The sequence below is a fragment of the Perna viridis genome, chromosome 15 (genome assembly GCF_037379345.1).
Source record: "Perna viridis isolate PV_CMFRI_1.1 ecotype Kerala chromosome 15, ASM3737934v1, whole genome shotgun sequence".
Lineage (NCBI taxonomy): Eukaryota > Metazoa > Mollusca > Bivalvia > Mytilida > Mytilidae > Perna > Perna viridis.
This window is the reverse complement of record NC_142459.1, coordinates 21,666,665-21,775,477: the sequence shown is the minus strand read 5'-3', so window position 1 is coordinate 21,775,477 and position 108,813 is coordinate 21,666,665. Positions and strand designations below refer to the sequence as shown.

General features: G+C 33.8%; 7 protein-coding genes and 1 pseudogene across 14 annotated transcripts; 1 reads left to right on the top strand and 7 right to left on the bottom strand.

The window, feature by feature from the left end:
* The first annotated feature begins 21,481 nt into the window (after nt 1–21,481).
* LOC148597463 (protein yellow-like) lies at nt 21,482–22,798 on the top strand (annotated as a pseudogene).
* Nucleotides 22,799–24,102: 1,304 nt separating this feature from the next.
* Nucleotides 24,103–47,595, bottom strand: LOC148597462 (uncharacterized). Of its 7 annotated transcripts, none has more exons than XR_015918983.1 (8): nt 46,492–47,589; nt 45,763–45,886; nt 44,739–44,789; nt 38,356–38,397; nt 37,056–37,175; nt 34,986–35,137; nt 32,016–32,278; nt 24,103–26,155 (listed from the first exon to the last, which is right to left on the bottom strand). XR_015918983.1 is itself a non-coding variant. In XM_088563211.1 (7 exons), exons 2-7 carry the CDS (start codon nt 45,884–45,886, stop codon nt 32,102–32,104), a joined length of 666 nt encoding a protein of 221 aa, XP_088419337.1. In that variant the 5' UTR covers nt 46,492–47,588; the 3' UTR covers nt 29,523–32,101. The 7 variants fall into 7 exon arrangements, 5 of the variants coding, with proteins under 5 accessions (XP_088419337.1, XP_088419335.1, XP_088419339.1 ...); XR_015918982.1 differs by having other exon boundaries at nt 24,107–26,155; nt 34,868–35,137; nt 46,492–46,820; XM_088563211.1 differs by lacking the exon at nt 24,103–26,155 and having other exon boundaries at nt 29,523–32,278; nt 46,492–47,588.
* Nucleotides 47,596–62,019: 14,424 nt separating this feature from the next.
* On the bottom strand, nt 62,020–66,774 carry LOC148597461 (uncharacterized). Its single transcript, XM_088563877.1, has 3 exons — nt 66,510–66,774; nt 65,224–65,850; nt 62,020–63,287 (listed from the first exon to the last, which is right to left on the bottom strand). Exons 1-3 carry the CDS (start codon nt 66,587–66,589, stop codon nt 62,876–62,878), a joined length of 1,119 nt encoding a protein of 372 aa, XP_088420003.1. The 5' UTR covers nt 66,590–66,774; the 3' UTR covers nt 62,020–62,875.
* A 735-nt stretch (nt 66,775–67,509) lies between these two features.
* Nucleotides 67,510–70,124, bottom strand: LOC148597460 (uncharacterized). Of its 2 annotated transcripts, none has more exons than XM_088563875.1 (2): nt 69,994–70,099; nt 67,510–69,199 (listed from the first exon to the last, which is right to left on the bottom strand). In XM_088563875.1, exon 2 carries the CDS (start codon nt 69,173–69,175, stop codon nt 67,871–67,873), a length of 1,305 nt encoding a protein of 434 aa, XP_088420001.1. In that variant the 5' UTR covers nt 69,176–69,199; nt 69,994–70,099; the 3' UTR covers nt 67,510–67,870. The 2 variants fall into 2 exon arrangements, with proteins under 2 accessions (XP_088420001.1, XP_088420000.1); XM_088563874.1 differs by having other exon boundaries at nt 67,511–69,477; nt 69,994–70,124.
* A 1,079-nt stretch (nt 70,125–71,203) lies between these two features.
* LOC148597459 (uncharacterized) lies at nt 71,204–78,512 on the bottom strand. The gene is made up of 2 exons (XM_088563661.1): nt 78,249–78,512; nt 71,204–73,552 (listed from the first exon to the last, which is right to left on the bottom strand). Exon 2 carries the CDS (start codon nt 73,544–73,546, stop codon nt 71,993–71,995), a length of 1,554 nt encoding a protein of 517 aa, XP_088419787.1. The 5' UTR covers nt 73,547–73,552; nt 78,249–78,512; the 3' UTR covers nt 71,204–71,992.
* Nucleotides 78,513–79,669: 1,157 nt separating this feature from the next.
* LOC148597458 (uncharacterized) lies at nt 79,670–84,505 on the bottom strand. The gene is made up of 2 exons (XM_088563660.1): nt 84,387–84,505; nt 79,670–82,140 (listed from the first exon to the last, which is right to left on the bottom strand). The coding sequence occupies exon 2, from the start codon at nt 82,088–82,090 to the stop codon at nt 79,889–79,891; it is 2,202 nt and encodes a 733-aa protein (XP_088419786.1). The 5' UTR covers nt 82,091–82,140; nt 84,387–84,505; the 3' UTR covers nt 79,670–79,888.
* A 2,629-nt stretch (nt 84,506–87,134) lies between these two features.
* LOC148597457 (uncharacterized) lies at nt 87,135–89,778 on the bottom strand. The gene is made up of 2 exons (XM_088564277.1): nt 89,726–89,778; nt 87,135–88,783 (listed from the first exon to the last, which is right to left on the bottom strand). Exon 2 carries the CDS (start codon nt 88,513–88,515, stop codon nt 87,439–87,441), a length of 1,077 nt encoding a protein of 358 aa, XP_088420403.1. The 5' UTR covers nt 88,516–88,783; nt 89,726–89,778; the 3' UTR covers nt 87,135–87,438.
* Nucleotides 89,779–92,199: 2,421 nt separating this feature from the next.
* On the bottom strand, nt 92,200–106,995 carry LOC148597456 (uncharacterized). The gene is made up of 10 exons (XM_088563113.1): nt 106,757–106,995; nt 104,757–104,873; nt 101,239–101,290; nt 100,289–100,324; nt 99,447–99,761; nt 97,867–97,956; nt 96,519–96,752; nt 95,812–95,952; nt 93,260–93,420; nt 92,200–92,412 (listed from the first exon to the last, which is right to left on the bottom strand). Exons 1-10 carry the CDS (start codon nt 106,949–106,951, stop codon nt 92,227–92,229), a joined length of 1,527 nt encoding a protein of 508 aa, XP_088419239.1. The 5' UTR covers nt 106,952–106,995; the 3' UTR covers nt 92,200–92,226.
* Nucleotides 106,996–108,813: the final 1,818 nt, after the last annotated feature.

Below are 108,813 nucleotides of genomic sequence, written 5' to 3'. Positions count from 1 at the left end.
AACCAAAATGTAAATCATCATGTCTTAAAGAAAATGATTCCATACATGTAGTTGATAAAGTTGATGCTTAAAATGGATGGTAAAGTATAACATCTGTTACTATGAAAGTATGGAAGTAACCAGATTTATTCATATAGACAACAAATAAACCAGTCGCTGATTTACTAAAAAAACAAATTCATTAACGCACACGGTCTCCCGATGGAAAGTGTGGTCAGGTGATCAGATTGCCATTGTACGATGGGATATATTAATTCTGGTACTTCCTAAATTCACCCATAAAAATACAGAGAATATATAAAATCAATGCTAATATACGTATTTAAAGATAATAATGTCTACAATTAGATACTAAAGCCAAAAGACGACTTATATTTTTTAGAAAAAAATAAAAAAAAATAATGCTTGTTCTGTATAACTCTAAATAAATGTTTAAAGGTGAAGGAATAAACTTTTTCAGATGTTTTAAAGCAGATAGAAGGGATGAATAGATTTTGACAATCTCAGGAGATTGTCAAATTAATTTGGCTGTTCCGTATCAACCTATTCTTGTAAGAGAGTCCAATCTTACTGTTGAAAAATCGTACAAATTAACAATTTTATTCGGTAAGGATATAGCGATATGAATTATATTGCATTTTGGCACAAAGAAGCATCACATTTACAAAAATAATTCCATCAGTTCACTAACTAAATAATTAACTAGTTAGACATTCAAGATGAATGTGGCCTATGCTTAATCCTGATAGGTTCACTTTTACTCAATTACAAGTTTTATATCTTACTTCTTTGTATATGAACACAAGCAAAAAAAGTCTCCTTCTTATATTTGCCGCCGCCATATTGAGCTACCCGCAAATGTAGGTACGGCATCGGCTTTATACCATAACTGATTGATGTCATTGCCAGGGTGTGATATTTCCCAATTTCAGGGTCATGAACAGATTTCGGTTTGACCACCATAGTTGTCACACAGATGTACCATTTTTTCAGGGAGTAGTCCGGTTAAATAGGGCATGGTTGAAAGCTCATGGCATTGATCAGGTGATATCCAAGATAAAATATAAAAAAAAATGGTTTTTATTAGTCGTTTTCACGGGTCAGTCTTCAGGGTCATTTTTCTAATTTCTGCGGGTTTCCTTTATTCAGTTTTGGTATAGTCTTCGAACTGTCGACATTGTTGAGCGTGTAGTTTTTTTTATTGAAATTTGTCAGTGTGGTTTTGAAATCATTTCTGCATTTACTTTAAGATCTTTAACCTCACTAATATGCATTTCTTCAGTGTAACTGGTACGAATGAATGAATTAGTTGAAAAGCGCGTGTTACTGTGTGCGTATGGCATTAAACTCTGTTGGCACGGTTAGGCGGGTTGACGTAACAATAGAATTTCTGTTGGCTGGTGACGAAAACCTCACATACGCTGAAAACAAGGATATTTTTTTTCATATTTTTTTGTGTTCATCATTTTATCAAACTAACTAAAAGGTTTTGATAAATACTGCATGTACATGTATATATGAAATGACTATCCCTCACGTTAATCCCACCCCGCCCTTTTGCCAGATCCCCCTTTTATTCATTTTCCTTGTTTTAATTTCATATTGTTTGATAACATAATATGTTAATTTGCATTACCTTTCAATTTTCTATTGTTATTTTTAGTTATATCTAATTGCCTTCCTAATGCATTCTTTGTAATCATGATTGTTTGTATGGGAGAGGACCTCCATAATCTTGTTATAACTTGAGTCCAATCTCCTTGCTTGTATTCTTGAGCAAATAAGTATGTTTAAACTAAACTAACTAGCTTAAAACTTAAATCGGCAATGAATAAAAGCTTTGCATACATTTTGATCTCTTTAGAAAGGTTCAATATATCAATTGCCGCAAATAAAAATGATTGTGATTGAGTCTGTTTATGTCAACATTAAATTATTTTATAAATTTGAATAGTGCATTTATTTCATTTTGTATGATTTTGTTCTCTTTAGGTGGACGTTACACATACAAGATGTGATAGTTGTGTTTTTCACAAAGCACTTGCACCTCATGCAGGGTTTGTAGTTCATGTAATATTTTTACCAATTTGTCAGTTTTATACAAGTTGTTTTAGTTAAAGTTGCTAGAATATCGTTAAGTTACGTTTTATTTAAATTATGCGTAATTTCTATATTTCGCCTATATTTAACAGTAAATCTGTATTGTAGCTGTATTTGATAACGAGATGCATTTACGAAAGACGTGCATTTTATTTTTGGTATGTTTCATGTTTAGTTCAGAATACAAAGTAACTTTTTTAACCTTATGTAAAATTCGTTGAAATAGCCTATTATATATATTTGTATGTCTTAAACTGGTATCCTATACTATGATAGAGAATCCTAGACTTCTTTACGTTTTGATAATTTATAAAATGTAACATATTTTACATGTTTATTGTTAAATTGCACTAAGTATTCTTTATCATTGTTTCAGTGATTTTATTGTGAACTATGAATGGAATAAAAGAATCCAAATCTCCTGCAGTTAGTCACAAGAAGTCCTGTTACATATATGTGCCTGTTTCCCATTTTCCCTAGATTACATTCTTTTCTGCTAGAGTCTTTGTTCCCTTGATTACTGTTTTCAACAGGGAGGTAGCCTGATTAGCTGAGCAGTCCATGCGTTACAAGTGTCATGTCTTCAAACAACGCCACCATATTTGCTTTCTTAGCAACCACCTGTGATTAGATATTTTCCTACGCAGGCGCATCCGGTTGTCTATTTTTGCAGTAGTGGCGTGGTGGGATTTCTATGATCATTAGGACTAGTTGAAATGGAAAAAATATATCAATTGAAAAAAAAAACTAATTGAACGGAAAATAATACACAAATTTACAATATAAAGTTATACCATTTGAATAGAAAACAATGCTCACTAACCTGATACCCTCTCTCCCACAATTGATAACAATCACCTTCTGACATCCAAATTTATTGGGTCAAAATAAAAAAATAGGAGGTGTACACTGTAAATATATAATGAGGATTTTGTGAAAGTGTTTTTGAGTGCCATTCAGTGGTATCGGGGGAGTAACGGATAAGAAATGGGTTCCCTCTGAGAAACGGGAAGGATTTAAGGACGGAACGACTGACACCCCATTACTATATTCCCCACTATGCAAGTTGGGGTATAACTAGAAAAACTGTAGGCAATGCTCACTTACTTGATATGCCACTGCTCTATTTGATAACATGCAGCTTTTAACCTCAATATTGATCTGGACCAAAATCTACAATAAGAGGTATACAATGGGAATATGTGTAAAAATGATTCTGTGAAAATTTCATTCAGTTCCATTTAGTTGTGTAGATCGCATGAGAGATGCGTCCTCTCATGTCCCTATGTTCACAAATGACAAAGTTCATGTTTTGGTATGCGAGACCCCCAAATTTACTCTGATCAAAATTTAAATAGGAGCTGCTCAATGGGAATATACAATTATGATTATTTGATAGTTTCATTTAATTCAATTCAGTGGTGTAGGAGGAGTCCCGGATAAGATACCCTCTCGCATGTCCTCATATTTCACAAAGATAATAGTCCATGTTTTGATATGTGAAACCCTCAAATTGATTCGTTTCAAAATCTTAAAAAGACGATGCTGAATGGGAACATGTTATAAAGATTCTGTGAAAATTTCATTAAATTCCATTCAGTTGTGTAGAAGAAGTAACGGATAAAAAACGCCCCATCCCCTGTGTAACAGAAGGAAGTACGGACCGACGAAAAAAGGACGGGCCGAAGGGCAGACGGACACCCCTATCAATACATGTATATCCCCCCCACTTCGAAAGGGGTATAGATAGGAAGTTTTCTTCCTTCCATTAATAACAGTATTGTACAAACAATATCCCACAATACTATATTGAGTGGTTTTGTATCGGAAAGAAGTTGTACACCTTAGAACACCAAAAAGACGGATGTGCACAAATGTTCAAGTCAATTTTTCAGGACTAAATGTAGCTAGGTTCCCTGAAGTAGGAAGCCTCTGGTTTATAACTTTCCATATACTAAAACATGTTAAGTGTGGCATCTCTACATTTTTGAATTGTAACAGCCACGGTTCTAAAACTTTCCGAGGCATGTCTATTCTTGAAGCAAACTTCTGAAAATTAGAAATGTCTTTATTAATGAATAAAAAAAATGATTATATTAAGTAAAAAAATAAAAATTGGGAAAATATTTTTTACGCTTTTTGTAATGTAATAGATTTAAACACCAATTTATACTTTTGTTTTACATTTCCCTTATTTAATACCGATCTTACGTCATTTTGCATAACAAAACTGCGATCAGATCGGCCACCGGTCATCGGTCATCGATCCGTCAAATCGTTGCGCGGATCGGTTCAAGGACTGTGTATAAATATAAACGTCTCGGAATGTGACAACTCTATTCGCTACACTGCTCCATCGGATCAAATTGATGCAGGGGATATATGTAAACGTATAGAAAGGTCTGAAAAATTCCCGACGATGTTTTTGGTCGTTCCATCCGCGGGACTCGAACTCGTACCGCTGTGACCTCTATGGCAGCACCGCCTGCACTGAGTCCAGCACCCTTGCCCACTCGGCCAGCTACAAAATGTAGGCTATATAGTGGTCTAAGGCGTTGGACTTTGTGCAGGCGGTGTTGCCTTAGATGTCTAAGTTCTAAGTTACCTATTATCTCCTCAATCTTCTTCTAAGAGTTGAGATTTCTATTGCAACGAATTTTATAATTATCAATAGCATAGTTTTGAACCACATTCCAGTCACCACAGAACACTAGTATTTTGAAAATTCATGTTTTTCTGATATATTTCTAGATAAAAGTTCGGTTCATTGTTGTTGAACCCAGGAAGTCACTAAAGTAAATCGTTTTTTATATTAACTCAAATCTGAAATAATATATCGACCATTAGGATCAAAAATAGAATCATGTACATTACAATCAAGCCCTCTTTGAAACAAAACGCAAACTCCAGCACTGTTATTATGGTGACTGAAATAGCATTTTCCACCATATTCATCTTCCCACATTGTCTCTACCTCTTTTGAACTGTGTGTCTCTAGGAGACATATAATAGATGCCTTTTTTCTTCTTTAACCAAGCAAAAACATCAGTCCTCTTTTTCACACAAGAACTTAACCCCCTTACATTCATAAAAAGTACGCATACATTAGTTACCATTTATAAGTATACACACAACTATAGATAGATGACAAATTATAAGCTTAAACAAAAATGAATAATGATTACAGAAAACTAACACACACACATAAATCTAAATAAAGATGACATCTTACTTCTCTAGTTCCCTTACAAACAAAACATTCCATACAAGAAATCACGATGACTTAAGTTGCAAATCAATAAACTTTATAAAATATCAACATTTTAATCAACAAGATCATTCAATCCTCTCCATTAAACTTCGTATTTTAGAAAAAAAAAATTACCATCCCACAGACCCGTTCTAAGTAAAAACTATCGTAGGGAAAGAGAGGAGTACTGAATACGCAGACTAGGTACTGCAATACCTTATGGATGCAATGACAACACCAAAAGTATAGGAAACCTTTCAAGCCAATATAACAATAGCATAAATGTGATGAATTTATTTGACAGAAAGGAGTCATGGCCATTGCCACTATACGTTATCTAAGTTACATGATGTCTCAATAGATGGTCTCCTTCCTTTCATACAAAAACCTCTTAGACTTCATCACATTAGAACCAAACTTTATTCTATACCTCTCACTCTACTACACTCCCTTTACAAAACAAGTCTTGGCACTCCTGTTTCTGACCCTACCTCATCATTATACAAACTTGTTGCCATCATTTTAGAAATTAGTATCCACAGACTCTTAAAACCAGTTTGTGTGAAAAGTCAAGATGACGAAAAACGATCATTTCTTCCACTACCGCGTGTCAACAAAGGTATAGATGCAATTAATTTGGCTAACATCCTTCATTACACACACGTTACCAGCAAAATTCCCTCATATTTCAAAGACAAATCCATACCAATTATTTCATATTCCTATACTTCACCCATTGCATCAAAAATTTTCATTTATATACGACTATTGCAGAATCTCGAGATTGAGGACTTCAAGGCTAATCCACCTGACTGTCCTTTCAAAAACTCTCCATTCAAATATGGTTCTTCCAATCACGTCGTTACGGAGGACTTGCCCATCTTCGAAAACGAATCTCTACGTAGTATCCTTTCTAAATGTCCCAAGTACTGTAAACCGCGCTCTATAAACTGGAATTAAACTTTAAAGTTCTTATGGAGAACAAGAAGACATTGATTCTCTGTCAGAGTGGTTAAAGGCCGTGAGGTCTTAAATTTTGAAACGAATGAAAGTTTTAAGGAGGTCAATGAGTGCCAATGCTACATCAGTTTTCAAAGATCCCGATGTAGCAAAAACATTGTCTACTATGCATGACAAATATGTTATCGTACCAGCAGACAAAGCCCAAAACAACATTTTTTTTGTCTGCAAAACGTTTTACATCCAATATTTATTATCAGAGGAAGACGTAGAAACTAATAGCAGTGATAAGACCTATACTGCTACCACACTCTCCAAAGAAGAAGTTGTAGAAAACCATAAATCTGTGCTATCTTCTTTTGGTCTCTCTACCAAGGACGATGACTGTGATTTTGTCTATGTACTGTATTCCTAAACTCCACAATAATCCATACAAACGTTGCATAGCTGGATCTGTGAAATGTACCACCAAACCTCTTTCAAAAATTTTAATTTCTATACTCACATCTGTCAAAGAGGTTTTGCTGTCCTACCACAACACTTGTAGTGGTATTAATTCAATGTGGATCCTGAGAAATTCGAAAGATCTTTTGGAGACAATCAGTGCAAGACTATTATCAGAATATGATAGTATAAAAACATATGATTTTTCAACACTGTATACTTCTATTCCACATACTCAGTTGAAATCCCGACTTAAAAACTTTATACATAGTTGTTTTTCCAAAAAAGATTGTACACCTAAATACAAATATGTAATTCTTGGTAAAGACTTTGTAACTTTGTAAGAAATAATTCCAAATCATCTTCCAAATATACAGAAGAAGATGTTTACAAAATGCTGGAATTTTCAATCGACAATATATTTGTCCAGTGTGGTGGACGCTTTTTTTCAACAAACAGTCGGCATTCCAATGGGAACAAATTGTGCTCCTCTACTTGCTGACCTATTCCTTCACTCCTATGAGTCTGACTTTATAGCTGATCTGATCCAAAAGAAAAAAAATATCGTTTAGTTGGTCCTTTAATCGCAGTTTCCACTATATAGATGACATATTATCTTTAAACAATCCTAATTTTGGGAATTTGATACATTGCATTTCCCCATAGAACTTGAGATAAAGGATACTACAGACACTGTAAAGTCAGCCTCATATCTTGACCCACACTTAGAAATCGATGGTAAAGGAAATCTATTGACCAAACTTTACGACAAACGTGATGACTTTTCATTCAAAATTGTCAACTTTCCTTTCATCTGTGGCAACATCCCCTTCAGCACCTGCATATGGCGTGTTAATATCTCAACTCATACGTTATGCCAGAGCTTTCCGAGACTATGCAGACTTTTGTATCGCGCTAACATTCTAACAAATAGGCTTCTAGGGCAGGGTTATGTTGCTATAGCATTGAAGTCCTCACTTCAAAAGTTTTATGGTCGTCATCATGAACTTGTGGATCGTTACGGTGTATCCATCTGCGCCATGAAAACTGATTTGTTCAACGTGTCAAATAAATGACATATCAAAAACTATTTCAGTTATTGGTAAATGGGAAAAAGTAGATATTTGATGTGTAAAAATTAATACATTTCTGAAAGTAAGGGGAAGAAAATTCTTAAAATAAGGAGAAACTTACAAAATAACCAAGAATAAAAGAAGTGATATATATATATATATATAATTTCTGTTCAGTTACTTTTACCTGCAGCTTTCAACTTCTCATCAATGTTGTCAAAAATGTCAAATCTAATTCTCTTTGCATCCATTGATGTTTTTGCATACACACTGTCATTAAAAAAACCAAACACTGTGGAATCTCTCACTGTCTGTAAGCCCAAGTTTCTTTTAGTAATATCATCATGGAATTTGACTTCTTGTTGTAAGTTCTCTTTTTTTCACGCATTATTCTGGATATCACCTCAGTGTTTCTCATCTTTACAATGACAGGATGAAGTTGATCAGGTTTACTTGGTATTCGATGGATTGCCACTATCTCATCTTTAGCAATTTCTACATTCAAGTCATCCTTAACAAATTCGATAAAGTTCTCAGGGCAGTATATGATTACCAGACAGTCAGGAAACAATTGAAAGTGATCAACAAGAAGATATTCAATGTGACAACACAGCTAAAAGGAATGCTTTAGATTATTTTCGTCAACCTTTTGGCTCAAGCCCTTTAAAAAAAAAACAGCTTAGAACAAACTGGAATGAATCATCTGAACGAACTAAACATTATTATACCGAAAAAGCAAGAAATATATTTGAAAATGTTGCAGGATCACACTAAGGTCTTCAACATCCACATCAAAGTCCAAGCGCCAAACGGCCCTTGTAAAATTAAGTGACAATCTATAGTAAAACTAAATGGTAAGTGGCAGTATATTAAGTTAACAAACAGAACTATTATTAGGACACAATGACATAGCAATGAACAGCTGTTCCGTATTTACTTGTACAGTTTATACATGTAAGACAATTATAAACATGTATTTTGACAGGTACAAGATAAGTATGGTCACTAGTTATATATTTTTGACTTAATACCTGAATTTCTTTTGAAATCAGAGGCACATGATCTTTATGGAGAAATTCAGACAGAATCTCTGTAATCCTGTGGTTTCCTACAACACAATAAGTTCTAGTGCACCATGAAGCAGTAAAAAGAACTAACTAATGGTATCCTACATTTAGGGTTTAATGTTTTAGATGTATTGCAAAAACAAATCTGATTGTAGGCAATTAATTTCTATTTTTATAAGGTACCAACAATGTAAATTAAGCATGGGAACATATTTCAAAAATATTTTGAGCAATGAATCAAAATAATCTCTTTGAATAGAATGGAAAGTATTTTCAAAATAAAAAAAACCGACTTTTTTTCGCGTTTCCAGTAAACATTTTAAAGTGGTTGCTATGGATACCAGCTGGTTGCTAAAGGGGGGGAGGGAAATCTGATTTACTTATGTATTTACTAAATAATAATGTTGTTTAGTTAGTATATGGAGTGGAGTATACACACATTTTGTGCCATTCCAATTTACACTTGCAGCATCTACAATTTGGAAAATGTCTCAAAAGTTCATATTTTGTAATAAACTGCTATTTTGTTAAGTGTTTTTCCGCTCAGCAAACCAAAAAAGCTTCTCATTTTTATTTATGATTTTTGTTAAAAGTCCCCAGCAAAGACACAACAGTTAAAATGGTTTCAGTATAATATTTCAGATTTGAAATAATTTAATTTTCATAAAGGTGGTATTTGAGATCAGAATTGATATAGCAATCGCCAGAGTAAATCCTGTTAGCATCTGAAATTATCTTACACTACTGCAGGAAAATAGTCCACTGGCATAACCCATTAGGGTTCAAATGCAGATAGTTAGGTCCACTTTATACATGTAGGTATTTCTAATTTGTCTCATTTAATTCTGTGCTATTTACGCCAATAAACAAACCCAATAAACAACTTCTACTGCCAACTAAATATGATGATTTATTTCTTTTTTTTTTATTAACAATACAATTAAAAATAGTTGATCTCTAACCCCACCAATACTTGTTTATTTCTGTGCATCCACTAGAATAAACCAATCGTTTATTATATTATATTCAACATGTCGCCTACAAGTACAATATTCTTAGACGCATAACTAACCACCAAATGTTTAGCTAGAAAAAAAACCTGCGAGATTATAAATAGTCATCGCTCACAGAAATGAAAAGAGCAATGCTGAGTGCCAATTGGAATGGTTGTCTTCAGAAATTCCATGCAGGGTCTGGCAGATCCATAATCTAGTATTTACAATAAAAGGGCAGTTTTCTGATCAGGAAACTTATATAAAGAAAGAGGTTCCAGGCGGTAGGCAAGGACTACACTCCCTGTTCCAGGCTAATATTTGTCGTTCATTTTTGCCAAACTTTAAACGAAATGGTAACATAACCCCCCAAAACCACCCTGATCTATTACCCACTGTATCGTGTATTTTTTATTATTTTATCAGGAGTGGTATTAGTCTGTGGTCAGTTGATATTGCTGTTTGTAATAATAATTCTATTTGGCTATTCGGCAATATGATATAATGATAGGGCTGTAGGTACTTCAGGGCCTTAGAAGTGCATGGCGAATGTTTCCTGAACCAGGCATAATTGTTGAAATTTTATTCTAAGACTTTTGTGTTTATGTTAATGTACGTGTATGTCTCTGGAATTAGGTGCCCAGAAACTAAGCGCTTTTACAGGACACACTGGTGTCTATGTGATAACTTGTAGGACTTGAGCTATACTGCTTATCAACTGAGAAATGTAACTGGTTGAGAGGGATACGTATCTAAGGGCGTGGTTTGTTTCAATGCTTGTGGCTTAAGTTTGAATGATTTGACAGGCAGTTTCGACCTGAAGTCCTTTAAATTAAATTATGAATTGAAAATTTAGAACCTGGGAAAGGCCAACTAGTAGTCTGTAGTTCAATTATGCAGTATATTGGGTGTTTTGAATTAATTCGTCTAGGTGTTCCATGTAAACCATCATTGAACCTGAATATTTCACAAACTGGTGCACTGCATGCTACGATGCATCGCGAATTTTGTTGTGTGTTTATTAAATGTCCTTCGATCATGATCAGAATGGTGACTTTAAAAAATGAATCAAATAGTTCAATATCAACCATTTATTCACAACAATAAGCCTATTGTTTATATTCCTTTGAATTCGATCCCTTTACTTTCCTTTTGTCCCTTCTTTTATCCCATATTTTTGCAATTTGACGGTTATTTGAGGCGTAAAAATTCAAGCGATCGATGTAAATTGATTCAGTACATGAGTACTTTGATTTACAATTGTTACAATATTTCCGATATGGAGGTTCCATTTTGCGTCGTCACTAAATGTTACTCTGAGGTGCTTATGACAGTTGGTAAGGGGAATGTCATCATCGTTGAGAGTAAACGTTATATCTGGAATTCCTACATTTGAGAACATTATAATGTCAGTTTTATCTGGATGGAATGATATTCGCCAGTCATCCAACTCCTGGAGATTGTGATCAATTACTGTTTTGATATGCTCATAACTTTTGTCAGAATAATTAAACGAAGTGTCACCTGCAAATAATCTTCATAACGAAGTTACTTTCTCAGAAATATCATTTGCATTTACATTTGTATTAAGAATAACAAAGGTCTATAACAGAACTGCGACACACCCACGGATATGCTATATAAAGGCGACACTCAAACGCATTTAAAACAACTCTTTGTTTCCTAAAATTAAGATAACTCTTAAACCAATAAAATAAATCATTTCTTATGCCATAAGCCTGTAATTTCTTAAGAAGCCCATTATGCCAAACTTTATCAGTTTTTGTAGCTTCCGTATCATGGAATCTAAATCTTACATGTACTCATCTTAATTTTGAATTACCTCAGCTACTAGTACTTCATCTTCAGAAACTACATCTACATTTTTGTCGTTGATATTCAGTCGTATATTCTTCTGTCGCTAAGGTGCTTCAAAAATGGCTGCAATGTCGTAAATTTTCGTACGTGATTTCGAAATATTTGCGTCGTTGAACTTTTGCCACTGTCTTGAAACAGTTGCCTTGTGTCTCTGTCGAATAGCTAGTTAAGTCCTTAGTTTTTTTTCCGATGCAATTGGTAGAATTTCGCTTTTTACCCTTTGACCTTGAAGACACTCTTGCATGGAAACGCAAGCCACCTGATCAAAATTCTGTTTCCATATTGGCCAAATAGTGATAACTTAGTGGGGTTCGAAAAGGAAATTTACCTGATGAAAATTATCCGTAAAAGATATACGTCGGCTTTCTATGTTTAAAGATAGTACTTGTTATTTCTTGCCCCAGGCTATACTTTCGAAACTGTTGCTGAAAGTAGGGTACCCCTGACTGAAAACTTCCAACCTATTTGGAATCAAAAGGGGTAGGGGGGTTTGAAAATCGGTAGACTACCGCCTAAAGCGATAGGCTTGACATGTACTTTAATATCCTATAAATAGACCAGGCGGGTGAAATTTTCTGAGGTCCATACTGTTGGTTTGTAATTTTGAGATAATGTCCATTTTCGAGGTAGAGATTTCTACTTTAACAACCCGGGAGGAAGAAATTAACAAACAGGAGCTCAATCGAACGTGATTGAATAGTCCTCCCAGTAGACAAAAGGCCAGGTTGGTAAACTTGCTGAGATTTACAGTGTAGAATCAAATTTCGAGATAATATCGATTTTGGAGGTAGTAATACCTTATTTTCTCGAACAATATCGGGCGTATCCGGTAGCAAGAAACTGATGAACCTTGGCTTGATCGTAAGTAATAATATAGTCCTTTATACCTATACAAAAGGTCCAGGTAGATAAATTGTTCGTATTTCTTATTTATGATTTTGCATATTTGCATGATAATTCTTATTATCATCAAGGAGTTAAATATAGGAGCTATATATAAATCCTTGTTATCACGTAATATCTCATGATAAGGAGATTCAAATGAGATTCCACAGTTTTGTCCTTCTTTTTTAAAGTTAAAACTGTTTTCGTTTTTAATAGTGTATTATCATGATTAGATATTAAAACAAAACTCTTTAAACGCAGTAAGTGTCAATAAAAATCCACGTAAATCACATATAAACTCTAGTGAATGTGATATATGTTGTTACATATATGATGATTGAAAAATATGCCTCCCCTATTTTGTCGATCTCCGTGTCATTGTCTCCGGTGTAAAAAGCTCATAGGCGGTCAACATATTTACTTGAGTATATAGGGGCAACTCTTTGGTTGTACCTGGCTGTGTATAATGATGGTTTTCAGCGAGCTGCAGCATGTCCTGTGGTGTGTGAGGGTTTCCTCGTCGTTCATTGAAGACCAATGGATAGCCTTGCACTGATTTTTTGCATCCCGGTGGGGTTGTTCTTCTCTTTGATATACATGTAATCACCATACCCATTCACATTATACAGACTGTGTGCAAACTTGTATTCTTCGTCATCAACGCGTGTCACTCGAAGACTTTTTAGGATATTTGTATATAAACCTCCCTTTATAACAATGAGATAGTAGCGATTTGACAAACTATTGGTTTACATACATGTATCTTGGAAATAAGATAAAAAATAAAGAAAACTAAGACTCGATCAAGTCAGAAATCAATGGTCCTCACAACTGCATGTTGGTCAATCCCTTGACTCAAAGCACGGATAAAATCGAAGAAATTCTATTACTTCTGTATGGTTCATTGAAGCAATAATTAATGTATTTACCGAGATCAAGTACGTTTGATATTCGATGTTCGATATTCGGCATTCAAACTTTTCAATATCAAACGGTAAAATTTTACCTTTTGAAATTCGTTTGTATTTCATTTCTGGTTAATTTAAGAATGTAAATTCTAAATGAATATCAAACGGTTTTTGTTTCTTGTTTGATATTCGCTTGACATTCATTTCCGGTTTATATATTGCATATAGAATGGATTGGAATATTAAATTGAATATCAATCAGGATATTTCTATATTCGATATTTGTTTAATATTCTTTTCAGGTTTATAAAGATTTGGAATATCAAATTGAATATAAAACAAGATTTTTCGGTTCGATATTCGTTTTCGGGTTACATACTGAATATAGAACGGATTTGAATATCAAATTGAATATCAAACACGATTGTTTTCTGATCGATATTCGTTTGAAATTTGTTTCCGGGTTATATTATAAATAAAGAATGAATTTAAAACGGTTTAATTTTAAAAAAAATGATACAGAAAAAAATCTGATAAAAATCTGCTTCACAGACACTGTTTCACAACTGATGAAAAATTATTTGTATAAAAAATACATCTCAAAGATGTATCGTTACGTATTGATTGTGAATCATAGTTTTTGTTCTTTATATACATGTAAATTATTGAGAAATAGCAATTTGTAGTTGTTATGAAGAAACTTTAAAAAAGGACATTTTATACAATGGAGGTAAATCATTGTGTTAATCAAAAGAAGAAGAGGATATAAATGACATTTCTCATCAACAGCAGCGTTACAGTAGGGTTGTATTAGGGTTACAGTAGGGTTGTATCAAGCTTACAGGAGGGTTTATTAGGATAACATTAGGGTTGTATTAGGGTTACAGGAGGGTTTATTAGGGTTACATAGGGTTATATTAGTGTTGCAGTAGGGTTGCATTAGGGTTACAGGAGGGTTGTATTAGGGTTACAGTAGGGTTGTATTAGGGTTGCAGTAGGGTTGCATTAGGGTTACAGGAGGGTTGTATTAGGCTGACAGAAGGGTTGTATTAGGGTGACAGTAGGGTTATATTAGGGTGACAGTAGGGTTGTATTAGGCTTGTATAAGGGTTACAGTAGTGTTGTATTGGGGTTGCTGTAGGATTGTATTAGGGTGACAGTAGGGTTGTATTAGGGTTACAGGAGGGTTGTATTTTATGTCCCACCTTATTTTTGCTATACATGCTGTATATTAATGATTGACTAAAAGTTGGTAACTTGTCTATCATACGCTGATGTTTTTCGTTCAGAATCACCCGAAGGGCTACAGTTCAAATTTTAATAGTTTACAAGCTTATTGGAATAAGTTGGCACTGAAGGTTAAAATAGAGAAATACAAAGTTACTGTTTTAATAGGAGTGGCCAACTGTTATAAAAAATATGCGTTTGATATATTTCGGTCGCTATTAGCCTTCTTCGCAAAAAAAGCTAGAACAGCCAAGTACAGTTTTAGAAGATCTATTTTTTCCCAGATAATGAGAATGTTATTTGAAAAGATGAATTTTGAACATGTTTGGCAGAACCAATCACATTCTACAAAAATAAACTTTAAATGGCTATTTATGACAATGTCAAAGTGGTGGATGCGTTTTTCAACAAACTGTCAGCATTCCTATGGGAACAAATTGTGCTCCTCTACTTGCTGACCTATTCTTTCACTCTTATGAGGCTTACTTTATAGGTAATCTGATCCAAAAGAAAGAATATCTTAGACTAGGTAGAACAGATACGTGGATTAGAAGAGTTCCCGACAGATTCTGACAGTCATTAGTTCGAGAATACAAAAAAGGCGTAGCACCCGAATCCCGATTCGTACAACGGGAAGGAAGCCTTGTTGTTTTAAAATTTAAACTTGATTTTTTTTGTCTTCAATTATTTACCCGACTTTTATGCATGGAATGCAGTACCAACAAAAAATATTGCCTGTCGTACCTGCTACGCCCCTGACTTAAAATAATTTGGACTGATTTATTTTGGTTGCAGATCTAGACATAGGTACAGGTATGATACAGGGTACCTATATCTATTGACAATTTCAAATAGTTTATACAGAAATTTTAGACCATTATAGAACTTTAAAATGTTCACACTCATGCACTTTGAAAGAATATGACATGTTTGATGAATTTTGCCTGATGTATATATACTGTTTGAAGAATTTTGACATATATATAAGTCGCAGTCACCCACATGGAAGAAATATTACAAAAAATAGCATTTTAGTCAATAATTTTAGACTCTCATGGAAATAAAAGTGCTCGTAGGCATACATTTTGCAAAAATAAGATATTTTTAAGGAATCTTGACTCAAATTAATATGTCGCAGTCCCTATATGATATTTGAAATAATTAGCATTTCAGTCAATAATTTTATACCCTCAAGCAAATTAAAAGTGTGTGCACTCATATATTTTGCAAGAATATGACATTTTAGATAATTTGGACTCAAATTAATGTGTCACAGCCACCACATGGTATTTGTATTGAAAAATTCAGTATTTCAGTCATTAATTTTAGACGTTCATGGAAGATAAAAATGCACGCACTCATACATTTTGCAAGAATATGACATTTTTGAAGAATTTTGACTCAAATTAATATGTTACAGGCACTATGTGATAGTCGTATTGAAAAATTTAGCATTTTAGTTATTAATTTTAGACACTCATGAAAATTAAAAGTGCTTGCACTTATACATTTTGCAAGAATATGATATTTATAAAGAGCTTTGACTCAAACTAATGTGTTACGGCCACCCAATGATAGTTATATTGAAAAAAATGTATCATTTCAGTCATTAAATTTAGACCCTCATGGAAATTGAAAGTGCTCACGATCATACATTTTGCAAGAATATGACATTTTGGAAGAATTTTGACTCAAATTAATGTTTCGCAGATATATTGAAAAAAGTAGCATTATAGTCATTTATTTTAAACCCTCATGAAAATTAAAAGTGTGGGCACTTTTACATATGCCGGAATATGAAATTTTTGAAGAATTTTGTCAGTAATATATGTGTCACATTCACCCACATGATGGTTATATATAAAGAAATGAGCATTTTAGTCATAGATTTAGACCATTGTGACAAATAGCTGCTCGCACACATACATTTTGCAGAATTTTTAGAATTTTTACTTAAATACAGTCACTAATATGAAACTATGTAGGTAAATTGGAAGTGTTCACACTCATATTCGTTGCTAAAAGTGGCATTTTGATGGATTTTGACCGAAATATTTAGGTATCAGTCACCCATTGAATGCTGAAATTGTCAGTTTTAACATTTTTTAGAATGATTTGTGAATCTTGTGTAAATAAAATGAGCTTTCACACAAAAAGTACTTTGTCAATCTTGAACTGCGTGAGAATTACCAAAAATCTGAAACTTACCGCTTTCCACTTTTAAACTTAGAACAAAAACATAGACCTTTATTTTTTTTATAATTAAACAAGTGTGGACACAGACTGGTATTGCCCGAGGGGCAAGTATGGATGCACACTGGTATTGCCCGAGGGGCAAGTGTGGACACAGACTGGTATTGCCCGAGGGGCAAGTATGAATGCAGACTGGTATTGCCCGAGGGGCAAGTATGGATGCAGACTGGTATTGCTCGAGGGGAAGTGTGGACACAGACTGGTATTGCCCGAGGGGCAAGTATGGATGCAGACTGGTATTGCTCGAATAAAAAAAATTGAACATACATACGTTTTGTCTTGAATGTGTATGCGTTGTCTAGAAATCCCCTATATCTATTGATATAAATAACTGAATTATGCATATTTATGTAAATACCCATTAACATATGCATATTTATGTAAATACCCATTAACATATGCATATTTATGTAAATACCCATTAACACATGCATATTTATGTAAATACCCATTAACATATGTCACTAAATATCTACTGACTTCAATAAATAGGGAACAAATTCCACAATGGCTTGCCATAACCATAAGACAAGTCTTATAATATAACAATGCTTCTTTCTTGAAGGTGTACTTGCATGGATGTGTTGAACTTGATATGTCATGTTAAGGATTGACCATTTCAATTTATGTATGTTAGCTTGGTAAAATTCTGGGCTCGCAGTTTTTTTTTTTATTAACACTGTGTGGTATCTGTCAGCTACATTGATGACCCTAATTTGAAAATTGGCATGAAGTCATAAACAAAAAAATGTTTTAATTAAAAAATCATATTGAGTTGTCAGCATATGCGGTCTGACATATACATATATAGCAAAACTAAAAATCATGGGAGCTCCTCGGGAATAAACTTACATATACACACTATTTTTACGTTTACATAATGTCTGTATGTATAATGTAGGGTCCCTGAAACTTCATGTTACAGTAATGGACAGCTAGTTGGACTTAACCAACTCAACAGATGCCATGCGTTTTGCAACAAAATAGCTTGCGAGACAATCTCTAGCACTGATGGAGTATCAAATTTTAAAGTCTGCCGATTTTCTTTCAGAAAAAAAGTCGAAAATAAAGTAAAGATGTTCTTTTTCTATCATAAATGGAAAACAAAGAGATATACTGGTTGTTTATATGTAAATTCGACTGTAAACACATGCCGTGAGAGTGCTCTTGGTCGTGGATAATCCCTTTTGACCACCACCGTCAAAACAGAAATATCTCAAGACCCGAACCCCAAAAGGGATTAGGCCGTGGACTAAGTATTAGTTTTGGCATATTTGGTTCAATGTATTGTAAGTTTGGTGTACTATAACTTATTCCATTTAAAATAATAAATAAAAATAAATCCCTACCTACCGACCCGACAAAATTTTAGAACGGTGATTGGAAGCATAACATTATTTTTTTCGGCCTAGGAGATTCCTCATCAATTGACTGGCGTGCACCATTAGGTTGACCTACCTTTCTGCCTTACATACACTTGGAAGTGTTGATTTTATCCCAAAAAGTATTTTGTGGGTCAAAGATTCAGCAAATGCTATAGGCTGTACAATATATAGCGTATAGATTATTAACACAGATCGACATTAAATCACGTGATAAATTTAATGAATGAACGTGGTCACATGACAACTAGTTTCCCATACACCACCGAATACACCATGACCCACATTCACGGGTATGACTATGCCCGGAGACTGTGTAAACGCTTCAATGCTTTACACCGTCCGTGGGCGCTAAGAAAAACTCTGCCCGTCATATATTACGAATACCACATACAAGTCCAAACCGGATCTAACGGTATTGGGCATATATGTTAGCACGAAAACGAAAATTGAACCAAGTAAGGAACAGTCTGCTGATGGTCGGCGTCACTCATATCGTGCAAATATTTGCTAACATTGTGTTACGAAAGATTTTTGGGGATTTTAGTGGTATATTTTTACAAAGACAGTGCACTGATCTGCTCAAAGCAACGATGTCCTAGCTTTATAATGCACGGAATGAAGGATGTAATGGGTATACAGAAAGTGCTATCATTTTCAACTTTATTGTTATAGTGTTATTTGATAATTTAATTAAATTAATATCACAGGTCTATGACAGAATGTAAAACAATTATGCACGTAAACTATGATAATTTTTGAACAGTGACTGACTGGACCGTGATCGATGAAAATTGGAACATGAACAACGATCGAGTGATTGTGAGTTGATGATCACGACGAGCTCTCTATATGTAATTGGAATTTCAATGTAAATTTTGAAATCAAAATTTTTTTTCCTAATCGGATTTGCTAATTTACATTAGTCACACAATTTCATTTATTCCTGTTCCAAATTACTTCACACAGAATAGGAAGATTTAGCATCAGGAACTGTCCAGGGGTATGACAGTTTAGAACAGCTTTTCGTATTTTCTTTGTCACGACCCAGGACAGTTTCTGTCAGATAATAGGGCAAAATGTGTTCTGACCCAGGACAGCTTCTGTCAGGATTTTTGTTCTATCTGCTGTCGTAGAACAGAAATACGACAAATTCTGACAGAATTTAAGAGAGGTTAGAAGTGATCGTAACTGTACGTAGACTATTGGTATCGCGGTAGACTTCTTACAATTTGGCTTCTGGAAGATGATTAAAGTCACTACTACAGAAGTTTTATGGTTGTCATCATGAACTCGTGGATTGTTACGATGTATCCATCTGCACCATGAAAACTGATTTGTTCAAGGTGTCATAGTTTTCCTTTCCTCATTTCCGGACTTGACTTTTTATGAGCAACTCAGCGGTTGTTTCTAGAAAAGCAGAGGACGCTCACCCTACCGTTGTAGCTGGTCCATGCTCCCAGTTTTTAGTGGAGTCCGAGTTGCTCATTTTTATTTCCTTTCTTTGTATGTATTAATTTAGTTACTTTATGTTCTTTGTTGTGTGTGTCTGTTTTCCATGTGTGGTCTTCGTCCCTGGATTACATTCTTTTAATTTCCGCTAGCAACTTGGTTCCCTTGATTACTCTTTTTATCAAATTTTTGAGAGCTAGTTTAGAGATTCAGATAAAGCTAACATATAGAAAGTTAAAGCAGGTTTGAATTTTGAAAATAAAAAAAATGTCTTTCAAATTTGGTTAAGAGTAAGTGAAAGTAACCATTATTTAGAAAAGGTGCGCCACTTAAATATCCCTTTAGAACATAAAATATGTGCCATATGTACATGTAAGATGAATTTTCATTTTGTTATAGTGTTGATTGAATTAGAAACAACAGTTTTTACAAAACTTTATGGGGACATAACTGAAATATACCCTAGTTTCCATTCTTTGTCCAACCAAATAATGTTTGGTTTCATCCTATTCAGTAATGATTATGGTTTAAATGATATCTATATTTGAAATGTCTATTCCAAGATCAAATCGTATTAAGAATGCCTATTTTATATGTTTTTTTACACGGGCATCCTCCTCAGTCTGGATTACATGTATATTAACCATACGATTTAATATCATACCTTTATAAACCTGTTCATTGTACAAATGTATGTTGTGAAACGTTTTATTTCAATAAAATAATTTGAACTTGAACCGTCAAACATCAACTTTTTACGCTAGGTAGGTATGCACTTGGTTATCTGTCTTAGTATCAGATTTTAATTTATAAAATGTATATAAGTATTTGTGTATAGTTTAAACTAGTCATCCGTTGAAAATATTTAGAACGAGTGCTTTTGTTATACAAAAGATTTCACGTCTTTTATTGTCACTTATTTCAACCTATATTACAACACTAACCACATTAAAACTGTGTTCTATATACAGCATGATATACTGTACAATCCTAACTGCTTAACTATGGATTTACACAATAATTTCAGAATTGAAAAATTTAGAAATCACTTTGTTTTTTTATATGGATTAAGGCTTGGCCTATGAGGGACGAAGCGAACACTTGACTTTGTTGATAATACACCGCCATGTCATTTCGCTGGTGATTCGACAAGGGTAATATGTTCACACTCCCTATGTTCCCGTTAAAACTTCAAACGATCACATCCTTCTGCATACGACATTTCTGGAATGCGTAACTTTCGACAAAACGATGTTTCAAGCCTAGATTTCATAAAAAAACAAATTGAAATTTTCCTCAAATCGTCAATTTCATGTGAATTTGAGTTGAGGACGAATATGAGAGAAAGCTAAATTTGAGATTTTGTATGAAACCCGACTCAGAGCATCCACGATCTTTAGGACGTTTCTGACACTCTGTACAGTAAACACTTTTAGTGAATGTAAAGACAACGGTGCACTCGACAGTATTGTAATCAAATTTTGTTACGCAATCATCGCTTTCCCAATTTACAACAGAATGGCAAATGCCAGTTAATTATATATTATTTTCCTGAGCGAATTGTTATTATGGCGAGGATAACTGATTTTACTTTGTGTGTGACCTTCTAAAATTGTGTTTTCTGTGACAATCATGGAAGCATCCAGCCTTCCGTAGTATATGAATGGGAGACAGTTGATATGGATTGGCCAAATGACACTGTTGGACAGAAGTATTACCAAAACAACAAATACATACCAAAACATAATGAAATAAATGGAATAAAACTACACGATGGGGACGTGTACTTAACTATACCTAAACTGAAACACGGTAAAGGTAGTAAAGGATGGCACCAGCAGACCGCTGCTTCAACCATATCCAAACTGTGATATTCACATGGAAGGTAACTGTTCAAACTTGAAATTGATCCAAAGCATGGAAATTGATCCTTATTCTGAATTTATGTGGATTATTGATACAAGTTTTGTTCCTAGAGGATCCGTAAACATTGCAGATCAATGTCCAAAGAAACTCATAATATGGAACTTAGAGAAGAACACTGAGGTCCATCGGTACTCCCGATGGTGTTATTGAGCCAGGGATGTCCTACCTCATCGATATAGTAATTGACTCCGACAAGAATAAGACCGCTAGATGGGCTTATATTTCGGACACTCTCGGTAGGAAACTTATGGTATATGACCGATTACTCGATGACTCTTGGGCTTTTTCACATAAATCAAAGGACCCGTTGCCGCAGTAAGCAGCATTACTATTGGTAATACAACTTCTGACTACGGGGTTTTGGACATAAATTGCATCGCTATTTCATCCGATTTTTCGGTACGTTTATTATTGTTCAGTAGCTGGCATCAAGGCTTATCGTGTATGAACGAAAATTTTACGGAAGACAATCGTCAGACGCAGATTTTGCAAGTAAAGTCACGATAATTGGTAACAAACAGTATCAAAGTGATGAACAGAAACATAATTTGTATTACTCCGCTCATGGACCGAGAAGTGTGTATAAATGGTCAGTCGAATTTGAAAATGGTCAAGTAATTCTAGCAGATCGACGGTCTACGGTCGCTTTCCATAATATGATAGAATGGATAGATTCGTTGGCGTTCGATGACAACGGATTTCTTTGGTTTGTAACAAATAACCTGAAGACTTTCTTCTCTGAAGATGGCAAGAATGGTACTTCGAATTTTTTCGTGTGGAAAGTGTATTGAAGAGTTGAATTTTGGCGATGATACAAGCTCTGCAATTCCCCGTGTCGTCAATGTTCCTGCTCTTTTGCTTTCATGCTCTATATACATATACACAAAAGAAACATTACTGATTATGTATTAACATTTAGAATATTAGCAGATATATCTATTTAAACAAAAATATAACTGCATATTAATCTCATATTTTCATCATAAAGGATGTACAATCAAGTCATATTAGATTTGGTTAGAAATCGTTCGTACCTAGAATATTAAGAAATGACGTCACCTTGAGTTATTTAATTATTTCTAGAGTAGTAAACATGATACGTTCAGGTCGTATTTTTCATGTGGATTACAGATAAATTAGCCCAATGCGCACGCGCATGACGTCACATCCGGTGGCGGTTGACTGGAAGTGACCGGTGGGGGGAAGGGAGACCGGAAGTGGACCTTGTGTATGACCGGAATCTGGACCTTGGTTTACCGGAAGTGGACTTAAATGGGGTCCAAAAAGGGGAACATGGGGACACTCTGATACAGGAAGGGGAGCTCCATAGGTATCCTCATTAAGTGTCCTAATTAGTGACATTATATATTACGGTGTAAACAGATAAGTATTAAAAAAGGGGGCGTATTATGACAAGAGTTATCTTTCTTTTTTATATTGCTTGTTTTAATTCTACATTTTCATTAATGTTAATTGATTTTTAATTCTTTTTTGTACACTATTTATTTGTAATTTCATTATCTTTTTGTAACAATGTCAAATTGAATATGCACTTTGAATGGATTTTAAATTTTAATTTGATTTTCTTTGTGTTCAATTGATTGTGTAATTTGAATAATGTTTCACGGATTAGACAGATGTTTGAAACTTTCCATTTTACTGGTGATTTCAATAGCCCACGTATTGATTTTTAACCGCTTTTTATCGTGCGTTATGACTACATTACAGGTGTAAGGACGTGTTGTGCAATATTTACCTCTTGGACAATAATTTTCATTGTTGTTTTAATTTTTTTTGGTTAAATTATGTTTAATATTTTTTGTATTCAATTTGAATAAGTAATGTTACTATTGTGGCTAACCACCAATGATTATCCTGACAAATTGATGCTTACATTCGGAAGGTTAATAGCTTTTGAATGGTGTATTGTCTTTCATTTTGATTATAATTAGATTTTTATAGTCGACCATTTCATCACCTATTGCAGACGCACTAAACCTTTCCATCGTTTTTAGTCCGTGTTATGAGGCTCTAGTGGGTAAATTCCTTTTTTTCATATTTTCAATGTTTATATGTCGCGTGTACTTGCTTTGACCCGTTATGGGGTCTATTGGGTAAACATTAATTTGCGGATTTCATAATTTCTCTCCATATTTTCTTTCGTAGTTTGTTTTCTAAACTCGCTTCTCTGTTTTAGTATTTATTATCGTTTTTTTATAAGTATTTTTTCTGCTATAGTATGTTTTCAAGTTACTTACACTCAAACATCTACCCGCGTTATGAGGCTCCGATAGTTAATATGTTTGCTATGTTGTTGCCAACGGTTTTGATACGTGTTATCGGTTTGGTTTATGCTACATTTTTATTGTGTAAGGAGGTCTTTCTTTAGTACAATTTTATTACACAAGATTTTTTTTTCACTATATTTTATTAACAATTCATAATTATTGTTCCATTCGTCGTTATGTCATCTATTTTTTGGAATCCGGGTCCTGCTCCATGGTCGGTTCCATAAATCATTCTTTATTTCTTCCCCATTAAGTAATTTCACGATCCGATTTTCTTATGATTCCACTTTACTACGAGTCTTCTTTCTGTCCAAGTATCGTTGGCGTCAAGGCTTTTTTCACTTAATTTAATCTTCTTTTCCTTTTTTTCCTCGATTGACATGACTTCTGGTGGCGTTCATTGTATATACCATATAGCTCTTACTATTTTTAACGAACTATCCTCTCATTATATTAGATCCAGGTATCGTAGGTCAATATGAGTTATCTAGCTGAACTTTTGTTCCTTTCTTGATTTATTAAGATCGTTGTTTCTTATGCAAGGATGCACGATATTCCGCTCTGGTTTTCATTTGTATTTTATATTCTGACGTTGTCCGTTTTACGTTCTTAATACATCTCTCCGATCTTTGCTCCGAAATTTTCTCTATACAGTTCCATTTATAGGTATCACATATGTTTTCTGGTTTTACAAACATTTAATTTACAAAAAAAAAATAAATAAAAATCAATTAACATTAATGAAAATATAGAATTAAAAAAAAGCAATATAAACAAAGAAAGGTAACTCTTGTCATAATATACCCCCTTTTTAGTACTAATCTGTTTAAACCATACTATATAATGACACCAATTAGGACACTTAATGAGGATACCTATGGAGATAGTTTCCTCCCTCTCAACCTTTAAGACCCTACCCTCCTACATCAGAGGGTCCCCATGTTGCCCTTATTGGACCCCATTTAAGTCGACTTCCAGTCATACCCGAGGTCCACTTCCGGTCTCCCTTCCCCTACCGATCGCTTCCGATCAACAGCCACCAGATGTGACGTCATGGGCATGCGGGTTGGGGCTAATGCACCTGTAATCCACCTGAAAAATACGACCCGAACGCATCATGTATACTACTTACTAGGTACAAATAAAAAAAGTCCTAGTTAAGATAAACAAAACTTGCATAATACACGTGTACATCATAACAAAGAATTGTAAATTGCCATGGTCAAGTGAACCTGGTCCATTTACCTACTTTTTATTGCACTCCGAGTTGCTCATTTATTTTGTGCCTTTGCACGTGTTAATTTGTTTAACATTCTATCTTTTGTGTGTGTCTATTTTTTATGAAGCTTTATTCGGATTATTTTATGATCATGAAACAAATGAAAAAAGTTGTTCCAAAAACTATTCGAAACTCTTGGTGATCTGTTCCTAAATTCCTATGACGCCAACTTTTTACAAGGGCTTCTACAGAAAAAATGAAGCGATTAGCCTGGATCTCCAGTGTCAGTTTTCGTTTAGAGATGATATATTATCTCTGAAAAATACCTTTTTTCAAGGATTACTTACATCCCATCTACCCAAATGGACTTGAAATTAAAGAGACAAAATTGCCTCGATTGACCTTAATTTGGACATGATAGATAATACAGGACATTTGAAATCGAAACTTAATGACAAACGTGATGAATTTGACTCCCCAATACTAAAATCGCCTTCCAAAGTGGCAATGTACCAACATCTCCAGCCCTTTTCACGGTTAGTCCATTACTAATGTTAAACCTGTGATCTGTACACAGACTTTCTCTGTAGAGCGTGGATAATATCAAATGAACTTCCCAATTAGGGCTAAATTCAGCTTTTGTTAACACAATCACTACAGAAGTTTAACGGTCGACATCAAAATCTGATAGATCGATATGAAGAAGAGAAATATATTCAATAAGATTCAACGACTTACCAGATTGACTACGTATACCCACTGAACCTGATACTTACTAGCCGCAGTAAAGTCATTGTGGCAATGTGATAAGATTCACTGCGGTTCACTATTGTAATTATCACATTGCTATCCTAAAAGTACAATGAAATTATCAATTTTTTAAAAAAAAATTACACTTGCCCATGTATGGAAAGATTAGGATCGATTACTCTGCATGAGAGGTATCCTCTACCGGTAGTGGATGTGTTCAATACTGATTAAGCTCTTACCCGACACACTTCTCAATATTGTGAATATTCAGCTTAGAAATTGATGACTGTGCTCTTGCATTAGTGCCGTGGCTTTGCATCTTCGAAACGCTTTTTATTTAAAGTTATTGTCAATACTTAATTCAATAAAATATAAAATTTAAATATGTCTTATATTCGAAGGTATACGAATATCAATACCCAGGTATTCGCTAAAATAATCACTAATTCTTTCGATTCAACTACATTTAATTATAAATTGTCGTGATATATCATGTTAGTGCGTTCTGGGAGATAAACATTTCTTTTGAAATCTTGGAGTACAATTTTTGGCACTGCATTGTCATGATTGTATGTTAACAGATCAATAGAAGACGGTTAAAAATCGATACCTGGGCTATTGAAATTGAATTCACAAATTAAACCACATAAATAAATAAATTACACAGAGGCCCCCCTTCTACATCAAATGGTCCCCATGTTCCAGGGTCACAAGGATAATAGGGTCGACAAATTTTGATTGCCACTAGAAAAAAAGGAGGATGGGTAAGGTCGGGCAATTTAGCCTCCTGTGGCGGAGCGCAAAGGTTCCTACTCCTATCGAATACCACAGCAGAGTTCTTTAACGTGCGAGGAACGTGGCACCTTTCCCAACACAGTGCACCACTATGGTTTGCGGTCAGGTTTTCCGTATTATAGCCTGTCAACCCTAGCATGTAACACGCCAGGGGTACCCCATTCACCACCTGGGGCACACATGCCAGTAGCTCTGTGCGCAGAGCACCTAGGCCCCGGCTAGGTTTCTGAGCACGATATCGTCGCCTTTTATGAGAAGCTTAGCGCTGCTGCAGGCCTATTCTTTTGACACCCGGACCTGCACGGGGCTCATTTTGTGGGCATAAGTTGGTTACTGAGTTAATTTTATTGTAAGTGCTCTAGTCAAATGTTAATTTTGTGCACATAGGTTAGTTACTGAATTGATTTTTTGTGAGTGCTTTAGACGGAAGTACATTTTGGGCTCTTAGGTCGGTTATTGAGTTGATTTTATTGTAAGTGCTCCAGGGTAATGTTAATATCCCAAAATATGCGAAACAAACCTAAAGGTTATGTATAAAGTTCTCACGTTTTTATTTCCAAGTAAGCTTATACTGATGGTGTATCTCGATCTCGGAAATTATTCAACGATAGATATTAAATGTACTTTTAGTACATTTTACTTTGTAAACAATTAAAGACCATTCAAACACTTATGTTATAACAGGACAGCTTTAGTAGTTTAAAACGCATATTCTGCACTAAGTAGAAATGTTAAATAGGTTTGACGAGATTCAACTCTCTGCTATAAATCTTATTAGATTCCTACGGTAATGTCTGTGGTAGTAGGGTTTCAATGTGGCATTATTTATTCAAAGTTATCATATACAATAAAATTGTATTTTGATAAATCTGGCTTCCAATTCATTTTTTTTGTAATGACTGCAATTGTTTGTAGTATGATACTTGGTCTTGCCCTAATATATAATGTATATACGTGTCAACATTTGACTTTTTTTTGTTTATTTTGAGTGTCATCATTCTATTTTCGTGGATTTGATTATTGTCGGGCTTTCAGAACTGAAGGTGACTGTGTTTATTGGAGGTATTTTGCTGATCATTGTTATTATTTACATATACCATTTTTATTAGGATGATATGATGGTGCATTTGTTGTATTTCATCATATCTGCTCCTTTCTCTTGTATTGCTATGCATAAGATAATATTGTATAGAAGGTTCGCATTTCTGTGAAATTTATTTCAGTGTTATCGAGCAACATTGCCAATTTTGTCTAACTTTTTAGTTTAACCATCTCTGTAACTACGGAACTTCTTCAATTGGGTATCCTAACATATTTAATCTATAGGGTACCATATAGCTGATTGGACCGATTCGATAATGCTACCTGGAGTGCCAAAGATCGGATTTTGTGATAAGGATTAAAACTTTGATTATTGGACATTTTTAATTATATATATATATTACAAGCGTCTCAGAATGTGACAACTCTATTTGCTACACTGCTCCATCGGATCAAATTGATACAGGGAAGATATATAAACGTATAGAAAGGTCTGAACAATTCCCAACGATGTTAGAACTGTCAAATTTGCGAAGCAAATTTTTGGTCGTTCCCTCCGCGGGACTCGAACTCGTAACGCTGTGACATCTATGGCAACACCGCATGCACCAAGTCCATCGCCCTAGACCACTCGGCCAGCTAGGCTATATAAAAATATAGCTTTCGCTGGCCGGGTCATTCCTCCTCGTAGGATTAATCTAGGGCTGTAACTTAGTACACGATGTATGGTAGTACGGGACAGTTCATATATATATGAATATGTATGTATTGATTTAAAGAGCATTAATTGGCTATTGTTCCACATTCTTTCTAACATTATCCCATTTGAATGGGATATTTTTATCAGGAATGTCATAAAAAAAAAGCACAGTGACTCTCTCATCCTAATCACTGAGGGTACTGTATGTAAACATGAAATACTACTCTGGCGGCACATTTGATAATAAGGATCAAGCCCCCGTGAGAGCACCAATATAAGACATGTACTTACCGTTTTCGGAAATCAATTCAAGAAATTGAAATAGAGCAAACGGGTCTATAGACAAACGTGCGCTTTTATGGAATCAGAGGAATATAAGCAATATAAACTACCCAAGTTGGTGAATCGGCTAACATGCGGTCAGTTACTTTTGTGAACTAAATGTAGCACATTAAAACATTATGCATAGTTTGTATTTCTAATTAAAACTGATATTCGAATACGTTTTTTTTTTGTCAAACTGCATGCATCAAGTATGTGACATGTAACAGGAAAAAACTAATTAATTAATCTTCCAATCCGCACACGAGTTAAATCGTCATGCGTCCTTGGTATGAGAGATAATATTTTGGTTATTAACGATAACCATTTGATAGTCTTGTTTATTATATAAGTTTTCCTTCATAATGCGTTGAAATTTTTTTCACTGGGTACATTTAGTAAATCACTGCTATCTACATGATAATGAGATGCAAGTCGTTTAAAAAAAAGCGGTTCCGCTTTGTAGATTTCCGGTACTTGGCTTGAATGGGATCAACTTTAAAACTTCCATTGTAGAGAATTGTGTGAATGAGTTGCTCAAACCTGTTTATTATTTTATGTGGGATTTTAAACAAACAGTTAAAAGTTGTATAAATACAATTATTACAATGCAAATTTGAGATATTTATTTTGTTTATTTCACTGTACATTCGTCTAAAAAAAATCAACAATAAATTTTACGAAGCGATGGTTCAGAGACAAAACATAAACAAAACAATGATATTTACCATCATTTGGTGACTTTGAACATATTAAGACATTCAATTTTTAATTTCTTAATTTTTTAACTCTTCATGTATATTCGAAAAATATAATAAAGTAATGTTAAATTGGTCTTTTTCTATTTTGATATTAAGGTCCATACGCGTTGAAGGATCATAATTGGACTATTTTTGAATAAGTGGGTTCATGTAAATGTTGAATGTACGATTTGCTGTATATAACAATTTCAATGCGCAATGGAATCTGAACAAAGTTCTACATGCATGATAGCATAAAAATGTTTATTTTCTACTAATTATACGATAGTTGTATATAGCTTATATAGAAGGCATTACCATAAAAGATTGACTGCCCGAGGACATTGATATTGCCTGAGACCACAATAATGCCCTCGGGCATTATCACATCGTAGTAATGCCCGGTTACGAGTTGAGAATTACATCCCCTTATTGAAACGCATTCGTGATAAAGCAGTTGTCTATGTAAATATGGCGAAATAAATATGATTTCAACAAGGACAAAATAAAAAAAAGTCCTAGATCCTCATGATCCTCAATGAAATAAACACAATAGGCGAGGGTATGATCACATTATGGTATTGACCAGTAAAACCTTTTACTGCAGATCAATTAATACCACGTGAAAAGGTTTTGTTCAATTGAAATTACTGCTTTTTCACTGATATGAAATAACACCAAATATTTTTACTTATCAAGTATTTCTATGTATTTTTTCACATACAATATATGATTGAATTCTAGTAAGAGACCAGATTTCTTCTAGGCTAAATTTATATGAAAATTGATTGTAATTCGTAACTACATGTTAGCAGTAGTATCTAGTTTCATTGTATATTCATAAATATGCATCCAGTTCGTGATCTTAGGTTTTAAAGAGTAATCAACGGAACCAAGGTTATAGCGGTAATCAAAAGAATGTAAACCAGGGACAAAGACCAGACATGGAAAACAGACATACACAACAAAGAACATAAAGTAACTAAAATCATACATACAAAGTAACAAAAGAAAATGACCAACTCGAACTCCACTAAAAACTGGGAGCATGGACTAGGTGCACCGGTGGTGTAAGCGTCTTCTGCTTTTCTAGAAACACCCCCGAGTTGCTCATAAAAAGTCAAGTCCGGGGTAGACAAACGAGGAAAGGAAAACTATGACACGTTGAACAAATCAGTTTTCATGGCGCAGATGGATACACCGTAACGATCCACGATTTCATGATGACGACCATCAAACTTTTGTAGTGAGGATTTCAATCTTGTATCAACATAACCCTGCTCCAGAGGCCTATTTGTTAGAATACTAGCGCGATATAAAAAGTCTGGGTAGTTTCAGCAAGCTCTGACATAACGTATGGGTTATGATATGAACACTCCAAACGTATGTGATGTAGGGATGTTGCCACAGATGAAAGGAAAGTCGACAATTCTGAATGAAAAGTCACCACGTTTGTCATAAAGTTTGGTCAATAGTTTAGGCTGACTTCGCAAAAGATGGTAATTATCCCTCTTTAGATGAAGGTGATGATAAGCAAGGTAATATATTCTGATGCTTCGTTTATCACATTAGACAAAGTTCACGTTCTATAATAAGAAAACTATCTTTATCTTCGACTATATATACATCACCTTGGTGAGTTATTCTTTTTGTGTTATTACTTCACATATAATAAGCGATGCTCGTCTGGTCAAGTGATGTCCGAATTTGAATACACACTTTGGCAAACTTCAATTAACCTCATGTGACCTCGGCATTGAGGGAGCACATTTATTCTTTCTTCATTTTGGTTTTTAAAATTAAGTATGATTGGAAGAGTTGGTATTTCTGGGCGGATCGGAACGGTAGGTTCAACATCAGACCCCTATATAATGGGCAGCATTTGCCGTTTCGGGCGTCTTGTACCATCTACTTTTTTGAATATTTCATTTTTTTTATGATTTTTATCATTACAAGTTGTTTTCTTAATATATACATTACGTTTTATATTTTAAATATTGAATTTTATTTATGTATTGAATTTAATTTTGCTTCCACATGTTCTCTTATTATATTGATTTATAATATCACATTTTGAATTTTTGATTTTTGTAAATTCTGGATTTTTATTGCTGTAATACTTAAAAATTCTAATTTCCACATGCGAAAATTTGTCATTGTTTATGCACTCAAAAAAGGAAAAAAAATCTATCTTTTTGAATTATTATTATACTGCCTAGGATAATAGGTACCGTCCATATTGTGACGGCGTGAACTTTCCCCAACAAAATAATAGCAGTTTCACGGAGAAAACACACACAAAAAAAACAATAAACCAACAAAACCGCGTCACACTACATAGTGTCATAAGGGAATGGTATTTACCGATATAAACTGCCGTCTTTAACTTTCTTCATCCTTGTTTTCAATATTTTGTTAACATCTGGAGAAGAACCGATTTGCTAAGATCATTAATAAACAGCTGGATAAAACGTAAGTCGAATGCCGATGCACCATCGAAAGTGATGGAGCACTGAGTTGCTGGTTGGGTACCGTGACTGTTTCAATGATAGACTTTGGGCTTGGGCGGTCATCCACAATGATGTCTTCACATTCCGTAAGCATCTTTCTTTTACCTGAATTGTGACCTTAAAAAGACAAATGAGTTAAAAAAAACACTTAATATAAACATTTTGACACACACACACACACACACACACACACACACACACACACACACATCAATATTATACAACGTCTCAGAATGTGACGACTCATAAGTTTACGTTATATTCCCTGTATCAATTTGATTCGATGGAGCATGGAGCAGTGTAGCGAATAGAGTCGTCACATTCTGAGACGTTTGTATAATATTGATTTGTTGTGACATGCATCATTAATTTGATCCTCTATCTTACATAATAACATCTAAATGAATTGTCCCGTTCTACCATACATCATGTACTAAGTTACACCCCTAGTTTAATCCTACGAGGGGAATGACCCAGCCACCGAAAGCTATATTTTTATGTAGCCTAGCTGGCCGAGTGGTCTAGGGCGATGGGCTAGTGCAGGCGGTGTTGCCATAGACGTCATAGCGGTACGAGTTCGAGTCCCGCGGAGGGAACGACCAAACATTTGCATCGCAAATTTGACAGTTTTAACATCGTTGGGAATTTTTCAGACTTATATATATATATATTTATTTAAGGCACTGAAGAAGGTCATTTGTTGACTGAAAATTTTGCTCATTATATATTTTATTATAGTGTATTAACATCTTTATCGGTATCGTTGTACAATCCTTTAGTATTATATATATAAAAGTCAACACACAACAGTGAAGAAAGTTCTAATTTAATGAAACCGCATACGGTTTAATAAGGAATAAGGCTACTAAAAGATTTTTGTTTCCTGTTATATCTTTGAAAAAAAGGAAGGCATATGCAGAGTTTTTAAATTGTGATTTTTTTCAGACGTTGAGGAAATATTCTTAATTTAACAGTGCATATTCAAGAAATGAACACTACGTTTGGCTTAAAGCACGCATCTTTTTAAATTTGACTTAAGTGTAAAATACATTTTTGTCGAGTCTTGTACCTTCTATGAAGAACTGGGGTTTTGTCAATCTTTTCAGACATTATTTTATCTTAACTTCAGCAAGAAGGATTTTATGAATATAATTTGGTTTAAAAAATAAACACTTAAATCGTAGGGGCAATTTACACGTAGCTTACTTACAGGATAAAGGCCAGTTAGTTCAAAATATAAAAAAAAATTACCAGCGTTATATGTTGTAATTTCGATATGCTGTACACGTGTTTCAAGGAGTAACCTCTCACCAGAAGCATTAAAAGCAAATATATAGGAAGATCATACTAAAAAACTAGTATTCAAGAAGTACTAAAAACCAAAAGTATTGGAAGAAGATGCCAAATCCATCACCGAGAGGGTCTACCATATGCAATGCAAGGAATGAAGCCTCAGTGTTTTACACATTTTAACATTTGAAATACTGCAAGATTTTATAAATAGGGTAAATAAAATATGATATAATTCGGGGTCAGACAAGTCTGATTACTGGGTTCATCATAACCTCAAGGACAAGTGACCATTGTTCTCAAAAATACTTTTTTGTTGTTTCTTGACGTTTTTTGGCCAGGTTCAGCCTGCCCTGTGATATGAAGGTTTCCTTTTCGTTAATTGAAGACCAGTGGGGGTTCTTGTCTCTTTAACATATACACTATACCTATTCTCGTTATGTTAAATTCATTGAAAATTATAACACATGAGAGGCAAAATGCTATACATATATATACACAGGCTGAATTATATAGCGTCTTAGGTGACAGAAATGATAAAATTCATAGAAATAACATGTATTCACCGGTTAAATTGGTGGGTGTGAAATCATAAAATGAATTTCATTTGTAGGAAAGAGTAATCAAGGGAACCAAGGTTACAGCGGTGGTAATCAAAAGAATGTAATCCAGGGACAAAGACCAGACATGGAAAACAGACATACACAACAAAGAACATAAAGTAACCTTTAGGAAATCAATATTTCATTTGCAGCATATTTGTTGAAGATTTTCAAGTTGTATTTTGCTTTGCCAAGACGCTTTTCTTTTTTACTTTAACTTGTATCCGAACCACTATACCTTGAACATTTTAGAACATTTAAGTAGTACTCCACAAAAAAAATTAAGCAAAATTATACATTTTTGTTTTATTTTTGATATTTTATTTTGAAATGTCATAGTAAACAGAACGTAACACGTGGCTTTTCATATAACCATTGTTCATAGGAGATAAAAAAGTATATAGAATGTACTGTCGAATTCAAAATTAAGGGAGATAACTCTGTAAATGACACTACAATACAAAGGACAACAACAAACACACGAAAAATGAAGAAAAACACAACAGAAAATCATATAAAATGTTCTAGTTATATTGACTGTGATTTTGAAATTGATAAATAGGGATAAATGTCAGTTCGATTCGTCAACTTTCTTTTTCTCTTTTTATAGAAATGAAAGTAAACTGTTTTCATTCATTCAGTTTGAAGGAGCGGTAGTTATCAAAAGGCACAGACTTAGGTATTTCACATATTAAATATATATATTCATTTTTTTTAAGAAACCGCTCTCATAAATAAATAAATTAATATAGATAGAATTAACTTGACTTGACTTGACTTGATTGGCAGCAAATTAAAAAAAAAACAAACTTACTGGTAAAACGTTTACAATTATATTTTGTTCCATTCCTTAAATGTAGCAAACATTGGTGATCATTCGAGGCCGTGCAGTTTGCCAGTTGGTCTATGCCGTAATTTGATTTACTACATACACGTTTAGATATAGAGCTACACAGTGGACCAGTATATCCTGTCTTACAATCTTCAGTGTCTATAGGTAATCGATCTTCAATAGTTGTACACTTGTTTAAACTCTTAATGTTATGGTGGAATGTACTTTTAAAGGGTTGGAAACACTCATAACCTACACAAAAAAAACAACACAAGTATTATCTGTTTAATCTGCTTAGGTAATCAATTTGTATTAAAAAAAACTAGATTCTAAAGAGCGTAAATCGCGCACCAAGAAAACATGATACCATGTGGTCATATCGTTTAAACAAAGGGTTTAGAGAGATCTGTATACCTAATTAATTTCTTCCATTCATTGACATACCTGAGTCATATTAAAAGAGCGATACAGGCCAAAATAGGTTTCCTCATAGGATTTAAATTTCAAATTTGAGTGGCCAAATCACCCGCTTAACAACTTGACCCACTTTAAAAGCTGATCGTTTGTAGTAGAGGTAATTGAACTTATCAAGTCTTAAAACATTGGTACATGTGAGGCCTAAATAGCACCTATCTGCTGTCTTGTGCTATCAAGCAAAACAAAAATTTCATCGCATGTTAAAGTTGTTCCATTTATAATTAATACCTAGTTTGTTCGCCATTGGCTTAGTAACAGAAGATATATGAGCCGCAATATGTCTCCCATAGAGTTAAATGGCAACTTACAGCGACCACAATAACCGGTTGAACCACACAAAAAGTAGATCGTTTGTAAAGGTTATTTAAGTCATTTAACCTATTAAGTAATAAAACATTGTGATCTGTGGTTTAAGAGGAATTGATAAATGAATGCGCTGGCAAATAAGAAGCTTAAATAGCTTCTAGCGGCTGTCTTGTCCAGTCAAGCGGAACAAGAGTGTATCTTTTGTAGAAGCTATTGCAAAATGTTAAAAAAAATACCGATGAATGTGCTTAAGGAGGTAGACCTAGTATAAGGGACACAACTGTTAAAATCATTGGAACGTTTATATTCAGTATTTTACATCAATGTCATGTAAGCATCAAAGTAATTTAGACTGACTTCATTCGGTTTCAAATAGCTTGACAGGCTATGGTGAAATTGAATATGATACAAACATATCACTGACTTCATGAGTTATGTCCCTTACCCTAGGTCTACCGCCTTAAAACAGAAAGTTATTTTTGTCGAACGGATTTTAGCCTAACACAATATATAAGTCGTACCGATCTGACCTGAATCTATCAGAAATTGATTCAAATTCATTATATCATACATGTACAAAGTGAATTTGTGATGCTGCGTAAAACGTGCTGGAATGATTATCGTCAACGGTTTTGTTTTTTTAATTGTTAAAATGCCTATCCTTTATTAAAGATCCGTATTACCTACCTGTATTTGCATCAACCAGTATTTTTTAATGTTTCTATTGATAAAACTTTAAAAGGGAAATCAAGGGAAACAGGATCTGAACGCTAGACAAGACAAAAAAAATCCAGGCGTGATTGGTAACGACTAAACGAAGACGAAGACAGTAGACGCACTCGGGACATAAAATAACAAAAATAACAACACGCAGGTAGCATCGAAGCTAAATCCTCAACGGAAAACTGCTATATAAACAGGTGCCGCCGTAGATTCCTCTCATTTTCTAGATAGATCAGCCGAATTAAAAACAAAATTACGTCTACGGTAGACCAAAAGGAAAGAAGAATCTTTGATGCAGTGAATAAATCAGTTCTCATGGTGCATACATGAACACAACTTCGGTCAACGTGTTCCTGTTGTCAATCAGTCAACTTGTGTAGTGCATGATAACGTACTCTTGTAGAAGCCTAAAAGTCCATGTGGTTTCGGCAAGCTCTGGCATAAAAGACTTTGTTGGGCATAGCTACGATGAAACACAGTTTTTATTTAATTACAAAACACGATAAAAACTGGATATATTATATTGTATTAGCGTCCAGTAACATGTAGTGAGAAATAAGTGAAAAACTTCGTTTTGACAGTGTGTTAATTATAATAACAACCAAAGAAGAATAAGCGGATTATAATTCAACATACATATGTACAAAATATGTATTTGACTTACAATTATATTTTCTGGTGGCATCTTTCTTTGATAGTTTGCACTGAACCTTCTTGTCACAAAAACAAAATTTTGGAAGCAAAGTTCCTTTCCCGTCCAAGCATTTTTTGCACCTATGTTTACCTGGAAAAAAAATACTTCTAATGCTAAAATAAACTTTGCATCCATTCCAGACTTTTGTAACGTTCCTTTTAGTTGCCCAATACAAAAAAGATTGTTATCACTTGACGGAGGCGACAGCTAATGAATGCCAAATATGACGAATATTTTTTTTAAATTTTTAAACAAAACACATGTTAATGAAGCCAAGACTTAGAAGAATAATACGTTATACCGTTATTTTAAGGAATGACTGTTCTAATTTTTCGGTCTATGAAGAAATAACTTCAATCACGTGGTGCACACTAAACAACATCTGGTCTATGGGATGATAGACAAAGGTTTGAATTCAATCAGAAAGCTTGTTACTTCTGAAATTAAAGTCTCCTTCTTCTTTCTACTATCCTTTTAGTCTCCAAATATGTTAGTTTCTCTTATTCCCATCCCCTCAGTCTCAGAGTAATTAATTGCGTAAAACATAATGTAACCAATTCCTCATTTTTTCGAAGTTGTGCACAAACATTAACCAAATTTTCCATAATAAGGGAACTCCAACCACCTGAAACCCCGGTATCACCACTCAATCACTTGATCTATCTTAAGTTTTCATTATATATTACCAAAAATAAGATTTCCAGGGTTTAGGATTATAGAAATATTCACCAAAATGCAAATGGAAGGAGCATGATAAAGAAAAAGATAAGACGCAGAATTTTAAAGCTTCTATTATTTACATACATAAACTTGTGATCTTCAACTTGAGATCTTTATAAATTATGTAAGAGTAATCAAGGGAACCAATGTTATAGCGATAATCAAAAGAATGTAACCCAGGGACAAAGACCAGACATGGTAAACAGACATGCACAACAAAGAACATAAAGTAACTAAAATCATACTTACAAAGTAACAAAAGCAAATGAGCAACTCGGACTCAACTAAAAACTGGGAGCATGGACCAGGTGCACCGGTAGGGTAAGCGTAAAACATAACACTATGAAATTCGGAAACCTTTAATTTTTTTCGATTCACAAAATGACTCTTTAAAAAAATTGGAATATTTCACCTTATCACAATGATGTATGTCATTTGGAAGCTACGGCAGTACCATGTCATAGATCTAAATTGTACAAAACAAAACATAAAATGAATGGCAAACGGCTAAAACTCATATACATGTTCTCGTATACTGTAATATACTTACTGTGATTGTGATTACCGCATGTTTTATGTACAAAATCAGAACCTAGAAGAGGAATATTTTTTTTAGGATAATTGATACCATTATGCAACTGGTCTATATTGTCGTGTACTGGTTTCTTAAATGGATTGGTTTTGTACTCCGTGAATTTACATTGATTGCATTAGGTGTGTTCAACTGCTTGTCAAATGTTGATTTGTTTGGTTTTACATTATGTAAAATATATCCTTGATGTTAATTTTTCATATGAATAGTAGTATTTTTGTCGTTTGTTTTTTTTTTGTTTTTGTTTTTTTTTGTTTTCATTTGTTTATATTCTTTCTTTTGTTTTTTAGGATTTTTTTATCCTCCTAGTGGTTCAGCTATTATTTTGGGTTCCCATATGTATAATCAGCCTCTGCTCCTTCTTTTGACACAAAGCTAACTTATTTCGAAAAAGACGTATCTTTCGAACTTTCGCGTTGGTTAATACATCGTTCATAACATGAATGTTAGTACAAAGAGTATCGTCTTTTTTTAGGAAAACCTTTAATCGTATTAAAATAATGTATAATAGACCCAAGTCAGGTAATGCTTCTCTGAGTTAATGCTGAAGTCAAATTTGGCTGATATAGCATCTATAACTATAATACTGAAAGAAGTTTTTTATTAAACCATTCGACTATTATTAGAGTAGTCAAAGTTGTTCTAAAATGTTATAACTGAGTTTAAGCAGATTGATTTGCCTTTTCATACCACTTCATATTCAAATATTTAAAAATTTGTGAGTGGACAGAAATATATGAAGTTTCTCCTACATCCATCGGGCAATGGTATGTTATCATGAATGTAGAAATTATGTAGAATCATGAAGAAATATGGATAGAGTCCGTTTTGTTAATCTATACAATAAATCATCTCATTGTTCATTATTTTATTTGACAAGGAAGTTTTTATCTAGATAACTTTCATGAAATCTTGGTAGTTAAAAGCAGATAATACAATAGAACGAATATTACTTGTTACATTAAATTTGCCTCTTTTGAAATGTTCGTAGATTCTATCCAGAAATTTAACTTTTATATATATCTTTATTACAAATGTTTGTTTTTTTTCAAGATGCTATTGATTTACATTAAACGAATGGATTTCCTCAATATTAAACTTGATTGTAAGGCCTGTACATTTAGTAAACAAAACTAATGATAACTTAGTAGCATTGATCACAATTTAGATAATTAAAGCTGAATTCAGTACAGTCTCCTTCACGTAAGTGCATTTAGACCTGGTGTAGACAAAATCAAAGTGCAATTCACAAACAAAAAAGTGAAATATTATAGAACAAATTAGTTCCATAAGTACAGACACATTTTAAAAAAAAAAGTTTTAGAAATGATATCACAATAGTTTTACGTCACACCGACTTTTTGAGATGCATATTTTATATTGACAGCAGTGCTTATAATTCCAAACGGCGTTAGCAGGTCATTATCATTCTAGTATTGTTTGCTTATCAAGTGGCACTTCACTTTGTTAGAGTAATCAAGGGAACCAAGGTTATAGCGGTAATCAAAAGAATGTAATCCACGGACAAAGACCAGTCATTGAAAACAGACATATACAACAAAGAACATAACGTAACTAAAATCATACATACAAAGTAACAAAAACAAATGAGCAACTCGGACTCCACTAAAAAATGGGAGCATGGAACGGGTGCATCGGTAGGGGTAGCGTCCTCTGCTTTTCTAGAAGCACTTATTACTGGGGTTAAGCGAATGTCCGTAAATGCTGCCACGGTCATCCTAAGATGGAGGATGGAAATTTGGGTCAGAATATTTTTCTTTTATAAAGTTGTCTATTTAAATTATGCAACAAAATAGATATGACAGATAGTTAGTCATTCACCAATGCTTGATATATGAGCCGGGAAGCGTAGGGGTAAATTGTGTGATTAATGAAAAAATACAAGATGTAAATATCCGCGGGATTGCCGTAACCGAACAACAGACTGACGATCGGGATGACCGTAACGGGTGTATTTTACTGAATTGATCTACAAATTTAGGTGTTTATCCACAAAACAGAAGATTGGAAAACAGAAGAAACTACATCATTCCTTTTTTCTCTTTTGTTCCCTACATGTTTATCTCAATACCGAATTAAGTGGAGTATTAAAGGTGTATATTATAATTTTGTAAAAACCATGATATGCAATAGAGAAGGTGTATAACAATAATATATGTTTAAACTGAATTAAACTGAATCAAATATATCTAATGTAGTTGGCAGCATAGTTAAGAGATTGATTCCCGAAGCCTTAATTGTCCTTTTCTTTATTGTACATAGTTATAATAATTATACTTTCTCATTAAATCAAAAAACAAAAGGCTGTTTAAGGTTTCATAAGGTGAAAAAAAAATATGGTAGGTAGGTGAAGAAAATCATTTCAATTATATTACATTGACAATTATGGGAGTTTTTTTTCTTTAATTACCCAACGTCATTAATCTTTGATAACTTTCGTTTGCTAGCACGAAAGCAACGAGCGGAAAAATCTATCCGGATTTTTTCGGTTCGATTCTAAAAATACATCATACTTCTACATGAATTCATTAAATGTTTACTCTGAAAATGTCTGCTTCCCTTTTCGCGAGGTTTTTCTGGTTACTTACTTTTTAATTTGTAGTTACTCACGGCTGACGAAACTACTTTGGTCCGCAGTTCACAACATTTCTGATGAACAATATCAGACGAAAGCTTTCCTGTTTTAGTGATATTTGATTGAAATTTTTGTTGTAATTTATAAGAAGAAACAACTAGCGGATGAACCATTTTCAGGTAAACAATTAAAAAAAGACTTTCTACTAACTTCGAGGTTATCTTTTGATAGAGTAATCAAGGGAACCAAGGTTATAGCGTAATCAAAAGAATGTAATCCAGGGATTACCTGACATGGAAAACAGACATGCACAACGAAGAACATAGTGTAACTAAAATCATACATACAACCCCGTGCAGGTCCGTGTGTTAAAAGAATAGGCCTGCAGCAGCGCTAAGCTTGTCGTATAAGGCGACTAAATAGTGCTCAGAAACCTAGCCGGGGGCTAGGCGCTCTGCCCACAGAGCAACTGGGATGTGTGCCCCAGGTGGTGGAATGGGGTACTCCTGGCGTGTTACATGCTGGGGTTGTCAGGCTATAATACGGAAAACCTGACCGCAAACCATAGTGGTGCACCGTGTTGGGAAAGAGCCACGTTCCTCGCACGTTAAAGAACCCTGTTGTGGTATTCGATAGGAGAAGGAACCTTTGCGCTCCGCCACAGGAGGCTAAATTGCCCGACCTTACCCATCTTCCCTTTTTCCAGTGGCAGTCAAAATTTGTCGACCCTATTATCAATGTGTTCCATCCTTTTGTTTTCATTTCATGTTCATTTTATCATCCTTTCATGTTCATCGTCTGAATATAGCTGAAATATTGCTGCTCGGACGTTAAACTCCAACAAACAAACAAACAAACAAAGTAACAAAAGCACTGAGCAACTTGGACTCCACTTAAAATTGGGAGCATGGACCAGGTGTACCGGTAGGGTAAGCGTCCTCTGCTTTTCTAGAAACACCCATCGATTTGCTCATAAAAAGTCAAGTCCGGAGTAGACGAAAGAAGAAAGGAAAACGTTGAACAAATCAGTTTTCATGGTGCAGATGGATATACCGTAACAATCCACGAGTTCATGATGACGGCCATAAAACTTTTGTAGTGATAACTACCATCTTGTAGCAACATAACCCTGCTCCAGAAACCTATTCGTTAGAATTCTAGCGCGATACAAAAAGTCTACGTAGTCTCGGCAAGCTCAGGCATAACGTATAATTTGTGATATGAACACTCCATACGCAGGTGCTGAAATGGTATTGCCACAGATAGGAAAGTTGACAATTTTGAATGAAAAGTCATTTGTTTGTCATAAAGTTTGGTCAATAGTCAAAGTCAAAAGAGTATACTACGTTCGTTATTTTCATGTGCTCTTGAAGTACAAGAAATGTGATAAAAAACTGGTATTTTATCAAACGTTATAGTTTCATTATGGAAACATATTCGTTTTGACTTTGTTTTAGGTTCGTTTAGCTATAGTCTATGCTATTCGGAATTATTCTTATAAGAACGTTAAAAATCTCTTCCGCAAGCATATAACAATTCTACGTGAGAACGTTGTACTATCGTTTTGTTCGTTATCAAAACGTGTCTTATTTAAAAAGTTGAAGGATAATGGCTTTCAATAAATGTTACAATGACTTGACAATATACATTTAATATGCCTAACGAAATACACTGGATATATGACTTTGCAAAACGGATCTGTTTTTTTTTTTTTTTTTCTTTTTGATTCATAAAACTTATCAATATTTTATGAATATAATCTTTTGATTATACGAAAAAAACATTCGTTTTACATTCGCAAGACATTAGTAACTACGAGCCCAAAAGGCCGAGTGATTTCTTTATTCTTTTTACGAATCAACAGCATTTCATTGTTTCTGTAAATTAAAATATTGTTTTGATGTCTGCGAATTAATTTGTTCTGACTTCCAATTAGGCCTTTGGTGTAACTCAAGTAAGCGAAATTTGCTTCGAGTATATACATATATTGGGTATTTTTACTTTTACTGCATTAATTCGTTTAAAGGTGCTTCGATTGGAACCATGACATTTAGCAGCTTTGATCCATATCAAGCTGTCAATATGTGAACTGTTATTGATATGGAATTCCCATGACATGATTTACATTAAAGTCAAATAATCCATTCGTACTTTTTATCATAATATTGTTGTTAAATGAAAAGCTAAAAGTTTTGTCTCCATTTTTTTCTAATATACTCTATTTTGACGTGTAGTTCTATTTAAGACATGACAACCTAAAAAGGATTTTAATACTAGCCGGGGCATGTGAAAACACAAGGGTCTTTGCAATATCTCACACATTACTTCAGCAAAATGTCCATTAAAATTTTCGTAAACTATGTTACAATCGTTAAGGATAACATTTTTTTGTGGTATTAACATTGATTCGCCCATAGGTTTTTCACATATTAAAAATTTAAACACTATATTTAAAAGGTGTTTGTTTAACAAGACATGGGTAGTGTCCTTATTGTATGACTTATGATGTGCCGTAGTTCTTAACTCCGGTATGGGAAGAATTGGGATTGATTTTATATATGATGGGGACATAACATTTTGTAGGTTTAAACTGGTCTGGAGCTGGCATGTTATTCAAACCTTGATGATGGCAAAGATGTCAAATCCAAAGCTTTGATAAGGTATTACACAGTGGCCTGATCTGTAAACTCCAGTGTTATGGTATAAACAAAAATCTTGTCAAATGGATTTCTGATTATATAAGTGATAGATGTTAAAAGGTTCTAGATGGTTTTTCATCCACGATTCAAAATATTTCTGCAGTGGTACCACGAGGTTCTTGGCACCTTTTTGGTTTTGATTCACATAAATAGTATTGTACATGATATCATTATTAGTATGCGCCTTTTTGCGGATGATAAATCATTATTTGCTGTGATAGATACTAATGTTGAAGATGACTCTCATTCTTTGACAAATGACCTACGTTGTATTGATACATGGCCTAAATACTGGGCTGTTATCATCATTCATCAGAAGGAATATAGAATTTCCTGTTTTCGGAAGGAGGTGAAGAAATTAAGCAAGTTGAGAATCATTAACATTTAGACTTAAATTTTGTTTGTCCAAATTTGTTCCAATATTCTATAAAATAGAATCCACTGTTATAATTATAACAAAAATTTGACGTCACAACCATGGTTTAAATAGTAAGAATTCGTTACCAATTCGTTCAAATCGTTAGTAGAATTGAGGTCTAAACAGAAAATCTCACAGTAAGCCCGATCCGGTAAGACGAGATGTGATCTTCTGTCAAGATGTTCATAACTGATGTGATTCTGATTTGATTTATCGTTGCTATAGGATATTGTCGAAATATTTAGCATCACGACAAAAGCCAAAAATAGAAAATACATAAGAGTGATTGAAAATGATAAACTTTTACGTTGGTGTTCGTTACGTATGCGCTTTAGTGTTCGTTCTTGGTTCGTTATAAATTTGTTCTAAATGAGTATCGTTCGGTTTCAGCACCATAAAAAACACAAACTTATCTTCTGATAGGTGATTGACAGGTGACCTTTATTGTTCGTTTGGTCATAGTGCATTTCTAGTAAAACACTAACGTCACTTAAATTAATACTGCATGTACTGTTCAGGGCTTAGAGTGTAAAAAAACCTAACATAACTAATATTGTTCAAAAAGTCTTCAAATCCTAACAAATCAAGTATAAAGATAATTATAACTGTAGAAATTGTAATTACTTACCTGATTCACACATATCCCCGAATGGATCTTCTTTAAGTTTTTCTAAGTACTCTAAAGCACAAGGATACACAATTATTTTTTGACACACTTAATCATTGGGACTTACAATGCATTGTGGGCAAAACTGGTTTAGACACTATATTGCAGGAATGTTTTTATTAAAATGAAAAAATTTCAAAAACAGACCAAAAATTTAAAAAGTCGATTCCATTCGACCCATAAATCAAAAACAATAAGATATATCTGAAATCTGATTGATCAAAGCAGGCGGAAATTTCCCTAAAGAATGCAATAAACAAAAATAAAAACATTGAAATCCGACCAAAATAATAAAAAAATGATTTTTTGTAGTGTTGGCCCTAAGACCCCTTATAACTCAAAAGCCGTCAGATATATCTGCAATCTGACTAGAAAATGTAGGTAGTTATTTATTTTCATAAGGTTTCCACTAAAAACAAACTTTGAAATCGGACCAAAAATAAAAAAGGTATTTTTTTGTGTGTGGTCACTTTGGCCGCATATAACTTGAAAATGGTCCAAAACACATTAAACCTGCTAATTCATTATGTACAATGTTAAATATGGAACAATAAAAATCGAAATCGGAAGAAAAACAACTAATCTACATGGGTTTAATGTAACACCTATTCCTACTATTTTTGACCCCTTTTTCTAAAACGGTCCAAATATCGTATAGACACGAATTAAAATGTGTACTTATGACACAAACGTAAAGTTACTTTTACGTGGCTGACAATGAATAAAATCTTAACCTTGGAATTTGACACATCACAGAACTTTAAAGCCGTTTATGTATTTCGTTAATGAGCAGCTGTAAAATAGGAACAAAACTGACATTTAATCAAAAGTCCGCGAAAGATACACGAATGAAAAAGTAGGTTTCTGTTGTAATTTAAAATAGGCAATGATAAATAATGTTCAGCGTACAATTCACGTGCACAAAAATTCTGAAGGCGCCTAAGATTTTTTTTTTAAACAAAGTTCATACTTTTAGCAAACCTACCATCTGTAGTACTGTATATACACTTAAAGTCTGTTACATGTTCCTGATACGTTACTGTTTTAACAAATGATAACGTTGAAAATGTATACATGACTGTTACTAGATACTGTTCCCAAAACACCATCTGTGATATAAATAATTTATTTAAAATAATTTAAAATAAAAAGTTATGCGCGACAACACAAAGACTTAAGTAGCAGTCTTTCTAAAAATCAGACAGAAGATGAATTTTATGTGGACTGGTACTTAAACATATAAATGGAATTTTTAAAAAATACAAACACACAAGTCTAAACAGGCATCACCGTCATATATTTGTCAGCATGTATGTGTGCTTAATATGTAGAAAATGAAAAATATGAAGAAATATGAAGAACGTTTAAAACAAAAACGTGTGGGTTATAAATAAACAAGTTTATATTGCTTTGATATTTTTAAGGTACATTTTACAGAAGGTGTTTACCAATAAGGCTTACGGATAGACTGCAGGACATCCGAACAGATTGTCGGGTGGCTAGTAGACCTGAATTTACTTTTAGTGACACAGGTAAAACAAGATTTGAAAAAAGCACACACACACACTTACGTAGGAAATATACAATATTTAAGCACAAAAAACCTAATATCAAAACAAACAAAAAACAAAACAAAAACAAAAAAAACCAAAAATATAAAGCAAATGCAAAACAAAAAGTACTGCAATACGGAATATAAAATTAATACACAAACCTCGATAGAAAATGTTGTATCTAACGTTGTATTTTATCCACTATATAATAAATACACAAGTGCTGTGGAATTTCATTTCCTAAAATAGCTCCACAAAGTCTAGGTTTTATTTATAACGATATTGATTATTGATATGGCGTGAGTGCTGTTTGTATGTCCTTAGTGTACAAATCAAACAGCCGTATTTACAAATGTACATATAAGATACTGTCAAGATATTGTTAAACCAACAACAGCCGATCAGCCTGAACGGGGAACATGCGCAATTAAGTTTTATTATATAAGAACAAATGGCGTTAAAAAAAAAAAAACTCAGCTGTGTATAAAATAAAAACAAATGCACCTATGGTTACCTAGGTAAATATATGCAGACCACTTTTAGAGTTAATTATTGTTTGCTACATAAAGAAATAGTTCTTAATAACCAGGAAGATTCAGTAAATAAGATTCAATTAAGCAAAAATTATGTTACATTCAGCAAGCAATTTCGTATACAAATAGAAAAAAACAAAAAACAAAAACAAAAACAAAAAAACAAAAAAACAAAAACAAAAACAAAAAACAAAAAACATACCACGAAACTATGAGGGTAAAGTAGATAAAAGGTGATTTTAATCTTTAAGATAAAAAGGGGCTTCAAAAACATACTCATCTGTGACTCCAAACATTCTCGAAACTACAAAATTTGAATTTGTCATATCATTTCTCCCCTTAAAACCACATTTCGTGTCATTTTATCCTACATATCCAAATTTTATTGAAATCATTTTGAAATTTGCACTTGGGCAGGAAAATTGTTGCCATGACAAAATAATTTTTAAATCGTCTGAAAATCTTTAATTTGGACCTACCATTTTATTTTAACCCTAACAATCTGATTTCGTCAATATTGGAGCATTTTGAAATTTGGCGGTAAAATTGGTTACCATTGAATGGACAACTTTCATATTGTTTCGAAATCTCAAAATTTGGACTCGGCAACACATCGTATCAGGTTTTCTTTTTTTTGTTTTTATTTTGTTTTTGTTTTGTTTTGTTTTTTCGCATAATGCTTTCTTGCGTATAGAACTCTATCACTGTACCAAATTTAAAGTTCCTGGCCACTTTTATTTCAAAGATATCGCAATGTCCGATTTTTAAACTTTCCCCATTTTAGCCGCCATTTCAAAATATTAAACGCTTAGACATAACTTCAGATGTTACCATATTTCTAAATTAAGTTTCGTAAGACTCCGCTTTACAGTTTCTGAGAAAAAAACTCAAAGCGGAAATTGGAATAATAGTAATAATTAAAATACTCATAATAATAATAAAAGTACATAAAGTTTACGTTACATGAAACAAGTCGACTCATGTACAAAGAAACCTTGACATTTAAATGCGTCACTTTATTTTCACCCTAAAAATCAAATTATATAAAAAACGAAGTATTTTTAATTTGTGGTCGGAAAATCAGTTACCATGGCAACGACTTGCACATGGTCTTGAAATCTAATAATTAAGATTTAACATGCCATTTTCATTCTGCAAACCAAATTTCATACAAATCCGAGCACATATACAATTTTGCCGGGACAAATTGGTTACAAAGGTAACGGCGACTTTTGAATCCTCCTGAAATGTAAACATTTAAACTCAGTGTGTCATTTTTACCAAGGTAACGGTGATTTTTGCATTTTCTTGAAATTTTAAAATTTCAACTTAACACATCTTTTTTATCCTTAAAACGAACTTTAATCTAAATCAGAGCGAAACAAAGCATTTTGAAGTTTCACATAATTCAGTTGTCATGGCAACAAAAAATGTGGTCTTAAAGCCTCAACTTTATTATTGTCACCCTAAAAACCAAAACACCCAAATCGGAGAAATTTGACATTTTAGCAGGGAAATCCGTTGCCATGAGAACTGCAAATTTCTGATGGCTTCCAAACCTCAAAATGTAGATTCGGAATGTCATTTTGCCCCCAAAAAAATGTTAATCGGAGCATTTAGAAATATTGGCGAAAAAAAATCAGTCTCCATAGCAACCAGCATCATATTGTTTCCGATATATTGAAATGCCCTACATTTTGACTTATTTGGCAGCTATTTTACAAATGCAATGACTTTTCATTCCGTGTTGTCAACTTTCCTTTCATCTGTGGCAATATCCCTTCAGCACCTGCGTATGCAGCTTTCATATTACAACTCGTACGTTATGCCAGAGCTCGTCATTACTACGCACACATTTTGTATGGCGCTAGACTTCTTACAATATGGTTTCTGGAACAATGAATTCATCACTAAAGAAATTGTATGGTCGTCATCGATATTGTCTGACAAAAATACAGTAACTGAATCCTTTAATGTTTTACAATTGTATGATCGTCATCGATACGGTTGTCCATGTGCACCACAAAACGTGATTTGTTCAACGTGTCATAGTTTTCCTTTCCTCTCATTCGTCTACCTTTGACTTTTTATGAGCAACTCAGTGGGTGTCCTAGAAAAGCAGACGATGCTTACACTACCGGTACACCTGTTCAATACTCCAATTGTTTTGTGCTCATAATTTTTGTTACTATGTATGTGTTATTTTAGTTTGTTTTCAATGTCTGGCCTTTGTCATTGGACTACATTCTTTTGATTACCGCTATAACCTTGGTTCCCTTGATTACTCTTTCTCTCTTCTATGACATTAAAAACAAAATATCAAAAACAGTATTATGTAGCCTTTCCAACCATGAATCACTTTTGCACGAGTGCTACTTAATTATAAATACCTGCTTCAGATGTCTTAAAATCAACTAAAAATTAATTCAAGCTTCTTATAACATTAGAATTATTTCCATATTCCTGATACTCCACGATTATTTCGTTACTGTAAGTTACCCCAGGTAATAGGTCCATTATTGTCACTTCAGTGATGTTCGGCGATATTTCCAATGCTCGAGTTGCCTTATTGGGTGTGTATAGATAGACCACATATATATATTTAACAAAATAAATACATTAATTAAAATGATTTAAAAAAGAATATAGAAACTTATTACTTTTGGGGAAAAATATCTGTATCCTACTAAATAGAAGTGAATGAGTAAAAATGTCAATTGAAACAAGATGAGCAACCGTAAAATGTTTCAATCACAGTGACATTGAAACGAGAAAACAAAATAATATCGATTAATAACTTCCGTGATTACATAAATTCAAACAATACATATAACCTTACACTTGTTTACCCCGACTATATCATTGACATCAATCTGTAATTACGGAATTAGGGAATAAGTTAATTATAAAAATTGGTTTGGAGGCTATTCATTCATTATATAATTTACTTTGTGAACACATTTATTGTCTTCGTTCATTTACTATAAGGAATACATGTATTGTCAAATCGATTGTGTGATAATCCACAAATACTGTAAATTCGGCACAATATGTGATTTACATAAAAAAAAAAAAAAAAAAAAAAAAAAAAAAAAAAAAAAAAAATTAAAAAATTAAATGAAGTGTATATAAACTCCAATAACAGTATACTTAAGGAACAATCCATATAAAATTATGTCACTGGGTGGGTAAATGACACAGGAAAACCCACTGAAGAAACAATGTTTTATTTTGTCAACATATGTAATAGTTTTAAGTGATTCGAGTGCGTTCTCTATACAGATATGTTTTTCTTAGAAATCCATACAATTATCTGATTTCATTTTCAAAAGGGAATTTTCTTTTTTTTCCTTTTAGTAAATGTTAAAATTGGACCACATATAACTACACAAAACTGTAATTTAATTATGTTTTGTGTCTCTTGATATGATTTCGGTTGCAGGCTGGAGATGAGATGCAATATTTTTCCAAGTCATAAATTTCCGACATAAATCAACACAATAAAAACAAATTAGCAAAATGTCAGGTTTTTTTATACACAAACAACATAAATTATATTTCAAAAGTGCTACAGCCGAATGAACAAAATAACACAATGACATATACTGAACTTAATTACATACATGAATCACCTTCTGTCACTGTTCCTTGATTCAAATTGTGGATAACCACAATATGTTCATAAGTGCCAAAACTTGCTGCTTGGAATCAGTAATCATGGTTTGGTAATTCACGATAGCCAGTAGATTATCCTGCTTACTATGAAGATTGTCCCCATTATTAATTGATGTTTTTGACATAAACTTTCAATTTTGTGATTGGCGGATTGATATTCGTGTTGTGATGTTAAGATAGGAAAAAATCCGAGAGTAAATAACAGTTAAACACAGAAGACTTTCGATAAATAACTTCTATCTTTATAATAATTCAGAATCCACAACCATATATTTTGTTAGACTAACAAAAAGGTGGCACGAATCATTGTATACAGCCATTGTTTATATTAATAATCATATGAAAATTATATGATAATTTTACTGTATAATGTTCCCTGATTACCTTCAAATCCCGATTTCAAATCTAGATATGAAAATCACGGGATTATTATATGCAAAAGAAGGCTTACAAAAATATAATTATCATATGCGATAGCCATATAAAGTAGTAATATCAACCTCGATCCAAAATATGATCACAAGTGCCGAAGAACCCTAGATTTAACGAGTGTGTGGAACTTGTTCCGCGCACACGTTAAATGTTAATGCGTTCTTGGCACGATAGCAGGTTTTGTGAAATATAAGCGCCCAATGTGTTTATGAATTAAAGATAACAGATATTGATAACTTTTGACACTTTTGTCAGCATTTCAATTTTCATTCCGTTATTTTGGAAATTTCCAATGTAAGAGTTGGGAGGTTATAATTGATTGGTATTGATTATTCGTATCTAATGAACTCTTATTTCAAAATAAACTGTTAAATATTTGGGCAAAGTACAACGACCATGGGAAAACAAGTTCTTTACAACAAAAAAATGTCAAGTGTTTTCTCTTAACCTTTATTTTTCATAGTTTTCCTTTCCTCCTCGTTTGTCTACCACGGACTTGACTTTTTATGAGCAACTCGGCGGGTGTTTCCAGAAAAGCAGAAGACGCTTAACCTACCGGTGCACCTGGTCCATGCTCCCAGTTTTTAGTGGAGTCTGAGTTGCTCATTTGCTTTTGTTACTTTGTATGTATCATTTAAGTTACTTTATATTCTTTCTTCACAAAAAGAAAACCTTTAAGACGTCATAAGTCGTAGGTAAATCCATCGAAATACATGCTACTCGATACATATTATGCTGTTATTGCCTTCCACAAAAAGAAAACCTTTAAGACGTCATAAGTCGTATGTAAATCCATCGGAATACATGCTACTCGATACATATTATGCTGATATTGCCTTTCACAAAAAGAAAACCTTTAAGACGTCATAAGTCGTAGGTAAATCCATCGGAATACATGCTACTCGATATATATTATGCTGTTATTGCCTTTCACAAAAAGAAAACCTTTAAGACGTCATTGGCCGAAGGTAAATCAATCGAAATACATTTCATATCTACGGTTACAGAATAAAAATGACAATTATAATTTATGTAAACTAGAAACTAAGGGAAAAAATTAATAACAAAACAAAACAACAACCAAAAAAAAACAGACAAATTTATGAAATTACCCTATGAAATATCAATATTTCATAAACGGAAATGCCTCTACAAAGTCAGGAATGCAGTTGATAATTTTATTTTCCCGGTTCAACCTTCATTGTTTCATCTCCATTCCAGGTTTATGTTTATAAGTTCTATAACTTGTATGTACTTAATTATGATTTACCCCAGTAGTTCACCACACCGATAAGTGTTTGCATTTTACTTAAATCATTTGCTCTACATGCTGTTCTCGAGTGCCAACCACAGCTAAATGGTGGCATTTGATCAATAAACCATTACCGAGATAAATAAACATTGAACACTAATTCAACATAAGTGACCTAAAGTTCACCTTTCAGTTTAATGTCAGTTTTTAAAATTATGAAAATCTCTCATTGATTTGATGGCTTTTAAGGGTTACAATTCCTAAGGACAATCTTTTCTATTTAATTTGTTTTGACTATCCAAACTGTAATATCAATATATCCTCGTTAATCTCAAATACACACATATAGGTATGATCAATGTATATTCGCCTGATACTATAAACTACATTTATCATATTTTCTCCCATTCCAAGTCGGTGATTTAAAATATGTACGTGACTTTTTCAAAACCTATTTCATGAGAGATAATTATTAAGTTCGCCTGAGCTCGTGGGTTAAATTCTAAAATTTAACTATCTCGGGTGGAGAATTTATAGATTAAAATAAGACATCTTTGAATGATATGAAGAGGTCATTTACTTTAAAATCACAATTAAAGGGAAAAAGGACAAAAATCTGAAATGTTGGATGCATGATGGCAATAACAAATCGCCACACATTGTTGTTAATTATCAACTTCTATATGAACATTTACTCTGCTAAAAATAAATCTTGTGGCAGAGCCGATTCGTTCAATATATCATAGATTTCTTTTCTTCTTTTGTGTACCCTGGATTTGACCTCTTATTAGCAACTCGGTGGGTCTTTCTAAAAGAGAAGAGGACGCGTACCCCACCGGTGCACCTAGTCCATGCTCCCAGTTTTTAGTGGAGTCCGAGTTTCTCATTAATTTCTGTTGCTTTGTACGTATTATTGGTTATTTTTGTCAGGTCTTTCTTCCCGGATTACATTCTTTTGATCCCTGCTTAAATCTTTGATCCCTTGATTAGTCATTAAAATCAAACATACTTCCACATCAGCTGAAATTTTTCTCTTAAAAATCCCCAAACAGCTCTATAAAAATAACCATGTCGCCATCATATGTCAGTGACGAACAAATAAACATGACATTCATTATATGATATCAATCATACCATACAAGCCACACAAGTAGCGGAGTGGCGTCAATGGGTGGTCGTTGGTATTTTATAGTTTAATTAAATAAATACATGCAGTTTTGTTAGCGCAAAAACAAAAAAACAAAAACAAAAAAACAAAACAAAACAAAAAAACAAAACAAAAAGAAAAACAAAACAAAACAAAAACAAAAACAAAAACAAAACAAAACAAAAACAAAAACAAAACAAAACATTAACAGTAATTTTGAAAACATATAACTTCCAATAAATAAAAGATATTTAAACCTCGTATACTAGATACTGTCCAGTTAAAACATTATTTAAGTGTTAATTTTTACTCCAAGACCCCATTCAAAATTTCCACCACATAAAATAAACTATGCCATCATACAGGCATGTATCTAGACATCCGGACGAAATATGACTAAGTACTTGGTACAGCCTAGATATGATACGAAAGCGAAATCAAGTTAATAGGGAAGTCCGTGATGTTATGCAACAAATGTTGTATATACAAGGGTTTTCGAATTTTGACAAATTATTTGTTGCTCTTTTCATGATATGCAGATCCTATATTCTAGACATCTACAAATATACAAAAAATATTTAACTTTTTAGGATCACGTGAGTATATAAAATTTGTCGAATTAAAAAAATGCGAACATTTTGTAACACCAAAAAGTGAAAAATTAGTAACATATCACGGAAATGTCTGAACCTTGTCACTATTGAGATTTATGGTTTTTGGCTTAATATTTAAAAAAAGCAATTCTTGATGAACTTTTTTTCGTTTGCCAATCAATTCGGCAATTTTATTTTTACCATTTATTTCAAGACAAACGTTCTACAAATTGAAATGGAATAAAACAGTTAATTTCATGAAATCCTTTCACGTATTAAATGCATCGGACGGACACCAGTTCTCTACATGTCGGACATACGCAAATATTTCAAATAAAAAAAAAGTGAAATCCCAACCTTCTGAATCATTACCAGTTTTGAAACGCGTAACATGCCTTGTGCGTTTACTTGTTATTGGTGTAATATATGTACGAAATTATCTAAATTATCCATAACCAATTCATCGAACAGATGTGGTAAACCATGTGTTATTTGATATGATGTCTAATTCTTTGAATGCAATAAATTTTATTGTAAACATATTTTATTTATGATAAACAAAACGGACTAGGCACACGTGAAATTACATGCTTTTGAAGTTTGCTCCTGATACTATACTAGTTAAAATAAGGAACAGGCGTGCAAATTTCTTTAAAGTTAATCTAATTTGCAAAAGTTTAGACTAGAGAGTAAAATTTAAACATTAGATGATGTATGAGATAACGGCAAATAAATACCGAAATATCAGCAGTGGAATATATATCAAACTAAAACAAAACGTGCTCTGAACGTGAAAGCAGGAAACAAAGATATTCTACATACACAGAATGTCTTATCTGATAGATTATTTAGTGCATTTCACAAAGGAATATACATTTTCTAACATATTTTGTATGTTTGATTTTAGTTACGTTATGTTCTTTGTTGTGTATGTCTGTTTTCCATGTCTGGTCTTTGTCCCTGGTTTACATTTTCTTGATTACCGCTATAATCTTGCTTCCCTTGATTACTTTCTAACATAACCTGATGTTGTCTTTAGACAGGTTTTCTATAATACCAACAAGTACTAAAGATTAACGTTGCAAAATTCAACCGATAAAAAAGTCAGATTCAAGATATAAACCACCATGACAATGGTTAATATAATTTAAATTTGTGGATAAATTGGGATGTAGTATATAATACGTCATACCATTATTATTACTTTAATTATTAATTATGAAAATGATTATACATAGTTTCTTATCTTAAGAGGTTTTAAAATGCCACATGTACATACCTGGTTGTTGCACTTATTTATGTAAAAGTTATATACGTTGTTCATGAGATTAGGACTTTAGAAGAGTTATCGCTCTTGACTAGGTTGATTTATGTTGGACATGAAGATTGGGTTTTCCTTATGGTGTTTCCATCAGGACCATGAAAACTGATTTATTCAACGGGTCATAGTTTTTCTTTCTTCGTTTGTCAACCCCGGACTTGACTTTTTATGAGCAACTCGGCGGGTGTTTATAGAAAAGCAGAGGACGCTTACCCTACCGGTGCACCTGGTCCATGCTCCCAGTTTTTAGTGGAGTCTGAGTTGCTCATTTGCTTTTGTTACTTTGTATGTATGATTTTAATTACTTTATGTTCTTTGTTGTGTATGTCTGTTTTCCATGTCCCTGGATTACATTCTTTTGATTACCGCTATAACCTTGGTTCCCTTGATTACTCCTTCAAAATACAAATCTGTACACGAATAGGACTATAGTTATGTAAAATGGCGGCTTTAGTCCTTATATACATCGTTTTTGTTATATTCATTAATAAAGCACCTCTACTTTTGCCAGCTAAGAATCATGCAAAATGTGATTCATGGGTAAAAAGCCTACATATCTTTATTTTTGATATTTTGTTTGAATTCCCATAGTAAACAGAAATTAACATGTGGTTTTTCATATAACCCGTGTTCTTAGGAAATAAAAATTATATAGAATGCACTGTAGATTTCAAAATTAAGGGAGATAACTCTGTAAATGACACTCAAAAACAATAGAATCTATTGGATTTTCAATACTGATTATCTCCTAAGAGCAGGCAGATTTGAATGAATGAATAATTACACATTTCAAAGTATAGACTCATAAAACAACTTAATTACAAAAATAGAAATATACAGCTTTTTGGGGGGTGTATCACAGTTCTAGATTTTGCATGATTCTTATAAAGACAGCTACTTAAGTACATAAAGTGCCACTTTTGTTATCAAGCATCAAAAGATGGTCGAATGCAGAACATCATTATGTCACTATTAATATTTTTTTCTTAATTGTAACATTATTTGACATTAAAACAAATCATGATGAAACACACAAGTTAAATTCAAAAATATAAGCCTTACCAGTAAAGTGATAAAAAACATATTTTTTGTTCTAGTAACAATATAGATACATAATTTTACCGAATTTCAAATATGTGTATATACAGATTTGTTGAATAAAAACAAATTGTACTGACTAGTAAAAGGGCAATAACTAGAAATATTTTAAACAGACAATACTGAATTATCGTGCAATTATCTATTCTTATCAAAGCTAGAAAGCTAGAAAATAAATTATACAATGTTCATATATTCTTTATTGTAACAGGTTAATAAAAGAAATAATTTTCATTCTAATTTTTTATTAGAAATACTTATGATTGTAATAACAACCTTTCAGTTGGATACCAAAGTATTTTAAAATTAGATTATTTTGGTAAACATATTAAGAAATGATAAATTTACACAAAACTAGCAAAATTATGCGATGAATTCCACCAATTCACGTATCTTTATAGTTTTCAAATCTAATTAATATTCGGAGAGGTAAATGTACTTGAAAAGTTGCGGCGTGACTTACAAATATTTATTCAAAACAATTTCCTTTGCGTTTTGTTAGTAACATCATACCCATTAAGTTTACATACTGGTATTGTATATCCAAAAATAACAATCGATAGCCATCGTTACTAAAATAGAACGTAGAGTAGAGTGAAAAGAATAATCAATCGAACAGGAAATCAAAAGTAGGTGGTAAGATTTATACAGTTAGTTAACTGACTTGGCTACAGGATTAATTCTTTATCCGAATTGGTTTGTCACTGGCTTGTAACCAAGCGGTCTATGGTTTGATCCTTAGTGGCGGGGTATAATTGTGTGGGTCAAATCATGTTTCCCCATTACATGTGACGTCACAATATTTAACCCTATTATGACATCATTACTTACGACTAATATTACACTTACGACTTTTTTTGTGAAAAGGGCCGCAGGTACTTTACAACTGCTAAGTCATTTATCTTTCAGAAGGAAATAATTTCCATTTTACAAAACAGTTCCATATGTCCATTACTATAACATTTTGACATGTAAAAAAATATCTTAAGTCTGTAACAAATTTTAAATTTAAAATTTAAATTTAAGAAAACATTATTTTCGTCTTGTATCAGCATTGTATTTTATGAATCCGCATCGAAATTTCCATTGAAACATAAGTTTAGATTTTTTTTTTATAAAAAAGATGAGTTGTAATTCATTCATTTCAGAAATAATTTCACTAGTATTTTCTAATCATCAATGGTAAACCCATAGATGGCTGTCTTCCGAGACAAACCAATACGGCAAAACCAATGTAATTACGCAGGGAAATCATAACCAAATGATTAAACACAATTCATATAGAAGCTAACAATTCAATGATTAAATACAGCAATAATTATTTTAGTTAAACATTTTTTGAACTGCCCCTGAGTTAGTAATACGAGCATATCTTTATTAAAAAAAAAAAAAAAAAAAAAACAATCTTCATAAATCAAAATTAAGATTTGGTCCTTTACCAAAGCCTTATTTAGTTTGGAATAATTTGAATTGCGGAATGTTGCCCGATCGATCGACGTTGCAATACCAAGATAGTTTATGGCAAATAACCTTGACCAGATAAGAAAAAAAATAATCAAATTAAAAAAAAATTCTTGAGACTTCCTGAATGTATATCAATCGCAAAAAGACTATTTATGATCATTTCAGACATTATTTTGTCCAGAAGTGTAAAATAACTTGACTCATATTGGGTATGTAGACCAAACAAGAGGCACTCGAAGAGCCTGAATCGATCACCTGATAAAACCTTACCCTGTTAAATAAACTAGTAAAGGTATCATGCTTTATTACCTTGTTTGACAGATAGCATTTATTGATGAATGCTGCAAGTTCAAAAGAGTACCTAAGGCATTTTAAAATGTTGGAAATGCCTTCAAAATGTTTTCAGAACCTCTGGAAAAATGTGGGCAGGGTCCTTTATGCCATGTTATTCCACCAGATCTGAGAGGGCATTAGCCTAGTATAGATTTGCTTAAAAAGAACATAAAATGGAGTTAAACTACGGCTATCCAAAATTTTCACAATCACCATTCATATCTGGAAACCTAATCTACTATATAAACCAATTACAGCTGAAAATAGAGCAAAACAAATATAGCAATAAAATTGCGGCCTACTACAATCTTTCGTTATCATCATTCAACTAAGTCACCTAGTGAAATCGAAGCATCTGAATGAAATGGCCGCCTAAATAATAATTTCAATACCGCCGTCAACTCAGAATATAATGTTTATCTTATGGATAGCTTTCATTTTCACTATTCTTTTATAGTTGAGAAAAAAAATACAAAAGAACATTTTGACCTCTACGTTCTATTTTTAGTAACGACGGCTGATGACTGACGGAAAATCATAAATGATCAGTTTGTGGAGGAAGCCCTAAAAGGAACCTTCAATAAATTTTGTTGCTATTGGGTTCAGAGAGTGAAACATATTAAAACGACAAAAAATATCTTACAGGGGCCATAAATCCTACAACAGACAACAAATTATTTTGAAAATTTTGGCAATGGTCCGGCTTCTGATGTCGAAAAATATCACTCTACATCAGAATTTTGCAGGTCAACAGGTCTTCACCAAAATTATATCACAGATAGACCTCAATATGGTCAAGCTTTTTACCCTAGTCAGAATTCGGTTAAACATTACGGTTTGGGAGATATATGCAAAAAAACTGCTTTCTGACCCCTATGCTCTATTTTAGTAACGGTGGCCATGTTTTTTAACAGATCAAAATTCAAACGGTCATTTTGAGGAGGATACTTTGTGGAATCAGTTTCACCCTCATTCATTCAGTAGATTCAGAGGAGGAGATGTTTGTTAACGACGACCACGGACGCCAAGTGATTGCAATAGCCTATGGCCAGGTGAGCTAAAATAGGACCCTTAGGTCGATGCATTTTTGCACCTAGTGTTTACTTTATCATTGCTTGTATTTAAGTTACCTTTGTAGGAAATGGGCAGCTTGTAAAACTACACAATAAACACCTTAGTGACGTCCTGATTCAGTTTTAATGGACTGTCTTCACAAGAACTTGTCAAAGAGCAGTGCAACGGTACACCAAAATCAAATCTAAATTCTAACAGATTTTTGCTTGAAATGCTAGTATAGTATTGAGTTCCCTCATTGTTTCCATTTGCCAAGTTCACCAATTTTCTATTCCCGCCTGATCGTATCAATGATATGACAATGTGGAATCTACAACTAAACAACCTGCGAAAGAAACTGGATAATGTGGCAATGCATGTCGAAGATTATAATAAATTATGATATTGTTATTATGTTTTAAGATTTTAAGAATTTGTGATAAATTCAAAATGATACCTTAACATAAACTAATATGAGCAACTCGGAGGGTAGATCTGGAAAAGCAGTTGATGCATTACATATCTGTGCACCTGGTCAATGCTTCCAGTTTTTTTGTGGAGTTGTTCATATTCTCGTTTCTTTCACTGTGTTATTCTGGTTATTTCATGCTTTTTGTGTCTGATATTTATCCTTGGAATATATTCAATTGATTTCTGCTCGAAATCTTGGGTCTTTTAATTAACTAGGTTTAGAGATGTATAACTTACATGTCACTCGATTCAAAATACATCATGTCTTCATACTGTGCCTTACAAGACAAAGACTGTATAGGGTTGTAATTCGTGGCATCAGTACACTCAATGGTGCTGTGGCTTATGGCTAAAATTAAAAATATGTATATCAAACGGGAGTTGAACGAATGTAAATGTTAATTGAACTAACAAACCGATGTCGGTTAAGTTTGAGTAACTGTAATAGTGAGAATTTCATTGTTGAATCCGGAGTTAAATCTAATTATCTTGTTTTGCGTACCATATTTTCTCGCAATATTTGAAGTAAAGTTTTGTGTTGTTGATGCTAAAATATATCAAAATAATACATTCCAAAGATAAAGAAAAGACAGTAAAAAGACAAACACAACAAAGAACATGATTAAACCAAAATTATACGTACAAAGGAACAGAACTTAATAAGGAACCCGGAAACAACTAAAACACCGGGACCAGAACATGATTATCATAACGGTACACCTGGCATCGGTTTCACACAAAGTCGTAAGTGTAAAGTTGATCGTAAGTAATGACGTCATAAAGTAAAATAGCGGCGTCATGATTTACGATCAATTTCACACTTACGACTTTTTGTGAAACCGATGCCAGGTGTACCGTTATGATAAGCATGTTCTGCTTTTCTTGAGGCATCCTCTGAGTTGCACATAAAATGTCATCTCCGTGGTAGAAAAAAAGAGTAAAGGAAAACTATGACAGACTGAAAAAACCGAATCTCATGGTTCAGAAGGGTGCATAATTATCGAGTTCATAATGACATGCAAAATATTAATACCTTTCTTCAAAAATGACTAGTTATATCCTTACATTGATATGTTAATAACAATTTTCCTATGGGAAGAATTGTTTCCAATGGGAGCACTGGTTCTCCAATGGGAAAATGTGACTTTCAATGGGAAAATGTGACTTTCCAATGGGAAAACCGATTTTTCAATTGGAAAGTCGATATTCCAATTAAAATTTAAGTTTCCTATTGGAATAAATTTTCCCATTTTTTGGGTTTTTTTTTAATTTAAAGAATATGTTTACTATATTCACACTGAAAATATCATATTTGTTTTTCCAATTTAATGCCGTACAGTTTGGTGTATAATATAATATGTTTACTATGAAAATGGCGCTTTGGGGATTTGCAAAAATTAGACTTGCAAATTTAAATTAGAAAGAGTTATAACTTGATGCACAGTCTATCGTTTTATCGCAGTTCTAAGCTATCACGTCTTTGTTCTTGTCTATAGGGTATGTAAGTCTCGTCACGTGACTCCGTGATTTTATGAGAATGGGTCTACAATTCAAATTCATGAATTAATTAACACATAAATTGGTTCAATATAAAAAGCATTTTTTTGTGTGTGTAAAAATACTGATAAAGATAACAAATGTCTAGATCTACAAAATAAAAATGTTAAGAAAAGCATAAAATAGATGATTTTGCATTGCAATTGCAGAGTTTCGATTTCCCGGAAGTAAACAATAAAATGCAGATCGGTCTCCGGATTTCAATACGTTCTACATCGGAAATTCCGGAAGGGAAATTGAAACTAGAACGAGACTTACAAACCCTATACACGTTGCTGATGGACTACCTGTACTCAGACGTGGTATCATATTCTACATCGTTAACACTAAATGCGGACTGACGTATTTTTGAGTGATCTTTGTTTGTTTGTATTTTGTTTCAGTTCATTTTTTATCTTACATAGAACTAGTTTAAGCCATCGGAGGTTTCATGCGGATGTCCATAGTCAGGAGGTTTTTGTTATTAATCGGGTCAGTTTGTTGTTATATTATTTTTGAGTTGATTATGATGAATTTTCATTGTCCTGGTACGATAACCGTGGATATGTTTTTACTTTTGTTGTCGAAGCTTTTCAGAGCTTGCCTTAAGGTTTGTTTGCACTAGTTGAAAATCTAATGGCGCCTCTAAAGGTATTAACTGTTTGGATTTAAGTTGAACGCTGGTGCATTTGTTATGTTTTTCACCATGTTCGATCTTTTTCGATTATTGTATTTCCGTTTGTTTTGTTTTGTTTTGTTAAGGAGGTAGACCTGGGGGAAGCATGGCGACAACGCAAAACAGCTTGAAGTCATCTCCAAACTGACCACTGATGAATTACCGTATTACAAAATTCTCTAGAATATAATATTACTGCGTTGTAAAATTAATTTATGGACATATACGTACATGTATTTACATGTCAAATCATTTTCGAAGACTTTTTACTTATTTATTTTAACCTCTAACATACTTCTGTCTCTAGGAGTGGTGTTGCGGTCAACTTTGGTATCCGTCCGTCCGCCCGTTCGTTGGTTAAAAAACTTTTTTCGTAACATGCAGTTTTCTCTGAAACTACTTATCAAAGCCACTTTATCATAATCATCATCCCTACATCAGATCTACGATGAATATCCTAAGAAATATTCATACCAAATTTGGTTCTAATTGGTCTGGTAGTTTTTAAAGGAAATGATTCTTGAGAGAAAAAAAAATTATAAAATAGGGAAAGAACGTCGAAAAAGGGCAATAACTCCAACTTGCCAACATGGCTTAAGATATATGTATCAGAACGACAAAATTGACCAAAGATAGACATCATCACGCTGAACGCTTTTAAACTGTCAGAATATGGCTAAACTTAACGGTTAAGGAGATATGTGCGAAAAACTTCGGTCTGACACATTTGTTTTATTGTTAGTAACGGCGGCCATGGTTTTCGATGAATCAAAAACCCCACATCAGTTCTATGAACAATACTCTATGGCATATACTAAATTTGTTTCCAACAGGTTAAGTAAGGTCAGAGGAGAAGATTTGTTTGAAAAATTGTTAACGATGACGACGGACGGCGATGACGGAGGCCAAGTGGTGGCAATAGCTCACATGGCATATGGCCAGGTGAGCTAATAAAAAATGTTTATTTTCTAGCAAGATGATGGTACGTTGATGGTCTCATCGGCGATGTATCTTTTCTATCTGACACTACTCTGTCACTGCGCATGTTCGTGACCGGGATACATTTTCTCTCTGACCCTACTCTGCCACTGTGCATGTTCGTGACTGCTTCTAAATCATCCCGGTTTGTTTTTCCTATTCGGTCAAGTAGAACTGCTAATTTGTCTTTCCATTCTCTGTTTTCTCTATCTAACTTTCTTAAGAAAGCCCCTGTTCGCTTTCGAACAAAAATTACCATTTCTTTCCTTTTTTGTTCGGCTTTTTGTTTATCAGATTCTCTTCTCTGTCTTTGTCGTTCAATGCGATGCCACATAAGCTGGTTCTCATAACCTATTTCTCTTTCGTGTCTATGGAAACGCCGTGAAGATGTTTCTCTGTAACGGTATACAATTCTTAAAGCATATATCATTTAAGGTTATACAATTGTATTTGTTATTATTTCCACATGTAGATAATAGATTCCCCTTCTGTACTGAGTAGTTAAAATTGTCTCCACTTGGTATGGTACATTGTATAATATACTTAGTAGATCGATGTTCAAAATGCGATTTCTCTTAAGCTTGTTAGTATTATTTTTTTTAATTAAATTATTCTTTTTTATTAATTCTGGTTAGAGAATAAAGAAGTTTCAATCAAGAATAGGCTAAATATGAAGATATTGACTTCTGTAATGAAGGAAATCTGAAGACGACTTTAAAGTGTGAAATGTTTTTTCTTTTTTTTTTAGAAATTTTATCAACGCCCGTTGATTGAAATGCATCGCATATTTAAACCACTGGCTTGGAGTAGAAAAGAAGTAATTTTTATGTTATTGAAAATTTCAATTTAAATTGATGGTGAGTAAACAACGAGAAAGCAGATATTAATATCCATCAATTACAGTTAGCTACGCATTATGTTCCCACAGGGAGCTGCATGTTAGAAAGCAGTTCTAAAATTGTAATGTAAAGGCTATGTCGCGTAAAGCGAATGAATTTTTACGGACTGTTTCTCCATTCATTTTTTGTCTATTTAGCTCCATTAGTTGTTGTTTAAAACTCCGTTGTTATTTTAAACCCTACTTTTTGTATAACTATTGGCTCCGTTATTTGTTTTCTTTTTCAGCTCCTTCAATTGTCAATTGTATTAAAATGAAGTTTGTTCGTGAATTGTATGTTAGTTTTACACTCTGTATCAGTATATAAAGGATTGTAATTCTATATCTTTACTCTTGCTGTCTATGTGATTTCATGCACCAGGTGGTCATAATAAATGTGGAAACGCATTTAGAGTATATATTAGATAAAATGAAACTCTGATGTGGTGTTAACAAATAACTACTCAACAGGATAGAAACCACTTATTCCACTTCCCATGGGTTTTGAAAAAAATGCTAATTTCACAACATTCAATGCCTTCTCTGGACTTTACCTTAACTTTATTACAGAGGACTCTATATCGGCATAATTCTACATATGTAGCTCACAATCCTCAGAACGTCATATGGGGTTACCGGAAGTGGACGATCTATAAATAGCATGGGAAATCCCAGAGTTTTCACAAGATAGGGGTATATTTAGAAATCATTATGGACATTTGCCTTCACAGCACAAGGAGAAAAATGCACTTATAAAATGTACAGAAATGTTTTTCCTTTCAGAAACAGTTTTAATTTTTGAAATAAAATGAGAACATTTTCCACAGTGGAGTTATTTTCTGCGTAGGACTATTTCTGGAACATATATATATGATGAATCACCTCCTACCAGATTTTAAAACAGACCCATACTTCAATGGTTTGCATATGTATATGTTCATAAAAATGTAAAAGTTAATGTTCGGATTTATTTTTGGCCTTATACAATTCAACAAGTTGGCGTAAAATGTGTTTCCGGCACGTGAAGATTTGATTGAACCAAGTTGCTGTGAGACGAATTGGGTTATAAAGTTAAGCTATTGGAAAGTTTTCAAGTTTTATCTGTCTCATATTAATCATAAAGAATAAAGAGGAAACGGGAAGTATGTCATAATAACAACAATCATACCAGGAAAAACCAAACAAAGGAAGTCTATAGACCTTTTAACGAATTATGAGAAATTTCCCCGAAATGTGCAAATTACCAAAATTCAAAATCACACAAGTCTAAAAAAAACGGAAATTTCCTGACTTGAAACAAGCACAAAAATGCGACAAAATAATATAAGCGCGCTCCCATCCATGATTAGACAAAAATGCCTTTTCTTATTCACAAAGATCCTTAAGTGAGGTTTACAAAAAAAAGAAAGTTATATGAAAGAAATAATAGGCCGTATATTGTTGTATACATGTACCTGTGTTGTTCCAATTTGATTTCATAGCTTTTTACACGTCTTCTGTTCTCTTCTATCTCCTTTCTTTTCCGGCTTTCGACGTCATTCAATCTTTGAATCAACCGTCTGTCATCGGCAATGATATTTGCTTCGTTAATCCTCTGACGGTTTCGAAACCTTTCTTCGTTGTGTATTTTTCGCCACTCACTTTCGATCAATTGTTTGTAGATTCTTTCATTCCTTTCTCGACTTCCAAGGTTAATCCTTTGAATTCTTTCAGAGATCGCCCGGTTTCTTTCTAAAATATATTTGTTGGTTTTACTTGACCTTTGACCTCTAGTGGACCGATCTGTGTTTAGACTAGAGCTTTGGTAAGCGTCATTTTTCGTTCGCTCTATATAAATTGTGTGCGCATGCGTGTCCAGTTCTTTGATGACACCTGTCCAAAAACATTTTTTCCACTCACATCTAACAACTTTTGCATCTATACGCTCTTTCAATTCTCTGTTTTCCTTGTAACCACCTTTTACTCTACACGAAGGACAAGCATCTTGATGACCCAGACCAGTTTGGGTCCATGTTGTTATACAGTAATAACAAAACTGGTGTCCGTTTTTACACTGGTATGGATCCCTTAAGATGTTGTAACTGTAGACAAAATGTATATGATTTTAAATAATAAATTGTAATATAAAGGCTATGTCGCGTAAAGCGAATGAATTTTTACGGACTGTTTCTCCATTCATTTTTTTTTGTCTATTTAGCTCCATTAGTTGTTGTATAAAACTCCGTTAATTGTTATTTTAAACCCTACTTTTTGTATAACTATTGGCTCCGTTATTTGTTTTCTTTGTCAGCTCCTTCAATTGTCAATTGTATTAAAATGAAGTTTGTTCGTGAATTGTATGTTAGTTTTACACTCTGTATCAGTATATAAGAGATTGTAATTCTATTTCTTTATTCTTGCTGTCTATGTGAATATGTGTAACCCGTATTATTCATATCTAAGTCGATGGCCAGTTCCTCATATTATGATGAGGAAACCCAACTGTGCATTCGGAACAACAAATAGAGGTGCATTCGGAACAACAAATAGAGGTGCACAATTACATTAATACTCATTTTCTGGAATATCCATTGAAGATCGAGTTAAGGATGAAAGACCAACAAATGTGATAGGTGAGCGGCCGTGCGTAAAGACAGCCTCACAACTAATTTTTAAGCGATGTATTAAAACTGACTGTTTCAATGAAATATTAAATGTTAGCAAAGGCATAATCAGAAACTATTAATCAACATCCACTTACCATATCGAACACAAGAATTTGTCCTTTTCTTCAGCAGAAAGTTTGAAAAACAATTTTTCCTTGTAACCACTGGAGGCCATTTTTTCTTCAATCTCTTAGTTTAAATTGTGGTTGTTAATTTCCCCCAATTATCATTACTACTTAAAAATATGGACTGTTTTAAATATTTGTTCCTCGGAACAATTACGTCTCATTCTTATCTTTTTAATTTATCATTTTACGAAATTTTCTTTTCTCACAAATGCGAATAATTTGTTCCTTTCACGACAAAAGTAATGTCAAACAGTCCAACTGGATTAGATTATTTTGTTTCTGTTTATTGCATTCAACTTTTCTTACCTATCTTGTCGGGGTTCCTTTCGCAGCAGCAGATTTATAGTGGCGGACCCGCGGAAAAATTACTTTTTTGCATAAAATTTTAATTTTTATATCCAATTTTTTTTTGTCTCGCTCGGCTTTCAATTCTATTTTCGAACCTCAACCTGAGATCCCGGATTTTTTAACATAAGATTCTATATCCCCAATTTTACAATGGAATGTTTCTATATACTACATGTACATTATAAATTTTAAAAATGCAAGTATATTCAAAAGTTTGTACTTGCAGCAGATGCATGAATTCAGAACGAATAACTTTAGTTTTTCTTGAAAATTAGTTTTTGACACGTTTAAGTTGAGTAATAACTTGTAGAGTTGGTGGAGCCTCCTAGCCAATGGACTAATAAGATTCCCACATATATATATAGCAGAGATCTCCGCGCTTAGGCATCCCTAGCAGCTGAAGTTTTGTTTTGAAACACAATGTGGTCCCAATCGGGGAACGGTAGGGAGTTCGCGTTTTACTTTTTTAAAATCATCTTACATGTAAGAGCATTGGCAAAACATGTATGATGATAAAGGAACTAGTTAATTGGAATCAAACAATTTTAGGTGCAATACTATGCATTATACACAAAAAAAAACATAATATTGTAAGTAGTATATAGAAAATTTCGTTTATATCGTGCTAAAAATAAGGTTTTATTGGCATATTCATAAATCGAACATGGGAAGCTACCATTTGATTTTAGGGCTGTGGGGATAAATTTGAATTTTTTATAGGATTAAATTGGAATAAAATAAAGGCAGGATTCAAATTTCCAAGAAACAAAAAACCAGGACAGAGCATAGGAAAAAAATAAAAAGGCAGGTATCTATATTTTTGTCCTAATATTTATTTGTATGTAAAAAAAGAGATTGCGCTGAAGAGAAAAAAGGCAGGATCTAAATTTTCTCAAAATAAAAAGGCAGGATAGAAAATTTGATCCTATTCCCCCCCTAAAATCAAATGGTTACTCCCTTAGATTCTATGACTGCACGTTTCACTGTGCAAAAGTTACTGATTTTGTTCCAAATCCTCTCATTAACTTCTGGAATTCATTCTTGATCCGGATTTGTTCTCTTTCTTTAGCCTCCTCTTCAAAACGCAGCATTGTTTTTGCCCTTTCGGTCTGCGCGAAATCATCCTCATGCTTTAATTCTGGTTTAGTCACCTCTTTATTTGGGATGCGCTCCTTTTGTTGTTGTTGCATCATCTTCTTCTTCTTCTTATCAAGATTGTGTATAGCATCGATAACTTTATCCGTGTCATGTTCCTTTTTCATACACATTTCATCAATTCGAAGCTGCATTTGTTCTTGCATCACCTTTCGCTCGCCTTCAATTGCATGCTGTTTTCGTAGGAACATTTGTCGTTCTTTAGTTTGAGTTGCCAACTGCTCCACGGCGAGGGTTTCCATAGATTCAGAAAGTGCATAATCTCTCTTTTTTGCCATTTCAGTAATTTTGGATTTTAAATTCGCCACATATTCTTGCTTCCAATTCAATTCTGATTTTATTTTTGCCATTGTTATTTGTTTCCGTCGTTCAAGGTCGGTGCGAAATTTTTCGTTTCTCTGCCTCAATAGTTCGCGTTGCCTCGCTTTCATTTTTTCAAGTTCGTTAATTCTGGCAACAAGGGTCATAGTCTCTTGTTCGTATAACTGTTCTTGTTCTCTAAACTTTCTAAAGGACTCATGTAATTTTTGTTGGCGCCTTTTTTCAATGGATTGTGCCGTCTGCTGGGCACCCAAGCGCGCTTTCTGTCTCAGTCGCTCAAAATAATTTGCATGTGTTTTCATCGTGTCAATTTCTGATTGGTATTTTTCTTCCTGTCGTTGCAATTGCCGTTTTGCTGCAGCTGATTTAGATATAGCGTAGTCGATGTCATGTTTGTGTCTGTCTAAGCTATCACCTCGTAACTTCTCGAATACCTTTTCTCTTTGCTTTTTTGCATTTTCTACCCTCATCGTCAAACTATTTTTTCTCTCCTTTTCTTCTTTTTGCATCTGTTTCCAACGCCTGTTGGCAGATTCAATACCATCTTTTTTGCGTTTTTCCATCTCCATAAACCGATTGGAAAGTGCCATTGTGTTGCTTTGCTTTTCTCGCTCGATTCGTTTCATATGTTGATCGAAAACTAATTTATCCATTTGGAGGCGTCGGTCCTTTTCTTTTGTTCTTCGATTAGACCTTTGGATTTCCTCGTCTCTTTTGATGAATTCATCTATAAGTGAGATAAGTTTTAGGCGATTGTGCGCACCAAGCTGCATCAACTGTTTATCGTTCCGAATTTTGGATGTCTGCATTAACTCGAAGGAAATGTTTTATATCTGAAACAGAACTGACCTACATATTTGTAGAATTAAGTAATTAACTCGTTAGTTGGTTTATATGCTTAATGTCGTCATTCATGCATGTATCTTGGCTTAAGTTGTAAAGTAGAAAGATGTTAATTCCAACACAAACTACCAAGCCTGCAGAAGTAGCGTGCGAATTAATTTGTTCTCAAGAACTTCATTGGTCAATTTCGATTAGCTACGAGCTTTCAGGTTTACGATCATCACGCTTCGTGGTTTTCCGATCAGCTACGGGCTTTGTGCGAACTCACCTACATGTATAAAAATTTACATATACATATATGTGTGGTACAGTCAAGTCAACTATGCTGTTCATTGTATTGTAGGAAGAGTAGCTCGAGCAAAATATCTTCAACGGTCAAAGTAACTAGTGCGAGATTTAGAGAGCAAGTTAAAATCTAAATCTTACCATCGAGAGAGGAAAAAATATATTCAAAACTTGAATGAAATGGGACATGTACTTCTTCTTATTATTTTTGTTTTTTTGAAGAACGAGGATTTTGAACAAGTAGTGCAACTTTCATGATAATATAATTCCCGCTTGGGATTGAAATATGTAACTTGCATAAACACTGGCTGAAATTGCAGTAAAGACTCCGTCTGTTATTAATGCATTTATATGAAAAAGACGAAGAAAGTTGTTGTAGATGTAGTAAAATTACTGTCATTTTTAAAAAAAAAAGAAATGACTTTAAAAAATGTATAATTTTTTTATTACTTTGTATTCTTTTTATAAAAAAATGGGAAAAGTTAAGCGATACTTTTACCTTGTGAAACAACCAGTCCACCATTGAACCCTAACAAAATATATCTAGAGGTCTGGTTGAACCGGACCAGTGACTTGTTTGAAACTTATTACCTCGCGTTCATTAAAGATTAATTAATTTCATCCTGAATAATATACCATCTATTGTTAGATTGAACATCTGTTTTTATAATTGTCAAATATTTTAGTTAAATTTCAATAATTCTTTATATTTACAAAATAAAGAATTCAGTCGTTATTTACCGAGAGGTAATCTCACGATGATTAAAACCGGTAATTTGAAGTTAAATAAAGGGCACATTGCGTGACCGTGGCCTATGACAGTCAAATGATAAGTCTTGATGTATTGAAACGTCGATTTAAATTCAAATTATTTCGTTAATTAATAAAATGTTGAAATTTGAATTTTTGTGACAACAAAACAAAATGTTAATTAACAATCAAACTATTTTCCTGATTGTCACAAAATCAAAGTTTTATACGTTATTTGCTACAACAAAAAACGTCTAATATAATTTATGATATTTGTGTAACATTTTTTTTATTGTAAAATGCAATGATTACATGTACGTGATTAGGTAAAACACAACGTACAATGTATGTATGCCAAATGGCCTAAAACGACATTATAGTCTCCTTATCGTTTGCGCCTGTACCAAGTCAGAAATCTCTAGGTTTTAATTGTAAATGTTTTTTTTATTTTGATTTTTATATTTAGGTTTTAGTATAATGCCCATTTTTTCTGTCCCGGTGCATGGTCAGTTAAAGTCAGTCTGCCGGTGTGTGGAATTTTTCAACATCCGTTGAAGGTCTTTTAACTGCATTTAATCTGTATGTATTTTTCTCTGACTTTTTTTTCGACGTGTTTACTACCTCCGTAGCTTAATTAAGTCTAAGACTGTGTAGAAAGGTTTCCTCTATTAGCATGAACTCAAATGACCTTCTTCACTACACGTCATGGATGACGGGGCAGTGAAAATTGTTCTAATTGGAAAACCGTTAAACATGCATTGAAAAAGAAGTCATGAATGGGATGGAATCATATAGAACGTTATAGAATGGAAAGACCCATACTTCTGTTTTGTATTGGGATCCATGCAAAGTGACAAATTTTATGAAATATTCTAACTCTAAAAATGATTACTTGTGTAATAAGTCTGTCCAGTCTCACAACATGGAAGTAGACCCATTAACGTAGTGTGCTCCGGTAGGGTAAAAATATTCTCTGCTTTACTTGAAAAATAATTCAAATAGCTCGCATCAAAAAGAAATTGATGGAAATTAAATCAAGGAAAATCAACTACAGTACATGATATCAATGGTTTTACTGATTGAGTGTTTTGCCCCGTGCTGATCATTGCCTTGTGCTGATGGCTTGCCCCGTGTTGATGGCTTAACATTACCATTTGTATCGTTTCCTAATGGACTTCCTCATTTTAACATGAAATTATATTTATGAATAAATAAAGTACCGGTCAGTGTGAGATTTGGGCAATGGATGGTACATCATATTTCTAAATCTGACCACCTTTTGCCTCAACTATATTCAATACATATAAAAAAACACAAGCGAAAAAACTTTTTAAATGTATCCTGAATCCTCCGTGATGTAGATATTGTTTGATTGTGTATATAAGGAAAAAGTGCAGGGAAAATTTATTATTTCAAACTCGATGCTTTAGTTTTTTTTTACTAGACCGTTCTGAATTCGAAAACTCAAATCGTGTCTTTAATACGCAAATCATGCACATTCATGCATATTCGTGAATATGCATGTAAATCCAAATTTCTTGATATAAGCTACGACGTAAGCATGTGCAACGTACTGTACGTGTCCATTTAATGCGAGCTATATTTCGTTTTCTCTACATTTTATAAATCTTTTGAAAGTTTTACTGAGGACGCGAACGATTTTCCATTCGTATATTGGTACGCATATTTTAATTGACGCTGAATGCGAGAGCTCAATAATTCCTGTGACAGATATTAGTTCGGTTATATTATGCTTTCTCTACTCCTTTGCGTGGACTGGCAACAATCTTGCCCAAACTTTTCCTGTGTGCTTTCTGAATTTTCTTCCGTTCCCTATGTCTTGTTTTCATTTCGAATTTTCGCAGAGCGATTTCGATTTCCGACTGCGCATTTTCATCTTCATCGTGCTGTTCGGAACTCCATTCACTAACTTTATCTGAGATATCGCGATTTCCGGTTACATAATCTCCGTGACTTTTGAGACTTTTTCGTTCTTCGATTATTTTAGCCATGTATTTAGGATTTCTTGCACATATTTCGTTAACGCGTTGTTTCATGTTATCAAGGATTTGCGTACGTTGTTTTTCCTTCTCCTCTCTCATCTTTTGTATATTTTTCAGTCCTCTAATTCCATGCTGAAAATCTTCTTTCGATTTAACTGAGACTTCATCGATCCTCTCATGAATATTTTGCACAACATCTTTTGGCGTTCTCTTTCCAATTTTTCGTCTTATCCGTCTAATTCTTTTAATAATGTTGATAGTTGCTTTTTTCCGACCTGTGTTCATATATTTAATTCTACGAACAATATTGCCTATGGTATCTTTCCTTTCCTTTTCTCGTGACTGTTGCTTTCGTTTAAATTTTCGCCTTTCTCTTTTTCGGGTTTGCACTGTAACTTCTGCAATATTTTCCATTGACTCTATAAATTCTATGTCTCTCTTTTTTGACATAACGGACATCTTTACTTTAAGGGAAGTATAGTATTTTCGTTTCCATCTCAAAGTTGAAATTACACGAGTTTTTGTAAGATGTGATCTTCTCTCAGCTTCTATTCTAAAATTTCTACGAGTTTCAGAAAGTAGTCCTTTTTTATTTTGTTTCGAAAGTTTGTTCATTTTAGCCTCTAGTGCTAGTTGGTCGTCCTCATGTTTACGTTCTTGTTCGTGGAATTGTTTCAAATTTTGCTGCATTTGTCGATCATGTCTCATTCTCGTAGCTTTTACCGCATTGTTTGTGTTCTCGCGAGATTTCTCTTCTTGTTTCTTTATTGTCAAAGCGCGTTTTTTCATAGTTTCTATTTCATTTTTGTAATTGTCGTCCCGTTGTTTCATTTGGGTTTTTGTTTTTGTCGCCTGTGTTACCTTGTAGTTTAAAGCGTTTTCATTTTTTGTCTCGGCTTCTTTTCGCACTTTTTCAAATTCTTTATGAGTTTGTTTCTTTGCACGGTCAATTTTGATCGCTAGATTAATTTTCCGATCGTTTTCTTTTTGTTCCGTTTCAATCCATCTTTTAGTTCTTGCATCAAAGTAATATTTCTTTTTCTTTTCCACTTCTCTATTCCGTTCCAAAAGTGCAGCTACATTTGTAAGTTTTTCCCTTTCTATCCGTTTTCGTTGCTCTTCGTTAAGTTTGTGATCCAATCGCTGACGTTGTTCGTCTTCCCGCCACCTTCTGTCTGCCCTTCGGAACTCACCATCTTTTTTCGTGTACTCATTGTAAAGTGATGCTAATTCTAAACCATGTTTTGTTTCACGTCTCCATTGTTTTTGTTGTGGACGTAGAAGACTGTGAATTGACATCAATACCTAACAAAATACACAATTATAAAATCAACTCTTACTATATTTGAAAAAAAAGTAAAAAAAAAAACCAGTAAAATTTTGTTCTTTTTGCTTACAATTTTCTACAATTTCATTCAAGAAAATAGCAAATGGCACGCAGTGTCATTTTTTTGACAGTTTTTTTTCCGAATGTCACAAAGTTATCAGTATTAGACCAATCGGGAAACAGAATTGCGATCAGTAGACTTGCGTTTCCATAGAGGAGCGTATTTAAGGTCAAATGTTAGAAAGCGAAAGTACATGTATACCGGCTACATCGGGCACAAAATCGCAATGCTGGTTACAGACCTAAAACCTTTCATATTAAGGAAAACAAGTAAGGGGATTGGACTCAAGTTATAACAACATTATGGAGGTCCTCTCCTATACAAACAATGATTACAAAGAATGCATAATGACGACAATTAAATATAACTAAAAAAATAACAATAGCAGAAAATAGGAAAAGGCAATGCTAATTAAAATGAACGATATGAAACTAAAACAAAGATATAGAATAAGGGGGATGGCAAAAAGGGCGGGGCCGGGTGTTTTAAGATATAGTCATTTGATATATACATGTAGTATTATTCAAACCTTTTAGTTCGTTTGATAGAGTGATGAACACAGGCAAAAACATTTATGTTTGCATCATATTAAGACATTCGTCACCAGCCAACAAATATATAACCGCCTAACCATGCCAGCAGGAAATTTCTATGTTCATTGTACCAACTGCATTCCATAAAATAGTGGATGCAATATTACAAATGATGTCCACACATACAAGAAGGGGTTGGCACTACATTTATACGAAATAAATCAGCATATAGGAAACTGCACATGTTTCTGAGTCTGTTATGTATAACATTAACGTTCCTTCACCAAAATTGAAATACTCAGATTTTTTTCCCGTTGTCCTTTAATGATTTTTTAAAATCTTACTAGTAGGTTCCTTGCATATCTAGTTTCTAAATTTTGCTGATTCCAGACTCTTACTGTTGAATAGAAAAATGACCTTTCGCTACTAGTTAATCTGAAGTACGGTATGGTATGATTCGCACTGTGCAAATTATTAAGTGGGGGCATAAGATCGTTTATGTATTGTGGACACAGACGGTTATAAATATAGTCAAACATGTTAAGATGTTTGAATCCTCTTCTATCTTACAATAACCCCCTTATCGTTTCATAGTATATCGATTCCCTGCTAGCAAAACTAGGTAAATCTGTTACAATACGTCCAGCTTCAAGTTGCATTTTTTCTAAACTACATGTGTATTACGAACATCAAGACCAAACCCGCTCCAGACGTCTGAAGCGTATCCCAAGACTGGACGAAGGAAATTAGATAAATTCTAGCTCAGTATTTTCTACATAGAACAGATTTAAGTCTTCTAAGAAAGGATATTTTGTGATAGCAGATTGCACAATATTGTTTAAATGGGTTGAAAATGTCCAGTTCGAATTAAACGTAATACCTAAGTTTTTATGGGACGAAACGAATTCAGTTGGTTGGTTTTGAAATAGGAAATCAATGTCTCCCGAATGATTGCGTTTGGCAATGATCAAAGCCTTGGTTTTATGGGAACTAAAATTTATTAACCATCTCTCAGACCACGTTGTTATATTATCTACGTCTAAATTCATTACATCTTCGATTGTAGAGTACAATTTTGCTCAGTATGATAGTGATGTGTTATCCGCAAAAAGTCTGGTGAAACTGATAACTGATGAGATTTTCAGCTATATCATTAATATAAAAAAAAGAAGAGGGCCAAGGATAGAGCCTTGTGGTACTCCAACATTTGTTTGTTTCAGTTGCGATTTTGAATTGGCCACTAAAACACTTTGCCCTCTGTTCGATAGATGGCTTTTCATTAAGTTCTTTAAATTGTCCCTTACAAAGTATGTTTTAAGTTTTATCAGTAAACCTGTATGCCAAACTCGATCAAAAGCTTTAGATACATCACAGAAAACAAATTAGGTACCAGTTCATATAAAATTCATACACTGCCAATAGTAAAGTGATTCATGGTGAAAAAAAAAGAACAAACAAACGGTGCTTTTTCAGTCTACATATGCTATGTAGTACGTAGGCTGAGAAACCACCCACACCCCCGTGCACCGCCCACTTATCAACCAAAATACGATTTTCAAGTACTCTTAAACCTCTCATGTACTAATCTTTTTGTTGCCAAAAAGAAAAAATGAAGCATATTTGTACTTTTTGGCTACTTTTTATTCTTTGAACGTCCTCATTATACAAAAAGAAGTAAACTGACATATATATGTATCATCATGTAGCCCAAGGTAACAGCTTTACAATGATACCACGGAAGTGGCGGTAACACCCAAGGTTGTGGGGTAAAATGAAAAAAGAACCCCTACCCCACCGAAAAATCGCTTAAATTGAAATATTTTCCATGTCAAAACCCCTAGAATATTTATGCTTCAGTGAAATAATGGCTTATTTGGTTATTTTGTGTTGAGTCTTATCGCAATTGTTTCAAGTACGGTATTTGAAAAAAAAATGCTAATAATCAGTGAAATGGAAGAAAATATGAAATACGATAATTCCCCTTTTTATGAAAAACTCATTATTGTCAAATTGAAACTGAAAAATACTCGCATGAAATGAAAAGATATGTTGGATACATCAATAAGTAAAACAAAAGTATCCAACGTGTCTATTGCACACCGTTTATATGCCAAAATACCATCTTAGTTCATGTTGAGGTATTTTTTCATGGGTAGGATCGGCAATTTCTCAGCTAACTTGACTTGAAAAAAGTTCAAATATACATTAATTGTATTCATTTGGAAGCTAAGATATTATATTTATTATGTTAATGTACTGTATCCAACAAAATTTTGTTTAAACTAAGTTATTCTGAAAACAAATGTCAAAATGGGTGATATAGAAGAAATTCTGAAATTCTGAAAATTCCCATTTTTTTTTAGATTTTATAGTAACTGTCACCCGAAAGGAAATTTAAGCGCCTGAATTGACCATATATGTTGGGTACATCGTTATTCTAATTATGAATGCATGCCTCAAATATGAGTTCTACACTGTCAGTATTCTGTGAATGGGACTTCTGTTTGATACTGAGATCAGTTCTTTCTTGAAAATTAGTTTTAGTGGTTTGTTTATGTCGATAATTGAATCATCTATCGAATTTGAGACGTTTTAATTGAGCAATAACTTGTAAAGTTGAATTTATGTGTCTTTTTACGGAAAATTGAAAATCTCCTTTATTGTATTTTTTGGGTGAATTCTGACTACGAAAATCGCCAAAACTCAAAAGAACCAAGAATCAATTGTGATAATACTAAAAAATACCAAATAAGCTATTTTTGTTAACAAAAGCTTAAATACAGTTGCAAGTTTGACATTGAAAAAACATTTCAATTTAAGCGATTGTTCGGTGGGATATGGGTACATTTTTTCATTTTACCCCAAAATACATAGTGTTACCTCAAATTTCTTGATAGTTAACATTATAAAGCTGAGACATTGGGGTATATGATGTTATCTAAATTTGTTTAGTTCATATATGCTGTCCCAGAACGACTTAGACTCTCATAAAACTGAGTCACTAAAATCTTGTTTTTGACTCAGTGGGGTAGAAATATAGGATTATACTGAAAAAAAAAGAATCCGAGAATATTCTATGGCGTCAAATTGATTCGCTAATGGGAGGTATAAAGGTACATAAAAGTCACCATGAAGTTGGTAAGTGTGGGGTGAACGCTGAACCCTCCTAGCCCATGGACTAAATACTTTCACATAACAATAATCATTTCTGTATGCAGATCTGCTCTTTTTATAAAATCATACATTCATCTCCCATTGAGATCAACCAATTGAAACCAAACCCAAGAATGATAACTCTTGCAAAGTGCCAATTTCACGTACAATCTATACAATTTGTATCTCAAAAGCGCAACAACCATATAAAAAACTAAGACTGGTTATGTGATCAGTTATTGTTTCTAAATAAGAAATACAACTGAATTTAGTGTTTTTTGACATGCATGAATCACATTAGGTGTGATTTTTATAAAGACTGAGCACTACTTAAAACATTTCAAGTTTCTGGAATTTTTGTTACTGAAATCCATGATAGGGACTGGACTTTGCATGGGTATACGTTGGGGACAACTTATCCAGTGATTCGAATTTTCTGGTGTAATCAACCAAAAGTTTCGAACATAAAGAGCCTTTCCTATACCGAATCGATCTATGATAACTTTTTTTTATTTTGGTAGAAATTTACATGCAATTATACTCATAACATAAAACTTGTCTGAATACCGTCTTACAAATCTGAACCGAACACTAAAATCAGTTACAAGTACAATCACAAAACACTACGAAAAACAAACCAAGGTAGATAATTAAAAAAATATTTATAAAACATTTTTGTAGAGCCTTTTCATGAGTATGCACGGAAATTGCAAACATTTATACAGTGAAACCTTTCTGTATCGAACCCTGAGTTAAGCGAACATTTTTCCAAACTAGACATTTTATCATATCAGTTTTAATTTAACTAAACCTGGATAATCGAAATTCCTGTCAGAATCGGACAAAACAAATTGTACGAAAGGGGGCCTGTATACGCAGGTTTTACCGTATTTTTAATTTAAGCTCAAACAATGACAGATGTCTTACCTTTAAGTGGTAGTTTTTCGACTACTGCTATCCTTAAATACGAACTAGCTCTCAAGGAACAGAAGTGTTAAACCTATAGTTACGGTAGATACTGCACCGTGTAAGTGTTGAAACATCACAAAAGAACCCCAGCGTTGCTAATGTCTGATGTCTATCACAAATAGGACTTTAAAAATGTTATTTATGTTGAATGGACCTAGAGTACCAAATCAGGTCTGATTTTATCAGTGGACTGTAAGCTTATACGTTGCACACTGGAGATAAAATCTCTTTACATTTCCTTTAACACACATTTATGATATCTATTTGTATTTCGTTATGTGGTTAGATGTAACCTCGTGAAAAGGGTTGGGCTTATGTGTCGCCTAGTATTGACGTACGTGTATACATACGTATATACTAGACTTAGCGACAACTGTCACGGACGATATTTAAGTACGTCGAATTAGTGTTTACCTACGTGCACAATTTGTACACCTGTCCTGAACGACATACGTCGGATCAATAACCGTATGTCGGATCAGGCAGGTTGTTTAGACACACACACACGCGCGCGCGCGCGCACGCACAAAAGGACCGACAAAGAGTGTTAGCTTATTAGCTTATTCAGGATCATTGATAACGCAGATGTTGAAATTAGACAGATGTCATGTCGGATTCGACAGCTGTAGGTTATAGTGGTACCGTTTAAATCGTTATCACAGCTACAATATATAACTTAGCAGAAACATGTTCATGTATGACCACGCTGTCTTAATTGAACCGTTTTGCATGTAACTCAGGTTCGGCCATTTCCTGCCACTTGAGTCGTACATGTTCAAATCATATAGTTATACGGAGTGAAAAATAAAATAAAGTCAAGTCATCATAAGAATATTGTATCATCCTTTCCACTTACAGTAGGCTTATATAGTGTCTAAATTTATATCTGCTATTTGAACTTATAACAATCTCTTACAAGCAGGTACGGCTGACATTTTCTTTAATTTCTAGTATTGACCTACGTTATTTATCTAAGAAATAAATCACGGGAACTCTATTTTATCATTGTTATACCACGGACTGCCCATTTATGTCACATTGTTTTACCTCGAGCGATAGCGAGGGGTTAAATAGAGACATTATATAAATTGCCAGTCCGTGGTAAAACAATAATAAAATGGAGTTTCCGTGATTAATTCGATTATAATAGGACTAGTTTCTTCATATTTTTGAATAGACGAAACCTATGTGTTGCGCGAAATGTTGGTCATGTGTTTATCACTTTTTTTATCATGGCTGCGGTCTAAAGAGCTTTGAAGCACGTCATATTAGAAGTTGGGCATGCAGATTTAAAGTTTGGTCATTTTCTTTGAAAAAATCAAACGAAATGTGACGAACGAACGGGCAGTCTTGAGGATCAACTTGTACGTGTACATGCATTCCACCAGAACTATACATTGTTATTTGCTCTTGATAATTACATTTAATCAGTCTACAAAATATTAATAGCATATTATTAATCTTAAAGTCAATAAAATGCAAATGGTATTGATCTAGACATGTTCACAGAAGGGTGAACAACTGGTTGGTGCGTGTCCACGAAATTTTAAGCCATTGGTGCCCTGTGTAACGGAAAGTTTTGCAAATGAAAATGCAGGTTAGGCAACTGGAACTGGTCTTGGGGAAGAGTCTAGTGTTTGTTTGTCTGCTTTAGACTTCATCATGTTGTCTATTCTCTTTTGAACGTCAGAAATGCGTTTGTCAAGTATGAACATTTCAGGAGAGCTATTTAGGTAGGTATTTGATCTTGATTTGAGAGGAGATTTAACGTGTGACTTTTGTTCTAATGTATTGTTCCCTGGGAATTTTTTCAGTGTCAAGTCTTTCGTTACATGGATATTTGGAGATTTAAACTTCTCCGACACTTTAAAAAAATTATATCTTTGAACAGTGTCTGTTCCTATTTTTGCACCGTTAAGGCTATGTTCGTTTGTAGGTTTCGTTAATGGCGTATTTTCCGCTTTGTAAGGTTTATCCATCTTCAGGGTTTGAACAGTTGCGAACTCGAACTTAAAATCCACGGACTGACTATCAGATACAGATGAATCAGGGACCGTTTGTTGTAGATCTTTGATTTCTTCAATATATTTTTTGCTAGCGGTAGTTCTATCTTGGTTATCTTTACTCTTAATCGATGCCTTGGTGTTTATACTTGTCTTGCGCGTGTTCGACGAAATGGCGTTTGACCTACTTCCGGAATCAACATTGAACGCTAATGGCTTTATTTCCAGAATCTGCTCAACTTCTGGTTGTTTAAGATTGCATTTTTGACCAATAAGCGGATCTTTACCACTAACGACTGGTTTCTTATTAAGTGTTTTTTGACTTGTCACAAGAGAACCATGATTGGTCGATTCACTTTTTGTTTTACTGGCTGTGTATATGTCATGTTGTTTTGTTTGTTTCTTTGGCCCGTCATTATACAGTCTTGAAAATACCGTTTTGGCATCGTGTTGAGTTTTCGTCGAAGTTGTCGTCTCTTTTATTGTTTCTTCTCTCGATTTGTTTGATGAAGACTGTATAATTGCATCTCTTTTGTCGGCTGTTAAGGTCATTGTTAGATTGCCAATTTTGTCAGATGCTAAGTTTTTATCAATTGTTGACGCCATGGAGCGTCGATCATACGATTTTACACCCGTTTTTAAAATACTATTGCTCGTTGTCGACACATATTTCTGTCGGTCTTGTTGCCTATTGGAATCCATTTTGACTTTGTCCCGACCTAAACCAACCCCTACCTTATTCCGTTTAATAGGCGGAACGTTATCCAAACATCGGTTTAATGAAATATTTGTACTAGAACTGCTATTTTCAAATTCATTCCCGTTAGAGAAATCAGTTGTAGTATTTTTTGTAGCTTTTAGATTTTTCTGTGGTAGGTACGACCGGCTGTAGTCATTTAATTGACGAGTATGAGTGCAAGTATTTCCACTTACATCTATCGGTTGATCAAGTTTAACCGAATCCTCTTCATTGACCGTCGAAAGTGTCTTCTTCACATCTGCAACTTTCATAGTCATTCCTTTGATTACGGTTCTCCTTTTTGAGGTCTCTTTAGCATGACCCACATCACTTGTGTTTTCCATATAACTTTCGGTACTTTTCAGATATTCCAACCTTTTCTTTTCTAACGTTTTTCGACCAATTGCCCAAAGTTGCCTGCTTGATACTCGTTTGCCGTTGTTATCTAAACCACGAGCTGCCATTAGTTTTGCCTGCCACTGAACTCTATCCTGGGCAATTTTTTTTTCAATGTACCGAATCCTTCTCTTACTGTTTTCAATCTCCCTCTTCCGTTCCTGATTCGCTTTTGTTGTGCGATGGATGAATTCCTTTTTATCCTTTTCTTTCTTCCTTGCCAAAGAGACAATTCTCATCTTCATAGCCTCTCTAGATTTTTCACTTCTCTTTTCAATAATTTCTAAGTTTTTAGCCATGACTTGTGATTCTTCTTTTAAATGCTCTTCTCTTTTGTGAATTTTTCTCTGTGATAGAGACGAACTTAGTCTTTTTCTTTCTTCAATCATTTTCTCTCTTTCCTTTAAGTCCCCTTCTTTCTGCTTCTTTCCACTTTCGATGTTATTTATATATCTTTCCATTAGATCTTTGTCTCTCTTCATCCGGGCAAGTTCTCGTTCCTTCCACGCCTTTTCTCGTTTTGCAAGCGCTTCCTGTTTCCGGTTTTCTTCTTGTTTGATGCTCCATTCCAAACAAGCTTGAAATATCTTCCTTTCTTCTTCACTTTGTTTCTTCCGTTGCTCTAATTTCTTCTTATGCAGTGAGTCGACGGCGTTACCCATTTTCCTTCCGCATTCTTCCTTTGCAAGTAACTCTCAGTTTAAAAACTAATCTGTAAAATAAAAAAATGCATCTTATTTTCCTAGTACATTGCGTATTAATCTCAACCCAAGCCTCATCTGATCACACTGACTGTTTATGGTCTGTATTTTTCTGTTTTTTTTTGTTTTGGTCAGACAACTCAGTAATTGTATTGATCTCATTCAGCAAAACAGAATGTCTGTACTGTAGCCTATTAATCCCTTCAGATATTAAAGAGCTTTCATGATTCTGTTACTAAAACGGTAACATACTATAAAAACAAGATCCAATAAGATCTCCCCTCTTTTGTAAATATGAAAATGTTGACAAGAAAGGAGCAAATAATAGTGTGAAATCCTCCTATTCAAAATGATGTCTTTAAGGAGGTAGACCTAGGGTAAGGGACACAACTCTTACAAATCATTGGAACGTTTGTATTCAGTATTTTACATCAATCTCATATAAGCTTTAAAGTAACTTGGACTGATGTCATTCTGTTTCAAATGAAAGCTTGATAGGCTTTGTTGAAGTTGGATATGATACAAGCATATCACTGATTTCAAGAGTAATGTTCATTACCCTAGGTCATCACTGATTTCAAGAGTAATGTTCATTAACCTAGGTCTAACTCCTTAATTAATGTTTCAATCTTTCTGAGGATAAAAACCCTTCTGAATTGTTCGTGTACAACATGATTGTTCAAGCTTAGTGGTATAAACATTTACAACATGATCATTTTGTATAGTACATTTATATGTCATTCATGTTTCAGTCCTCATAGATTGTACATGTACATACATGAATACATCATGGTTTTTTTAACTTTTGAGGTTAGTACATATACATCATGGTTCTGTTATCTTTTGAGGATTGTACATGTACACCATGGTTCTGTTACATTTTGAGGATTGTTCATGTACACCGTGGTTCTGTTATCTTTTGAGAATTGTACATGTACACCATGGTTCTGTTATCTTTTGAGGATTGTACATGTACACCATGGTTCTGTTACATTTTGAGGATAGTACATGTACATCATGGTTTTGTTGACTTTTGAGGTTAGTACATGTACATCATGGTTCTGTAATCTTTTGAGGATTGTTAATGTACACCATGGTTCAGTTAACTTTTGAGTATTGTACATGTACACCGTGGTTCTGTTAGCTTTTTGAGGATTGTACATATACACCGTTCTTCTGTAAGCTTTTGAGGGTTGTTCATGTATGCCATGGTTCTAGTGTTTTTTTTTTGTTGAGTTCGAATTGCCCATTTACTTGTGTGTTGTTTGGTTATTTCATGTTCTATGCTGTATGTGTGTCTATTTTCTTGGTCTAGTCTTTGTCCGTGGATGAATTTAGCCCCATATGGTTGCATTGATGTCCCTCACGAAATAAAATGTTTGTCCAAAGTTTGTGGACAAAGAATCTACATTTTATTTAAACTTTAATTCTAGTAGCAAAATTTGTGTGTACACGTGTGTACTTTAAGTAGCAGTCTTTGTAAGAATCATGCAAATTCTGTAAAATGTGATACACCCCAGAAAAGGCTACACATTGATTATTATTATTATTATTTTTGTTACTAAGTTTCTTTATAGGTCTGTATGATGAAATGTATAACTATATACTCAAAGGAGATTATCCACATTGAACATCCAACAGTTTCTATTGTTTAAAGTGACATTTACAGTTTTCTCCCTTAATTTTGAATTCTACAGTATACATTTTATATAATTTTCATCTCCCAAGAACAATGGTTATATGAAAAGCTAAATGTTAATTTCTGTTTACTATAATATTATAAACAAAATATCAAAAATAAAAATATGTAGGCTTTCCAACCATGAATCCCATTTTGCATGATTCTTATATGGCGTGCTACAGATGAGATCAGTTCTAACCTCTCAGGGGATCAGCCAGAAGAGCCGACTCTAGGAAAGTTCTAAAAGTGCCATAGAACAGTTATGGAGCCAGTTCTTATGACAATTATAATAACAGAACCGGCTCTACGACAACAGTTCTACTACTAGAGCCCGCTTTTCTGGCAGTTGTTCCAGGGCTGGCTCTACGAAAACAGTTCTGTTCATAGAGCCAGCTCTACAAAAACAATTCTACTAGTAGAGTCGGTTATTATATAACTGTCAGAAGATTTGTCTCTAGAATATCCGAGAAGTGTTCTAAAATTGTCATAGAATTGTTCTTCTGACAGGTCTAGGACAGTTTTATGAGGGGTTAGAACTGATCTCATCTGTATCTAACTATTTTACAACCTTCTAACCATTTATTGTAGTTTCAGACTCGCCTTCATCACTCAATTCTACAAACATTTTACATTTTAGTCCGAAAAATATTCCTATGTAATTAGACGTCCTAATTTACCGTTCGCGGCCATGTTGGTATTTTGAAATTGAGACAATGAGAAAAAAAATGAAACAATAAGAATATGATTATTTACCGTTTGAATTGAAATTTTACCGAACAATTTTTAAAGTCCCTTTGTTTGTAGTTATTTTAATATGTAACATAAAGAGTATTATTACAAAACTTGTGTTTTAAAATGGTGATTAAGTTTAAAACATGCGATTTGGTCTATGTTAATTAAAGTTTTTCTACTTCATTGAAGGAATTTATGAAAAGAAACTGGAATTATAGCAGGACCAATGGCTATACTACGAATGCCCATAGAGGACGCGTTCTTAATAAATTGTATCATTATCTCACTATTTAAAGAATGAGGTTAATATACGAAGTACAAGTACATATAGCGTATAAATGGTAATTTTTGTGGGTTCCAAATTTCGCGATTTGCTCTATATTAAGGGTATTAAATTTTCGGGGTCTTCAATTTTCGCAACCATAGATACAATGTACGGTCTACAAGAGATAACTTTGAAATATCCATGCAAGTATAGCAAGAATTAGAACCTTGCAAGAATTTCCCAGTTATAAATCTGGTTTAATTGCGACAATTTACACTCATAACCGACCAAAACGTGGTAATTTCGTATAAGCCTCTTCATATAAAGGGGCGTATCCAGACACTTTAAACAGAGGGGGTGTCAGCTGGGTTCTCAAGAAAAAGGGGGTGCTACTTTTTGCCAATTGTACACAAAAAAAGTGACAATTTTTTTCAATAAAAAGGCGTGCCAAAACCCTGCACCCTCCCCCAGGATCCGCCACTGATATACTAGAAACATACCTTATACATGTACGTATAGTGTTATTTCTACTGAATTCCAATAAAAATCTTAACCAAATATTTATTTTTAATTTTTTTTTTAATTTTTAGAATCAGTCGGAACTAATCGGCTTTTGTTGTTACAGGTCGAAAAACCCAATATTTACTAAGCGGAAAAATCTGTCCGGTATGCTGTACACGTGTTTCAAGAGTAAGCTTTCATTAGCTGCATTATGAACCAAATACGAAGAAGACCCAAATACAAAAAAAAATTAATAAAATAAAATAAGTAATTGTATACGAGTACTCAAAATCGAAACTGTCAAAATAGGAAGCCACTATGTGGGTATGAAAATTAAACAGAACTATACATTTCGTTTCCTTAAAAAATCGATATAATAAGTTTTTAATAATTGGTAACTTTATTTTCGCACGATTTTAAAATATGGACGGAGCGCAGAATATAAGACCAGAACTATGAATGACTAAAGCATGTTCTGACGAAAGAGATGAAATTTGTCAACACGGTAGTAGACGATTGCGCAAGTGCGGTGGCGCAATTTTGTCCGTTAATACATATATACGTCGATGTATTTATTTATCCAATAATAATTTGGTAATTATTAACTGTGCTGAAATTTATTAAGCTTTCCCTGAGGAATGTCCCTCACCGAATATGAACGTGGCGGTGCACCGTAAACACAGATTTAAGATGCTGTACACAACAGGTTAATACAAAAAGGGTTTAAAGTAAAGATGATACATGTGTAAATTCACATCACTTTTCATGGCTATTTTTGGTACTTGTAATTCACAGCAAGCAACGTGAAACCTGCAAAATGCTTTACAGTATGTAACCCAAATACAATGTCTACAGCTGAAGGTAGTTTAAGGGCACACAGTAAACTCCGAGCATCTTAGGCATAGTTTAAAATCTTCTTTTCAAGTTCATGATCGGACGTTCGAAGGTTGTGTAAAAGTTTATCCGTCTTTTTTTTGGGGGGATGGTTTTCTGCAGGCTTTGCATAATTGTGAATCACACTTGGATTTAGTTCTTTGATAATGGTAGGACCCCTTTGTGACTCCTCCTTGACTGATCGTCGGATGCAACATTTACTGGAATTTACTTACGTACAAAGGGGTGAAGGCTAGCGAAGTAGGACATATTATCTACTCACATTTCCGGATCATCTAATGTCCCTCCGTTGATTTGTTATGTTTGTTTTATTATTATTATTATTATTTTTATTTTTTAATTTTTTTATTTAATTTTTTTTAGGGGGGGTCATATTGTTATTTTGCTTACTTTTTTGTATGATTTATTTTTCTTTTTTTCCCTTCAGTTTTTATGTGTAATTGTTTGTTAAATCAATACTTGAAATTGTGTATGTAGATCATTTCTGTTCGGAGTTTTCACATTTTGACCATGTACCTGATGTTAATGTACTTTTCTATGTAATTACTGATGTCTGCTTCCGGTTTTTGCTTTGTTTTTTGTTTTTTTATTTTTTGTTGTTTTTTTTTCTCGATATAATAAATTATAGAGATATGACATTTCATAACAAAGTAAAGATTAAACTATATGGAGATATTTTGGGACGTCCTTTCTAGTCTTCTACAATATAAGTCACGTTTGATTTTCTTCTTTATAGACCTCTATGCACCTACGAATCTATCAAAAAGACATTTCATTACCGATTTCATCAAACATTCGGCTTTATATTACATTTCGTAGGGTTAAATATTTAATATATGGAAGCATCAGCCTGTAAAATTTTCTTCAAAGCTACATATATAATCTGAACATGTTGAAGAAAATATTAAAAATATGTAAAAGGCGGTCCTCACAGTAATTTTATTTTTGCGCCAAATTTTATCTGTATGCAATATAATCTAAAAATGCTACAATACACTGTGTATATCTGGAAGAACGACCGACTTTTGGAAACAGCGTTTATTTATTTTGTTACAACATGCACTATGGTTAGCTTTTTTGTAGGGAGAATTGAAAAACGAAATGGACAATTGTAAAGCTGAGCAATTCAAAAGTCCTACATGCAATGAAAAAATCAATTAACAACTCCTTATAAGATTTTCTCCTCGCAGTTCAATAGTTTTATATTCAATGCCCATTTATTCGGCATGATTGTTGCTATGCATGGTCGTCTTCACCTCGCGTGTCGTAGACGAGCGGCTCATACGTTTCCTTTTCATTTCCAATTTTACAGCTACACTCCCCTACGACTTCTACACCAGTACATGTAATATTTTTTATACTACTTCTCCCTTTGGATCTTACACGAATTTTAGTAATCATTTTGTGTCGCGGAGACGCTTTCTCTTGTTTATTCTGTACATGTCTCGCGCTGTCCTTTACATTTCCCATGTTGGACTGTGTTTGAAATGTTGTGCCGCAATGTTGTGACATGTCATCATCTTCCTTCAGTGGAAATGACTGCTCATTTTTAGTGAAGACCTCCTTTTTTGACCCTTCTATTCGCTGTACTCGTAATAACCACGCTTTCCTTTCGTTAAATTTTCGTTTTTCAGTTTCCAGAAAACGCTTGTGTGATGCCTCAAAATCTTCCTCACGCCTGCGCTCTAGTGTTTGCATTCTCTTTACAAATAAATCATGCTCTCGATGTTTCCTTTCATCAAGGTTACTAACACGTTCTTTCAATTTTTCCACATTCTTCTGTTTCCGTTTTTCGATTTCATCTATTCGCTGTTTGAGAGCCTCGTTCTCAATGCGATGGTTGCGTTCTTTCCTCTTTTGAATTCTATTAAAGGCGTTGTTATTCATATGTCGTTTCTTGTCAATATCAGCCAACCTTTTCATCAGAACCTGCTGTTCCGCTTTTTTCTGTTTCTCAATATTTCTTATATGTGTGTCCATTTCATCCTTATAAGCTTGCATCAATACCCGCTCATGATTTTCGCGAGTCTTTCTCCGTTCTAATATTTTCTGCCAATGCATTTCTTCCATTCGAATGTGTGACGTAATTGGATCTAGTTTCTGTACCGTTGCCATTTTCCGGACGGGTTTTATAGTGTTGTCCTTCACTGTGTCGCCGCCTTGATTTGTTTTGTTTTTTTCTGTGTTTGTTTCGGTCCAATTATCAAAATTTTCTGGTTTGATATTGTTTTCCTGTATGCTTCTTTGAGTTGTCTCAATGTGGTATTTATTTTCTATTACCATTTTCGTCGGGTTTACTACTTTTCTCACCATAATCCGCCAGGTCGGAGTTGAATTTGAATTCCTTGCTTTTCCTTGTATATCTAAAAGTAATACAAGTAGTACTTTAGTCTGCTTCACTGTGACTTTCTTTTCAATTCACCAGTTTATCTGTTTGGACTCCCATTTCTAATTCGTCCGTACTTTCCTGAAGTACTAAGTTTAAAAGGTATGCACTATTTTCAATTGGATATCACTATCCTGTGGTATTGTTGTTTTGTTTTTTTGTCATATAATTCTGTGGTTGGATTATGGCATTTACCTAGAATTTAATTTTAATAAAATAGAAATATTTATGCTTCTAGTACAAAGAGAGTCCTAAGTTATACAGACAACGAAGTTTTCTGTGAGCTTTGTTGTAATTTAAACAAGAACTATATTGTTAACAATTTGATAAAGCACAACCATAAATTATCTACAGGAATTACAAAATGTATGGACAGTACAGTACAATTGTAGTCAAGTAAATGTAACTAAATATTCCATTTTCTATAATCAGTGAAATCATTCAAACTTCTCTGAAATAAATGGATTCTAAAGAATTTTTCGAAAGCGTAAACTCCTCAAACGGAAGAATACTTGGAGTAGGATAATATAAGCTTGAATTTAAAAATCATCGTCTTAGAAGTTCAGTGGCAAATGACATGAACCTGTTTACAGATGTCGGGTCTACCTATATACATTTACTTCCATTTTTCTTCTGTACAAAAATCACTCAAGGAAGAGATTTTATAGTAGTCTACTATAGAATTCATTGTCTTAATAAATACAGTTTCTAGAAAAAGCAGAAGATGCTAGCCCTAACATTGCTCTTAAACAACTGCTATATAGTTTTCAGTTAAATCAAACCGAGTTGATTACTACAATATGTATGCGTTAATTTCCCTGTATATTTCATCTGGTTCCCGTAATTGTACATGCATACTATTTGTCCATCTTCCTCCGTTTGCCTCTTTTTGCATCGTTGTCCATTTTACATATAATCATTGTTGTCCTGAATTTTACATGTAATCATGGCTGCCCTGAATTTTACATATAATAATCGTATTAAGTTTTTTTCATTGTTCCTTCAAACAATTTTAGAAATTTGCCCTGTTGTGCTTTTTTGACACTTTTATCTGAATTTCTCATCTAAATCTATGCAGTATTTTAACTTAATTTATTTATGTTTTCAATATACCGATACGTTATTATTTAGTCATACCTGAATTACTGGCCGACATGTTTCATAGTGAAATGATTATTCTGAACACAACCATGTCGTTTTTTTTATTACATGGAGGGATATTTTAAAAATCTAATTAAAAATATATGGTAGACAAAATTACTCCTAATAGTATAATTGTGTTGGTAGTTACACTGACAAAGAAAGAGACTCCAGCGCTGTATAATAATTTTGAAACCTTTACGTACATGTACATACAGGAGAACCAATTAAATAGTGGTTAACATGGGTGCAATTACATTTTATTCCACTCTCAAACAATCCTAATTGTAATGAAAATTTGTATTTTTATTTGATAAAGAAGATATGAGCAATGAAGCTGCCAAAACCTGCAGCAATATTTTATCAAGAAGAAATAGTCCTTTTTATCACCAATTTTAGTCATGTTAATAATTTTACTTGTTAATTTTTAAGAAAAAAACTCTATTTTATAATTATAATGTACATAGTTTGTATATAGAAAACACTTACGTCTTTCAACAGTTTCTAATAAATATTTTTGAATTGGTGCATACAATACTAATGTTTTATTTGTTCTATGTAGATTTTAAATATGTATGTTTGTATATAATAAAATAATAAATATGAATATGTATTTTTAGAATTGACAGTAGTTGGTTCGAAAATTGACTTACAATGTATCCACCACTCATATTTAAACCATTTAGAAATGTTACACGTCTGGCCTTTGATTTATTCTGGAGAAAATATGCGAACACAAACAAAAATATGTCACATGATTTTCACATGAATTCCCCACGATTTTCACCTGAATTGAGCAAAAAAACTGTATGACAGAATTCACGTAAAACTCGAACGAATCGAGCCTTTACGTGAATTTCACAAGAATATTTCACATGCAATTCGTGATTATAAGTAAATTTCACGTGAAAATCATGTTGATTTCATGTGAAATTCACGTGAATTTCGTGTGAAGCTCGATATGAACTTCACGTGAAAAATATCTGCCTGTGTAATGCTTATTTCCCTGGTTGTAAATGATCGTTTGTAAGGCTATATTTTCGAATATACACATTTAAACTTGTACATTTTAATCAATAGGAAAAAAACGATGATTGTTTATACGACGTAGTGTTTTTAGGTCTAAGTCGAAAAGAAAAACTAATAGACTGAATCGGAAAGACCACAAAAAAAAAGAAGACTGAAAATCAAACTACACCAGTCAGCAGACTGAAATACAAGTACATGTACATGTATTGAACAGAAATCTTCCATCACCCATCCACCCCCCCCAAAAAAAAAAAAAAAAAAAAAACCATTAAAAACAAAACAAAACAAAAACAACAAAATTGTAACCACAGATTCCAAAACTACATGTATACCGCTATATTCAAAACGATATATGGGGCAATTCCTGGTTAAAGGACACCAATTTATCACAATTGTCTCCCTTCGTTACCAACGGTGGAAGAAGTTATAGAAACCACTCGACCCCGTCAATTACGTTTAGGTTTTACATACTTTGTGTAAAAAACTTAGCAATAATTAAAATTTTCAATTGCCAAATCTAAGTTTAATGGATTATTTCTGAACTTAACTTATAATACATATAGAATTCCACATGCTAATTTTAGTAGGCCTTAGGGGAAATCATTTCTACTAGCAAAATCAATTTTTAATTTGCATTTAGCAAGTGTACATCCAATCCTAGCAGTAATACTGAATCTAACAAGAAGGGCACACACTATGATGATACTATTAGATATACATGTACAATGAAGCTCTGTCACTAGGAACACACTCTAAAGGGATAGATATAGCTTCAATTCGAGTGTACTCCAAACTACTCGGGCATTTTAAACCCGACATTGAGTACACTCGCACTAAAAGAGGACAGATGTATATCCATGTACATTTAGATTCTCTAGGGGTAAATGTATTTCCGACATACATGTAGTAGTACAGTCTGATTCTCTAAGGGTAGATCTTTCCCCGACATAAGAGTAGTCAGACTTTATGGGGGTAGATGTTGCCTCGACATAGGAGTATACACTCAGACTCTATAGGGGTTACCGTAGATGTAGCCCCGACATAATACGATGAGATTCTCTTGGGGTAGACGAAGCACTGTGCGAAATATCATGCAAAAGCAATATACCAAATATTATAACATTTTATCCAATAGGAGCTGAGAAATCTGTTTCGAACAATTTCATTACGCGTTGCCTTGAAAATTACAAGTTACAATACGGTAAACAGGAAGTAGATGAACGACGATGAACTTGAAAAGGAAAAATGAGGTTCAAGTCGTCATGCAACAGAAATACATCAACTATTTACACATTCACTCCATTAGAAGCTGAGAAATCTGTTACAGAAAGTGTAACGGACTGACAAACAAGGTGATAGCAATATACAGGCCCGGTATAATATCCAATATTTTTTTTATAAAACCTTGTAAAATCAATTATAACAAATAAAAGAAACTGAAACCCGGTGTTCAATAATTCATTAATTTCTTAAGTACACGTTCCGTCCGTAACTATGACATCATCAATAGAGATATCACCATGGAAACTAATTCCTTTGTATCCTCTGATGGCAATTTGGTAGCTTGAGGTAGACGTCACATTTACATCTAGTCTTTGCCACGCACTTCCTTGAGCACCAGAGATTGTTTTTAGTCTATGGAACGAACCGAGACTCTGAAAGTAAAGTGAAAGGTATCATTATTTTCAAGTTCCGCCAGTATAGTGAAAAATTATTGCATTTACGGTTCTGGCGGAGTCATTTTGATTACAGGACCGTGACGATAGTTTTAGGGGGAATCTTCCTAGTGGTCACTTTCTAGCCCTACGCAACAGGCCAAAAAATCTTAAGTTCCTATGGTATATTTCTAGTTACATTTTTTTGTATAATATGCAGTCCAGGTATATATCTTGAGACGGTTTTCGCATAGGGTCCGGACAGAGGTTTCCTCTTCCCTAATAAAATGGAGTTTTTTTCGTTTTTCCTGACTGGCGAAATCGTCCATGATTATGCAGGATATTATTAGTGTATGTTATGTGTAATGTGTTAATAAAACCCGGGTTCCGTATGCTTTCTGGGCTATCGACGATATCATATATTGAAAATTATTCATTGCATTATATAATTAGATATTATGAGCGTATAGATAATACGCCGTGGATACAGCGAAGACCAAATACATGTATCTCCCAAGGAATAAAGAAGAAATCAAACGCGGAAACAACAAATAGCACACGTTTTCTTATTACTTTTTCAAGTCTAACGAAGATTTAGATCGATGGGAATATCCAGGTGCACGGGCCCCTTTTTCTTAAAACATTTGGTTTTATAGAAAAAAAACTTGAACCCACTGGGGCAGGCTATTCCTTAAGCCAGGCAGTCCTTTTCTTTTCGGAATTTCTGGATCCGCCAGTTTTATTGGGATGAACAAACGAACGAAAACGAGCCACATAAAATAAAAAGAATATATGCCCAACATTTTACATAAAAAATGCACGTGATATTTGTTTGCTTTCGTCTTACCTTTATTCCTACTTCGAGTTTCTTTATATCTGACCCATACATGTTGTACCATAATGTTAAACACTTGTCCTGGTTCCGAGGCATTGTAGGGGAAACCAGCTCGGCGAAATCGTTTGAGTTATGTGTTGACGTTTCTATGTAAAGGTAGTATCCATCTTGTGCTGTATCAAATTGAAAACATCTTATATGAGACTAAGAAGCTATAATTAATAATAACAAAGACTGAATTTCGCTAGGAGACAAAATTTAACACATTTTTTTCTGATTTTAGAGTGTTAAAGTAGGAAGGATTTAATATATTTTACGGTGACGTTTCTACAGCACATGCCCAAACGTGTGAATGCGCACACTAGTGGAAAAAAGATTGCATGCTTGCGCCAAATTTACCTGAGAAATTGTTCTACGGTTGCACAAAGTCAATATTCAGAAAATGTTCTACGGTTGCACACTATTTGGGCAGATCCTGATTTTAACACCAAACGCACTATAAATGTCTGCGAAAATATTCCCAAACAATTGAGCACTATGCTTTATCATAGCCATCCAATTATTTTTGACTTTATGGACAAATTTTAATGTATACAGACGAACAACTATTTGAAAATTCGGACATCTCAGAGTGAGTTACCATCTGAAAAACGAGAAAAGGAATAAGTAATGAAAATGCGTGAAATCTAAGAACAATTTAACGACAAGGTATTACTTCTATTTTTTGAAAATCTTAATATTTTACACTGTGCGCAAACGTAATATATAATCCAAAACATGAGTATACGCAAATGTATTCAATTTTTTTTTTTGCGCAAGCATATGTGCGTAACCGTAAATCCTGAAATTGTGCGCAAACGTGTTTGCCTCGCCCATACACCGTATCTTTTATAGGTAATCATATTATGAAAAAATGTACATTTTCTAAATGTAGACAAATTCCATTAAAAAATCTCAATACCACATGTAGAAAGCAATTAACACTATTCCTAACGGAATTATGTGGTTCGGTACCTTCAACACAGGAGCTTACTCTCAACATCAAATATGTTTATCTCGACTAATGTGTTAACACAAAAAGGGTGAATGGGTCTTTGGTAGAAACCTCAAGTAATAGTAACTGCCAATAACCTACTTGGGCTGCCAGGTTGAAATTTTATATCATATGCTTTCTAAACATGTTTATCAATGAATCTGTGATGACTTAACCTGAAACCTGTTTTTGTTTTTGTTAGCTTACATTTCAGATGTAGGGACCAAAACGTTTATAGTTCCCCCCTCCCTGTAGTCGTGTAGCTACTGACCCATCAAAATTAGTACTTACCCATTTTTTTTATTTTGATGTCAAGGTACATGTTTTTTCAGCCATTCCATTTTTCAAAAAAAATTTGTCAAATAAAAAATCAAAGACTACCTACACAAATGGTCAAACTGCCATAGAAAAATCATTAGCCTGATTAGGGTGGGAGAGGGGAACAAATATTTTTAAACGTGACCAAGGCAATGGTTGGGGTCTGTAACTATTAGCCTGGTTGTGTATCAAAGTACTGCAACATCTGATTAGTTGAATGGGTCTTTATTAAAACAAAAACTCGGCTAATAGTTAAATACTGGACACGCCGGGTTGTTTGTGTGTCATTCGACAAGGTGTTATTTTAGTCGTTGACAGAGTGGTGTATTTTAATTACAGATATTGAACAAAAAGGGGTAATTCAACACTTTCTTCGAGGCTTTTAGTCTCTTTACTAAGATTTGTACCTTTTTTTTAAACTTATGTGCTATTTTCCGAGATAACGGACTGAATTTCATATAGCCGGTCATACTTTTATTTTTTTTCACACTGGCCGCATGAAAAGAACACGAAAATATTTTAATCTTGGATTGGGAAAATCATATCTGTTCATTCATAAAGTTTGAAGTTGTTCTTTTTATGCGGCCACATTGAATTTTTACCTTATCAATGCTGAAATCGCGGACATGAACCCGTTTTTCCGGTGGATAGGCGATCGTTCAAAGAGCAATAACTCGAGTAATCCGCGTTTACAACATGCAAGTAATCGTACACAGTAAGATCAGACATTCGTCTCCTTGGATATAACGGTTTGCCATCACGAATTACAGCTTTTTGTTTTAATAAAAATTGGACGTATGGAGGTCCTTAATGACCCTTCTCCTTTGGGAGGGGTGCCACGCATTATTCCTTTGTTGTATCAAATAAAATCGAACATAAAATTATTACTACCTAATGCTCTGATATCACTTAAAATAAACGATTCCAAAAGATAAACAGATTTCATCATAAATATTCTAAATAAATCAAAAGAAAGATTTGTACATTAAAACATATTTGATGGTGGGACCAACGGCTACGGGTGGCTTGGATTCCGTGTTCAGTACCAAATCCCAAATCTTACATGTGTGATCCCAAAAAGGACCTGTAGACACGGATGTCGTGCTTCCCGTGTTTAGTACCAAATCCCAAATCTTATTTGTGTGATCCCAAGATAGACCTGTAGACACGGATGTCGAGCTTCCCGTGTTTAGTACCCAATCCAAAATCTTACTTGTATGATCCCAAGAAGGACCTGTACTGACGGATGTCGTGCTCCCTGTATTCAGTATCCAATCAAAATTATCTCCACTGGTGGTCTGTCTCCAAAGACATAACGATCTGTTGTTGAAGTCGCAGTCATATTTGGTTATTCCTGAAAATGAATTATTAAAACACTTTCATAACTATATTATATTTTATAATATAAATTTTATTGCGATTCTAGGACAAGATTTTTTAAAATTTTTAAACGTTTTTCACTTATTACAGAATCAGATGCTCTGAAAAAAATGTTTTCCCAATCTACCTACCCAAAGCCAGGAGCTATAGGGTCGCGAGGGGAATGAAACATTGTTTAAGGGTGGTCAATATTATTTCTCTATTGGCATGGGTACCGAGCTAAAGTGTATACGCCGAGAATCAGTTATTATGCAGTTAATATCAAATAATTTACTTGAGGCGCATTTAAATCCTATGAAATATCGAAAATTCCTGAATATGTCATTCTTAGTAAAACGGAGAAAACAATATGAATGTATATCGTTGTACGTACATGTTCAAGGTCTCATCGGTGTCATCAATTTATCACAAAAAAATATTTTCGGATTCTCTCTGGCCTATTCACATATTAAGTACAACATGTACAATGTTCAGTTATATCAATTATATCGACCAAAAAATGAATTCTGAGTAAGTTATCTGACTAATGTAAAACCTTACCATCGACCTTAAGCAGAAAAGATGAGATACGCCTTCCATTAGAATAACAAGAGTAATTTCCCTTGTCCATCGGGAGTACATCCGGAATCGTCACATGTTTTTTGTCTGAAGACACATGCAATCGTTTGACCAATAGTTTGTTGTCTTTCATCCACGTGATGTACCCAGAACCGCCCGTACAGTTGATCATAAAATCACGTGTCTTGACTGGCACCTTATCAGCCGATTTGTCTTCTGCAAAGGAAACAGCAGGGCAAAATATTATAGGAAAAGGGAACATGTAGCAAAACTGTAGCCATTTTTTGCAGAAATGTATTCTAGTTGGTAATAGTTCTGTGTTCCATAGAATAATTCAGCGTAACTGTTCAGTATTACAAAGATAATCTTTACAGATTCCTCAAGTTTCCTGAATTACTTTATATTATCAAAAACGGGGAGGGTGAAGTTGATATTCAAGGGTTTTCAAATCGGAGTCAAAGATAACTTCCCCTCATAAGTACAAGTATCTTATTTGAATAATTTTGTGCCTGTATCTCACACGTTTGACGACTACAATTGTACATAATGTATGTTTTATCATTGTTATTTTGTCCCTGTTTTAAAAACATGCACAGTTCTAACCAATTTCATGTACATATATATATATATATATATATATATATATATATATATATATATATATATATCTATATATATATATATATATATATATATATATATATCTATATATATCTATACAACGTCTCAGAATGTGACGACTCTATTCTCTACAATGCTCCATCGGATCAAATTGATACAGGGAGGATAACGTAAACTTATAGAAGGGTCTGAAAAATTCCCAACGATGTTAGAACTGTCAAATTTGCGAAGCAAATTTTTGTCGTTCCCTCCGCGTGACTCGAACTCGTACCGCTGTGACATCTATGGCAACACCACCTGCACTAAGTCCAGCGCCCTAGACCATTAATTTGATCCTCTATCCTACATAATAACATCTAAAATGAACTGTCCCGTACTACCATACATCGTGTACTAAGTTGCAGCCCTAGATTAATCCTACGAGGAGGAATGACCCGGCCAGCGAAAGCTATATTTTCATATAGCCTAGCTTGCCGAGTGGTCGAGGGCGCTGGACTTAGTGCAGGCGGTATTGCCATAGATGTCACAGCGGTACATCTAAGTGTTATTATGTAGGATACATAAACTCAATCATGATTGCGGGACAGCACGTAGTATCTCTCAGAGTTTATTGTGTAAAATATAAATCGTAGAATTTTTACCATGTCTTTGTAAACAATCACTATAACATTTAAACTTTAACTCAATGTTTGATTAATTCTGTACTTACTTATTTTACACAGACAATCCTGCTTTGTGCTTTTTGCGTCAGGCCCTCTGGGTCCAGGCTCTCCTTTCATTCCTTCGCCTCCAACTTCTCCTAGTAATGGAGATTTAATTATTGTGCTGCGAAGGCAGCTTGATACGACCGAAGAGGTCAAACCGGGAGCAGTTAAGTATGGATATACGGGAATACCGTTCAAGTTAAATACAGCTCTGAAATTTGGTTGTGATTAAATATTTGGCTCAGGATAAGAATCAATGTGACCTCTTTGCAGTCCCTTATTCTAACATGATTCGCGTCACAACCCCCACAATCAATCTTAGCATTCCCTTTGTAGTATACATGTACATTGTAGTACCCTGATGTATAATTGTAAAGAGACTCATTCCATTGTAGCCAAGTTATTGTCCAGATGTCATGTAAATGCTTGTTTTCAGATCCTCAGTCATTAATTGTCAGGTCTTAGCCCATAAAGTCAGTATGACATTTTGTGCTACAGATTATATTAAAATAGTACAATTAATATCCATTTGTTTTTACTAGCGTTCTATACATGTTTAGATCTGAAGTACTCAACCCAAATCAATACCAAACTTCGCTATGAGCTTTTGGAACCTTGTCGTAAAATTGAATAAAGATCAACCATATCGCATTAAGACATGCTAGTACATGTATCTACGGACGACGACGACGAAACACGACATGGACGACTGTGCATTTTTTTGCGGTCGTATAACTAGGGAATAAAACCCATGAAAATTGGTCCAGATTAAAATGAATAGAATAAACTAACTATACTTAATCCGCATTTTTCTGTGTAAAATTACTACAGCCATTGTTTAACCATACACATTAAAGGACGAATCTGCGACAGTTTTACGAACCTACAAGAGCATCAAATTGCCACTCAAGGGAAAAATCCTTCGTGTTGGGTTACACAAAATCGGAGATTGTGGTCTTCCTAATCTATCACATACTAGTACTCTTTCCAAGAAAGAAATTTGTCTCGGACCATAATCTTCTTAGCACTTAGTTACACGCACTTTAAATATAAAGCCTCGTTACAAATATGCCCCATCAATATAAAGCCACAAAACAATTTTGAATTTGACCCATCTAGTGGGAGCCGACGTATTTTGCGACGAAAATTTTCTCTTTTATTCCATAAAATGAAAAAAGCCGACAGGAAATTGATATCGGACAGCACCTAAAATCGCTTGCGATATAAAGCCAGACAACAAATTAGAAATCAATCCACCCATTAGGAGCCGAGATAATTGCGACAGAATTCGGACAGACGAGATGGTACCACCCAATCTTTGAGTAAGGCCACTAAGGGTTAAATATGTTCTATTCTCTTACATATTATCACTTTTAAAAAATCATTTTCAGTTGGTTCTTTGGTAATTTGCTCTTTTAAATGACGCCATTCCATAATTTTTCCAAAAATAAACAAACATTGAACAAAGTATATTTTTATGATTTTCATGTCTTTTTTTTCTAATATTGTACATTTGTACATGTATTTGTACGATTTAGACTGCGCCACGTCCTTTAAATAATGATAAAATATCTACGATTGATACCTTTTAAGCCTCTGAGACCCGGTTCTCCTTTCGGACCCTTACTTCCGGAGTCGCCAATCTCTCCTTTAAGACCTTGATTTCCCGGTTCTCCTTTCAGTCCTGCATTCCCTCTGATTCCCTTTTCTCCTTTAACTCCCATGTCACCCTTAGAACCTCGATCACCAGAAGGACCCTGTGGTCCGGTAGCTCCAGCAGTCCCAAGAGGACCTTGTGGACCTGAATTTCCTTTCTGTCCCCGTTTTCCTTGTAGTCCTGGCAAACCAGTATTGCCTGCCTGTCCAGGCAATCCGGGCTCGCCCTGAAGTCCGGAAAGTCCTGAATGCGTTGGAATAAAATAGATACATAAACAGATATAACACAGACTATATAATAACTACACAAGGTACTGTATAATTTCCGCTTTTTTCGATGCTCAACTTGCGCAAAAACATTACCTTAACATTTTCTTTCAGAGTTGTAGGACATTAACTCACAATGATGCGACAATAAAGAATCGCTAAAATTATAATTGGTTCGACATAATTCGCGAAATATCCTTATTACTCAAGTATAAAGTAGTCATCTTACAAAGAATTTAAGATGAAAATAATTTAGTCCTTTTGTTCGGAGCCAAGCAAAACTCAAGTTTGACCCGCTAAGTCAATACTAAATTAAATCCATAAAAAAGGTCTGAAACCAATTTTAATTTGAGTTTCAGGAAATGTGTGTACCCCTCAAAAGAGAATTGACTATATTCAATACATTTAGAAAGTAAGGGGATGAAAGTTCGGGTATCTGAACTAATTATGTATTGAAACTATTTGGTCTTCATAACGACCGAAGTAGAAAGGTGGAGGTTTTACCTTTATCTCCCTTCACACCAGGCTGGCCTTTTAATCCTAAAACAAAGAATTATATTTAGGAGACCATAACCACAACATTTGTTGTAACGTGCATTTTCATTGGATCGCATCGTAAATTTAACGACTTTTTACGCATGCTTAAACTTTATTTTTTAATAGTTTGCATTGTTAATTTTCAATTATTTTTTATAGTTGCATAAGGATTGGTGATAACGATATTGTGTTTAGAGTTGACGTTTGCAAAACCTGTAGGTACGTTTTCGCTTACGTATCGTTTTGTCAGCCCAAATTCAAATCGACGATTGTTGCCCCCTCCCCCCCCCCCCAATCTTCATATTCATTACAGTTAACTCTTTATTTACATTTGAGAATATTATTTACTACCTTTGACTGTCGTCATTAAACAGTAAACAAGTGTCCACGGTTGCTAACTTTTAGTTGTAAAAAATAAGAAATAGCGGGAAAACGCAATGAAATTTCAAGTGTAATGGGACAAGAAGATCGGTCATCTTGCTTCTTCATTGTACATCGGAAATTGTCAAGTAGCTACAATAAATTGTGAAAAGTTTTAACGCAAATCGAATACAGACATCGGTATCGTCTACTTTCGCGGTTTTAGAAGCTATTCCAGCCTTGGTGTCTGTAGCAACGAAATCACGTGGACAGCTTGCACTATTAACACATAGCATCTTAATCAAAGCATGATACTTACCACGAACACATACTTACCACGAACACATACTTACCACGAACACATACTTACCACGAACACATACTTACCACGAACACATACTTACCACGAACACATACTTACCACGAACACATACTTACCACGAACACATACTTACCACGAACACATACTTACCACGAACACATACTTACCACGAACACATACTTACCACGAACACATACTTACCACGAACACATACTTACCACGAACACATACTTACCACGAACACAAATTGAGCTGTTGGACGAGCAATGTTGCTCAAGAATAGTTTCCTGTAAGGATATAACTACGAAAAATCAGGGAACAAGGTTCAACTACACTGAAACCTGTCTAAACCGAACCCTGAATTAACCGAAACCCTGCCTACACCAGACAAGTTTTGAAGTCCCGTAACGATCAACGAGTTCATGATGACGACCATAAAACTTCTGTAGTGATGACCTCAATCTTGTAGCAACATAACCCTGTTCCAGAAGCCTATTTGTTAGAGTTCTAGCGCGATAAAAAAGTCTGCATAGTTTCGGCAAGCTCCGGCATAACGTATGAGTTGTGATATGAACACTCCATACGTAGGTGCTGAACGGTTGTTGCCACAGATGAGAGGAAAGTTGACAATTCATGTTTTACACATGTACAGTACATATTTTATGCTCTAAAGGAATATTTAGTAGGTGTCCCTATTCTTTATAAAGGAATATTTAGATGGCGACCCTATTCTTTATAGAGGAATAATTAGTTGGCGACCCTATTCTTTACAAAGGAATATTCAGATGGCGTCCCTATTCTTTACAAAGGATTATTTAGTTGGCTACTCTATTCTTTACAAAGGACTATTTAGTTGGCGACCCCATTCTTTACAAATGACAATTCAGTTGGCGTCCCTATTCTTTATAGAGAAATATTCAGTTGGCGACCCTATTCTTTACAAAGGACAATTTAGTTGGCGACCCTATTCTTTACAAAGGACTGTTTAGTTGACGTCCCTATTCTTTATAGAGAAATATTCAGTTGGCGACCCTATTTTTTATAGAGGAATATTCAGTTGTCGACCCTATTCTTTATAATGGTTGCTGTAGCTTATTTTTTTTGTACTCTTAACTTAGCAAAGTTAGAAAGGATGAGTTTTCAAATATTTACCAATAACAATTTCACAAATTCAAACTATGTTTTTAACTTCCTTTATGTTCTAAGCTTGTGTTTAGCTTTACCCGTATCTCTAAATAAACCAGCACTCTAAAATCTAATAATATTATCTTTCAGCTTGTCATAAACAGATTTTAAAGCTTATTTCTATAGAATGTATTTTGGTTCTGCCAAACACGTCCATTACCCATCTTTGCAAATAACATTCAAATTGTGTTGGAGAAGCAGAGATTACATATAAGTGTATAGTTAAGGAGGTAGATGTGGGATAAGGGACAAAACTCTTCAAATCAGTGATATGTTTGTATCATATACAATTTCACGAAAGCCTTTTAAGCTTCCCTTTGAAACAGAATGAAATCAGTCCAGGTTACTTTGATGCTTACATGAGATTGGTATAAAATTGTGAATACAAACGTTCCAATGATTTGCAAGAGTTGTGTCCCTTACTCTAGGTCTACTACCTTAAATTTATATGATTAATAAACAAGGCTAATTTCATGAGAGTTAACTCCATGTAGACGATGCCATAGTCCTACTGTTGATTTTAGGGCATCAATAGATAATTTACATCAGATCTACTGACATCTGAAAGGTGTATAATGAAATCTACATGTACACTTGAACAGGGGACAAGAATAAAGCTTTTCTTCTATATACGTTTTGCCTGTAACAAAAGTACATTTTACCATACATACACTGTATCTCAGAACAGTACATGCGTGTGGCTTTGACGCATGTGTCAAATAATTAAATAGAGTATTAATCTTATAAAAAAAAGTTCTATCTTTTAAAAAAGATAACCGACGCAGTAAAGTTTTGTTCTTTTAACTTCTAAGTTTCCACATTTCTTTCGAGAAAATAACACACGACAGGTAATTTCAAATTTTCTATACAGTTTTTGTCGATTGCCACTATGTTATCAGTATTTGGCCAATCGGAAAACAGAATTACGATCAGGTGACTTGCGTTTCCATAGAAGATCGTTCTTAAGATCAAAGTGTAAAAAGCGAAACTATAACGAGAAAAATGGATCCTCTTAGGCTGTACATTGCTTTACTATAGTTGCGATGCGGTGGTTATCCAACTTCCCAGGTTTTGCCTTGATTTTGTCATTTGTTATACAAAATGTACAGACTTTGCTTCCAGACTATCTTATTTGACCCACTGCCGGTTTTGGAGATATATGCGAAATTCTACTCTCTGTCCCCTATGGTCTATTTTAAGTAACTGTGGCCATGTTTTTCAACAGTTCAATAACCATGTCATTATCCTACAATCTAACCTCCTTTGTGATAGTCAGGGTTTGATGTCATAGAACAGTTCTAAACTGTCAGAAACTGTCCATGCCAATGACACACCTTGTCAGGCTTTGTCATGGTTTAGGACAAACTCTGAAATAATCTGTCATTGGTCGTGACACTCTCTGTCATGAATTATTCTAGGTAGAACTATTCTGTTTGACGTCATTCTGAAGAGTTTCTACCAAGAACAGTTCCTGACAGTTTCTAACAGTTTATGATACTACTTCATTTAAAACTGTTTTGGTTCATTTTCATGTTATATTGAAATGATTATTTTTATTCTGACTTGTTTTTTTCTAAACCACGTAATGCAGAAATGATTTAATGCTCTTATCTTCTACTTTGAACAGTATTCATTTTTTATTTTAGTTCCTGTTACAAACGATGTCACGCAGAAAAATGTCAGGAACTGTTCAGTGGTATGACAGTTTAGAACAGCTTATCGTTTTTCTTTGTCAGGACCCAGGACCTATTGACACATTCAATCAACTGACCAAAAAATGTTAAACGCATATCTTTAAAGAGTTTGCCACTCTTATTAAAAGCAATAACTTCAAATTTCTCTATATTGAATCAATGCCACACGTCATATGCAACTATGAATTTGCTCTCCCTTGGATGGTCACAATTTCGCGAGTATTTAAGTAACTGTCTTTGTAAGAATCATGCAAAAATCTGAAAAATGTGATACACCCCAAAAAAGGTTACATATTTTTATTTTTGTAATTAATTTGTTTTATGGGTCTATACTATGAAATGTGTAATTATTCATTCACATCTGCCTTCTCTGAGGAGGTAATCAACATTGAAAATCCAACAGATTATATTGTATTTGGATGTCATTTACAGAGTTATCTCCCTTAATTTTGAAATCTACAGAGCATTCTATATACTTTTTATCTCATAAGAACACGGGTTATATGAAAAACTGAAAAACTTGCTAAATTGTTTTCTGTTTACTATAGCAATTCAAACAAAATATCAAAAATAAAAATATTTAGGCTTTTTCACCATGAATCACATTTTGCATGATTCTTAGCTGGAGCGCTACTTAAGTACGCGTAAAGTTGAAAGTAGTCATGTGCATAATGCTTTATATACATACATGTAGGTACTAAATCACTGGTAGTGAAATCATGGATAAGTACACCATAAACTATAGCTGTGAAAAAAATATATGGCGAAAATAGACTGGCAAAATCTATACATGTTATCTGGTGGATAAATCTATACTCGATATTGTTTATCCAGTTAAGTTGGACACGTTGGGCCCAAATAAAATACATCGTACCTGCAGGGTCATTAACTGCTGGAACATGGCTTCAAGAGACGAAGTTTGTCGTGATTTTCGCTCATTTGTATCAGTTCCGTCATCAGCTTCAATCAACAATGTAAGTAATTCTTCTGACTGAAATAATACATAAATTCATGAATTAATCCCGTACTTATTTTCAACATGAATGCGGAAAAAACATACGTAATACTAGTATAAAATAGGAGATGTGTTATGATTGTCAATAAGTCGGTCATCCACCAAAAGTCTAGGAATGAACAATTAAACTTTTACAGGTCACCACGTGGTCTTCAAAATCCATACCATAAAGCAAGCTGTAAAAGGTCCCTAAATAAATGAAATAAAACTACATGTATTCATAAAAGACGAAAATCTATCTAACCTATAGTAAAGAATATCAATGAACATAAAAAAACAACGACAACCAGTGGAATACAGGTTCCTGGCTTTGGACAGACAAATAAAGTATTTGACGAGGTTTAACATTGTTTGTGTATCCTGGGACAGTGGTGGGAAAATACAACAAAAACGAACTATAAAAATCTGTTAAAATCGGATAATTAAACATCTAACTCTTGAGATCGATACAAAATACAAACACTTTAACAAAAAAGATAAAAGACAACAAGCTCTACCTACCCCGAAAGATGACTCACCTTTTATATAAGCTAGTTCAAAATCAAAAAGCAATATACAGTAAGAAATCGTAAAAATTTAAATAAAAATTTAAAATATCCACGGGTTTTTCCTGAAATCTTCAAGTCTAAGATGTCTGATTTGGTCGAAATTTGAGTTAAAAAGAAAGATTGGAGAATAATCTCAATTTGTGAGATTAAGAGACAAGAGTTTTCCCTTTAAATGAGTGAATCCGATAGTATTTCTAATTTGTCGGAGATAACTTCTTTGAATTTTAATGCAGTTTACATTACAACAAAATTTCAAACTGAGACTTTTAAAAGAACATAACCGTTTATTGAAACGAACTGAACTTAAATGATAAATAACTTAAATAATAATTTGTGGTTAAAGAGACACAATCCTGGTGTATTTCATTGGACCAACATTATATGTTTATGCTGAGTACGTTACATGTATGTCAACATGGTACATGTAATCCATGTTCGTGGAGAAATTGACGTCATTGTTTCACTTCAATACTGAGTTCAGCATTTTATATTTAATTATATCACATCAGGCGAGTATGTAAGGACTGACGTGACGGGCGTACGCTCCCAAAAATAAATGTTTCTTTTTGCATGAAATCCCATTTTTGTTCAAATTCTACCTCTAGCTTCGCTCCCTAGCCTTTAATCGTGGGTCGGTCCCAACAAACCTATTAAATAATCGGATATATATAAAGTAAACGTGATATACATGCATGAACAAATACCCCTCCCCCACCAAAAAAAAAAGATAAAATGATAAAAAATAAAATAAATAAACAAAAACAATAGCAGAGCCTTTTATTTCATCCAAGTCCTTCGCTCTATCACGGTGCACTCTAAGCCTAACTTGGGATGGTGCTATAATTATTGAAATACACGAACATTACATGCACCACACATAACTAAACCTTTTAGAGTAAAGATGCTGAAGGGTGAAGAATTATTGATATATTAATATTGGTTGCAATGTGCATACACTGTTGAATTTCCCGCCATTTGTATTTCCTACATTTAATTGGTCAATTCCTTTCTCTATCAAACAAATTCTTATTGATAATTTTCTTGGTGTTTTGATTTGCATTTCACCAATTAACGTTCTGCATATTAGACAGGGCAGGGGCAGATCTGGAAGTTTTCAAAGGGGTCCAGAGGGGTTCTAGAAAAAAGAGGGTCTTTTTAGCTACATTTATTATCTTATAATGGTAAAACAATTACATACTATTAAGATAAATAGGGTCCAACCTTTTGAGCCCCTGTAAATTACATCAAAATGCCCTTGTCTAACTGTTAAGATGTACTTTGACATGCACTTAACCGTAAACGGATACTTACCATCTCCTTTTTATCATAATTCCCCTCCCCAAAACATTGTCTCTCCAGAGTGTCCAACAGCTGTGACTCATACTGAAAATCCTTCTTTAATGTGTATGTTTTATAATACTGCCATGATGATAAAGTTAGAATTACTGTCGTATAAACTATCGTTAACCAGACAACACACGACTGGGACGAAGATTTAATCTCCATGATACATGTACTTGTATTGTCTTATCTTGTCTATGTACAATGTATATTGCAGGTTGTGTAGGAATTGTAACATCTCCGATGCCTGTGTTCTCGAATGATCAGTGAATGAAAGTATACTAGTATTAAGTTTGCCAGAAGCCTCACACAACGAAGAGACGCATTAAGTACCAATTCATAACATTCAGACACTGACAATAGTGGAGGCGATTATCTTGTACAAAAAAGACACCGAACAAACGATTTCTTGGACGGTATATCTTATAATTTAACTATATCCTTTCTCCATGAAGATCTTTCTTTTTTTTTAGAAATACACCCGCACATCAAGAACAATGACTCTTGCAAGTGCAAATTTCATACGCAAATTCATACAATATTAACATCAGCGCACCAACTGAATGCCGAACAAAGACTGGTTATACGGTCTGTAACCGTTTTAAAGTTTCCCTATAACTCACATACCTGCAAGGTGGTTAGTGGCACCTAATCTTAGGCAAATTCTCTATTATTGTAAAGCATATAACAGTTCATTATTTACATGTGCTTGTGTTTTTAAAACTCAACCGTCTTGTAACAAAGACTTAAAAAAAAAACATTGCTACAAAATTTTGCCATAACACGAAAAAGAACGAAAAAGAAAAAAAAATTATAAAAAAAATAAAAATAAAAATGAAATAAAATAAAAAGTACTAGTTTACTACAGGTTTAGGAGGGAGATGGGGAGTGAAAATACTTTGGCTACAAACTGACCATTACAAGTAAACAATGGCTACAATTCATGAATAATTAATTAGTACACTGCTGCCACCTAACGGCTAACAGCAAGTCAACTAAGAATCATTACTCTGTCTTACTGGAAAATAGTCGTGCCAAAAAGGCATTTATAACTCTATAAATGCTATCTTTTCTCACCTTCCATCCTTGAACAACTTCTGCTTTGTTTGATTTTATAAAAAGACACAATGTATGAACTGAAAAATGCCATTTATTATAAAATGACGAAAACTAAGTATCAAATGGACATCAGCAAAACAAAACTGTATACAACTATTTACAATAAGTCTAGACTAACCTGAATTGTAAAATACTGAAAGTACATAACTAGCCCTGAGCTGAAAATCAAAGGTGATGGGCAGAAATCCGCCAAAGTATTGCTCCTTATGAAAATGAGTAATACCCCCATCCAGATTTTTTTTGCTATTCAAATAGGTTTTCAAACCGTTTGGCGGATAAAAGGGGCTTCCTGTTATGAAATGGATTTTCTTTTAAATGAAATATATTTTTTTTTTGTTAAAAAGTTGAAAAAAATGTCAGTCTGTTACACCTAGAAAGCTATGTAATACATATAGAAAGCATGTCGTTCCAGAAAAAATCAAGCGCATTTGTTATTTACTATTGTACTATCAATGCAAGTGCATATATTGACTGTATATTTTTAGTACATTTTTCTTTAGGAAATCATTGGACATCAGATTAATGATCCCGGTTTGTTCTTCCTTGGATTCGCCACTAAATGAGCGGTACTAATGAGTTTTGGAGTACAAATCAAAAATAAATATTAATGTAAAAAGAAAAAAAATCATATACAACAAAACTGTCCCAATGCAATCACAATCGAAAATTATAGGTGAATAAAGCATTCGTATATCGATCATACGTGCTTCAACTTACATGTAAAAAGTAAAATATTTTGTAGTCGTAAAGGTCTGCAAGTCTCGTCCTAGTTTCATTTTCCATGTAGAACATATTGATATCCGATGACCGATCTGTATTTTATTGATTGATTCCAGGATCTTGAAACCCTTTGTTACAATGCAAAATCTTCTATTTAATGCTTTTTCCTAATACTTTTATCATGTAAA

Coding starts and splice junctions, on each gene's coding strand:
- LOC148597459 (XM_088563661.1), bottom strand. CDS start 73,546: ATGTCAATTCACAGTCTTCTACGTCCACAACAAAAACAATGGAGACGT.
- LOC148597458 (XM_088563660.1), bottom strand. CDS start 82,090: ATGGGTAACGCCGTCGACTCACTGCATAAGAAGAAATTAGAGCAACGG.
- LOC148597462 (XM_088563209.1), bottom strand. CDS start 45,886: ATGGTGTTTTGGGAACAGTATCTAGTAACAGTCATGTATACATTTTCA. Junction 37,176..38,355: donor ATGCGGTAATCACAATCACA/GTAAGTATATTA, acceptor TTTTTTTTCCAG/GTAAACATAGGTGCAAAAAA. Junction 35,138..37,055: donor TGCCACCAGAAAATATAATT/GTAAGTCAAATA, acceptor TTTTTTGTGTAG/GTTATGAGTGTTTCCAACCC.
- LOC148597456 (XM_088563113.1), bottom strand. CDS start 106,951: ATGGAGATTAAATCTTCGTCCCAGTCGTGTGTTGTCTGGTTAACGATA. Junction 97,957..99,446: donor GGGTCTCAGAGGCTTAAAAG/GTATCAATCGTA, acceptor CTCCATTACTAG/GAGAAGTTGGAGGCGAAGGA. Junction 95,953..96,518: donor TTTTCTGCTTAAGGTCGATG/GTAAGGTTTTAC, acceptor ATTCATTTTCAG/GAATAACCAAATATGACTGC.
- LOC148597460 (XM_088563874.1), bottom strand. CDS start 69,175: ATGCAGACATCCAAAATTCGGAACGATAAACAGTTGATGCAGCTTGGT.
- LOC148597461 (XM_088563877.1), bottom strand. CDS start 66,589: ATGGCCTCCAGTGGTTACAAGGAAAAATTGTTTTTCAAACTTTCTGCT. Junction 65,851..66,509: donor AAATTCTTGTGTTCGATATG/GTAAGTGGATGT, acceptor TTTTGTCTACAG/TTACAACATCTTAAGGGATC. Junction 63,288..65,223: donor ATCAAATTGGAACAACACAG/GTACATGTATAC, acceptor ATACCGTTACAG/AGAAACATCTTCACGGCGTT.
- LOC148597457 (XM_088564277.1), bottom strand. CDS start 88,515: ATGGTGAGAAAAGTAGTAAACCCGACGAAAATGGTAATAGAAAATAAA.